The sequence below is a fragment of the Pyrus communis genome, chromosome 11 (genome assembly GCF_963583255.1).
Source record: "Pyrus communis chromosome 11, drPyrComm1.1, whole genome shotgun sequence".
NCBI classification, from domain to species: domain Eukaryota; kingdom Viridiplantae; phylum Streptophyta; class Magnoliopsida; order Rosales; family Rosaceae; genus Pyrus; species Pyrus communis.
In genome coordinates this window covers 18,799,179-18,943,357 of record NC_084813.1, presented here as the reverse complement: position 1 = coordinate 18,943,357, position 144,179 = coordinate 18,799,179, and the positions used below count along the sequence as shown (strand labels likewise).

The window sequence follows — 144,179 nt, the reverse complement described above, 5'->3', positions numbered from 1 at the left end:
TTTGCTTTCGGTCCATAGATTAATTAGAGGAAATTTTAGAAGCCCAGTTAAGCAACTGTTCTTCGAGTAGAGGATAAGCAGTCCATGTTGGGGAAACGGACATTTGGGCTGATATGTCGTGTAATCCTTCTGTTTGTAACTGAGCGCCATAGTTGAAATTATAAATATGCCTCATACAATTTTCTTTTTGTTCGACTTTCAATTCTTCCTTAGCCCTCTAATTATTTAAAGTGTGACAATTGGCTTTAAACCATCAAATTGTCATGCAGATCGAATAATGAAGAGCTAACTACGTTTTTTTAGTGAATGCGGGCATGTCAACTTGAGACTGAGTTTGGTCGAGTGAGTAGAATAGATGTGGTGGTGGTGTCGAATGCGTTGCTGACTTTTGTACTCAAGCGATCACGGGCGAGGAAGGAGCATGTCTTAGCCTTGGGTTTTAGAACCTGAATACAAGGTTGCTAGTCGCTGTGAAGTTCAAATAAGGTTCAACTTTAAATGTGCCGAACACTGGGAAATCTAGTAACACCTCATCACCAAGAGGGTTTTGAGATGATCTCTTTCACTAAGAAAACCAATGGCTCCTTGATGGCAGAGACTTGGATAAGTAACTAGCCAAACTCAAAGTAGTGCTATTAATCTAAACTGAAGGAATTTCTCAGTCGCCTGATTCTACGACTCTAGTGTTGTTAATCCAAATTGAAGATGTCGTTAGTTGTCAACATAGTGCTGTTACTCCAACTTGAAGTTGACGAAGGAGTTAGGTGAGTTAGTGACTTCTCAGAGGATGAGAAGGATTAGCGTAGAGCGAGGTTTTGCGCATGGCGTTTGTGTGTTGAGTTGAAGAATCACTTCTATTTATAAGGTAGGATTTTGTGGTGACCAAGCTAGCTGAAGTAGAATCCTAATAGAACTATATTTCTTCGGTGCTTTTCTAGATATCTATGATATTATCCTTTCACTAAACAAAACCAATCTACACATGATCTCTGCCAATTCGACTTGAACTAGGATTCTGAACCTAGCCGTCTTATGCATTAAATTCACTTGTTATTTGATCAGTCACAAGTCTTGATTCTTGTAATAATTCGAATCTTATCAATATCTACGATGATCCTTAGCAATTTCAATTTAATTAGAACTCGATCGAATCATTCCTTCCATGGCTGAACATCACCTGACTTGAGAAATCAGTATTGGGCCGAGAACCACAACCTTTTAACCCAGTCATCTCTCTTTTGTCCAAACCTAATATTTAAGGCCCAAACAAGTATGCGCCGAGAAATATGAATAATCTATGATCCAATCATATTATATAACAATAGCCTCATTTTTCTCTTCTATTGCATGATAGTGCATCAGCCTGGTGGTTGGAAAATAACCATCTTTAGGTGTGAAGGTGAGAGCGGAGACAAAAAAAGGACAGACTGAAATAATGGTTGCATCATATCTTTTATTTTTATTTTTAACAAACGATAATATGCTACGGGAGTGAGGGAGTGGGCTAATCCTCACATTGGGGCTAGTCATAATAATATGGTTCAAATTTGATTTTTGGCAAGAATTGAAACTAAGACCTTTCACTTACAAGTGAAGGTAAATACCACTAGACTGTAGTAGTAATTGGCAATGACTACGTCACATTTGAGTGTTTATGAAAATTTTGTATTGCCAAGGGCCTAACTTAGTTTTTGCCCTAGGATCCTTAATTAGCCACAACCAACCCTAGATGGGATGGCAAACACTAAACTACGTTTTTCTTATGATCAATGCCCCTATTAATTGCATATTTAGAATTTGAAATTTGGGCTTTTGTGTGAATGGGTAGACCTATACCATGGTGTCATGAACTAATCATACAATGTCACATAACTTATGCGGGACGTCACGATAACAATGCACTTGTTTCAAACAAGTCATTTTGTAAATTCAAGCATGCTGGAAATGAAACAAATTTTGTTTTCAATTTACACATACGAAAAATGGGAAAGAAAAGAAAATGCTACGGGTAATTACCAAGGGCAGGTAAAGAATCTTACATTTCTCAACTCCTGGGAAGAGACACGGGAATTCCTTTTTACTCATACCAAACCCAACCTTATAGCGAGGCACGAAACTCGACAAAAATTCGATATTCTCTCATTTCCTGTGAGAGTTCCTTCTCGCCTGTGTGCGCAGTAGTTTCCTAGTCCTTCATCCTCCTCAGCTGCTGGCTCTTCGTTCCTTCGCACATGTGTGTGCAGTAGTTTCCCAGTCCTCCATCCTCCTCAGCTGCTGGCCCTAGTTAAGGCTAGGGTTGGTGGCTCTCTTTTTCCCCTGTTTCCTTTTCTTTTTCTAGTTGTTAGCTTCTTTCCCTGTGTTTTTCCGCTGGCAATCTCCCCTGTGCTTTGAATTTCGAAACCTCAGCCATCAAATTTGATTCCCCTTCCCCATTCTCTGTTTTCCTTTCCCATCAATCCAAATCTTTATCATCAATTTCAATTCCCCTTTCCCATCCTCTATCTCCATAATTTTACTCCTTCCCTTTCCTATCCTTCCCATCTGGCTCCGGCTTTGTTCCACCCCACAAATGTACGAATCTGCGGTCACTCTCCTTCAACGCGTTTTGATGCGATTCTCTAGGGAAGTGCGTAGAGCTCCTACGCAGGTGTTCACACCACCACCTCCCCTTGATTTGTCCTCAGTGGCTTTTATTCCCTTCTGTGACCTTGTTGCCGGTGGTTCATATCTCACTAGCTTTCTTTTGTTTGTGATTGCTGTCCTCTTCTATTGGTGTTTTCTGAAAGTTGTTGGAGTCGTCGATTCCATCATTTATGCGGATTTGGCTGAATCTCTATTTCTCGACGATGCTTCCGCGACGGCAGCTCAGGTAGGATTGTAGGATTTTTCCGTTTCTGGGCTCGAAACTTTGTTTTGTGCTTTGTTCTGGGGTCCATATCTTTTTGTGTGCCTTTCATGCAATTGGGCCTCTTCTTTTATAATTATGATGTGTTGGCAATAAATTTTCCATTTGACAAAAAACAAACCCAACCTTATCGTTTTTGTTCTTACGCATATATCTATATTTTTTGTTTCTATGAAGATATAGGGTGTTGTCACACATCAAAAAGTTAAAAAGGGCTATTGCATGTTCTTCTAAGCAATTAGATTACTCACTCTATCGTCAATTGATTTAGGGTGAACACATAACTTTCTGTATAGTATCAGAGTATGTTAGTCTCTGTAAGAAGCCCAACAACTCCACATGCTCTCATCATTTAATAAGTGTTGTTCACTTGTTTGACTTAAATGTTTACATGTAAGGTTACATCCATGTATAAAACCTAGCTCCTATGTGCTTCGCGTCACTTAATATGTGTCCACGCATTTTGAAGTGGAACACTGAACTTTCTTCCCTTCGTGCCTTGTTTTTAATTCACACAGACACATACAGTTCAATGACGAAAAATGAAAAGGAGGTTTACAAAGTCTTAAAAGTCAAAAATTATAATTACTATATTTTATTTTTCTTAGTGCAATCGCTGATGGGTAACCTATGCGTACATGCAATTACTAGGGTCCTACACACCCGTTAAAAATGACAAATAATTCATGAGAAGAATTACGCTAGTGGAGGTGTTATGTTACAAATATTATTGATTGATTACCTATGTAGTGGGATAGTAAGGAGGAGTCGTCACTGCGTACGTCCGTTAATGGAGGTGATCGCGCATGCTCTCTCGTCACCGTTTTTCTATACTCACTGTACGTAGCTGTATATAAATGGTAAAATTAGAAGAGTTTTAATGAAAAGCTCGCGGTACTGATTTTTATATTAAAAAGTTAATTCTGATACTATTCACTTTACTCTTTATTTTGTCCTTATCATTAAAACTCAAAGTTTTCAAATTCTTTTCATTAGTTTTCCTTAAAATTAATAGGCGTTTCTCTTAGAAACCAAAACCCAAAAACAAGAGCAAAACGACATTTTTCAACAATCTTTGGTATTTTCCTTCAAGATATTATTACTCTCGCAAAGTAAAATATCTCTTTAATTTCTTCCCAACTTCTGGGGATCCCTCTGCATATTTGCAACAAGTTATCAATCATGAACTCACAGACGAGCAGTGAAAATGGAAACTGCTTGGGATGGGCCGCAACAGATGAATCGGGAGTTCTATCGCCGTACAAGTTTACCCGAAGGAAACTAAATTTGTATCAGTTTACTGTGTTTTTAATTAAGAAAACAGAAATGGAAACATGTGAACTGAGTAATATATGTAGTTGGCTAGCCATAATTTGGCATACAACTTACAAAAAACACATATCGTTCTTGTATTAACTCGAGACAACTGCCACTAGGTCAACGGCTAGAAGTGTATAGTGCCATTCCCTTTTATAAACACAGCGCTCTTAATTTGTTATACTGATATGCAGCTTGTGATATCTTCCACAAAGTTAGGGGCAAATTTATTTTGCAGTCTGAAATAAATATTAAATTTTGATTGGAAATAATTAAGAAATAAATCTTTCATCCTTAGGCCTAACAAAGTCCGATAATGCAGCTAGATCATGACGAGTTGAAATCTGGAGAAAATGATCCAAAGTGCACCAAATGACTTGTATAATTGAATATAAAACATTGAATTTACATGCTATGTATGTATTGACAGTTCTAATTAAGCATAGGTTTAATCAATGTATCCAGGGATCTTCGAAACGATGATGTGTCGATAAGGATTACGCACTGCGGAATTTGTTATGCTGATGTGGTTTTTCCAAGGAACGAGCTTGGCAACGCCAAGTATCCAATGGTGCCTGGGTATGTTATCATGTCATGTATATATGATTGTTCTTACATATATATATATATTTCCTTAAACTTACCTATTCTGTCTATGATTGTTTGTACAACAGACACGAGATCGCTGGCATTGTTCAAGAGGTTGGTCCAAATGTTCACGGCTTCAAAGTTGGTGATCATGTTGGAGTGGGAACTTTTGTTAATTCTTGCAGAGATTGCGACTATTGTAGAGATGGCCAAGAGATTTCCTGTGAAAAGGGAATTGTTGGCAGTTATAACCGTGTTGATACCGATGGCACGATTACAAAAGGAGGGTTTTCCAGTTACATTGTTGCTCATGAAAGGTTAGTATTCTCCATGTCAAATGTAATGTGTCAACCTGTACTTCTGTATCATCATCTATTAGGATATGTTTAGTTTATGGTTTTAGATTTTGTGACCATCGACCCTGCGTATTTGCAATAACTGCAACGCGAGTGCCTAGACTTTTTGTGTCTTAATGCTCAAGAAATCCGGAAACAGTACGAATCTATCACAAATGAGGATGTTAACTTTGTTCTTGAAATTATTATAGGTACTGCTTCAAGATACCAGAGGGCTACCCCTTGGCTTCTGCAGCACCTCTGCTTTGCGCCGGCATTACTGTTTATGCTCCAATGATCCGCCAAAAAATGAACCAGGCCCAAAAATCACTGGGTGTGATTGGCCTTGGTGGTCTCGGTCACTTGGCAGTGAAATTTGGGAAGGCGTTCGGACTAACCGTGACAGTTTTCAGCACAAGCTTATCAAAGAAAGAGGAAGCTCTAACTCTGCTAGGTGCAGACAATTTCGTTGTCCCATCCAACCAAGAGAAAATGACGGTAAAATTTCACAAAGCTGATACAACTCTTTACGACAAAATGTTTCGTGGAATTTAGTTTCGTGTATACAAAATTGTGCTTAGCATACGAACTTTTGTTCATCTGATATTGTTATATCTAAGGTTTTTACTATTTATGCAGGCCCTGGCTAAGTCACTTGACTTCGTCATCGACACAGCATCTGGTGATCATCCAGTCGATTCATATATGTCTCTGCTGAAGACTGCTGGTGTTCTAGTCTTGGTTGGGGTACCAAGTGAAGTTAAATTAAGTCCCTTGAGCTTGATTATTGGTATGTTAACACTTTTAATACTCACAACTTTCTTTTTTAAGACAAGAAGTACAAAATATATTGACTATTTGTCAGGTATGAAGTCGATTTCTGGTAGTGGTAGCGCAACAGGAGGTACAAAACAGACGCAGGAAATGCTAGACTTCTGTGCTGCTCACAAAATATATCCAAACATAAATAGTTCCAATTCAGTATGTCAATGAAGCTCTTGAGAGGCTGATCAAGAGGGATGTGAGGTATCGGTTTGTTATAGATGTTGAAAACTCCCTTAAGTGATGAGGAAATCGATATTTCGCTTCAAATTCATTGAGAATTGATACGAGGTTGAAGAAGGTGTGTAACAGGGTTGTGGTTAATTTTCAGTTTCTGTTTTTGATAAGAAGGGAGTGTCGCCGTACTTATATATATATGATTTTTAATAGTATGTGAGTGAGTTAGAACTTCAGAGAATCTAATAAAAATAAATAATGAGTTTAGTCGTATATCACGATAAATTCTTGTTCATTGAATAAATTAGTAACGCCACGTGTAACAATCATGCTAATAATATACTCATGTATCAGATTCGTTCTTATATTTGAACTTTCCATTTTTTAATCATTTTTATATCGACCTCGAGATTTGATTTGATTTTCGGCTTCGGTCCAGGAATTAATTACATGAAATTTTAGAAGCCCAGTTCAGCAATGGTTCATAAGGTAGAGGATAAGCAGTCCATGTTAGGAAAATAGGCATTTGGGGTGATGTGTCCTATAATCCTCCTACTTGTATCTGAAGCCCTCCACACATTACTTATTTAAGAAAGTTGAAATTAGAAATGCTTCATGAACTTACAATTTTCTTTCGATTTGCCTGTTTGACTTTCATTTCGTGCTTAGCCCTCTAATTATTTAACGTGTACCGATTGGCCCCAAACCACTGTCATATTTTTTATTTGTTCTCCCCACTTGAATGAACAAAAATAACTCTTAATTTGATGAAAAAAATTTAGCAGTATAAAGCAAATTGGCACATTCTAAAAGATTAGTAATTGTCATAACCAAATTGAAAGTAGAGAGAACAAATCTGAAGATTCAAGGTCATGTTGCATCCCTAAACTTTTCCCTTTTAAAGCAGAAAATAATTCGAAACTATTTTGTTTAGAAGTATAGGGTACCAGCTTCTGCCTATTTTGATTTCAATCCAACCCCAACCCCAACCCCAACCCCTTATCTCTTTTTGTTGTTCAACCCCATCCTGGCAACCCCTGGATAAAGACCATTGTCCACCATACACGCACGGGTGTGACCTGCATAAAATTTCCTTTATAGTAGTTTTGCCCACGGGTAATGATTCTCTCATCTTTCTGGGACCACAAGGATTGCACGTGCAATCACTGACTTCATTACTTCTAATCGCTGTCACAAATTAATATTATGTTTGAATGAGGGAAATAAACTTAGAATTTGAGTAAAAGTCAGAATTTATAAATCGACATGCAACAATTCCCTTGTTTGGATTCATAAACATAGAAATTTAGAATTTCAGCGTGGAAAAAAAACTTGGAGTTTGGAACCTCCAATTTCCAAGTTTAAATTATATGTAAATAGGCGTAATTTCTCAATTTTTATGACTGAGAGTTTAAAATACCAAATTTCGTATTCAATTCATTGTTCTTTTAGGTTAACCAAATAAGAAAATTCACAAATTCTAGAAAATAAAATCTCGTCATTTCAATTTCTTTCATTTTAAAATTCCTTAGTAATCTTAAATTTCTTCATCCAAACATAGTATAAGTGTTCAATCGATACCAACTTAGACCAACAGCTCACAACTGGGGGCAACCTGAGGCTCTGATGCCTCAGTAGAGGCAAATTCAAGAAGAAGTTGAAAAGCTTCCAACCGAATGATTGCATGATTTCTAACGCAACAAAGCAACTAACAGGATGCTCCGACGAGACATGACTAACATAATCAGGTCACCTTTCATCGACAAGATTGAGCAGATGGAACAATCTCACATACACTGGCAGATACAAAGATTACTTCTATTTCGACAAATGCATCAACTCAACCTAATAGCACGCTGGAGGTAGACGGGTACTAGAATGACACATCAACCCAACCACTAAGAACCAGGGGAAGGTTTTATTTTCATGACTCCAGATTATTCAATACTGGAGCAGCACATCATTAGTAGTTGAGCACCGTAGACCTAATGGTCCAATTCTTTTTGCTGCGCGCAAGCTAGCCCCGACTCCATGTTTACAGTCGTGCCTACCTGTTTCACGACTCCCGACCACCGTCAATTTATCACCATGGCTCACAGCCGTGCCAATCTTGCACCATAACTCACAGCCGTGCCGATCTTGCCATGCAGCTCTTAACCGCATCAATCAAGCTCACGATACTTCAAACTTCAAAGCATTCAATGACAAAGTAGAATACGAGGCTCTACTAGTAGCCCCTGCTAGCGAAAGACTTAGCGGTGAAGAAACTTCCAATCTATTCAGATTCTCAATTGACCACTAACCAAGCCTCAGAAGATCACACGATGAAACATCTAAGGATAGTGCAATACTTGGAAAAGGTCTGGGAGCAACTCATTACACTTCCTACTTACACTCTTACGCGGGTTCCACAAGCAGTTCGAAGTCTTAAGTAGATCGCTGAACAAGACCTCACAGGCTGAGGATTATTTCAGTTGTCTAGCAGTCCAGTTTTCCTCAGCTATGCTCATAACAACGACTTCTATGCTCTCTAGTGCGATAAGGTAAACTAATTGCTCTCAAGCGTGAAAGGGTAAGCTAAGTCCTTAATACCCAGTTGGGTAAGCTCTTTAGTGCAAGAGGGTAAACCAATCCCTCGACATCCATATGGGTAAGCTCTTCAGTGCGAGAGGGTAAACTAATTGCTCCCAATGCGAGATGGTAAACTAATTCCTCGACACCCATCTAGGTAAACTCTCCAGTGCGAGAGGGTAAACCAATCCCCTGACATCTATCTAGGTAAGCTCTTCAGTGCAAAAAGGTAAACTAATTGCTTTTAAGCGCGAGAGGGTAAACTAATTCTCCGACATCCATCTGGGTAAACTCTCTAGTGTGAAAGGGTAAACTAATTGCTCTCCAGTGCGAGAGGGTAAACTAATTCCCCGACAACCATCTGGGTCTGCACTCCAAAACGAGAGAATAAACCAATTCCCCGACACCCAACTGGGTCTGCTCTCTAGTGTGAGAGGATAAACTAGTTCCTCGATACCCATCTAGGTAAGCTCTCCAGTACGAGAGGGTAAACCAATTCCCCAACACCTATCTGGGTAAGCTCTCTGGTGCGAAAGGATAAACCAATTCTCTAACACCAATCTAGGTCTACTCTTCACCGGAAATGGGCAAACTGCCCATGAATTTCCATACAACTACTCATTTTGATGTGATTTGTTAACAATTTTCATATTCCACAGATCTTTATCATGTTATGATATAGGCGACACAGCTCAAATGATCAAATACTTGAATATCAGATAAGCAGCAAATGGTCAAGAGGTAGCAGCCGACGACGAACTTAACATCTCGATGCCCCAATAAGCCAAAACTCACGGCCATAATGACTCTGTGGGTTCATCAGCCTTCTCTGAAGCAACGTGCCCAACAGACGGTTTTATGGCTAAAAGTTTTGCGAGACACTTCAACCAAGCTGAGCAGCCTAAACTGTGGCCCCTGCCACGCTACTTCCTTGACCCATGCTGAGTCATCCCTTAGCTCCAGCCAATCTGTGGCCCTTGCCACACCACCTCCTCAGCCCACGCCGAGCTAACTCTTGGCCCTTGCCAACCAACGTGCCGCACCACCCTAAAGGTTGCCTCGCGACAGCACCACACAAGAAGAAGACAAAGAAAATTAAGTTTTTCTTACCTTGGTGCGACATAGAGAAGACAAAGAAATCAACGGAAGACGATTCTTTGCACGAGCAAGCGAAGAAAAATACTAGGGGAGTGAGAAATATCTTCTAGTTTTCTCACTTTCTTGTAGGGATAAATGATTGCCCTCTGAAGTTGATTTAATCCCCTACTTAAGGTAGGCTTACATAAGCTTTGGTAACGATTTATTTCCCTTTCCTAGAAGAATCTAATTCCAAGTCCAAATGGGAATCTACATCAAAGTTGGGGATCTCTACACCTACTGCCATTTCCTGCGAGCAGCCTAGCATGTGTGGGAGAATTTGTAGAGCCAAAAATAATCCTAAAAATCATGGAAGTGGCACGTGGATTTTTGGACAATAAGGACGAGATTACCCTTGGCACACTAGAATTCCCACGCTAATGCAATGGATAATAACGGCTCAATCAAGGAAGAGTAAAAGGTGATCAATATGGACTTTATTTCATATTCCTCTTATCACTCCTCATCAATCCCATATTGATTTTATTCAAAAGGTAACTCTCAATACTTCTTGTTTAAATTAGGAGTAATTGCTATATTAATTGCGAGATATTATACCACAATCTCCACCCAAAGGGCTGGCCATTCTCCTATAAATACCCCTCTTATCGTACTAAAATGCTAAGTCATTTACTACCCAAAAACTCCTAAACACATTCTTTTCATAATTCTAACTTTGGCATTGGAGATTCTTTGGCCAAAGCCTCCCCATTCATCATGGGTGCATGAGGCTTTTGGCCTTAATCAAATGTGTTATTATTTTGCAGGTGCATTTTCGTCAAAGGAATAGATGGCGGAAATTTGCATCCATAAATATGTTATAATTTGAGTCAAATAGTAATGTCACGTGACTGTGTTTATGGTAAACCGAAAAATTGTTCGTGAATCTGTTTAAGGATGCTGGCAAATTGCAAAATGATCACGTTAAATTTAATAAGTATCAACTAACAAGCACTGTATAGCACACAACTTGATTGACTGGAAAAAAAAGTCTCCTAGATTGTTATGTAAATGTAATATATATATGTTGCTCATGCTTTGCACGATTCGACTCGAAATGTAGTTGTTTTTGTTGTTTTAGAACAAATAGTTAAGTTGAATCCAGAACTTTTGTGTGGAAGAGAAAAGAGTGATAGATCAAACTAAGAGATGAAAAAAATGTTTGATGCGCAAAAATGAACGATGAAGAGGGAGAATAGGATAGGCATATTGAAAATTCATAAACGGCTACTATTCGGCGGTGTTTGTCCAAAAACTATTTTTTTACTGCTTCTGATTTCTGCTTTGAATTGTCATGATTTAAAAAAATAAAAAATAAAATATAAAAAAAATAAAAAAACAAAGTTTGCTCGAGTTACCAAACACAAATCGGAGTCTAACTTTTTTTACCCCTACTTACAAAAAAAGTTAAGTAGTCCCAAATTAGAACTTAATAAATTGTGTATATATATATATATATATATATATATATATATATATATATATATATTTATAGTAAGTTAGTGAATAAATTTTCAAAAATTTGGTACATGATATCATATATGATAAAATTCCCGACTTTTAAAGATGAAAATAAGAATCTTGGGTGTTTATGGACTCAACAAAATCTTCTCAGTGAACAAATAGTGAAAAGAGGGCTTTGAGAATGGAAAATGCTTGGAAAAAGTTTCATGCCTATGAGGCTGTTGGAACATGAAACCCTTTACCATTTAATTAGAATGGGATCAGGGACGACCCAAGGGCAGGCCATGAATTGTGATCGCCAATGAAGAAAGTATATGTAGTCTAACTTCTTTTGGATTATTTCATTTTTCATATATTCATTTATGTATATCGTTTAATTGAGATAGTCTTAATAAGTGACTTTACCCAATTTGTTATATTAGACATAATTAAACATTGAAACATTATTCTGAAAGGCTTAGTTTTGAGAATGACTTTTAGGACATATCTCCAATAACAATGTCACATAGCTTGTGCGGAACGCAACTATGCACTTGTTTCATGCAAGTCATTTGTAAATTCAAGTATGCAGCTGGTTGAAATAAATTTTGTTTACAATTACACAAACAAAACATGACAAAAATAAATAAAAGGGCTGTTAACACAAATGGTTATTGAAATTGAAGATCGATTAATGTCGCAAATCAATGTGGCCGCATCATAATTCTATCAAAATTTCTTGTTATGTGTTGATTGACACACAACTAAGTTCCACAAGCCTAATTTTAGGTTTTGCTAGTTTTGGTGCTTGATGTTTGTCTTTCTTTAAGGGGTAAGGTACTTGCCCTTCCACTCTTTGTTTGTACTTTTATTCTTTTTAATAAATTTATGCATGTCTTTCCATAATAGCATGTTAGAATGAACAAGAAAAAAAACCCGCGCGATGCAACGGGTTTATAACAATGATTAGCAACTAAAATTGGTCCACAAATTAATAATAAAAAAAAAAAGAAAGATCAAGTGAAAATCTGAACACTAATAGCAAATATATACATGGCGGTTCCATAAATTTTATCTTGGGTGGGCAACATGCAAAACTTGCCAACATATTTTGTAGAACATATACCCTTAAAAATTAGAACATACTACTATACTTCATAATTAAACCAAATTTAAATCAATACCCTACGCGACTTATTGTTATCACTTTTTATGATCAATGCTTTCTACTTTTTTTTTTCCCCTTTCTGTTGGTCAATTTCTTTGCAGCTTCTTTCTCAAACACAAATGTTTTTCAAATCTTCTCAATTTCATACCTAAAATGTCGACTTAGATCATAAAATTTCAGGATAGTATAACTATGAAAATACTATTATTGTGGAAGAGACGACATAAGGAAATAACAGCAGGGCAAGGGAGCAAGACATCGTCGTTTAGGCTTAGGGTGTTAAAAAAAAAAAAAATTCCATTCTTCCTCCCGTAGCTTCTGGATGGGCAAACTGAGTTCCGGTCAAGGGGTTTTGCGGCTTCTAATGGCCACAAAACATGTTGACAGAGTGATAGCATAACTGACAAAGTGAGTGAGTGAGTTTTGGGTTTGCTGAAGATTGAAATGATGTGGAGGAATTTGGTGGTGAATTGATCTGGATGAGCAAATAGGGATTTGGGTTTGGAAGGATCTAGAGAAATATGACGGTGAAATTTCTTGTCTTGATGGTGTGAACGTTTAGATGAGCTTTTTCGGTTTCGATTTGAATTGGAGTAAAAAGCAAGCGATGCAGACTGCAGAGGAAGGAAGCGGTGGGGGAGAGAAATCTCGCTAGCACACCACGTGTGCAACATGGCTTTTCGTCTTTTTACTGTAGCAGCATGAAGTATAGGAAGGAAAAGACAAATTGAATGGGGGTATTTTAGTATTTACACTGTGCTTAGGAACAATGTTCTTCTCATTTGTATATATAATTTGACTTTGTTGTTTATTAAAAAAAAAAGTTGAAAAGGTCAAACAAGTTGGAAATAAGAGGAAATTACAAATTAATAATGGAAATCTCTTCCACTAAGACTACTAAATCAAGTGATTCAAACATTTGAAATTTTGTCCAATAGTAAAAAATTATTATAACTTTTAAGAGATCAAAACAGATGAGCCGTTAGATAAAATTTCAAAGGCTTAGATCACTTGATCTAGTGGCCTTGGTGGAAAAGATCTGGAGATGATCTCATTCCATTAATAATGGTATCTACTTCCTTCTGGGATCATCTATGGATAGTGATGTGTTCAGGTTGAGAAGTTTTTCATTGTGACGAGAATATGGGTGATACACTACGTGTTTTTATGTAAATGATGGAAATTTTTATTTTTTAAGTTATTAACTTTTTATAGTAACACATGGTGTACCACCCCGTATACCGATCATACTAAAAAATCTCTCGTTCAGGTCAATCACAACATATTGAATTAGTACAAATTTTGGCACGAAGAAGTAATATTTTCTCTCCTCCTATTGTCATTTCATTCCCTTTCTTTCTCTCATACTTTTCTTTTTGTCATATTGTTTATATAAAATATCAATATAAGATATTAAGTAGGAATATAGGAAAGATAAGATAGATTAGAAAATGAGAGAATCATCGTCTGCAAGTGAACCTGTTGAACTGTGCTTAGAAACAGTGTTTTTCTCATTGCGTTTTAGTATATATAATTTGACTTTGTTGTTTATTAAAAAAAAAGTTGAAAAGGTCAAACAAGTTGGAAATAAGAGGAAATTACAAATTAATAATGAAAAGTGATCATTTCCGGATCTCTTCTACTAAGATTACCGAATCAAGTGATCTGAACCTTTGAAATTTTATCCAATAATAAAAAATTATTATAGCTTTTAAGGGATCAAAACAGATAATCCGTTGGATAAAATTTCAAAGGTTTGGATCATTTAATCTAGTAACCTTAGTAAAAAAGATCTGGAGATGATCTCTTTCCATTGATAATGGTATCTACTTCCTTCCTTCTGGGATCATCTTGAGAAATTTTTCATTATGACGAGAATATAAGTAATATACTACGTGTTTTTATGTAAATGATGGAAAATTTTATTTTTTAAGTTATTAACTTTTTTATAGTAACACATGATGTACCACCCTGTATACCTGTCATACTAAAAAAATTTCTCGTTTAGGTTAATCATGGTATATTGAATTAGTACAAATTTTGGCACGAAGAAGTAAGATTCTCTCTCCTTCTATTTTCATTTCATTTTCCTTTTTTCTCTCATACTTTACTTTTTATCTTATTATTTTTATAAAATATCAATATAATATATCATGTAGGTAGATAAGAAAGATAAGATAGATTAGAAAATGATAGAATCCTCGTCTGCAACTGCAAGTTAACCTGTTGAAAGGTACCCATGAACCGAAGTCATCACCGCGTACATTAATGGAGGTGATCACGCATGCTCTTGCGTCACCCAAAAACCTGCACGGAAGTCTATAAATAGTAAAATAGCATCTCCCATGACAACCAAAACCCAAAAACTTAAAACTGTTCACCAAGATAAAAAGCCCAAAAACCTAGAGCAAAACGACTTTTTTTCTCAACAATCTCTTTAATTTCTTCCCAATTTCTGGGGAGCCCTCTCCATATTTACAACAAATTATTAAGGGTCCCAGTTATTAAGCATGAGCTCACAGACGAGTAGTGTCAATGGAAACTGCTTGGGATGGGCTGCAACTGATGAATCTGGAGTTCTCTCGCCGTACAAGTTTACCCGAAGGTAACTAAATTTCTACCAGTTTAATGTGTTTTTAACAAAACAGAAACGGAAACATGTGAACTGAGGTTTTTTTTTTTTTTGAATATGTCGATATTAAGCTACATAGGCGCAAGGAGGGGCGGTCGCCCCTCCTCTCGCCGGAAATGATGCCCAGCAGCAACTTGCTGCCCCCTTTAGATCGTCGGAAAACCTGCAAACCATCCCTTTTCCTTCCTGCTGCTGCGCTGCGGGTCTGTTCTTTTGAACCTGGGTTTATGAAAAAGAAACCTTAAGCAGAACGGCATCGTTTCGGCGTACCAAAAGAATAGTAAAAAGCTAAAAACGGCGCCGTGTGATCATTGAAAGTTAAAAAGATAAGGGGAGGGGACCACCTTCCATTCGTCCGTGTCCCCTTCCATTCCAGCTTCAAGCCTTCAAGCCTTAGCCAGCGGCTTCCACCTTCCATTCCAAGGAGCCTCGAAGCCAACATCTTCCAAGCCAACTTCCATAGCCACTTTTAATGTAAAGATCTATTTTTTATTTTATTTTTTTTATTTTTTTATACATTTAATTATCCCTAATTGATAGTTTAATATAAAATTTTGTTTAATTGATATGAATTGTATGGTTATTGATGAATTTAACTGTTGATTATGGATTAATTGAATTGTTGATTTTTTATTAAATTAATTGTTAACTATTAATAATTTTATATAATTATTAATATTAATTAACTAAATTGTTGGTCTAATTAGTTATTACTCCTAGTAGACTCTACTCAAGGATTAAGTGACTTTTTTTCTTTCCATTATACATTTAGGTAATGGAATGATACTATAAGTTATGGGGAATGACAATCGATGTTTTATCACCCGTTAGTTTGATAATTTTGAGTGATTGAAATATAGTATAGCAAAAGATGTAGCATTTTGCCATTATTGAGACTTTTCAAATGTGATTTTGATAAAATGAGAAATGATGGAAGTGATGTCTTCATTGAGAAACGGTTTACTAATTGGAGGTAAGGATTCGGAAAATTTTGCCCCTCCACCCAACAATTCTAAGCTTCGCCACTGCCATCTACGAGATTCCAACTTAAGACCTCCCACTTCTGAATGAAGAAAAATACCATCAAATTGTAATACTGAATAGTTGTAAACTGAGTTATATATGTACGTTATTGGATGGCTAGATAAGCGTAACTTGCAAGACTAGCCATAATTAGGGATACAACTCACATAAAATACATATTGTTCTTGTATTAACTAGAGACAACTACCATTACGTCAACGACTAGTAGGCGTGTGTGTCTATACATACATACATGCATACATATATACATACATGCATACATATATACATACATACATACATACATATATATATATATATATATATATATATATATATATATTGCTTGATTTCACCTGGTTGATACCAAAACTTTAGTGGTATCCACTCCTTTGAAGTGATCTGCTAGAAGTAGAAAGAAGTATAGTGCCATTCCTTTTTATAAACACAACGTCCTTAATTGGTTATACTAATATGCAGCTTGTGATATCTTCCCCGAAGTTAGTGGCAATGCAGTCTTTGAAATAATATAAAATTTTGATGGAAAATAATTAAGAAATAAATCTCTCATCCTTAGGCCTAATAAAGTTCGATGCAGCTAGATCACGAATTTGAAATCCGGATACAATTATCTAAAGTACACTAAATGACTAGTATATTGAATTTACATGCTATATATGTAATATTGATAGTTTTAATTAAACAAAGGTTGAGTTAATGTATTCAGGAATCTTCAAAACGATGATGTTTCGATAAGAATTACGCACTGCGGAATTTGTTATGCTGATGTGGTTTTTCCAAGGAACAAGCATGGCAACGCCATGTATCCAATGGTGCCTGGGTATGTCGAATGATTTATTATGTTACATATATGATTGTTATTACATATATTTCCTTGAACTGACCTATTTTGTCTATGATTGATTGTACAACAGACATGAGATTGCTGGCATTGTTCAAGAGGTTGGTCCAAATGTTCACGGCTTCAAAGTTGGTGATCATGTTGGAGTGGGAACTTTTGTTAATTCTTGTAGAGATTGCGACTATTGTAGAGATGGCATAGAGATTTGCTGTGAAAAGGGAGCAATTTTGACTTATAACCATGTTGATGCTGATGGCACGATTACAAAGGGAGGGTTTTCCAGTTACATTGTTGCTCATGAAAGGTTAGTATTCTCCATGTCAAATGTAATGTGTCAACCTGTACTTCTGTATCATCATCTATTAGGATATGTTTAGTTTATGGTTTTAGATTTTGTGACCATCGACCTTGCGTATTTGCAATAACTGCAATGCGAGTGCCTAGACTTATAGTGTCTTAATGGTCAAGAAATCCGGAAACAGTACGAATCTATCCGGAAACAGTATGATATGTTAAATTTATGGTTTTAGATTTTGTGACTGTCGAGTGTCGACCCTGCGTATTTGCAATAACTGTAATGCGAGTGCCTAGATTTATAGTGTCTACATAATTAATTTCTTAATGCTTAAGAAATTCGGAAATAGTACGAATCTGTCATAGATGAGGACGTTAACTTTGTTCTTGAAATTATTATAGGTACTGCTTCAAGATACCAGAGGGCTACCCCTTGGCTTCTGCAGCACCTCTGCTTTGTGCCGGCATTACTGTTTACTCTCCAACGATCCGCCATAAAATGAACCAGGACGGTAAATCACTAGGTGTGATTGGCCTTGGTGGTCTCGGACACTTGGCAGTGAAATTTGGGAAGGCTTTTGGACTAAACGTGACAGTTTTCAGCACAAGCTTATCAAAGAAGGAGGAAGCTCTAAGTCTGCTTGGTGCAGACAATTTCGTTGTCTCATCCAACCAAGAGGAAATGACGGTAAAATTTCACAAGTTGATATAATTGTTTACGGCAAATTGATTCGTGCAATTTAGTTTTGTGTGTACATTCCGTTTTGTTTCCCATTCCAGTCTTTCGCGACACTTAGCATACGAATTTTTATTCATCTGATTTTGTTATATCGACAATTTTTACTGTTTATGCAGGCCCTGGCTAAGTCGCTTGACTTCATCATCGACACAGCATCTGGTGATCATCCATTTGATTTGTATATGTCTCTGCTGAAGACTGCTGGTGTTCTAGTCTTGGTTGGGGCACCAACCGAAGTTAAATTAAGTCCCATGAGCTTGATTATTGGTATGTTAACACTTTTAATACTCACAACTTTCTTTTTTAAGACAAGAATTATAGATCGTTTTACAAAATATATTGACTATTTGTCAGGTATGAAGTCAATTTCTGGTAGCGGAACGGGAGGTACAAAACAGACGCAGGAAATGTTAGACTTTTGTGCTGCTCACAAAATTTATCCAAACATAGAAATAGTTCCAATTCAGTATGTGAATGAAGCTCTTGAGAGGCTGATCAAGAGGGATGTGAAGTACCGTTTTGTTATAGATGTGGAAAACTCCCTAAAATGATGAGGAATCGATATTTCTCTTTGAATTCATTGAGAACTTGGTATGAGGATGAAGAAGTTGGTATGCAACAGGGTTGCGGTTAATTTTTCAGTTTTTTTTTTTTTTTTTTTTTTTTTTTTTTTTTTTTTTTTGCTAAGAAGCGAATGTTGTCCTACTTTGATATTTGTTATACGTGGAAGTGTTTGTACTCAAGTTTTAAGTAACATGTGATGTGAGTGAGTTAGAACTTTAAAGAATTATATGAAATAAATAAATGAGTTTAGCCATATATCACAATAAATTCTTGTTTTTAGCTTGAATAGATTGGCACCACTACGTGTATCGCCCACGCCAACAACGTACTCATGTATTACATTGAGTTTTCCATTTTTTTATCACTTTAAAATTTACCTTGAGATTTGATTTCATTTTGCTTTCGGTCCATGGATTAATTAGAGGAAATTTCAGAAGCCCAGTTAAGCAATTGTTCTTCAAGTAGAGGTTAAGCAGTCCATGTTAGGAAAACGGGATATGTCCTGTAATCCTCCTGTTTGTAACTGAGCGCCAAAGTTGAAATTATAAATATGCCTCATACAATTTTCTTTTTGTTTGACTTTCAATTCTTCCTTAGCCCTCTAATTATTTAAAGCGTGACAATTGGCTTTAAACTATCAAATTGTCATGTAGACCGAATAATGAAGAGCTAACTACGTTTTTTTAGTGGATGCGGGGGTGTCAACTTGAGATTGAGTTCGATCAAGTGAGTAGAATAGATGTGGTGGTGGTGTCAAATGCGTTGCTGACTTTTGTATTCAAGCGATCACGGGCGAGGAAGGAACATGTCTTGGCCTTGGGTTTTAGAACCTAAATACAAGGTTGCTAGTCATTGTGAAGTTCAATTAAGGTTCAACTTTAAATGTGCTGAACACTGAGAAATCTGGTAACACCTCATCACCAAGAGGGTAGTGAGATGATCTCTTTCACTAAGAAAACCAATGGCTCCTCGATGGCAGAGACTTGGATAAGTAACTAGCCAAACTCAAAGTAGTGCTATTAATCTAAACTGAAGGAATTTCTCAGTCCCTTGATTCTATAGCTCCAGCGTTGTTAATCCAAATTGAAGATGTCGTCAGTTGTCAACATAGTGTTGTTACTCCAACCTGAAGTTGACGAAGGAGTTAGGTGAGTTAGTGACATCTCAGAGTACGAGAAGGATTAGCATAGAGCGAGGTTTTGCGCATGACATTTGTGTGTTGAGTTGAAGAACCACTTCTATTTATAAGGTAGGATTTCGTGGTGACCAAGCTAGCTGAAGTAGAATCCTAATAGAACTATATTTCTTCGGTGCTTTTCTAGATATCTATGATATTATCCTTTCACTAAACAAACTCGATCCGCACATGGTCTCAGCCACTTTGACTTGAACTAGGATTCAGAACCTAGCCGTCTTATGGATTAAATTCACTTGTTATTTGATCAGTCACAAGTCTTGACTCTTGTAATAATTAGAATCTTATCAATATCTACCATGATCCTTAGCAATTTCAATTTAATTAGAACTCAAACGAATCATTCCTTCCATGGCTGAACATCACCTGACTTGAGAAATCAGTATTGGGCAGCGAACCACAACCTTTTAACCTAGTCATCTCTCTTTTGCCCAAACCTAATATTTAAGGCCCAAACAGGTATGCGTTGAGAAATATGAGTAATCAATGATCCAATCATATTAGATAACAATAGCCTCAATTTTCTCTTCTATTGCATGATTGTGCATTAGCTTGGTGGTTGGAAAATAACCATCTTTAGGTGTGAAGGTGAGAGGGTAGACAAAAAAAGGACAGACTGAAATAATGGTTGCATCACATTTTTTTTTTGAACAAACGATAACATGCTGGGAGTGGGGGAGTGGGCTAATCCTCACACTGGGGCTAGTCATAATAATGTGGTTCAAATTCCCTTTTGGCAAGAATCGAAACTATGACCTTTCACTTACAAGTGAAGGGAAATACTGCTAGACCGTAGTAGTAATTGGCAATGATTGCGTCACATTTGAGTATTTATGAAAATTTTGTATTGCCAAGGGCCTAACTTAGTTTTTGCCCTAGGATCCTTAATTAGCCATAACCAGCCCTAGATGGGATGGCGAACAATAACTATGTTTTTCTTATGATCAATGCCCCCTATTAATTGCATATTTAGAATTTGAAATTTGGGCTTTTGTGTGAATGGGTAGACCGATATCATGGTGTCATGAACTAATCATACAATGTTACATAGCTTGTGCGGGGCTTCACGTTAACACTGCACTTGTTTCAAGCAAGTCATTTTGTAAATTCAAGTATGCAACTGGAAATGAAACAAATTTTGTTTTCAATTTGCACATACGAAATATGGGAAAAAAAAGAAAATGGTACGGGTAATTACCAAAGGCGGGTAAAGAATCTTACATTTCTCAACTCCTGGGAAGAGACACGGGAATTACCAAACCCAACCTTAGTATTCTCCATGTCAAATGTAATGTGTCAGCCCGTACTTCTGCATCATCATCTATTAGGATATGTTTAGTTTATTGTTTTAGATTTTGTGACCATCGACCCTGCGTATTTGCAATAACTGCAACGCGAGTGCCTAGACTTATAGTGTCTTAATGCTTAAGAAATCCGGAAACAGTACGAATCTATCACAAATGAGGATGTTAACTTTGTTCTTGAAATTATTATAGGTACTGCTTCAAGATACCAGAGGGCTACCCCTTGGCTTCTGCAGCACCTCTGCTTTGCGCCGGCATTACTGTTTATGCTCCAATGATCCGCCATAAAATGAACCAGGCCGGAAATTCACTGGGTGTGATTGGCCTTGGTGGTCTCGGACACTTGGCAGTGAAATTTGGGAAGGCGTTCGGACTAAACGTGACAGTTTTCAGCACAAGCTTATCAAAGAAAGAGGAAGCTCTAACTCTGCTTGGTGCAGACAATTTCGTTGTCTCATCCAACCAAGAGAAAAAGACGGTAAAATTTCACAAAGCTGATACAATTCTTTACGACAAAATGTTTCGTGGAATTTAGTTTCGTGTATACAAAATTGTGCTTAGCATACGAACTTTTGTTCATCTGATATTGTTATATCTAGGGTTTTTACTATTTAATTATGCAGGCCCTGGCTAAGTCACTTGACTTCATCATCGACATAAATTGATATTTCGCTTCGAATTCATTGAGAATTGATACGAGGATGAAGAAGGTGTGTAACAGGGTTGTGGTTAATTTTCAGTTTCTGTTTTTGCTAAGAAGGGTTGTGGTTAAATCACAGGCTACAGAATTTCATTAAAGCCAAATCTAACGGTCAAGAGGGTGTCTCCATTTTTTTTGACAAATGGAGATCTCTTCCCTTAATGGCTTCCTATATATATGATTTTTAATAGTATGTGAGTGAGTTTGAACTTCAGAGAATCTAATAAAAATAAATAATGAGTTTAATCATATATCACGATAAATTCTTGTTCATTGAATGAATTAGTAACATCACGTGCAACGTTCATGCGAATAATATACTCATGTATCACATTCGTTCTTATATTTGAGCTTTCCATTTTTTAATCACTTTCATATCGACGTCGAGATTTGATTTTATTTTTGACTTCGGTCTAGGGATTAATTACATGAAATTTCAGGAGCCCAGTTCAGCAATGGTTCATAGGGTAGAGGATGAGCAGTCCATGTTAGGAAAATAGGCATTTGGGGTGATGTGTCCTATAATCCTCCTACTTGTATCTGAAGCCTTCCACACATTACTTATTTAAGAAAGTTGAAATTAGAAATGCTTCATGAACTTACAACTTTCTTTCGATTTTCCTGTTCGACTTTCATTTTATTCTTAGCTCTCTAATTATTTAACGCGTACCAATTGGTCTCAAACAACTGTCATATTTTTTATTTGTTCTCCCCACTTGAATGAACAAAAATAACTCTTAATTTGATGAAAAAATGTAGCACTATAAAGCAAATTGACACATTCTAAAAGATTAGTAATTGTCATAACCAAATTGAAAGTAGAGAGAACAAATCTGAAGATTCAAGGTCATGTTGCATCCCTAAACTTTTCCCTTTTAAAGCAGAAAATAATTCGAAACTATTTTGTTTAGAAGTATAGTGTACCAGCTTCTGCCTATTTTGATTTCAATCCAACCCCAACCCCCACCCCTTATCTCTTTTTGTTGTTCGACCCCACCCTGGCAACCCTTGGATAAAGACCATTTTCCACCATACACGCACGGGTGTGACCTGCATAAAATTTCCTTCATATTAGTTTTGCCCACGGGTAATGATTCTCTCATCTTTCTGGGACCACAAGGATTGCACGTGCAATCACTCACTTCATTACTTCTAATCGTTGTCACAACTTAACATTATGTTTGGATAAAGGGAAATAAACTTAGAATTTAAGTAAAAATCAGAATTTATAAATTGACATGCATCAATTCCCTTGTTTGGATTCATAAACATAGAAATTTAAAATTTCAGCTTGGAAAAAAAACTTAGAGTTTGGAATCTCCAATTTCCAAGTTTAAATTATATGTAAATAAGCACCATTTCTTAATTTTTATGATTGAGAGTTTAAAATAACAAATTTCGTATTCAATTCATTGGTCTTTTAGGTTAACCAAACAAGAAAATTTACAAATTCTAGAAAATAAAATCTCGTCATTTCAATTTCTCTCATTTTAAAATTCCTTAGTAATCTTAAATTTCTTCATCCAAACATAGTGTAAGTGTTCAATTGATAATTATTTTGTTTCTTATTTTTTTTTATTTTACTATTTGTGCTAGCTAATGATAGATGAAATATTTGGAAAAAAAAAGGATAATGTTAGGAAGACTAAATTTTTAAATCAAATTTGTAAACCAAATCACGGGTCACCAATAAGAAATAAGCATGTTAATCGACATTTAAGTAACAATTCAATCATCAACATCCACATTATTTGGTTTACAAAATTTGGTTTAGAAATTTGGTCTCCCTAACATTACACAAATTGGATAGAAAAAAACTCAAGGGGTTGATATAGTCAAAAGTGACTATAGGTTAGAATCTCTAACTCGAGTTCAAACTCTAGGGATGCATTCTTTGGTGCCACTGACTTTGCTTTGGCGGCGTACCGTTTGACTCGGAGGATAAAAATATGATGTCGACTCATGTGGTATCGAGAGATTAGTCCGACACTAATATGTTGTGCAATACCTCTTATATTAAAGAAACTCGAAAACTATTTTAAAGTTGTTTTCACTTTTTAAGTTTTGTTTTCATTCTTTCTTAATACTTCTTCCCTTAGCAATTAAATGAAAAACTTTAATGCTACTAACTTTACCAAAACAAAACAAAAAGAGTAGTGATATCCATATACCCATTTTTACTCCTCTCACACCTCTGTCAATTTCTGGCCATGAGATCAAATGAATTGAAAAGGATTAATGGTAAAAAATTAACAAGGATGTGTGAAAGGTAAAAACATGTGCGTGAATAGAACTTTCCAACAAAAAGAACACTACAACATTACCAATAATGTTACATAACCCAAATAAACTACATTTTGTTAGACTTAAGTCACAAATATTCATTTGTAAAAAACTAACCCTAAAGTTTAATAGACAAGAAATAAAAATACTTATGGGTCACAAAAAACCCCTAAGATTTGAAAACGAAAATTCCCTTACACTACAATAAACTAAATTGCTAACTAATTAACTTTTTCAACACATTGAAGATGCAAATAAAAAATATAAACAAAATAGTTATTAAACAAGCCCTAAACTATCTATGTTAACATTATCAGAAATTATCGATGACATGTTGGCAAGTTTGTTGTCAAATATCAAGACATATATTTGATATCAAAACATAATTGATGGTATTAATATTGACAGTCGTTCAATAGTGGGACTAAATACGATATCAAGACATATATTATCTGGATGAGACATCAAAGCTCCATTCCTTGAAGGGCGCACCTTGAAGTTAACTTGAGATTTATTAGCATTTATTTTCTTCAATATGGTACATGCATGGGGGAAGTATCTGCTAACACCTTAGCTTGGGGAGCACATACATGGTTTAGCAAGTTCTAGTTGTATGCATGCATATGGTCCTAAGTACTTCCAGTGCTGGCACATAATCCTAAATGTGGCTTCGACTCTTTTAATTAGGGTTTATTGAGGTAGAGATTAAGAAACAACACCAATTCGGGTTACCTAAATATTTAAATGTCACCTCCAAGTTTTTGAACTTCATGTGACAAAGGTTATTTTGATGTACGAAGTGTTTAATCAATCAATGTACTCGTTTGAAAATCAGGAAAAAAATAAAAAATATTTGGCCGTAGTTTGGAATTTTTCTCCGGGTGACACATGAAAGTCTCTCATAGAGACGCAGATTCCACAAGACAATTATATGACAATTTTGTACTCTGTCTTAATAGGGAAATGGATTACTTCTTATTAATATATGATTGGATTCTTCGAGTTATATAGTCACAATCACAAGATTGCAAGGAGGATAGTGCTGTATAGATATCTATTACATGATATTGATCTGATGTACGCATGAGAGAGATTTTTATCTCCTCTATATAAAAATTTGATCATCTGCAGCTTTATTTCATCAAGAACAGATGGGGCAAGATAATCTGAAGTTTGAATAGAAAGATGATGCTGGTGTTACTTGTTAGTGTATAAGACATACATATACATATTAACTCTATAAGACCAACTCCAATGGTTGAAGTAAAAATTTAAATTTTTAGCCCAAAAAATTTTGGTTGTAACTTAGAAACAGTTTTTTTTATTTTTTTTATTTTTTTTATTTAAATAAGAATCCGAAGTTGTTGAAGAATGATTTTTAACCTTTTTTTTGTAGCTTTTTTTTTTTAAATAAAATTTATGTAGATTATCCTAATTTATTTTTATAGACATTTTGTCCCAAAAATATTTAGGTTATAATAAATAATAAATAATCACTAAACCTACCTCATTCTTTCACATTTGTCCATGTTATTTGCCACATGAAATAACATGGACAAATACACAACCTACCCATTCTTAAACACAAATACATAGGTGGGTAGAAAGAAAAAGAAGAAGAATCGTTTGACGAAAGTGAATTTTGTGTGGATATTTGAACAAATACATAGGTATTTATAGAGTTTCTAAGTGATTATGATTTATATAATTTTTTTAATTGTTTTCGCTATTGGACTTAACTTTGGGTTATTAGATCTTTTCTTTACTATTAGATTTGCTAATATTCAATCTCCATCATTGATAAATTTGATTTTTGTAAAAAAATTGAATTTGACCCACTGGTTGAATCAACAGTCCAACCATGTAGGCCGTCTAATAAAAAAAAAATCGTTGATTTTTTTCAAAAGTCACCAACAACGTCGACAATGTTGTAAATAGTGAGTATGTTTGCCCACATGTGTATAGTAAAGACTCATATGCTAAATAGTAACCCTTTTGTAAGTTTCCTTTGAAGTGGCTCTATAAATAATAGCACTTCGATTGTTCAAAGTGGAAAAACACAGAAAAGAGAAAAGAAAGAAATATACTACCTTCAGTAACTCTTATTTTCACACTTGCAATAATTTTGTGGTAGTATTAAAAAAACTAAACAGTGTAATATTTGCACCCGCTTCACCCTCGCTCTTAGCAAAGGTTATTTCTCTAACTTTTGCTTATTTATAACACGTTATCAGCACGAGTCTCTAACCATTTCTCATTTCTCTTCGCCGAAAGAAAAGAAAAAAAATGTTTCCTCTAAGAATTTTACTGTTCTTCTTCTTCCTCTGCTTCAACTGTTGGATATACCCTCGCGAAGAACTGTTTGCACCATGCTTGCTTTTAGTTCTTAACATAACAATTACTTATATCTTTGATTTCTTATTTGGTGTAGCTATTGACTACTAACCCAATGTTTATTTATGCAATCAAAGATGGTGCGGTATCATTGTCTATCTTGGACTGCAGATTTAATTTTACTGTAATTTTAGATGGAGCGGTATGATTGCCCATCCTATCTTGCATATTTAATTTTATTGCAATTTTAGGTGGTGTGGAATAATCACCCACCCTGCTCTGCACATTTAAATTTTATCGCAATTTTAAGTGGTGCGGTATAATCGTGCACTCTACTCTGTATATTTACATTCTCCTGGTGTTTAAAGTGGTGCGGAATAATCGTCCATCCTATGCTTGTTCTGATGAGAATGTTGCGGTACAATCGCCTTTCTCATTAATCATGTAAATCTCGAGCCTGAAGTTTCGAGTACTTATCATTTTGACATGAAGATCAAAATGAAAAATTTGTAAGAACTAGAAGTTCTAACAAAATATTCCTCCAGAATACATATTATTGCAAGTTTTTACACAACTCAATTTTCTTTTAGAAGAGAAAATGGCGAACTTGGCAAAGCTTGATTTTGTTACCCTGAATATTACTGGAAAGAATTACCTTACCTGGGTAATGGATGCCAAGATCCATCTGGAGGCAGGAAATCTTGGGGAAACCATTAAGGAGGATAACAGTGCATCCTCTCAAGATCAGGCGAATGCCATGATCTTTATCCATCGCCACCTTGATGAGGGACTGAAGAGCGAGTACCTCATGGTTGAAGATCCACTAACCCTCTGGAAGGCACTGAAAAATAGATGCAATCACCAGAAGACGGTGATTCTTCCAAGGGCTCGTTATGAATGGGCTCACCTAAGGATGGATTTCAAGACGGTGGCTGAGTACAATTCTGCTATGTTCAGAATTACTTCCTAGTTGAAGCTTTGTGGAGAAACGATCACTGAGGAAGATATGCTGGAAAAGACTTTCAGCACTTTTCATGCCTCTAAAGTGCTCATGCAGCAACAGTATAGAGAAAAAGGCTTTACTGAGTACAACCAGTTGATATATGTACTCCTCATGGCTGAACAAAACAATGAGTTTATGATGAAGAATCATCAGTCCCAGCCTACTGGATCTGCACCATTCTTAGAAGTGAATGCGGCTTCCCTTAAAGGGAATACCACATCCTCTCGTGGCAATAATTACAAACGAAGACATGGCCACAAGCGAGGCCGGTGGAATGGGAAAGGCAAGAACCATGGTGTCCAGGTTCCAAGGCATAATATAGGCCCGAGCTTTAAGAATGCATATCGCCAGAAAGGCATAGCTCATATGAACACTCCTAGAAATCCTGAAGTAGTTTGCCATAGGTGCGGTGGCAATGGGCACTAGGCGCGTACCTGTCGTACTGCAAAACATATGGTGGATCTGTATCAAACTTCCCTCAAGGAGAATGGTGTCGAGACCAATTTCCTCGACCAGGCTAAACCGATTAATATACCTGATCCAGTGAGTGATTTATTAGGACAGTTGAACACAACCCACCTAGATGTTTCAGATTTTATTATTGAAAGAGGGAATGAAGTTTATGGGTCTGATTGAATCATTTATGTTTAATGTACTCTTGTTATTTGTACTTGTGGTTTAATGCTCGCATTTTCAATTCAATAAAAGTAGTATTCCAACATGAATAAACTGCTTTTAACTGTAATTTCCATTACTCAGAGAGCATGGATAAAAATTATGGTTGTTTTCAAAACAAGAGCAATGACAGAGACCTTTGTCTTGCAGATAGCTTAACCACGCATTCAATACTTCGAGATTGAAAGTATTTCTCGAATTTGGTACTTGCAAAAGTACATGTAACAACAATATCAGGGCCATCAGATGTAATTGAAGGCTCAGGAAAAACCCAAATCATGTTACCAAATGGAACAATATTGTCTATACAGAATGTGTTGTACATTACTCGATCCATTGGAAATTTGTTGAGTTTTAAAGACATAGGTCTAAATGGATACAACATTGAAACAAAAAGTACAGAAAATGTGGAATATATATGCATTACCTCCAATAATACCCAGAAGCGTATATTGGAGAAGTTGCATGGTTTATCGAGTGGATTGTATTATACATACATAAAGACAATTGAGGCATATAATGTCGTGAACCAGAAGTTCATGAACTCAAAAGTTTATATGCTTTGACATGACCGTTTGGGTCATCTAGGATCCACCATGATGCGTAGGATCATTACCAACTCTAATGGACATCCATTATTGAACAAACATATTGTTGTCTCAAATGATAACCCTTGCAAGGCTTGTTCCCAAAGGAAGTTGGTAATTAGACCATCACAACTAAAGGTTGATGCTGAATCCCCCATCATTTTTGCAAAGGATCCAAGGGGATATTTGTGGGCTTATTCAACCACCTTGTGGACCATTTCGATATTTTATGGTTTTGGTTGATGCATCTACCCGATGGTCACATGTTTTCTTGTTATCTACTCGAAATGTAGCTTTCACAAGACTTCTTGCTCAGGTAATTAAGTTGCGAGCACAGTTCATAGATCATCCCATTAAGTCAATCCGACTTGATAATGTTGGTGAATTTATGTCTCAAACATTTGATGATTAATGTATGACACTGGGCATTAATGTTGAACATCCTGTTCTTCATGTCCATACTCAAAATGGTTTAGTAGAGGCATTTATCAAGCGGCTTTAATTAATAGCCAGCACTCTGCTTATGAAAACAAAATTGCCAGTATCTGCATGGGGACATGCCATATTACATGCTGCATTATTGGTTAGATTGAGACCCATAGCCAACCACCAATATTCATCAATACAACTCGTATTTGGGCATCAGCCAAACATTTCACATTTACGAGTTTTTGATTGTGCTGTTTATGTGTCTGTTGCACCGCCACAACGCACTAAAATGGGACCTCAGTGCAAACTGGGAATTTATGTGGGTTTTGATTCACCATCTATCATTAGATATTTGGAACCCTTGACAAGTGATATGTTTACAGCTCGTTTTGCTGATTGTCACTTTGATGAGACCATCCTTCTGTTGTTAGGGGGAGAAAAGACCGTTCCAGAAGAACGGCAAGAGCGGACATGGGTTGTTCCCACTTTGTCTCATCTTGATCCGCGAAGCATTCAATGTGAAAATGAAATGAAAAGGATCATTCATCTTCAAAGTATTGCTAATCAAATGCCAAATGCATTTAATGATGCTTCGAAAATGACAAAGTCACATATACCAGCTGCAAATGCACATGCAAAAATTGATGTCCCTGTTAGACAAAATAAAGTGGCAGTGAATGATTCATCTAGTGCACGCCTGAAGCGTGGTAGACCCCCATGTTCAAAAAATTCAGCCCCTCGAAAGAGAAAGATGAGAGCACAGTTGAACCCAAGTGAAATCATTCAGGAAAAGAAAATGAATGATAAATCCACAATTCATGATTTTGTACTTCCAGAAAAAGAAAATGTCCTTTATGAGACACATGTCCCTGAAGAGACAGAAGTACATGAAAGCAAAGAAATATCCATAAATTATGCATGTCCTAATGAATTGGGATCGAAATGAAATAATCATCGACGACATGTTTGCATTTGCAATAGTCACTAAAATTATATTAAGCGATGACATTGAGCCCCGCTCTGTTGATGAATGCAAACAGAGACATGATTAGCCTAAGTGGAAAGATGCAATCCAGGCAAATTAAATTCTTTGGAAAGGCGAAGAGTTTTTGAACCAGTAGTCCAAACTCTGCCTCGTGTAAACCCCGCGGGTTACAAATAGGTATTCACAAGGAAACGCAACGAGAAAAATGAGATTGCAAGATACAAAGTAAGACTCATTGCACAAGGTTTTTCATAAAGACCTGAAATTGATTATGAAGAGACATACTCTCCTGTAATGGACGCAATTATGTTCCATTACTTAATAAGTTTGGTGGTTTAAAAAAAACTTGACATGCGACTTATGGATGTCATCACTGCGTATCTATATAGAGAATTAGATACTGACATACATATGAAAGTCCCAGAAGGACTTAAGTTGCCTGAAGCAACTAACAAACCACGAGTTATGTTCTCAATTAAATTAAGGTGATCAATATAGGGGCTGAAACAATTTGGACGAATGTAGTACAATTATTTGAGTGAGTATTTGATTAAAGAAGGATATGCCAACAATGTCATTTGCCCTTGTGTATTCATTAAGAAATCAACTACTGGATTTGCTATAGTGGCAGTATATGTCAATGATATAAACCTAGTTGGAACCCCTGAAGAGCTCAATAAAACTGCTGAATATCTGAAAAGCGAATTTGAAATGAAAGATCTTCGGAAAACAAAATATTTTCTCGGTCTGCAGATCGAGCATTGTGTTAATGGAATTTTGGTCCATCAATCAACTTACATTGAAAAAATATTGAAGCGATTTGGCATGGACAAGGCAACCCAATGGTCGTTCGTTCTTTGGACATTAAGAAAAATCCATTCCGTCCAAAAGAAGATGATGAACTGGTCCTTGTCCAGAAGTACCATATTTGAGTGCAATAGGTGCTTTATTGTATTTAGCACAATCTACTAGACCATATATAGCTTTTTCAGTCAACTTGTTAGCAAGATATAGCTCTGCTCCAACAATTCGTCATTGGAAGGGAGTCAGAGATGTTCTACGATACCTTCGTGGGACAACAGACATGGGTCTCTTCTACTCAGACAAGTCCACAAATGACCAAATCCTTGTTGGACATACAGACGCTGGTTTCCTCTCTGATCCGCACAAAGCCCGCTCACAAACTGGATATGTGTTCAATAATGGAGAGACTGCAATTTCATGGCGCTTAACAAAGCAAACATTAGTTGCTACATCTTCCAATCGCTCGGAAATAATTGCTTTGCATGAAGCAAGTCGTGAATGTTCTTGGTTAAGATCAATGATCCATCACATCCGGAATTCATGTGGTCTACCTTCAAAGACAGACATTCCAACTGTCATCCATGAAGATAATGCAGCCTGTGTTGCCCAAATGAAAGAAGGATTCATCAAGGGCGATAAGACTAAACACATATCTCCAAGATTTTTCAGTAAATATGAGCTTCAGAAGGCTAAGGTTATTGAAGTCAGACAAATCCATTCCAATGAAAATTTGGCAAACATATTCACCAATTTGAAGAATGCGCATTTGAAGAATGCGGAATCAGGGGGAGATACAATTCAGAAGTTAGTGCAGGGAATTGGATTATGTCGGCTTACCAATTTGAAGAATGCGGAATCAGGGGGAGATACAATTCAGGGGGAGCATCCATAACACATGCATGTTGTACTCTTTTTCCTTCGATTAGGATTTTTTCCCACTAGTTTTTTTTCCTATCAAGGTTTTAACGAGGCAACGTAAGCATGCTTAACACCATATCAACAATCCGGGTAAAGTTGTACTCTTTTTCCTTCGCTGTGGCTTTTTCCCACTGGGTTTTCCAAGCAAGATTTTAACGAAGCAACTGATGTTGATATGTGGGTATCCAAAGGGGAGCGTTGTAAATAGTGGGTATGTTTGCCCACATGTGTATAGTAAAACTCATATGCTAAATAGTAACCCTTTTGTAAGTTTCCCTTGAAGTGGCTTTATAAATAAGAGCACTTCGATTGTTCAAAGTGGAAAAACACAGAAAAGAGAAAGGAAAGAAATATACTACTTTCAGTATCTCTTATTTTCACACTTGCAATAATTTTGTGGTAGTATTACAAAAAACTAAACAGTGTAATATTTGCACCTGCTTCGCCCTCGCTCTTAGCAAAGGTTATTTCTCTAACTTTTGCCTATTTATAACAGACAACTGGTTTTAGTTACTAACCGTGACTCATTTTCCGGATTAATGTTGGCTCTACATGCAAAATTCTTTCCATCTTTTCTAGTCAAAAGCATGGACGGATGGAGGTAAGGCTCAGTGGGGGCACATGCCCCCTCTCATCCTTTTTTTTTAAAAAAAAAAATTACAAACATGGGCACAACACAAGTAGAATAGAGTCAAAATATTTCAAACATGGGCACAACACAAGTAGAATAGAGTCAAAATATTTCAAACAAACAAGAAAAGATGAAAACAAGTGCATACTTCATGATTCTTCTGCACTTGATGATCCTTCGTTCAACTGACATGCCCTCGTGCCATCTCGAGTATCGTGGAGAGAGAGAGAGAGAGAGAGAGAGAGAGAGAGAGAGAGAGAGGAGATGGCAATTACAAATATATGTGAAAATTAAAAAAGCTCTCTACTTAATCGATTTGCATGTGTTTTTCAAGCGTAATATTGATGAATTAAATCCTAGTGAGAATTTCTTGTTTCACAAGTATGCTAATTGAATGTAAATTAGTTTTTTTTTCTTAAACAATAGTATTAGTGTGTTAAAGAAATACTAATCATTAAAGACCAAGGCTTGTGATGTATATGTAAAGGAATTTATTCTATGAATGTACTCAGTTCAATACTTTACAGCATTAGATTGAACAAAACAAAAGATAGCTAAATGTTACAATCAAGACTGAAGAGGTAGTAGGTAGAATATAAAATAAAATAAAATTAAAAAAAAAAACTGTACAAAAATGACTTTACAAAAAGTAATGCGTATAATGCTTATGGAATAGTGATCAATATAAAAATATCAAATTTAAAATAAAACGACTTTGTTCTAGACAAATTTGGAATCACATCAAGGATTTATCCAGTAGATGATTCAAATTTAATTTTGTTTGTTAACCTACCTATATTAATGTACTAATTTGACAAGAAAATAAATGAAAATTAAGAGGACGTCGTCAATATCATTAATCTGTGTAATGCCATCTCTGGGAAAGCAGTCGAACATTATTTGAAGAAATTTTTAGTTGTGACAGGAACATAAGTGGTGTATCACGTGTTTTAATATGGTGAGAAATTTCATTTTTTAAGTTATTAATATTTTAATACACATATCCTACTATTTATATAATAATACGTGATGTACCATCTCGTACACCGATCACACTGAAAAATCTCTTCATTATGTTGGGATTATGCCTCAGATCTTTTGGTGCCCACGAGTGAAATGATGTACAAAGAAACAACGAAAACGGTCCCTGTATATAAGAAATAATACAATTGAGGAACCCAAGAAGCATATATTGCAATCTGTGCTTTGACTCAGTGGAATCACCCCAACAATACTACAAACTAGATTTCAAATCTTTGAACCAAAAAAAAAAAAGATTAAAAATCTTCTTGTTCTTTCGGCCTGGAATTGTTTCTTTCCTCTTTGGATCCATGCCCATTGCATGCCAAAAGCGAGTTGAGCCACGGCTTGCGTACGTGGTCCACTATTTTATTTGTAACTTTTCCTACAGAATCGAAGTAAATTCTTTCTTCTGCAACTAGCTTCTTTTTTATTTATTTTTATTTTGTTATTACGTAACTTGTGTTAGTTTACTGCATTTGCATGCAATGCTCGAATCCCATATGTATCAAAGCAACTAAGTACGTAGCGGACGCAAGTTTTTACTTATGTTCTTGTGTTTGGGGCAAATAGAAGTCTATATGTCATTAAGAAGAAAATATTAGAGTGAAAACTAAAATATATATTTATTACATTTAATCTATAAAATTGTACATTTCAATCAAAATAATCTTTAAATTTTCTATTAGTGTGTTGATGTGGCAACCAAATAAATTCCAAATAACCAATCATAGGACGTCACATGAATTAATCATAAAAATCAAATTTATTAATATTTCAAGCAAAAATAAAAAAACTGAAAACAAAAACAAGAAAACACCACCAGCCAGCCAGCAACCCCATATTCAGATCCAATCACAAGAACCCCAATTCCCTTGGGAAAACTACCACTAGCAGCAAGTTTCTCAGCCGTCGTCTCACACCCTCAGCTTCCTCAGCCCCAAGACCATCACGATGAAACAGGTGTTCTCCGCTGGTTCATCGCCTAAACCCACCAAGCTTTAGATGTGAGGCAATGCCGGATCCAGGATATATGTGGTCAATCAGACAAGGGCGCACATCACACAAATTTTTATTGGACAAAATAGCAAGCAAATTAGCATTTCATTGAGTTTTGGTGGGTCTGAGGTTATTTGCTAAGTCATACTTAGGGCTTGTCGACATATGCCAATAACTTTCGAACGAGCATGTTGACTGATGTCAATAACTTTTGAGTGAGCAAGCCGAAAAATGACAACACATGCCAAGTGAGCCTATCGAAGGATGTCATAGCAATGCATACAAAAGCATGAGGTTAGCAGCTACCCTACACAATGCCCATAAAGGCTTTTCATCGAGTAGGTAGTGGGCAACTTTCAAGGGCATCTCAGATTCTCAAAGGCAACACCCAACTCTTCTATGGAGAATTTCTAAGCTGGGGGGCAGGGGGGGCGGACAGGGTCAACTGACCCTTGTCCCAGGTAGATCGGTCCTTGCTCGTGTGCCACATCAATACACTAATGAAAAAAATTAATAGCAAGTTAACAAAAAGACCAAATTGATTTGTGAGAGCCATTTCACAAATGAAATTGATAAATTTTTTATTTTCAATTTAAGGGACCAATCTTGATAAAAATCCCTGAATTTGAGCCATTGCATTATCAACATGGTTCGAGTTGAAACTTAAATGTCATCTTGCTTGTTGGCATAGACTTCATTTCTATAACTAAAATTGAAACTTTTAATTTTTTTGGTGCATTTATAGTTACATGCAAATAAGATAGAGCTTTTGGTACGTGAACGAATACTTGTTTTTTTTTTTTTCCCTCCAAAAGTAAAATATAAAAATTGTTTGGTAGGCAAAAAAGTTACAAATATACTAAAGATCAGCTTCTTCCACAATACTACACAATCTGTTCTAGTGTTGTGGATGACTTTATATACTACTCTAATCCCAACAGATTTAAGAAGAAGAAATCAAAGACAATCCATCATATGTTACTTTGTTAATTGTTGTACTTTTGTGGCCAGGAATATATAGGATTAATTTTTCTACTTGTACATTTTGTTTTTGTTAACATCACAATAATTGCATCTTAATATATAATTTATTACAAAAGGTAAAACTTTTAATTTTATTTTGTTTTTGGTTGAAAAAGGATAAAACTTAGAACTTGCAACATCAATAAAGGTTCTTCCAATAGGGTGTCCATGTGCTGCTCAATCTAGCTAGCTAGTTCATCCATGTATTGGTTATAAAAAGAAAAGAAAAGAAGAAGAAATAAATGAAAGAGCACCAAATATAAGGGTTGGGTTTGCACGTCTGTGACCTCGATGATAAGTAGTAATTTATATATTATAACTATGGTGGATCTGTAACACTATTTTTTTTTTTACATAAATTTTTATACTTATTTTTGTGGGCTCTACTCTGTAATGTATTTTAATGGTTCAAATCGTCTATCTTTTAAGTCTTCGCTCAAATGTCACAAAAAATCATCCAAATTCGAAACCGTATGACTGTTGATTAAGAGTTTAGGGTTTTTTTGTAGAATCGTATTCGTCAATTTCCTTCACTACAAATGAATGTCTTCATAGTTTAAGATTTGTCTAATTTTTAGCAATGATGATCTATGAACAATGCTCCAAAAGATGGACGATTCAGATCGTTGAATATACATTACACAGTAGTGGCCCCACAAAAATATGTCAAAAATTGTGTAAAAAAATAGTACCACAATCCGCACCCATTTAATTATAAACACATTGAACAACAAGTAAAGGTAACCTTTTATAATTAAACATCGTTGATGTGGCTTAATTCTAATCGCATGCATATGTTAATGATTTTTGTATTAGGGCCTAAACGCCGCACTAACAGATATATATGATACATGTGAATCTCTCCCTTCCCGGTCATGTGCAGCAAAAGGAGGCAAAAAAGAAAAGAGATGACTATATTAGATTAAAGGGGAGCGTTATTTGCAATTTTCAGAAAACTTCATGCCTCTTTGGAAGTATTATACATATAAATAATATTTTTTTAACACTTTTCAGAGAAGGGCAAGAAGCTTTTTGGGAGTGAAAATAGCACTGCCCTAAAAGTACTGGTATCAGATTTCAAGTTTCAATTTAATTCTTCGTTTTTTGCAAGAATATATATATATATATATATGATGATTAGTTCTTCTCCTCCCCAGTGCTTTTGTTTGGAATGCTAAACTGACGTTACATGAAGATCTATTTGTCTTTTTACATCAATGTGTTTGTAATTAGGCCTTTTTATAAGTACTAAATATATAAAATAAGCATATGCTCTTAATCAGTGTAGCTAACAAACTTCACAAATAATCTACGGGGGCTTTGAATTTTAGTCGACCTTGATCCTTGATACAATATGATAAGTCAAAGTGGAAACGTGGATTAGCCGACCTTGATCCTTGAAAGATACTGTAACTTGTGTTATCGTGCAATGACTTTGATTAATATAGCTTTCTTTATGTGCTTAGGTATAAGCCTAATTGTCGCCCTATTAAATATGCGAAGCTCCTTCTCTCCTGCGCAGCAGGTGGGTAGGGATGTCGCGGACGAGAGATTTAAGCATTGAGTGTTTAAACGGTATTTCACATATTATAATACACATGAAAAAAATGATATTTTTTTTTGTTCCTTCATTTATTTTATGATACGTAAAGTACCTGCTTAAATACCTAACATTTTGAAAATTTTTACGTCGCAAGCAAAGACTCAAAGCTTTTGTGTGACAGAAATTTGGGTGGTGTGACTGGTGTTTGTACGTAACTATGAAAAAAAAAAATGTAACAGAGAGCATGCATAAGCATGTATGTCGGGAACGTTGATTTGGCAATTAAGTAAACTTTTTAATTTTATGTAGAGAAATGTTAAGAAGGTTCTTTTAAAAATTGGATTCTCGACTCTCTGTAATTTCATTTTTTTTTATCAAAATATTTATAAGACGGACACAAAAATTAATGTTAAATTGTGAAATGACAGAAAGTATCGTACTTTTGAGTCTCTAGTTGGCATTCTCTTTTATGTATTAAAGTGTGCAACGTTTTGTAAGATTTCAAATCCATGGAAAATACATAAGAAAATGATGTATGCACCCAATTTCTTCTTTTTGCACATATTTATTTATGTCCCTTAACTTTTTTTGTTTATTCAATTTAAAAATCAAGAATAAACAAATATGTGTAAAAAGAAAATAAATTATGTGCTGAAATTACTTTCCTTAACATACACTTGAACCCATAATCATAAAAGCATCTCTAATGTATTGGAGATTTAGAACTCCAAATATAAAGTAAAACATCTCCAATGCGTGGAATACTTAAAAATTAGGACTCATATTTGAATTTCTAGCGAAATAAGATTGAATTTTGATTCCAACCATTTCGAATGTGTATACCCAAATGGTTAAAACTGAAATTTAGAACTCAAAATACAAGAATAGGTCTAAAATTGGATACTGCCTTATAAATATTATATGTATTTTTTATAATCGCTATCTCGATAATAAAATGTCTATTGTATCAAATATATATATATATATATGTATATATATTCACATAACTATATATACTCGTAAGATAATAATGCATTAAAAACATATAACTAATATTGTATTCAAGTCTCCAAACAAACATAAGATTTTGAATTGGAGATGAAAACCAAAAGCGACGACCTTTTTAAAACTCGAACATAAGAATATAAATTGCGAAATGCTCTAAATCTTTTTTACCTTATTAATACAATAATCGTTGCTGTAACAAAGTTGATGGGATTACAATCTCTCCCTCTTCTCTCCTCTCCTCTGTATCCCTAGACTGTGGGTCTAGATCCTAGACCAGCTGACCTCTCTGACAAAGTTGATTCAACCGACAGTAATAATCTATGGTATATAGACGTGTAACATATGTACCCTCTCTCTTTCCTCTCTATATATATTATCCCCGTGGTGTAGAGTTGGACACCCATCACCATCTTAGTTCACCATACACTGAACAAGAATCAAACCCCAGTCGCTCGAGCTTACAACTTTGTCCATGGCAGAAAGCACTTTTTGGCTTGTTCTTCTAATTGGCTTTTTTGGCTTTCTTTTGGGTCTAATTCTAAACCACTTCTTGCCCTTAACGTTGTTAAGGCTTAATGGTACTCCACCTAAGGGCTCTTTTGGGTGGCCTCTGTTGGGAGAAACTCTTAGCTTCTTGAAGCCTCATCCTTCTAATTCTCTTGGTGCCTTCCTTAAACACCATTGTTCTAGGTAATCGAACATCAATATTGTTTAATTCATATATGTTTAAAAATTATTTGTTTAGTTTATACATAATTAACTAATTAAAGGGTTAGAGTTAAATATGGTTAGTTATGTTTTAATTCAGGTATGGGAAAGTTTTCAAATCCCATTTGTTCTTGTCTCCCACAATTGTGTCATGTGATCAAGAGCTGAACTACTTCATACTTCAGAATGAAGGTAAGTTATTTGAATGCAGCTATCCAAAGCCTATCCATGGCATCCTTGGAAAATCCTCCATGCTTGTGGCTGTGGGTGACACTCACAAAAGGCTCAGAAATGTGGCTGTCTCCTTGGTCACCATCACCAAGACCAAGCCTGAGTTTCTTAGTGACATTGAAGCCACAGCCATTGGCATACTTCACTCTTGGAAAGATAAATCACAAGTCATCTTCTGTGAGGAAGCCAGAAAGGTATTTTTGAGTTATATATTATCATGGATTAGTATATATTTTTCTCTCTTTCTTTTATGTTGATCATATGGTTTAATTACACAAATATTAATTATTTTTGGTTCCACATGCATGCAATTCACATTTAATGTAATAGTGAAGCAAGTGCTAGGTTTAACCCCAGATGGGCCACAGACTACACAAATTCTTGAAGATTTCCTGACTTTCATGAGAGGGCTCATTTCTCTTCCTCTCTATATTCCTGGAACTCCATATGCAAGAGCTGTTAAGGTACCTAATATACGAATAATGTTTTACGCAAACTTGTTTTGCAAAACAATGTTTATTTTGCCAAACTGTGAATCAGAATCATAAATTTAAATAAAAATCAACATAATTAATGATTGTAAGTATGTTTATATATATTGTTAGATAGTCTGACAAACATTTTCCTCCAAGATAAAAGTCTCTATATCTTTTTAATACAAAACCAGCTACGTGTATGGGCTCTCTTCTTGTTTATTACAAAAAAGTAGCTAGGCATGTAGTGTGACAATTATTATTTCTCTTTACAGGCTAGAAGGAGGATATCTTCAACTGTGAAAGCAATCATAGAGGAAAGAAGAAGAAATGCAGATCGGAGCGCTAATTATTGTACTAAAAGAAGTTATTTCCTTGAGATATTTCTGGAAGTTGATACCTTATCTGAAGATGAGAAAGTGAGTTTTGTCTTGGATTCTCCATTGGGTGGCTATGAAACCACCTCTCTCTTGATGGCCATGGTAGTTTATTTTCTAGCCCAATCACCATCTGCTTTACAACGATTAAAGGTAAGTAATTACCCAAAAACACTTATCTCCTCTTTCATACAAAGCTTAATTACTAAGTTACATTTGATTAACTTTCTTTAATATATCAATTATTTATAATTAATTTCTCGTTTTTGGCTTAGACAAAATGATATTAATTTTTTAATATTTTATTTTTTGATATTCAGGTAGAGGATCAGAACATTAGAAGAGTGAAGCAGAAAGATGAGTATCTGACCTGGGAAGACTATAAAAAAAATGGAATTCACCCAAAATGTAAGACAAAAATTCTCATTAATTTTTTTAGTATTTTATTATATAATTGTTCAAGCTTTATTCTTTGTCAGAGATTTAATTTGCACATTTTTTTTTATAATACTTGCATCCCTCTCACAGGGGATGATCTCATTCCCCACTTACAAATAATGTATCTCTATAGTTGAAATTTCATAATTGGCATGTTAAATCTCTTAACCTTCATTTGAAGATCATCTCTATAAAAAAATCATGCGAATTGGATATTGTTCACTCATCTAAATGTATCAAATAAATTAACGGTGTAGGTACCAAGTAGCATTATCTTGAAGAAACCGTTGATTTATTTCATACATTTAAATGACAAAACGATATCCAATTCGAATAATTTTTGTAGAGATGATTTTCAAATGACGATTAGAAGAGTGAATAGTCCCGGTTAGAAAACTTTTATAGTAAAAATATGTTATAAGTAAGTGGGAGAATGAGCCCACCCCCAATTGAAGAATGCAAGCATTTACATGTATGTCATTTGCAGGTCATTAACGAAGCTCTCAGATGTGGAAACGTTGTAAAATTCGTGCACCGAAAGGCTCTCAAAGATGTGAAATTTAGAGGTAAAAGTAGTACTAAAAAAATGCGATGACACACAATCGGGCATGCAAACTTTTTATACTTTGCACTTGCAATGTGTGACGATCGATCTGTTAATTAATTAAACAAAAAATATGTGGTTTTTTTGTGCAACTTTCTGCAGATTATTTAATTCCATCTGGCTGGAAAGTTTTACCAGTTTTTAGTGGAGCTCATTTAGACCCTTCTCTACATGCAAGTGCTCTTGAGTTTGATCCTTGGAGATGGAAGGTATGACACATATTAAATTCATGATTCAATCTAATAGGACTTTTCTACAATGGACCATCCAATTTTCATTAATATAATGTTGTCATCACTACATTGTTGATCGCATCTTTCTTATAAGGGTGAGGTGCATAATTCAAGACTACAAGGACATGAAATTAGTCTATTTGTTACTTTGGCCAGTTTCCAGTTAATTTTATAGATGAATTATTTTCCATTCAACAACTTTCGTCAACAAATTAATTTGAACTCGGGACCTCATCAAATTGAGTCAAAACAAGGTGCTATTGGATGTAACGATCGTTGACTACTTATACATGAGCATATGGGCCATAAACAACATGAAGTGTAACTGGTAATGTTTGTAGTATATTCTTATTGATATATTATCTATAAACACAATAATGATCCTGTGAAAAACATAATTTGGGCAGAAAATAGATCGCCGAACAAGATCTCACAGGCTGAGGATTATTTCAGTTGTCTAGCGGTCTAGTTTTCCTCAGCTGTGCTCACAACGACGACTTATATGCTCTACAGTGAAATAGGGTAAACTAATTGCTCTCAAACGTGAGAGGGTAAACTAATTCCCCGACACCCATCTGGGTAAGCTTTTCAGCGCAAGAGGGTAAACTAGTTGCTCTTCAGTGCGAAAGGGTAAACCAATCCCTCGACACCTATATGGGTAAACTCTTCTGTGCGAAAGGGTAAACTAATTGCTCCTAATGCGAGAGGGTAAACTAATTCCTCGACACCCATCTGGGTAAGCTCTCCAGTGCGAGAGGGTAAGCCAATCCCCTGACACGTATCTACGTAAGCTCTCTAGTGCAAAAGGGTTAACTAATTGCTCTTAAGCGCGAGAGGGTAAACTAATTCTCCGACATCCATCTGGGTAAACTCTTCAGTGCAAGAGGGTAAACTAATTTCTCTCCAGTGCGAGAGGGTAAACTAATTCTCTGACAACCATCTGGGTCTGCTCTCCAAAACGAGAGGATAAACCAATTCCCCAACACCCAACTGAGTATGCTTTTCAGTGCGAGAGGATAAACCAGTTCCTCGATACCCATCTGGGTAAGCTCTCCAGTGCGAGAGGGTAAACCAATTCCCTAACACCCATCTGGGTATGCTCTCCGGTGTAAAAGGATAAACTAATTCTTTGACACCCACCTAGGTCTACTCTTCACCGGAAAGGGACAAACTGGCCATGAATTTCCACACAACTACTTATTTTGATGTGATTAGTTAACGATTTTCATATTCCACAGATCTTTATCATGTTGTGATGTAGGCGACACAGCTCAAATGATCAAATACTCGAATACCAGTTAAGCAGCAAATGGTCAGGGGGGTAGCAGCTAATGACGAACTCAACATCTTGACGCCCCAAGAAGCCAAAACTCACGACCATAGTGACTTTGTGGGTTCATTAGCCTTTTTTGAAGCAGCGTGCCCAATAGACGGTTTTATGGCTAAAAGTTTTGCGAGACACTTCAACCAAGCTGAGCAGCCAAAATCGTGGCTCGTGTCACGCTACTTCCTTGACCCATACTGAGCCATCCCTTGGCTCTAGCCAATCTGTGGCCCTTGCCACACCACCTCCTTGGCCCACGCCGAGCTGACTCTTTGCCTCTGCCAGCCAACATGCCGCACCATCCCAAAGGTTACCCCGCGATAGCACCACCCCAAAGGTTGCCCCGTGACAGCACCACCCAAGAAGAAGACAAAGAAAATTAAGTTTTTCTTACCTTGGTGCGACACAGAGAAGACAAAGAAATTAACGAAAGACGGTTCTTTGCATGGGCAAGCAAAGAAAAATACTAGGGGAGGGGGAACAAATATCCTCTAGCTTTCTCTCTTTCTTGTAGTGATAAATGATTGCCCTCTGAAGTTGATTTAATCCCCTACTTGAGGTAGGCTTAAATAGGCTTTGGTGACGATTTATTTCCCTTTCCTAGAAACATCTAATTCCAAGTCTAAGTGTATGCATCAAAGTTGGGGATCTCTACACCTACTGCCCTTACCTGCGAGCAACCCAGCATGTGTGAGGGCATTTGTAGAGCCAAAAATAATCCCAAAAATAGTGGAAGTGACACGTGGAATTTTTGGACAAGAATGACGAGATTACCTTTGGCACACCAGAATTCTCATGCGCATGCAATGGATAATAACGGCTCAATCAAGGAAAAGTAAAAGGTGATCAATATGGAATTTATTTCATATTCCTCTCATCACTCCTCATCAATCCCAGATTGATTTTATTCAAAAGGTAACTCCCAATACTTCTTGTTTAAATTAGGAGTAATTGCTATGTTAATTGCAAGATATTATACTACACTATCCACCCAAAGGGCCAACCATTCTCCTAATAATACCCCTCTTATCCCACTAAAATGTTAAGTCATTTACTACCCGAAAACTCCTAAACACATTCTTTTCATAATTCTAACTTTGGCATCGAAGATTCTTTGGCCAAACCCCCCTCACCCCCCTCCCCCCAAAATTCATCATGGGTGCATGAGGCTTTTGCCTTAATCAAATGTGTTATTATTTTGCAGGTGCATTTTCGTCAAAGGAATAGATGACAGAAATTTACATCCACAAATATGTTCTAATTTGAGTCAAATGGTAATGTCATGTGACTGTGTTTATGGTAAACCGAAAAATTGCTCGTGAATCTGTTTAAGGATGCTGGCAAATTGCAAAATGATCACGCTAAATTGTTATGTAAATGTAATATATATGTTGCTCATGCTTTGCACGATTCGACTCGAAATGTAGTTGTTTTTGTTGTTTTAGAACTAATAGTTAAGTTGAATCCAGAACTTATGTGTGGAAGACAAGAGAGGGAGAAATCAAACTAAGAGATGGAAAAAAAATGTTTGCTGCGCAAAAAGGAACGATGAAGAGGGAGGATAGGATAGTCACATTGAAAATTCATTAACAGCTACTGTTCGGCGGTGTTTGTGCAAAAGCTATTTTTTTACTGCTTTGAATTGTCATGATTTAAAAAAAAAACACACACACACACACACACACACACACAAAGTTTGCTCGAGTTACCAAACACAAATTTGAGTTAACTTTTTTTTACCCCTACTTACAAAAAAAGTTAAGCAGTCCCAAATCAGTACTTAATAAGTTTTATATTTTTTTTATAGTAAGTTAGTGAATAAATTTTCAAAATTTGGTACATGACATCATATATGATAAAATTTCCAACTTTTAAAGATGAAAATAAGAAGCTTGGGTGTTTATGGACTCAATAAAACTTTTGTTCTCAGTGAATAGACAGTGAAAAGAGGGCTTTGAGAATGGAAAATGCTTGGAAAAAGTTTCATGGCTATGAGGCTCTTGGAAAATGAAACCCTCTACCATTTAATTAAAATGGGATCAGGGACAGCCCAAGGGCAGGCCACGAATTGCGACCGCCAATGAAGAAGGTATATGTAGTCTAACTTCTTTCAGATTATTTCTTCCATTATTTCATTTTTCATATATTCATGTACGTATATTGTTTAATTGAGATAGTCCTAATAAGTGACTTTACCCAATTTGTTATATTAGACATAATTAAACATTGAAACATTATTGTGACAACCCGTCCTGAATTATTTGTACTGTAGGTGTGAAATAACGATTTTGCCCTTGGTAGTTATTTGTCATTTTGGGGTGATTGTTTTGTGGTTTTGTTGGTTGCATCTGGACCACACACTCACCCACATCCACATCATCTCCTTCCCCCGTGTATCTCTCTCTGTCTCTGTCTCTGTCTCTCTCATTCTCACTTGTACAGACGAGACTCAAAACCCTTGCAAACGTGATGGATCAAGGTGGAAAATGGTGCCTTGTGTTCGTGAGGATCATACGAGTTCAACCATACCAATTTCAGGTAAGGAATCCTTCGATTTCACGTCGAACTAGGAATCTCCGATTTGGTCACTGTTCATGCACACGTGAATTATTGACTTTCAGGGAATTTGAAGCTTTTAGGAAGCTTAGTAAGGTCCTTAGGAAGCTCGGGATGGTTCGTTTGGTGGAATTGGACGTTGGGATCGTGAGTTGCAAGTTTGGCCGATTTTTCTTAAATTTCTCTGACGACATCTCGTGATCTTTGGGGCTTTAAACAGGTAAGGAAATGTTCTACAAGTTAAGAGCTTCAACTTGGTACTGGTTTCTTGAAATTTGGTTGAAAAACGAGTAAGATATTAAGATTTGAAAATTTTCCAGTTTTTCGGCGACGACGACGGTACCGGAAGGGTACCGGAGAAGACAAGGGAATATTCCATTAAGTTAATAGAATATTCTTAACGGCGTCAGGTTAGTTTTAACAGAATCTGTTAGTTTTCACGGAATATTCCCTAACGGCGGTTAGGGAATCTGTCAGTTTTGGTCGCGTGTGGGGGTGCGTAGGGCCGTGCCCTCGCGACGCGTGGAGCCTCGAAAAATTATTTTAAAAATATGGGGATGTTCGTGAGGTTGAGTAGATCATGTTGGTGTATCCAAACATCCAATTTGAGCATTGTATGAGAAGTTATTACCTAGTTTTGGTTATGTGCTTTAAATTGACGATTTTATAGTTGTTTCGCATATAGTTGAGACCTATCCTAAGGACGAGCGCAGTCACTCGAGCCTTGGGGGCTACGACCCTTCCACATACGAGTGGGCTTTTGGTTTTCCTTAAATACCTATATACTTGTGGTTTTTCTCAGAAAATGAAATGGAATATTTATATGTTTTAAATGCCATGCATAGCGTTTGCCTATTTATTTATGCATTAGTAGTTGCATATATGTATGTTTAGTGCTGCGGACGCACAGGTAAGTGCCAGGTAAGTTTATGGTTTATGATTGTGAATTAGTGGTTATGTGAGATGCATTAAGAGCTCATAACCTGCACCCCCGGTGTTAGTGCTCCCGCCCAGAGTAAGGCACAATCCTTCACGTGATGTTCACCTCCCGCACCACACGCTCATCTTGGATCCAAGTTAGGTGCACAGTCCTTTCGTACAGACCACTATAGATGGTTCTGACTTGTAGGTGATCCGCGATTATTCGCCCAGTCTTCACGTGATCGTAGCACTTGAGCGTATTTATTTACACCCAGTCCTGTCGTACATACCACTTTAGGTGGTTCCGACTCGTGTGCAGGTATAGTTAGTGAGTTGGGGATTTGAGCTCTAGATTCAACCGTACAGGTCACGTTAGATAACTGATGCGAGATTTATACGCACACAAATTAAACCCTCTTTTTGTCAATTGTAGTATATGTATAAGTAGGGATCGTTCTGGACTGGGGATTAGGAGGGATTGCAAATCACTTGGAAACTGACTCAAAAACGTGAAAACACAAAATAAAATACTATACTAGACTCAAAGAATGCAAAACTAAACTTTAAAACACTAAAACAAACCAAAAGACTCAAACAGTACCCAAAGCACTCAAAACTGCCTTAAAAACACTTTCTGGGCAGTTTTGAGCATCTTGAGTACTTTGGACGAATTTGGGAAACAAAATGAATCAAAACACTTATAAACACAAACTAAATGTATTTCTAACTAATCTAACACTTTAAAATAAAGGGGGATTGGTTTTGGATGAATTTGAAAACAAAACAAAAACTTGGAAACAAAACAGATTGTAAAACGAAGAATGATGAGAAACTAGTTAGAGGGTTCCTTATCCACACATGAACATAAGCATATAATTTGACTCCCAGTTATGACTTCAACAAACGATGAATGACAATGCTCCAAGTTAATTAGGTCCGCTTAAATTAACTTTCAGATTTCCCTAGATTCATTAGATTGAATGGGATACGCATTACAACCAAATTATTCCTAATCAAAGTCCCTAACATGGAATACGCATGATAGAGACATTCAACAAAGATCATTAAGTTCAACGGAAATCATAAACATCGATTAGGCATTCATAACTATGGAATACGCATGTTAATCCAGCCTAGGGTTTACTAAACACAATCGTGACTAGCGATTTTTACTACTCATGAATATAAGTTCATAACGATTAGGTGAAATTCCCTTATATCCTAGCATCAAGTTTAGGCATGCAAATTAAGTGTCGACCCTCAACCCACATACATAAACAAGTTCTTAATCAAAACAGAAAAGTAAACCACATCTAAAGTTCATGAATTCATAACTGGAGTAAATCAAATCATAACCAACATATGTCCATGGCTTCAAATTCGCCTCTAACTAAGAAGAAATTAGTTCCACATGTTTAACATAATTGAACAACAAGTTAAATTAAACATGAAAACAGAAACAAGAAAAGAAAGAACAAATTGATGGAATTGAATAGATGGAAAGTTAGCTACGGGGTTCATCTCCACACATGTTACACTTGCATAATAAAAAGATTTCCAATTGCATTTCAATAAACCATGAATTCTCAACACCCCAAGTTAATTAGGTCCGCTTAAATTAACCGTCAAGTTTTCCTTAAGTTAATGAATTGGATGGGTTAGCGCAACGCAATTCACTACATTCTCCAAAAGTCCTTTACGTGAACAGCACAATAAAGATACAATCAAAGATCATTAAGCATTATGAAAACTATAAGTGTTGACGAGGCATTCGTTACTATGATGAGCATGAAACTCGTGCCAAGAATTCATTTAACGCGATTGTTTATAAGCAACCTCCACTACTTGTGAATATAAGTTCATAACGATTAGGTGAAACTTACTTATATTCTAGCGTCATATTCATGCATGAAAATTAAGCGCGCATTCTCAATAAACATACATAAATAAGTTATCAATCAAACGGTTAAACAAATTGAATCCACAACTTATGAAATGCAATTAGAAGTAATCAAATCAAAATGCAAGCATAAACATATATTTCGAATTTCCTCATAACTTTGAAATCAAAGAAACACCTAAACATTCCAACAACTCAAACTTGAATTGTATGAACGTTTAGGCACTCTTCTCTTCCATTCCTCATACGTACAAAACAAAGAGTATTGAAATTAAACATTGAAATCAAAGAAACACCTAAACATTCCAACAACTCAAACTTGAATTGTATGAACGTTTAGGCCCTCTTATCTTCCTCTTCGTTGTAGCACAAGGTCTAAGGGTAGTTTGATGGTGTGAATGGTTTGGGGAGTGGTGAAAATGGAAGGATGGTGTTTGGATTGTAAGGGAGAGTCACGGCCAAAGGTGGTTTAATGTCTACATTCTGAAATGGAAGAGTGTTTGTGACTGAAATGTGTATGAATGAGAATGAATGCAATGGATGCTTATTTATAGGTGAAATGGGGGGAACATGACAGCTAGGAGGGAATGTGGCTGCATGTTTGAATGATTAAAGGATGCATGTGGGTTGGAAATGCATGTGCAATGAATATGTGGCTGCATGTGCAAGGGGACAATCTGGAAATGAAGGTGAATGTGCACGGCAATGATGGTGTTTTGTGTGAATGATGGCAGATTGTGTTTGCATGTGAATTAGGTTGTGAAATGATGAAGGAAATGCATGTGGAATGGCTGAAATGTGTTGATATGATGAAGTGAATAAAGGGTGCATGTGCAATGTTTTAAAGGATGGAATGCATGTGAATGGTTTTGGGAGAAAGGTGATAAGTGGTGATGATAAGTAATGATATGTGGGAGTGTATGATATGATAAGTGAATGATATGTGGTTAAAATAGGGAACAAAGCCCTTCCTTGCATGGCAAGGAAGGGAGACACAAGGAAACACACGACAATGTCCTAAGGTTGCAAGGAATGTTGTTTTTGTGTTCTAAAATGCGTAGGAGTCTTCAATGATGCTCAAACATGAGGTCTTTTAGGATTTAACTTTCCTACTTCAAGTCTTCAATTTCGTCCATCCTCTTGGCTCCAAGCATATGATATCCATTCCAATCTCTGATTTGCTCCAAAAGGCTCCAAATGGCATCCTTTTGCATACCTTGCCCTTAGAACCTACAAACACACGAAAATAGCTTAAAGTACTAAAATAACTAAAGAAACATAACGTAAATGCACGAGAACAAGCCATTTAAGTCGCATGAATATGCTCCTATCAATAACTCCGGCTAACATATTACTTGCATTGATTAACATTACCTGGGTTACTTACATTTTATGTGGAGGCATTCGACTTGGCATATTTCTAAACATGTTTTCGATATATGTGTATATTCTATTTTTTTAAGAAACTATACAGGTTTTACGGCGAGGGGTTAGAATTTTTGATAATGAAATGATTTTGAAAAGCTTTATTTTTGCCCACTCACACTTTCTGTTTTACGCCCCTCCAGGTTCTAGTTAGAAGCAGCTTTGGTGGTTCACGAGAACTTGACGGTGGTTCTGACAGAACATCACAAATGTAGGATCACCTTTGGGTGTTGTATATTTAGTATTCGTTCTTCTGGACTGCACTTAGGTTTTCTATGCTCTGATTATGTTTATCACACTTAGTCTCACAATAGTGTATTACTTTAATTAGTTTATTTAGTAGTTTGGTTTTTATTTATTCGTACTTTTATTATTATCTTTTGTTTTTCTACTGTACACATGACTACATCACCCTCACTTGACGGCCAGCACGCCTTGATTTTCGGTCGGGGTGTGTCATTATCCTGAAAGGCTTATTTTCAAGATTGACTTTTAGGACATATCTCCAATAACAATGTCATATAGCTTGTGCGGAACACAACTATGCACTTGTTTTATGCAAGTCATTTTGTAGATTCAAGTATGCAACTGGTTGATATAAATTTTGTTTACAATTACACAAACAAAACATGAGAAAAATAAATAAAAGGGTTGTTAACACAAATGGTCATTGAAATTGAAGATCGATTAATATCACAAACCAATGTGGTCACGTCATAATTCTATCAAATTTTTTTAATTATGTGCTAATTTGACACATAACTAAGTTCCAACAAGCCTAATTTTAGGTTTTGCTAGTTTTGGTGCTTGACGTTTTGCTTTCTTTCAGGGGTAAGGTACTTGCCCTTTCACTCTTTGTTTGTACTTTTATTCTATTTAATAAATTTATTCCCGTCTTTCCATTATAGCATGTTAGAATGAACTAGGAAATTTTACCCGCACGTTGTTGCGGGAGCGAAAATATAACTATAAGAGTATTTTTAACATGTAAATATGCAAAGTGTTATAAATACTAAACAGAAAATGGAATAAATATATTTACAAAGCTGTCAAAATTTATATAACTTACAGAAAAGACATTATCAAATGGCTTATTAGTATACAAAAATGATTAACCTAGTATTCCACCTTGATAATTCATGTTTGGATCAACCATTTACACACAAAAAAATGTGATCCCATACTTGTTTGTTTTGGATAACAGATGCAACCATCCCTTAACACATGAGCAAAAGTTTTTTGGTTGAAGCAGTCACTGCAGAAAAAATAGTTTTGATCATCAGAGAAAAAAAAAAAAAAAAAAAAAGAAGCTAAAATTGAAAGAAAATGTTAATACACATGTAATAAATAGTTTGAAACAACCAATAATAAACAACAGTTAACCAAATAGAAAACAAAGCTTACAACTTAAACAGAAAAGAACAATCTACTGCTGCAAGCAACATAACGTCCACTTTGCAGATTTTTGTGGAACCACTGTGCAGGTTTTGTGGAACCACTTTAAAAATCCAAATCTTTAAGCACCTGATGATAAGTTGAGAGATTACTTTTTGATTATCAAAACCACTACTGGATTTATGCAGACAAAATCTCACAATATTATAACCATGACCTTATGCATAATAGGAACAACACTATAATCATATGTCTACCAGAAATTAACTCTTCTACAGCAGCAACAAGTGTAACATTATGTTGTGAAAAAAAATCGTCTTTAATTGAAACCATGTCAGAGACCAAAAGTTAAAATTAGTAGACTCCTTTGTTTGGTGTCACTCAAAAAGTGAATAATCATGCAAATACTATTAAAGGTCTATGGGCTGCTTACTGTGGTGTGGCCACTGTCTGAAGCAGCAAGAACCATTCTAACTTAATACTCCGCATGTTTTCTGGCTTAAGATTGGAAAGAACACACTCTCCAGTTCTGCCACGGAACAATTAATATGAATAAACATTGACAAAAATTGCTAGTAACTTAATACCCCCAAAAAAGTAATGAGCAAGTATGAAATTGTGAGTCACAGTCGGAGTAAGAGGAAGACGAAGAGAAATATTATATTGTGAGATTGTGAGCAACAGTGAAAATAAGAGTGAGAGTAACACAGAAATTCTACAAAGAAAATAAAAAAACAACAAAATTACACACACTGAGTGAGAAAAAGATTATATTGTGAGATTGGGAGTGTGAAATAAGGAAAATAAATTTTAAATAAAATTGTTGCACTCTCACCGTTTAAAATTTGGCAGGAATGGACAATTTAATAAAAGAGCAAAAAATTGCACCACCAATGATTGTACAACAGGATTCTTTGGCTGCTTTCCTATGTACCAATCCTTAACTGCAAGCCATGAAAACCAACGTTATCAAAGTATAAAATTGTTTTGTAAAACAGAAAGTAAATGTAAATCGATAGAAACAAAGGGAAAACCTACAATGCAGAAATTTTATTCATGAAAATTATCCCATTTTTTAACCACTATATAGCAGAACACAAAATCTATAACCAGCACATATTTCAACTTTATAATACAATTAAAAATAACAAAAGACTGAACTAAACTGCCAACACAGATCATTTATAAAAATTTTAACCAAAGATGTCCAAAATTGTTTTAATTTCATAAATACAACTACAAAAACGCAAAGATGTTTATAGATAGGTTGAATTACAAAAATAAGTTAATTGATAATAGTTCTTTAACAATATACATTTCAGAGAAGAAGAGCCAATTATTATAGGTTTCCTCTGTCTCTGTCCATTTACATTAGCCTTTTATTTTACAACAGAAGTTTAGATTTGAATTTATGTGGTGGCAGTTGAGTGCAACATTTCATTATTTTGAACCATATTATATAGTTTTCCTGTATTCAGGTTATCCTTAATCCAACACAACACCATGTTATACTAGCAATCTCTGTTAAATAACAAACTTTAGAGCAAAAAGAGTCTTCTCCAATTGGGATTAAAAACATCCACCAAATGATTTCAGATCAGTCTCCAAAAAATGATTTCAGATCAGTCTCCAAGCTCGTAAAACATGTTTTTATGCAAACAGAACAACGAAAAGTACAAAAAACTTAAAACCAACCAAGTGGTTTTCTTAAAGGAAGAAATTGGAGCAACACAAACAGAATGTATCAAATTAACAATATGCAATCAACGACCTATTTCATAACAAAAACAGCTAAAGGCTTAAACCCAAATGAGATTAAAAGTTAGGAATTCACAAACCAAATTGAAAATCTAATTCCAAAATTCCAAACACCCACCAAATGGTTTCGGATAAAGTTCTAAAGTTGAATACATGTTACCGATACATAAGGGTACATAAGAATGAGAAGTATGAAAATTTTAAAACAAAGGGCCAATCGTGCTCTTTGGCAAATTACAATTTAAATTTGGCTGCTTTTCAGTTTCACTCTACCCTTAGATTTGTTCTTCTTTATGAGTAGACCTTCCAACCCAACATCTATCCACAGATATAATTGTCCCTAGCGATACCAACACGAATCCAAAATCATATATATTGTCCAATGTAAACTAATTCTTAGCTAATTAACATGTTCAAATCCTTATTTTCTCATAATAAAATAACAGAAAATTAAACAACCCAAAAATCAAAACAACCCCACTTGTAGTTTTAGCTCACTAATCCATTGGATAAATTGATGCCAAATTCAATCAGGAAACATACAATTAACAACAACCCAGAAGAGCAATCCAAAACCCAACAAATTAACCAAAAAATACCACTTGTACTTTTAGCTTAGTCTTCCAATTGAATCAGATATACCATCAAATTTCAATCAGAAAATAGAAAATTAAGAACCCAGAATTTTCACTCACCTGCTGTGAAACTCGTCCCTGTTGAGCAGCAGTAGGAACAGGTAAACTGGGTGATATATACAACCGATTAAAACACTCAACTTTAGCTGCTTCAGCTACATAACAGAAAAAGAAAAAAAAAGTTAATTTAACTATAATTAAGTAATCCGGTTTAAGATATATACCTCATCCCCAACATTCATACCAAAATCGATATTGCACGGTATCTTATTCTCAATCAAATACGGTCCACCTACACGTTTCAAAATTCCTACAGTGTCAGTAATGAATTACCCTTTGTTTTGGCAAAAGGCTTTTTGCATACGCTAACATTTTAGTCAACCAATTTACATGATAGGAACCGTAAATTGGCAGCACAACAAAAGAGGATCAACAAAAATCTCGACAAATACCTGAAACTACCATTCCACTTCTTTTCAATTGTGAAGCACTATACATGTTTCACTACCAAATGCTCATATACATGATAAAACCTAAAAAATAAAATAAAAATAAAAATAAAATAAAATAAAAAATAAAATAAAATCGTTGGAGAATCATAAGATGAATGACTCACATGTTTTCTATCTTGGCAGCTTAGTTTCAGGAAGCGAACATGTGCACAATGGGACCGTCTATGCCTTCAGTTGAATGTGAGTTGAAAAGACTATTCGCAATAGCTTAAACCAACTCGGTCCCTCTCTTTATACATTCCTTCACTAATTCCTCCCTAAATACCATGAAAAAAACAAATCAGAATTTCACCCACTGAACAAAAACCCATCAGCATAGTGTGATAAATTCATTATTTCACTTATGACTGCCACTTTACTGATGGGATTAATCCAAATAAAATCCCAATTTCCAAAAGTAAATTTTCAATTAATTTCTCAAAAGAAATAATTTCAAAATGCCCAGAAGTATACAAAATATTACCAAAAAATAGAGATATATTGAATAAGTAAAGAAAAATAACTTAGAGAAGGGGATGGAGGGGAATCTGTGATGAGGGTCGAAGGCTATGAGATTACCCAGATCGACTTGAAAATGCTGCTGTCGGGTCTCCATTGCCGCTTTCCTGCAGTTTCTTTTCATCCTCTCCATTCGACAGTCCAGGTCTGCAACCCAAAAACATACAGAAACGATTAGCTTCGCGGTCGGATTATCAAATCATGCGGTTACAGGACCGACATGCACGCAAATAAAAAATTCATCAATTTGTTTTTTCTGAATCCATAATTCAAATTGGAGTTCGAATTCAACGGAAAAAAAAAATACATAAATCCATCAAAAATTTTGCCCAGATGAAAAAAGAAATAAAGAATGAATTAGAAGCTTTTAGCAAAAGAGTTTACCTCAACAGGCCTCTCTCTCCCTCTCCCCTGTAAATTCACCGAACCTAGAAAAAGCCATCTGTAAATTCAAAACAACCCGCAAAATCACAAATATAAAATTCAAACAAAAAATCCATGTGAACATCGAAAACCACAAAAACAAAATTTGAAACAGCAACACGGAGAAAGTCACGAAACTTACCAGAAGACTCTAGATTTCGTGGGTAAAAAACCGATCCTGATCGAATCCAAAAACTGATGAAATCTGTAGCCACCGAGAGGTTTTAAAATCACAAAAATTTGAACAAAGAAAAGAGAATTCAAAAACCAAACCCAAAACAAATATACCGGAGAACTCACCAGGAAACCCAAGGATTCTGCAGGATTGACGATTTCCTGAAAACCAAGCTTTTTTAGGTTTAAACTTTCTTCCCGAAGGCAACAGATGTAACATTCTTGGAAAGAAAATTCGATCACGAATTGAAAAAAAAAAAGTGAGAGAGAGAGAGAGAGAAACGAACCTTCATACGGAGGCTAGCGATCCGGAGCTCGAGAGAGATCGAGAAATCTGTGGAAGCAAATGGAAGAACCCTGATTTTCCATCGTTCTTCCGTTCTAGGATGAGAGAAACGGAAAGAGAAGGAAAGAAGAGTAAAGTGAAAAGTGGAAGATGCTGGAAGCACACAACACGAAGAAATCGAGAGATTTCTATCGCACAGCAGGATAAAAACGGCATTTTACTGTATAATATACACAAAAAGCTAAACTTACAGAACAACTGAAGGGTAAAAAAGGAATAACACTGGCAAAGGAACAGTAAAAAGAACACAAAGGGAATTAACAGGAAAGTTGGGCGTTTAGTGTATATATAATATAATTTGACTTTGTTGTTTATTAAAAATAAAAAAGTTGAAAAGGTCAAACAAATTGGAAATAAGAGGAAATTACAAATTAATAATGGAAACAGATCCTATTCGGATATCTTCTACTAAGACTACCAGATCAAGTGATCTGGATCTTTAAAATTTTATCCAACGATAAAAAATTATTATAGCTTTTAAGGAATCAAAACAGATGAACCGTTAGATAAAATTTCAAAGGTTCGGATCACTTGATCTGGTGGCTTTAGTGGAAAAGATCTGGAGATGATCTATTTCCATTAATAATGATATCTACTTCCTTCCTTATGGGGTCATCTATGGATAGTGATGTGTTCAGGTTGAGAAATTTTTCATTGTGACGAGAATATGAATGGTATACTACGTGTTTTTATGTAAATGATAAGAAATTTTATTTTTTAAGTTGTTAACTTTTTTATAGTATCACGTGATGTACCATCCCGTATACCGATCATATTGATAAATCTCTTGCTCAGGTCAATCAAGGCATATTGAATTAGTACAAATTTTGGCATGAAGAAGTAAGATTTTCTCTTCTATTTTCATTTTCTTCCCTTTCTGCCTCTCATACTTTGCTTTTTGTCTCATTGTTTATGTAAAATATCAATATAAGATATCATATAGGAAGATAGGAAAGATAAGATAGATTAGAAAATGAGAGAATCCTCGTCCGCAAGTGAACCTGTTGAATTGTGCTTAGGAACAGTGTTTTTCTCTTAGTATATATAATTTGACTTTGTTGTTTGTTAAAAAAAAAGTTGAAAAGGTCAAACAAGTTGGAAATAAGAGGAAATTACAAATTAACAATGGAAAGAGGTCCTTACCGGATTTCTTTCATTAAGACTACCGAATCAAGTAATCTGAACATTTGAAATTTTATCTAACAGTAAAAAAATTATTATAGCTTTTAAGGGATCAAAACAGGTGAGCCGTTAGATAAAATTTCAAAGGTTCGGATCACTTGATCTGGTGGTCTTGGTAGAAAAGATTTGGAGATGATCTCTTTCCATTAATAATGGTATCTACTTCCTTCCTTTTAGGATCATCTATGGATAATGATGTGTTCAGGTTGAGCAATTTTTCATTGTGACGAGAATATAGGTGATACACTACGTATTTTTATCTAAATGATGAAAAATTTTATTTTTTAAGTTATTAACTTTTTTATAATAACACGTGGTGTACCACCCCGTATACCGGTCATACTAAAAAATCTCTCGTTCAGGTCAATCACGGCATATTGAATTAGTACAAATTTTGGCATGAAGAAGTAAGATTCTCTCTACTCCTATTTTCATTTCCTTCTCTTTCTTTTTCTCATACTTTGTTTTTTGTCTTATTGTTTTTATAAAATATCAATATAGAATATCAATATAAAATATCATGTAGGAAGATAGGAAAGATAAAATAGATTAGAAAATGAAAGAATCCTCGTCCCCAAGTGAACATGTACCCAGGTACCCAGGTACCGAAGTCATCACTGCGTACGTTAATGGAGGTGATCACGCATGCTCTTGCGTCACCCAAAAACCTGCACGTAAGTCTATAAATAGTGAAATAGCATCTCCTATGACAACCAAAACCCAAAAACTTCAACTGTTCACCAAGATAAAAAACCCAAAAACCTAGAGCAAAACGACTTTTTTCTCAACCATCTCTTTAATTTCTTCCCAATTTCTGGGGAGCCCTCTGCATATTTACAACAAATTATTAAGGGTCCCAATTATTAAGCATGAGCTCACAGACGAGTAGTGTCAATGGAAACTGCTTGGGATGGGCTGCAACTGATGAATCTGGAGTTCTCTCGCCGTACAAGTTTACCCGAAGGTAACTAAATTTGTATCAGTTTTAACAAAACAGAAACGGAAAAATGTGAACCGGATTTTTTTATTTTTTTATTTTTTTATTTTAAGTACATCGATATTTTTGCACTAAGAAGAGGGGAAGTTTGGCCTAAGCCACAAAGTGGATAGCTTAATTTGGTATTGAATTTATTATCTAGGAGATTCGAACTTAAGATCTCTCACTTCCTAGTGAAAAGAAATACCATCAGACCGTAATACTAAGTGGCTGTGAACTGAGTTATATATGTACGTTATTGGATGGCTAGATAAGCGTAACTTGCAAGACTAGCCATAATTAGGCATACAACTCACATAAAATACATATTGTTTTTGTATTAACTAGAGACAACTACCATAAAATACATATTGTTTTTGTATTAACTAGAGACAACTACCATTACGTCAACGCTAGTAGGAGTGTGTATCTACATATATATATATATATATATATATATATATATATATATATATATATTTTGTTTTTTTCTTTGCTTGATTTCACCTGGTTGATACCAAAACTTTAGTGGCATTCACTAGAGACAACTACCATTACGTCAATGACTAGTAGGAGTGTATATCTACATATATATATATATATATCTATGTATGTATATATGCATTTTTTTTTTTTTTGCTGTGAACTGAGTTATATATGTACGTTATTGGATGGCTAGATAAGCGTAACTTGCAAGACTAGCCATAATTAGGCATACAACTCACATAAAATACATATTGTTTTTGTATTAACTAGAGACAACTACCATAAAATACATATTGTTTTTGTATTAACTAGAGACAACTACCATTACGTCAACGCTAGTAGGAGTGTGTATCTACATATATATATATATATATATATATATATATATATATATATATATTTTTTTTTTTTTTTTTGTTTTTTTCTTTGCTTGATTTCACCTGGTTGATACCAAAACTTTAGTGGCATTCACTAGAGACAACTACCATTACGTCAATAACTAGTAGGAGTGTATATCTACATATATATATATATATATGTATGTATGTATATATGCATTTTTTTTTTTTTTTGCTGTGAACTGAGTTATATATGTACGTTATTGGATGGCTAGATAAGCGTAACTTGCAAGACTAGCCATAATTAGGCATACAACTCACATAAAATACATATTGTTCTTGTATTAACTAGAGACAACTACCATTACGTCAACGACTAGTAGGAGTGTGTATCTACATATATATATATATATATATTTTTTTTTTTTTTTTTTTTTTTTTTCTTTGCTTGATTTCACCTGGTTGATACCAAAACTTTAGTGGCATTCACTCCTTTGAAGTGATCTGCTAGAAGTATAAAGAAGTATAGTGCCATTCCTTTTTATAAACACAACGCCCTTAATTTGTTATACTGATATGCAGCTTGTGATATCTTCCCCAAAGTTAGTGGCAATGCAGTCCTTGAACTAATATAAAATATTGATGGAAAATAATTAAGAAATAAACCTTGGGCCTAATAAAGTTCGATGCAGCTAGATCACGAATTGAAATCCGGATACAATTATCTAAAGTACACTAAATGACTACTATATTGAATTTACATGCTATATATGTAATATTGATAGTTTTAATTAAACGAAGGTTGAGTTAATGTATTCAGGAATCTTCAAAACGATGATGTTTCGATAAGAATTACGCACTGCGGAATTTGTTATGCTGATGTGGTTTTTCCAAGGAACAAGCATGGCAACGCCATGTATCCAATGGTGCCTGGGTATGTCGAATGATTTATTATGTTACATATATGATTGTTATTACATATATTTCCTTGAACTGACCTATTTTGTCTATGATTGATTGTACAACAGACATGAGATTGCTGGCATTGTTCAAGAGGTTGGTCCAAATGTTCACGGCTTCAAAGTTGGTGATCATGTTGGAGTGGGAACTTTTGTTAATTCTTGTAGAGATTGCGACTATTGTAGAGATGGCATAGAGATTTGCTGTGAAAAGGGAGCAATTTTGACTTATAACCATGTTGATGCTGATGGCACGATTACAAAAGGAGGGTTTTCCAGTTACATTGTTGCTCATGAAAGGTTAGTATTCTCCATGTCAAATGTAATGTGTCAACCTGTACTTCTGTATCATCATCTATTAGGATATGTTTAGTTTATGGTTTTAGATTTTGTGACCATCGACCCTGTGTATTTGCAATAACTGCAATGCGAGTGCCTAGACTTATAGTGTCTTAATGCTCAAGAAATCCGGAAACAGTACGAATCTATCCGGAAACAGTATGATATGTTAAATTTATGGTTTTAGATTTTGTGACTGTCGAGTGTCGACCCTGCGTATTTGCAATAACTGCAATGCGAGTGCCTAGATTTATAGTGTCTACATAATTAATTGCTTAATGCTTAAGAAATTCCGAAATAGTACGAATCTGTCATAGATGAGGACGTTAACTTTGTTCTTGAAATTATTATAGGTACTGCTTCAAGATACCAGAGGGCTACCCCTTGGCTTCTGCAGCACCTCTGCTTTGTGCCGGCATTACTGTTTACTCTCCAATGATCCGCCATAAAATGAACCAGGACGGTAAATCACTAGGTGTGATTGGCCTTGGTGGTCTCGGACACTTGGCAGTGAAATTTGGGAAGGCTTTTGGACTAAACGTGACAGTTTTCAGCACAAGCTTATCAAAGAAGGAGGAAGCTCTAAGTCTGCTTGGTGCAGACAATTTCGTTGTCTCATCCAACCAAGAGGAAATGACGGTAAAATTTCACAAGTTGATATAATTGTTTACGGCAAATTGATTCGTGCAATTTAGTTTTGTGTGTACATTCCGTTTTGTTTCCCATTCCAGTCTTTGGCGACACTTAGCATACGAATTTTTATTCATCTGATTTTGTTATATCGACAATTTTTACTGTTTATGCAGGCCCTGGCTAAGTCGCTTGACTTCATCATCGACACAGCATCTGGTGATCATCCATTTGATTTGTATATGTCTCTGCTGAAGACTGCTGGTGTTCTAGTCTTGGTTGGGGCACCAACCGAAGTTAAATTAAGTCCCATGAGCTTGATTATTGGTATGTTAACACTTTTAATACTCACAACTTTCTTTTTTAAGACAAGAATTATAGATCATTTTACAAAATATATTGACTATTTGTCAGGTATGAAGTCAATTTCTGGTAGCGGAACGGGAGGTACAAAACAGACGCAGGAAATGTTAGACTTTTGTGCTGCTCACAAAATTTATCCAAACATAGAAATAGTTCCAATTCAGTATGTGAATGAAGCTCTTGAGAGGCTGATCAAGAGGGATGTGAAGTACCGTTTTGTTATAGATGTGGAAAACTCCCTAAAATGATGAGGAATCGATATTTCTCTTTGAATTCATTGAGAACTTGGTATGAGGATGAAGAAGTTGGTATGCAACAGGGTTGCCGTTAATTTTTCAGTTTTTTTTTTTTTTTTTTTTTTTGTTTTTGCTAAGAAGCGAATGTTGTCCTACTTTGATATTTGTTATACGTGGAAGTGTTTGTACTCAAGTTTTAAGTAACATGTGATGTGAGTGAGTTAGAACTTTAAAGAATTATATGAAATAAATAAATGAGTTTAGCCATATATCACAATAAATTCTTGTTTTTAGCTTGAATAGATTGGCACCACTACGTGTATCGCCCACGCCAACAACGTACTCATGTATTACATTGAGTTTTCCATTTTTTTATCACTTTAAAATTTACCTTGAGATTTGATTTCATTTTGCTTTCGGTCCATGGATTAATTAGAGGAAATTTCAGAAGCCCAGTTAAGCAATTGTTCTTCAAGTAGAGGTTAAGCAGTCCATGTTAGGAAAACGGGATATGTCCTGTAATCCTCCTGTTTGTAACTGAGCGCCAAAGTTGAAATTATAAATATGCCTCATACAATTTTCTTTTTGTTTGACTTTCAATTCTTCCTTAGCCCTCTAATTATTTAAAGCGTGACAATTGGCTTTAAACTATCAAATTGTCATGTAGACCGAATAATGAAGAGCTAACTACGTTTTTTTAGTGGATGCGGGGGTGTCAACTTGAGACTAAGTTCAATCAAGTGAGTAGAATAGATGTGGTGGTGGTGTCAAATGCGTTGCTGACTTTTGTATTCAAGCGATCACGGGCGAGGAAGGAACATGTCTTGGCCTTGGGTTTTAGAACCTAAATACAAGGTTGCTAGTCATTGTGAAGTTCAATTAAGGTTCAACTTTAAATGTGCTGAACACTGAGAAATCTGGTAACACCTCATCACCAAGAGGGTAGTGAGATGATCTCTTTCACTAAGAAAACCAATGGCTCCTCGATGGCAGAGACTTGGATAAGTAACTAGCCAAACTCAAAGTAGTGCTATTAATCTAAACTGAAGGAATTTCTCAGTCCCTTGATTCTATAGCTCCAGCGTTGTTAATCCAAATTGAAGATGTCGTCAGTTGTCAACATAGTGTTGTTACTCCAACCTGAAGTTGACGAAGGAGTTAGGTGAGTTAGTGACATCTCAGAGTACGAGAAGGATTAGCATAGAGCGAGGTTTTGCGCATGACATTTGTGTGTTGAGTTGAAGAACCACTTCTATTTATAAGGTAGGATTTCGTGGTGACCAAGCTAGCTGAAGTAGAATCCTAATAGAACTATATTTCTTCGGTGCTTTTCTAGATATCTATGATATTATCCTTTCACTAAACAAACCCGATCCGCACATGGTCTCAGCCACTTCGACTTGAACTAGGATTCATAACCTAGCCGTCTTATGGATTAAATTCACTTGTTATTTGATCAGTCACAAGTCTTGACTCTTGTAATAATTAGAATCTTATCAATATCTACCATGATCCTTAGCAATTTCAATTTAATTAGAACTCAATCGAATCATTCCTTCCATGGCTGAACATCACCTGACTTGAGAAATCAGTATTGGGCAGCGAACCACAACCTTTTAACCTAGTCATCTCTCTTTTGCCCAAACCTAATATTTAAGGCCCAAACAGGTATGCGTTGAGAAATATGAGTAATCAATGATCCAATCATATTAGATAACAATAGCCTCAATTTTCTCTTCTATTGCATGATTGTGCATTAGCTTGGTGGTTGGAAAATAACCGTCTTCAGGTGTGAAGGTGAGAGGGTAGACAAAAAAAGGACAGACTGAAATAATGGTTGCATCACATTTTTTTTTTGAACAAACGATAACATGCTGGGAGTGGGGGGTGGGCTAATCCTCACACTGGGGCTAGTCATAATAATGTGGTTCAAATTCCCTTTTGGCAAGAATCGAAACTATGACCTTTCACTTACAAGTGAAGGGAAATACTGCTAGACCGTAGTAGTAATTGGCAATGATTGCGTCACATTTGAGTATTTATGAAAATTTTGTATTGCCAAGGGCCTAACTTAGTTTTTGCCCTAGGATCCTTAATTAGCCATAACCAGCCCTAGATGGGATGGCGAACAATAACTACGTTTTTCTTATGATCAATGCCCCTATTAATTGCATATTTAGAATTTGAAATTTGGGCTTTTGTGTGAATGGGTAGACCGATATCATAGTGTCATGAACTAATCATACAATGTTACATAGCTTGTGCGGGGCTTCACGTTAACACTGCACTTGTTTCAAGCAAGTCATTTTGTAAATTCAAGTATGCAACTGGAAATGAAACAAATTTTGTTTTCAATTTACACATACGAAATATGGGAAAAAAAAGAAAATGGTACGGGTAATTACCAAAGGCGGGTAAAGAATCTTACATTTCTCAACTCCTGGGAAGAGACACGGGAATTACCAAACCCAACCTTAGTATTCTCCATGTCAAATGTAATGTGTCAACCCGTACTTCTGTATCATCATCTATTAGGATATGTTTAGTTTATTGTTTTAGATTTTGTGACCATCGACCCTGCGTATTTGCAATAACTGCAACGCGAGTGCCTAGACTTATAGTGTCTTAATGCTTAAGAAATCCGGAAACAGTACGAATCTATCACAAATGAGGATGTTAACTTTGTTCTTGAAATTATTATAGGTACTGCTTCAAGATACCAGAGGGCTACCCCTTGGCTTCTGCAGCACCTCTGCTTTGCGCCGGCATTACTGTTTATGCTCCAATGATCCGCCATAAAATGAACCAGGCCGGAAATTCACTGGGTGTGATTGGCCTTGGTGGTCTCGGACACTTGGCAGTGAAATTTGGGAAGGCGTTCGGACTAAACGTGACAGTTTTCAGCACAAGCTTATCAAAGAAAGAGGAAGCTCTAACTCTGCTTGGTGCAGACAATTTCGTTGTCTCATCCAACCAAGAGAAAATGACGGTAAAATTTCACAAAGCTGATACAACTCTTTACGACAAAATGTTTCGTGGAATTTAGTTTCGTGTATACAAAATTGTGCTTAGCATACGAACTTTTGTTCATCTGATATTGTTATATCTAGGGTTTTTACTATTTAATTATGCAGGCCCTGGCTAAGTCACTTGACTTCATCATCGACATAAATTGATATTTCGCTTCGAATTCATTGAGAATTGATACGAGGATGAAGAAGGTGTGTAACAGGGTTGTGGTTAATTTTCAGTTTCTGTTTTTGCTAAGAAGGGTTGTGGTTAAATCACAGGCCACAAAATTTCATTAAAGCCAAATCTAACGGTCAAGAGGGTGTCTCCATTTTTTTTGACAAATGGAGATCTCTTCCCTTAATGGCTTCCTATATATATGATTTTTAATAGTATGTGAGTGAGTTTGAACTTCAGAGAATCTAATAAAAATAAATAATGAGTTTAATCATATATCACGATAAATTCTTGTTCATTGAATGAATTAGTAACATCACGTGCAACGTTCATGCCAATAATATACTCATGTATCACATTCGTTCTTATATTTGAGCTTTCCATTTTTTAATCACTTTCATATCGACCTCGAGATTTGATTTTATTTTTGACTTCGGTCTAGGGATTAATTACATGAAATTTCAGGAGCCCAGTTCAGCAATGGTTCATAGGGTAGAGGATGAGCAGTCCATGTTAGGAAAATAGGCATTTGGGGTGATGTGTCCTATAATCCTCCTACTTGTATCTGAAGCCTTCCACACATTACTTATTTAAGAAAGTTGAAATTAGAAATGCTTCGTGAACTTACAACTTTCTTTCGATTTTCCTGTTCGACTTTCATTTTATTCTTAGCTCTCTAATTATTTAACGCGTACCAATTGGTCCCAAACAACTGTCATATTTTTTATTTGTTCTCCCCACTTGAATGAACAAAAATAACTCTTAATTTTATGAAAAAATGTAGCACTATAAAGCAAATTGACACATTCTAAAAGATTAGTAATTGTCATAACCAAATTGAAAGTAGAGAGAACAAATCTGAAGATTCAAGGTCATGTTGCATCCCTAAACTTTTCCCTTTTAAAGCAGAAAATAATTCGAAACTATTTTGTTTAGAAGTATAGTGTACCAGCTTCTGCCTATTTTGATTTCAATCCAACCCCAACCCCCACCCCTTATCTCTTTTTGTTGTTCGACCCCACCCTGGCAACCCTTGGATAAAGACCATTTTCCACCATACACGCACGGGTGTGACCTGCATAAAATTTCCTTCATATTAGTTTTGCCCACGGGTAATGATTCTCTCATCTTTCTGGGACCACAAGGATTGCACGTGCAATCACTCACTTCAGTACTTCTAATCGTTGTCACAACTTAACATTATGTTTGGATAAAGGGAAATAAACTTAGAATTTAAGTAAAAAATCAGAATTTATAAATTGACATGCATCAATTCCCTTGTTTGGATTCATAAACATAGAAATTTAAAATTTCAGCTTGGAAAAAAAACTTAGAGTTTGGAATCTCCAATTTCCAAGTTTAAATTATATGTAAATAAGCACCATTTCTTAATTTTTATGATTGAGAGTTTAAAATAACAAATTTCGTATTCAATTCATTGTTCTTTTAGGTTAACCAAACAAGAAAATTTACAAATTCTAGAAAATAAAATCTCGTCATTTCAATTTCTCTCATTTTAAAATTCCTTAGTAATCTTAAATTTCTTCATCCAAACATAGTGTAAGTGTTCAATTGATAATTATTTTGTTTCTTATTTTTTTTATTTTACTATTTGTGCTAGCTAATGATAGATGAAATATTTGGGAAAAAAAAGGATAATGATAGGAAGACTAAATTTTTAAATCAAATTTGTAAACCAAATCATGGGTCACCAATAAGAAATAAGCATGTTAATCGACATTTAAGTAACAATTCAATCATCAACATCCACATTATTTGGTTTACAAAATTTGGTTTAGAAATTTGGTCTCCCTAACATTACACAAATTGGATAGAAAAAAACTCAAGGGGTTGATATAGTGAAAAGCGACTATAGGTTAGAATCTCTAACTCGAATTCAAACTCTAGGGATGCATTCTTTGGTGCCCCTGACTTTGCTTTGGCGGCGTACCGTTTGACCCGGAGGATAAAAATATGATGTCGACTCATGTGGTATCGAGAGATTAGTCTGACACTAATATGTTGTGCAATACCTCTTATATTAAAGAAACTAGAAAACTATTTTAAAGTTGTTTTCACTTTTTAAGTTTTGTTTTCATTCTTTCTTAATACTTCTTCCCTTAGCAATTAAATGAAAAACTTTAATGCTACTAACTTTACCAAAACAAAACAAAAAGAGTAGTGATATCCATATACCCATTTTTACTCCTCTCACACCTCTCTCAATTTCTGGCCATGAGATCAAATGAATTGAAAAAGATTAATGGTAAAAAATTAACAAGGATGTGTGAAAGGTAAAAACATGTGCGTGAATAGCACTTTCCACCAAAAAGAACACTACAACATTACCAATAATGTTACATAACCCAAATAAACTACATTTTGTTAGACTTAAGTCACAAATATTCATTTGTAAAAAACTAACCCTAAAGTTTAATAGACAAGAAATAAAAATACTTATGGGTCACAAAAAACCCCTAAGATTTGAAAACGAAAATTCCCTTACACTACAATAAACTAAATTGCTAACTAATTAACTTTTTCAACACATTGAAGATGCAAATAAAAAATATAAACAAAATAGTTATTAAACAAGCCCTAAACTATCTATGTTAACATTATCAGAAATTATCGATGACATGTTGGCAAGTTTGTTGTCAAATATCAAGACATATATTTGATATCAAAACATAGTTGATGGTATTAATATTGACAGTCGTTCAATAGTGGGACTAAATACGATATCAAGACATATATTATCTGGATGAGACATCAAAGCTCCATTCCTTGAAGGGCGCACCTTGAAGTTAACTTGAGATTTATTAGCATTTATTTTCTTCAATATGGTACATGCATGGGGGAAGTATCTGCTAACACCTTAGCTTGGGGAGCACATACATGGTTTAGCAAGTTCTAGTTGTATGCATGCATATGGTCCTAAGTACTTCCAGTGCTGGCACATAATCCTAAATGTGGCTTCGACTCTTTTAATTAGGGTTTATTGAGGTAGAGATTAAGAAACAACACCAATTCGGGTTACCTAAATATTTAAATGTCACCTCCAAGTTTTTGAACTTCATGTGACAAAGGTTATTTTGATGTACGAAGTGTTTAATCAATCAATGTACTCGTTTGAAAATCAGGAAAAAAATAAAAAATATTTGGCCGTAGTTTGGAATTTTTCTCCGGGTGACACATGAAAGTCTCTCATAGAGACGCAGATTCCACAAGACAATTATATGACAATTTTGTACTCTGTCTTAATAGGGAAATGGATTACTTCTTATTAATATATGATTGGATTCTTCGAGTTATATAGTCACAATCACAAGATTGCAAGGAGGATAGTGCTGTATAGATATCTATTACATGATATTGATCTGATGTACGCATGAGAGAGATTTTTATCTCCTCTATATAAAAATTTGATCATCTGCAGCTTTATTTCATCAAGAACAGATGGGGCAAGATAATCTGAAGTTTGAATAGAAAGATGATGCTGGTGTTACTTGTTAGTGTATAAGACATACATATACATATTAACTCTATAAGACCAACTCCAATGGTTGAAGTAAAAATTTAAATTTTTAGCCCAAAAAATTTTGGTTGTAACTTAGAAACAGTTTTTTTTTATTTTTTTTATTTAAATAAGAATCCGAAGTTGTTGAAGAATGATTTTTAACCTTTTTTTTGTAGCTTTTTTTTTTAAAATAAAATTTATGTAGATTATCCTAATTTATTTTTATAGACATTTTGTCCCAAAAATATTTAGATTATAATAAATAATAAAAAATCACTAAACCTACCTCATTCTTTCACATTTGTCCATGTTATTTGCCACATGAAATAACATGGACAAATACACAGCCTACCCATTCTTAAACACAAATACATAGGTGGGTAGAAAGAAAAAGAAGAAGAATCGTTTGACGAAAGTGAATTTTGTGTGGATGTTTGAACAAATACATAGGTATTTATAGAGTTTCTAAGTGATTATGATTTATATAATGTTTTTAATTGTTTTCGCTATTGGACTTAACTTTGGGTTATTAGATCTTTTCTTTACTATTAGATTTGCTAATATTCAATCTCCATCATTGATAAATTTGATTTTTCTAAAAAAATTGAATTTGACCCACTGGTTGAATCAACAGTCCAACCATGTAGGCCGTCTAATAAAAAAAAAATCGTTGATTTTTTGCAAAAGTCACCAACAACGTCGACAATGTTGTAAATAGTGGGTATGTTTGCCCACATGTGTATAGTAAAGACTCATATGCTAAATAGTAACCCTTTTGTAAGTTTCCTTTGAAGTGGCTCTATAAATAATAGCACTTCGATTGTTCAAAGTGGAAAAACACAGAAAAGAGAAAAGAAAGAAATATACTACCTTCAGTAACTCTTATTTTCACACTTGCAATAATTTTGTGGTAGTATTAAAAAAACTAAACAGTGTAATATTTGCACCCGCTTCACCCTCGCTCTTAGCAAAGGTTATTTCTCTAACTTTTGCTTATTTATAACACGTTATCAGCACGAGTCTCTAACCATTTCTCATTTCTCTTCGCCGAAAGAAAAGAAAAAAAATGTTTCCTCTAAGAATTTTACTGTTCTTCTTCTTCCTCTGCTTCAACTGTTGGATATACCCTCGCGAAGAACTGTTTGCACCATGCTTGCTTTTAGTTCTTAACATAACAATTACTTATATCTTTGATTTCTTATTTGGTGTAGCTATTGACTACTAACCTAATGTTTATTTATGCAATCAAAGATGGTGCGGTATCATTGTCTATCTTGGACTGCAGATTTAATTTTACTGTAATTTTAGATGGAGCGGTATGATTGCCCATCCTATCCTGCATATTTAATTTTATTGCAATTTTAGGTGGTGTGGAATAATCACCCACCCTGCTCTGCACATTTAAATTTTATCGCAATTTTAAGTGGTGCGGTATAATCGTGCACTCTACTCTGTATATTTAAATTCTCCTGCTGTTTAAAGTGGTGCGGAATAATCGTCCATCCTATGCTTGTTCTGATGAGAATGTTGCGGTACAATCGCCTTTCTCATTAATCATGTAAATCTCGAGCCTGAAGTTTCGAGTACTTATCATTTTGACATGAAGATCAAAATGAAAAATTTGTAAGAACTAGAAGTTCTAACAAAATATTCCTCCAGAATACATATTATTGCAAGTTTTTACACACCTCAATTTTCTTTTAGAAGAGAAAATGGAGAACTTGGCAAAGCTTGATTTTGTTACCCTGAATATTACTGGAAAGAATTACCTTACCTGGGTAATGGATGCCAAGATCCATCTGGAGGCAGGAAATCTTGGGGAAACCATTAAGGAGGATAACAGTGCATCCTCTCAAGATCAGGCGAATGCCATGATCTTTATCCATCGCCACCTTGATGAGGGACTGAAGAGCGAGTACCTCATGGTTGAAGATCCACTAACCCTCTGGAAGGCACTGAAAAATAGATGCAATCACCAGAAGACGGTGATTCTTCCAATGGCTCGTTATGAATGGGCTCACCTAAGGATGGATTTCAAGACGGTGGCTGAGTACAATTCTGCTATGTTCAGAATTACTTCCTAGTTGAAGCTCTGTGGAGAAACGATCACTGAGGAAGATATGCTGGAAAAGACTTTCAGCACTTTTCATGCCTCTAAAGTGCTCATGCAGCAACAGTATAGAGAAAAAGGCTTTACTGAGTACAACCAGTTGATATATGTACTCCTCATGGCTGAACAAAACAATGAGTTTCTGATGAAGAATCATCAGTCCCAGCTTACTGGATCTGCACCATTCTTAGAAGTGAATGCGGCTTCCCTTAAAGGGAATACCACATCCTCTCGTGGCAATAATTACAAACGAAGACATGGCCACAAGCGAGGCCGGTGGAATGGGAAAGGCAAGAACCATGGTGTCCAGGTTCCAAGGCATAATATAGGCTCGAGCTTTAAGAATGCATATCGCCAGAAAGGCATAGCTCATATGAACACTCCTAGAAATCCTGAAGTAGTTTGCCATAGGTGCGGTGGCAATGGGCACTGGGCGCGTACCTGTCGTACTGCAAAACATATGGTGGATCTGTATCAAACTTCCCTCAAGGAGAATGGTGTCGAGACCAATTTCCTCGACCAGGCTAAACCGATTAATATACCTGATCCAGTGAGTGATTTATTAGGACAGTTGAACACAACCCACCTAGATGTTTCAGATTTTATTATTGAAAGAGGGAATGAAGTTTATGGGTCTGATTGAATCTTTTATGTTTAATGTACTCTTGTTATTTGTACTTGTGGTTTAATGCTCGCATTTTCAATTCAATAAAAGTAGTATTCCAACATGAATAAACTGCTTTTAACTGTAATTTCCATTACTCAGAGAGCATGGATAAAAATTATGGTTGTTTTCAAAACAAGAGCAATGACAGAGACCTTTGTCTTGCAGATAGCTTAACCACGCATTCAATACTTCGAGATTGAAAGTATTTCTCGAATTTGGTACTTGCAAAAGTACATGTAACAACAATATCAGGGCCATCAGATGTAATTGAAGGCTCAGGAAAAACCCAAATCATGTTACCAAATGGAACAATATTGTCTATACAGAATGTGTTGTACATTACTCGATCCATTGGAAATTTGTTGAGTTTTAAAGACATAGGTCTAAATGGATACAACATTGAAACAAAAAGTACAGAAAATGTGGAATATATATGCATTACCTCCAATAATACCCAGAAGCGTATATTGGAGAAGTTGCATGGTTTATCGAGTGGATTGTATTATACATACATAAAGACAATTGAGGCATATAATGTCGTGAACCAGAAGTTCATGAACTCAAAAGTTTATATGCTTTGGCATGACCGTTTGGGTCATCTAGGATCCACCATGATGCGTAGGATCATTACCAACTCTAATGGACATCCATTATTGAACAAACATATTGGTGTCTTAAATGATAACCCTTGCAAGGCTTGTTCCCAAAGGAAGTTGGTAATTAGACCATCACAACTAAAGGTTGATGCTGAATCCCCATCATTTTTGCAAAGGATCCAAGGGGATATTTGTGGGCTTATTCAACCACCTTGTGGACCATTTCGATATTTTATGGTTTTGGTTGATGCATCTACCCGATGGTCACATGTTTTCTTGTTATCTACTCGAAATGTAGCTTTCACAAGACTTCTTGCTCAGGTAATTAAGTTGCGAGCACAGTTCATAGATCATCCCATTAAGTCAATCCGACTTGATAACGTTGGTGAATTTATGTCTCAAACATTTGATGATTAATGTATGACACTGGGCATTAATGTTGAACATCCTGTTCTTCATGTCCATACTCAAAATGGTTTAGTAGAGGCATTTATCAAGCGGCTTTAATTAATAGCCAGCACTCTGCTTATGAAAACAAAATTGCCAGTATCTGCATGGGGACATGCCATATTACATGCTGCATTATTGGTTAGATTGAGACCCATAGCCAACCACCAATATTCATCAATACAACTCGTGTTTGGGCATCAGCCAAACATTTCACATTTACGAGTTTTTGATTGTGCTGTTTATGTGTCTGTTGCACCGCCACAACGCACTAAAATGGGACCTCAGTGCAAACTGGGAATTTATGTGGGTTTTGATTCACCATCTATCATTAGATATTTGGAACCCTTGACAAGTGATATGTTTACAGCTCGTTTTGCTGATTGTCACTTTGATGAGACCATCCTTCTGTTGTTAGGGGGAGAAAAGACCGTTCCAGAAGAACGGCAAGAGCGGACATGGGTTGTTCCCACTTTGTCTCATCTTGATCCGCGAAGCATTCAATGTGAAAATGAAATGAAAAGGATCATTCATCTTCAAAGTATTGCTAATCAAATGCCAAATGCATTTAATGATGCTTCGAAAATGACAAAGTCACATATACCAGCTACAAATGCACATGCAAAAATTGATGTCCCTGTTAGACAAAATAAAGTGGCAGTGAATGATTCATCTAGTGCACGCCTGAAGCGTGGTAGACCCCCATGTTCAAAAAATTCAGCCCCTCGAAAGAGAAAGATGAGAGCACAGTTGAACCCAAGTGAAATCATTCAGGAAAAGAAAATGAATGATAAATCCACAATTCATGATTTTGTACTTCCAGAAAAAGAAAATGTCCTTTATGAGACAGATGTCCCTGAAGAGACAGAAGTACATGAAAGCAAAGAAATATCCATAAATTATGCATGTCCTAATGAATTGGGATCGAAATGAAATAATCATCGACGACATGTTTGCATTTGCAATAGTCACTGAAATTATATTAAGCGATGACATTGAGCCCCGCTCTGTTGATGAATGCAAACAGAGACATGATTGGCCTAAGTGGAAAGATGCAATCCAGGCAAATTAAATTCTTTGGAAAGGCGAAGAGTTTTTGAACCAATAGTCCAAACTCTGCCTGGTGTAAACCCCGCGGGTTACAAATAGGTATTCACAAGGAAACGCAACGAGAAAAATGAGATTGCAAGATACAAAGTAAGACTCATTGCACAAGGTTTTTCACAAAGACCTGAAATTGATTATGAAGAGACATACTCTCCTGTAATGGACGCAATTATGTTCCATTACTTAATAAGTTTGGTGGTTTAAAAAAAACTTGACATGCGACTTATGGATGTCATCACTGCGTATCTATATAGAGAATTAGATACTGACATACATATGAAAGTCCCAGAAGGACTTAAGTTGCCTGAAGCAACTAACAAACCACGAGTTATGTTCTCAATTAAATTAAGGTGATCAATATAGGGGCTGAAACAATTTGGACGAATGTAGTACAATTATTTGAGTGAGTATTTGATTAAAGAAGGATATGCCAACAATGTCATTTGCCCTTGTGTATTCATTAAGAAATCAACTACTGGATTTGCTATAGTGGCAGTATATGTCAATGATATAAACCTAGTTGGAACCCCTGAAGAGCTCAATAAAACTGCTGAATATCTGAAAAACGAATTTGAAATGAAAGATCTTCGGAAAACAAAATATTTTCTCGGTCTGCAGATCGAGCATTGTGTTAATGGAATTTTGGTCCATCAATCAGCTTACATTGAAAAAATGCTGAAGCGATTTGGCATGGACAAGGCAACCCAATGGTCGTTCGTTCTTTGGACATTAAGAAAAATCCATTCCGTCCAAAAGAAGATGATGAACTGGTCCTTGTCCAGAAGTACCATATTTGAGTGCAATAGGTGCTTTATTGTATTTAGCACAATCTACTAGACCATATATAGCTTTTTCAGTCAACTTGTTAGCAAGATATAGCTCTGCTCCAACAATTCGTCATTGGAAGGGAGTCAGAGATGTTCTACGATACCTTCGTGGGACAACAGACATGGGTCTCTTCTACTCAGACAAGTCCACAAATGACCAAATCCTTGTTGGACATACAGACGCTGGTTTCCTCTCTGATCCGCACAAAGCCCGCTCACAAACTGGATATGTGTTCAATAATGGAGAGACTGCAATTTCATGGCGCTTAACAAAGCAAACATTAGTTGCTACATCTTCCAATCGCTCGGAAATAATTGCTTTGCATGAAGCAAGTCGTGAATGTTCTTGGTTAAGATCAATGATCCATCACATCCGGAATTCATGTGGTCTACCTTCAAAGACAGACATTCCAACTGTCATCCATGAAGATAATGCAGCCTGTGTTGCCCAAATGAAAGAAGGATTCATCAAGGGCGATAAGACTAAACACATATCTCCAAGATTTTTCAGTAAATATGAGCTTCAGAAGGCTAAGGTTATTGAAGTCAGACAAATCCATTCCAATGAAAATTTGGCAAACATATTCACCAATTTGAAGAATGCGCATTTGAAGAATGCGGAATCAGGGGGAGATACAATTCAGAAGTTAGTGCAGGGAATCGGATTATGTCGGCTTACCAATTTGAAGAATGCGGAATCAGGGGGAGATACAATTCAGGGGGAGCATCCATAACACATGCATGTTGTACTCTTTTTCCTTCGATTAGGATTTTTTCCCACTAGTTTTTTTTCCTATCAAGGTTTTAACGAGGCAACGTAAGCATGCTTAACACCATATCAACAATCCGGGTAAAGTTGTACTCTTTTTCCTTCGCTGTGGCTTTTTCCCACTGGGTTTTCCAAGCAAGGTTTTAACGAAGCAACTGATGTTGATATGTGGGCATCCAAAGGGGAGCGTTGTAAATAGTGGGTATGTTTGCCCACATGTGTATAGTAAAACTCATATGCTAAATAGTAACCCTTTTGTAAGTTTCCCTTGAAGTGGCTTTATAAATAAGAGCACTTCGATTGTTCAAAGTGGAAAAACACAGAAAAGAGAAAGGAAAGAAATATACTACTTTCAGTATCTCTTATTTTCACACTTGCAATAATTTTGTGGTAGTATTACAAAAAACTAAACAGTGTAATATTTGCACCTGCTTCGCCCTCACTCTTAGCAAAGGTTATTTCTCTAACTTTTGCCTATTTATAACAGACAACTGGTTTTAGTTACTAACCGTGACTCATTTTCCGGATTAATGTTGGCTCTACATGCAAAATTCTTTCCATCTTTTCTAGTCAAAAGCATGGACGGAGGGAGGTAAGGCTCAGTGGGGGCACATGCCCCCTCTCATCCTTTTTTTTTAAAAAAAAAATTACAAACATGGGCACAACACAAGTAGAATAGAGTCAAAATATTTCAAACAAACAAGAAAAGATGAAAACAAGTGCATACTTCATGATTCTTCTGCACTTGATGATCCTTGGTTCAACTGACATGCCCTCGTGCCATCTCGAGTATCGTGGAGAGAGAGAGAGAGAGAGAGAGAGAGAGAGAGAGAGAGAGGAGATGGCAATTACAAATATATGTGAAAATTTAAAAAGCTCTCTACTTAATCGATTTGCATGTGTTTTTCAAGCGTAATATTGATGAATTAAATCCTAGTGAGAATTTCTTGTTTCACAAGTATGCTAATTGAATGTAAATTAGTTTTTTTTTCTTAAACAATAGTATTAGTGTGTTAAAGAAATACTAATCATTAAAGACCAAGGCTTGTGATGTATATGTAAAGGAATTTATTCTATGAATGTACTCAGTTCAATACTTTACAGCATTAGATTGAACAAAACAAAAGATAGCTAAATGTTACAATCAAGACTGAAGAGGTAGTAGGTAGAATATAAAATAAAAATAAAAAATAAAAAAACTGTACAAAAATGACTTTACAAAAAGTAATGCGTATAATGCTTATGGAATAGTGATCAATATAAAAATATCAAATTTAAAATAAAACGACTTTGTTCTAGACAAATTTGGAATCACATCAAGGATTTATCCAGTAGATGATTCAAATTTAATTTTGTTTGTTAACCTACCTATATTAATGTACTAATTTGACAAGAAAATAAATGAAAATTAAGAGGACGTCGTCAATATCATTAATCTGTGTAATGCCATCTCTGGGAAAGCAGTCGAACATTATTTGAAGAAATTTTTAGTTGTGACAGGAACACAAGTGGTGTATCACGTGTTTTAATATGGTGAGAAATTTTATTTTTTAAGTTATTAATATTTTAACACACATATCCTACTATTTATATAATAATACGTGATGTACTATCTCGTACACCGGTCACACTGAAAAATCTCTTCATTATGTTGGGATTATGCCTCAGATCTTTTGGTGCCCACGAGTGAAATGATGTACAAAGAAACAACGAAAACGGTCCCTGTATATAAGAAATAATACAATTGAGGAACCCAAGAAGCATATATTGCAATCTGTGCTTTGACTCAGTGGAATCACCCCAACAATACTACAAACTAGATTTCAAATCTTTGAACCAAAAAAAAAAAAGATTAAAAATCTTCTTGTTCTTTCGGCCTGGAATTGTTTCTTTCCTCTTTGGATCCATGCCCATTGCATGCCAAAAGCGAGTTGAGCCACGGCTTGCGTACGTGGTCCACTATTTTATTTGTAACTTTTCCTACAGAATCGAAGTAAATTCTTTCTTCTGCAACTAGCTTCTTTTTTATTTATTTTTATTTTGTTATTACGTAACTTGTGTTAGTTTACTGCATTTGCATGCAATGCTCGAATCCCATATGTATCAAAGCAACTAAGTACGTAGCGGACGCAAGTTTTTACTTATGTTCTTGTGTTTGGGGCAAATAGAAGTCTATATGTCATTAAGAAGAAAATATTAGAGTGAAAACTAAAATATATATTTATTACATTTAATCTATAAAATTGTACATTTCAATCAAAATAATCTTTAAATTTTCTATTAGTGTGTTGATGTGGCAACCAAATAAATTCCAAATAACCAATCATAGGACGTCACATGAATTAATCATAAAAATCAAATTTATTAATATTTCAAGCAAAAATAAAAACACTGAAAACAAAAACAAGAAAACACCACCAGCCAGCCAGCAACCCCATATTCAGATCCAATCACAAGAACCCCAATTCCCTTGGGAAAACTACCACTAGCAGCAAGTTTCTCAGCCGTCGTCTCACACCCTCAGCTTCCTCAGCCCCAAGACCATCACGATGAAACAGGTGTTCTCCGCTGGTTCATCGCCTAAACCCACCAAGCTTTAGATGTGAGGCAATGCCGGATCCAGGATATATGTGGTCAATCAGACAAGGGCGCACATCACACAAATTTTTATTGGACAAAATAGCAAGCAAATTAGCATTTCATTGAGTTTTGGTGGGTCTGAGGTTATTTGCTAAGTCATACTTAGGGCTTGTCGACATATGCCAATAACTTTCGAACGAGCATGTTGACTGATGTCAATAACTTTTGAGTGAGCAAGCCGAAAAATGACAACACATGCCAAGTGAGCCTATCGAAGGATGTCATAGCAATGCATACAAAAGCATGAGGTTAGCAGCTACCCTATACAATGCCCATAAAGGCTTTTCATCGAGTAGGTAGTGGGCAACTTTCAAGGGCATCTCAGATTCTCAAAGGCAACACCCAACTCTTCTATGGAGAATTTCTAAGCTGGGGGGCAGGGGGGGCGGACAGGGTCAACTGACCCTTGTCCCAGGTAGATCGGTCCTTGCTCGTGTGCCATATCAATACACTAATGAAAAAAATTAATAGCAAGTTAACAAAAAGACCAAATTGATTTGTGAGAGCCATTTCACAAATGAAATTGATAAATTTTTTATTTTCAATTTAAGGGACCAATCTTGATAAAAATCCTTGAATTTGAGCCATTGCATTATCAACATGGTTCGAGTTGAAACTTAAATGTCATCTTGCTTGTTGGCATAGACTTCATTTCTATAACTAAAATTGAAACTTTTAATTTTTTTGGTGCATTTATAGTTACATGCAAATAAGATAGAGCTTTTGGTACGTGAACGAATACTTGTTTTTTTTTTTTTCCCACCAAAAGTGAAATATAAAAATTGTTTGGTAGGCAAAAAAGTTACAAATATACTAAAGATCAGCTTCTTCCACAATACTACACAATCTGTTCTAGTGTTGTGGATGACTTTATATACTACTCTAATCCCAACAGATTTAAGAAGAAGAAATCAAAGACAATCCATCATATGTTACTTTGTTAATTGTTGTACTTTTGTGGCCAGGAATATATAGGATTAATTTTTCTACTTGTACATTTTGTTTTTGTTAACATCACAATAATTGCATCTTAATATATAATTTATTACAAAAGGTAAAACTTTTAATTTTATTTTGTTTTTGGTTGAAAAAGGATAAAACTTAGAACTTGCAACATCAATAAAGGTTCTTCCAATAGGGTGTCCATGTGCTGCTCAATCTAGCTAGCTAGTTCATCCATGTATTGGTTATAAAAAGAAAAGAAAAGAAGAAGAAATAAATGAAAGAGCACCAAATATAAGGGTTGGGTTTGCACGTCTGTGACCTCGATGATAAGTAGTAATTTATATATTATAACTATGGTGGATCTGTAACACTATTTTTTTTTTACATAAATTTTTATACTTATTTTTGTGGGCTCTACTCTGTAATGTATTTTAATGGTTCAAATCGTCTATCTTTTAAGTCTTCGCTCAAATGTCACAAAAAATCATCCAAATTCGAAACCGTATGACTGTTGATTAAGAGTTTAGGGTTTTTTTTGTAGAATCGTATTCGTCAATTTCCTTCACTACAAATGAATGTCTTCATAGTTTAAGATTTGTCTAATTTTTAGCAATGATGATCTATGAACAATGCTCCAAAAGATGGACGATTCAGATCGTTGAATATACATTACACAGTAGTGGCCCCACAAAAATATGTCAAAAATTGTGTAAAAAAATAGTACCACAATCCGCACCCATTTAATTATAAACACATTGAACAACAAGTAAAGGTAACCTTTTATAATTAAACATCGTTGATGTGGCTTAATTCTAATCGCATGCATATGTTAATGATTTTTGTATTAGGGCCTAAACGCCGCACTAACAGATATATATGATACATGTGAATCTCTCCCTTCCCGGTCATGTGCAGCAAAAGGAGGCAAAAAAGAAAAGAGATGACTATATTAGATTAAAGGGGAGCGTTATTTGCAATTTTCAGAAAACTTCATGCCTCTTTGGAAGTATTATACATATAAATAATATTTTTTTAACACTTTTCAGAGAAGGGCAAGAAGCTTTTTGGGAGTGAAAATAGCACTGCCCTAAAAGTACTGGTATCAGATTTCAAGTTTCAATTTAATTCTTCGTTTTTTGCAAGAATATATATATATATATATATGATGATTAGTTCTTCTCCTCCCCAGTGCTTTTGTTTGGAATGCTAAACTGACGTTACATGAAGATCTATTTGTCTTTTTACATCAATGTGTTTGTAATTAGGCCTTTTTATAAGTACTAAATATATAAAATAAGCATATGCTCTTAATCAGTGTAGCTAACAAACTTCACAAATAATCTACGGGGGCTTTGAATTTTAGTCGACCTTGATCCTTGATACAATATGATAAGTCAAAGTGGAAACGTGGATTAGCCGACCTTGATCCTTGAAAGATACTGTAACTTGTGTTATCGTGCAATGACTTTGATTAATATAGCTTTCTTTATGTGCTTAGGTATAAGCCTAATTGTCGCCCTATTAAATATGCGAAGCTCCTTCTCTCCTGCGCAGCAGGTGGGTAGGGATGTCGCGGACGAGAGATTTAAGCATTGAGTGTTTAAACGGTATTTCACATATTATAATACACATGAAAAAAATGATATTTTTTTTTGTTCCTTCATTTATTTTATGATACGTAAAGTACCTGCTTAAATACCTAACATTTTGAAAATTTTTACGTCGCAAGCAAAGACTCAAAGCTTTTGTGTGACAGAAATTTGGGTGGTGTGACTGGTGTTTGTACGTAACTATGAAAAAAAAAAATGTAACAGAGAGCATGCATAAGCATGTATGTCGGGAACGTTGATTTGGCAATTAAGTAAACTTTTTAATTTTATGTAGAGAAATGTTAAGAAGGTTCTTTTAAAAATTGGATTCTCGACTCTCTGTAATTTCATTTTTTTTTATCAAAATATTTATAAGACGGACACAAAAATTAATGTTAAATTGTGAAATGACAGAAAGTATCGTACTTTTGAGTCTCTAGTTGGCATTCTCTTTTATGTATTAAAGTGTGCAACGTTTTGTAAGATTTCAAATCCATGGAAAATACATAAGAAAATGATGTATGCACCCAATTTCTTCTTTTTGCACATATTTATTTATGTCCCTTAACTTTTTTTGTTTATTCAATTTAAAAATCAAGAATAAACAAATATGTGTAAAAAGAAAATAAATTATGTGCTGAAATTACTTTCCTTAACATACACTTGAACCCATAATCATAAAAGCATCTCTAATGTATTGGAGATTTAGAACTCCAAATATAAAGTAAAACATCTCCAATGCGTGGAATACTTAAAAATTAGGACTCATATTTGAATTTCTAGCGAAATAAGATTGAATTTTGATTCCAACCATTTCGAATGTGTATACCCAAATGGTTAAAACTGAAATTTAGAACTCAAAATACAAGAATAGGTCTAAAATTGGATACTGCCTTATAAATATTATATGTATTTTTTATAATCGCTATCTCGATAATAAAATGTCTATTGTATCAAATATATATATATATATATGTATATATATTCACATAACTATATATACTCGTAAGATAATAATGCATTAAAAACATATAACTAATATTGTATTCAAGTCTCCAAACAAACATAAGATTTTGAATTGGAGATGAAAACCAAAAGCGACGACCTTTTTAAAACTCGAACATAAGAATATAAATTGCGAAATGCTCTAAATCTTTTTTACCTTATTAATACAATAATCGTTGCTGTAACAAAGTTGATGGGATTACAATCTCTCCCTCTTCTCTCCTCTCCTCTGTATCCCTAGACTGTGGGTCTAGATCCTAGACCAGCTGACCTCTCTGACAAAGTTGATTCAACCGACAGTAATAATCTATGGTATATAGACGTGTAACATATGTACCCTCTCTCTTTCCTCTCTATATATATTATCCCCGTGGTGTAGAGTTGGACACCCATCACCATCTTAGTTCACCATACACTGAACAAGAATCAAACCCCAGTCGCTCGAGCTTACAACTTTGTCCATGGCAGAAAGCACTTTTTGGCTTGTTCTTCTAATTGGCTTTTTTGGCTTTCTTTTGGGTCTAATTCTAAACCACTTCTTGCCCTTAACGTTGTTAAGGCTTAATGGTACTCCACCTAAGGGCTCTTTTGGGTGGCCTCTGTTGGGAGAAACTCTTAGCTTCTTGAAGCCTCATCCTTCTAATTCTCTTGGTGCCTTCCTTAAACACCATTGTTCTAGGTAATCGAACATCAATATTGTTTAATTCATATATGTTTAAAAATTATTTGTTTAGTTTATACATAATTAACTAATTAAAGGGTTAGAGTTAAATATGGTTAGTTATGTTTTAATTCAGGTATGGGAAAGTTTTCAAATCCCATTTGTTCTTGTCTCCCACAATTGTGTCATGTGATCAAGAGCTGAACTACTTCATACTTCAGAATGAAGGTAAGTTATTTGAATGCAGCTATCCAAAGCCTATCCATGGCATCCTTGGAAAATCCTCCATGCTTGTGGCTGTGGGTGACACTCACAAAAGGCTCAGAAATGTGGCTGTCTCCTTGGTCACCATCACCAAGACCAAGCCTGAGTTTCTTAGTGACATTGAAGCCACAGCCATTGGCATACTTCACTCTTGGAAAGATAAATCACAAGTCATCTTCTGTGAGGAAGCCAGAAAGGTATTTTTGAGTTATATATTATCATGGATTAGTATATATTTTTCTCTCTTTCTTTTATGTTGATCATATGGTTTAATTACACAAATATTAATTATTTTTTGTTCCACATGCATGCAGTTCACATTTAATGTAATAGTGAAGCAAGTGCTAGGTTTAACCCCAGATGAGCCACAGACTACACAAATTCTTGAAGACTTCCTGACTTTCATGAGAGGGCTCATTTCTCTTCCTCTCTATATTCCTGGAACTCCATATGCACGAGCTGTTAAGGTACCTAATATACGAATAATGTTTTACGCAAACTTGTTTTGCAAAACAATGTTTATTTTGCCAAACTGTGAATCAGAATCATAAATCTAAATAAAAATCAACATAATTAATGATTGTAAGTATGTTTATATATATTGTTAGATAGTCTGACAAGAGAACATTTTCCTCCAAAATAAAAGTCTCTATGTCTTTTTAATACAAAACCAGCTACGTGTATGCGCTCTCTTCTTGTTTATTACAAAAAAGTAGCTAGGCATGCAGTGTGACAATTATTATTTCTCTTTACAGGCTAGAAGGAGGATATCTTCAACTGTGAAAGCAATCATAGAGGAAAGAAGAAGAAATGCAGATGGGAGCACTAATTCTTGTACTAAAAGAAGTGTTTTCCTTGAGATACTTCTGGATGTTAATACCTTATCTGAAGATGAGAAAGTGAGTTTTATCTTGGATTCTCTATTGGGTGGCTATGAAACCACCTCTCTCTTGATGGCCATGGTAGTTTATTTTCTAGCCCAATCACCATCTGCATTACAACGATTAAAGGTAATTAATTACCCAAAAACACTTACCTCCTCTTTCATACAAAGCTTAATTAATAAGTTACCTTTGATTAACTTTCTTTAATATATCAATTATTTATAATTAATTTCTCTTTTTTGGCTTGGACAAAATGATATTAATTTTTTAATATTTTATTTTTTGATATACAGGTAGAGCATCAGAACATTAGAAGAGTGAAGCAGAAAGATGAGTATCTGAACTGGGAAGACTATAAAAAAATGGAATTCACCCAAAATGTAAGACAAAAAATCTCATTAATTTTTTTAGTATTTTATTATATAATTGCTCAAGCTTTATTCTTTGTCAGAGATTTAATTTGGACATTTTTTTTTTTATAATACTTGCATCCCTCTCACAGGGGATGATCTCATTCCCCACTTATAAGTAGCGTATCTTTATAGTCGAAATTTCATAATTGGCATGTTAAATCTCTTAACCTTCATTTGAAGATCATCTTTATAAAAAAATCATACGAATTGGATATCGTTTACTCATCTAAATGTATCAAATAAATTAACAGTGTAAGTACCAAGTAGCATATTCATGATGAAACCGTTGATTTATTTCATACATTTAAATATCCAATTCGAATAATTTTTATAGAGATGATCTTCAAATGACGATTAGAAGAGTGAACAGTCTCGGTTAGAAAACTTTTATAGTAAAAATATGTTATAAGTAAGTGGGAGAATGAGCCCACCCCCAATTGAAGAATGCAAGTATTTACAAGTATGTCATTTGCAGGTCATTAACGAAGCTCTCAGATGTGGAAACGTTGTAAAATTCGTGCACCGAAAGGCTCTCAAAGATGTGAAATTTAGAGGTAAAAGTAGTACTAAAAAAATGCGATGACACACAATCGAGCATGCAAACTTTTTATACTTTGCACTTGTAGTGTGTGACGATCGATCTGTTAATTAATTAAACGAAAAATAAGTGGTTTTTTTGTGCAACTTTCTGCAGATTATTTAATTCCATCTGGCTGGAAAGTTTTACCAGTTTTTAGTGCAGCTCATTTAGACCCTTCTCTTCATGCAAGTGCTCTTGAGTTTGATCCTTGGAGATGGGAGGTAATGACACATATTAAACTCATGATTCAATCTAATAGGACTTTTCTACAATGGACCATCCAATTTTCATTAATATAATGTTGTCATCACTACATTGTTGATCGCATCTCTCTTATAAGGGTGAGGTGCATAATTCAAGACTACAAGGACATGAAATTAGTCTATTTGTTACTTTGGCCAGTTTCCAGTTAATTTTATAGATGAATCATTTTCCATTCAACAACTTTCGTCAACAAAATTAATTTGAACTCGGGACCTCATCAAATAGAGTCAAAACAAGGTGTTATTGGATGTAACGATCGTTGACTACTTATACATGAGCATATGGGCCATAAACAACATGAAGTGTAATTGGTAATGTTTGTAATATATTCTTATTGATATATTATCTATAAGCACAATAATGATACTGTGAAAAACATAACTTGGGCAGAAAATACCAAGCCAAGACCAAGTATGCAAGAAATTTACTCCCTTTGGTGGAGGGTCTAGATGCTGTCCTGGATCTGAACTTGGGAAGCTTGAAGTTGCAGTTTTTCTCCACCACCTTGTACAGAATTTCAGGTAATCAGATCCATATTGTTTTTCCTAGTCATGTCAGATTAATCTAAACCATTCAATATGTTATAATCTACGGGCTAATAAATTGTGTCAAAACTTTGTCACAGATCCACCCCTCTATACATATACATATATATATATATATATATATATATATATATATATATATATCCCTCTTTTGCACTATGTAGTTGGGCTATAAAAGCAAACGGAATTAAGTTGAGCCAACTTTCATGTTTAGGTGGACTGAGGACGACGACCAACCCATAGCGTTTCCATACGTAGAATTTCAAAGAGGATTGCCACTGTACCTGGAGCATTGCCCCCATTAATTGATGCATGGCAAGCTTGCGGTGGCTATCTCTCTCTCTCTCTCTCTCTCTCTGTTGCTGTTTGGAGTCTTGGAGACGGGCACTGCTAGGCCTCTGATTCCATATGCTACATAAATTTCAGATTGAAAAGTTCTAATTCTGTAAATTTCAATTTCTTCCAATTGTTTCTTTACATAAATGATGATAATCTCTCCTTCTCGCTCTTCCTTTTTTTTTTTTTATTTTTTTTTTTTAATAAACAATATTATCCATACTAAGAAGGTGGGAGAGTGGGCTAAGCCTCACATTGGGCTGCTCTCCCATTATCATCTCACGTATGATAATTTATATATGGCAACACCAATTTCAATAGGGGTTCTTTTAACATGCTAGTTTTAATAGTGTTTATAACAAAACTCTGTAAAGCATGAGGGGTAATCTGAAAATATGATTTCAAAACAACCTTAGGGGTGTGTGTAATTTGGAGATTTTTTTTGCTAACATTGATAATCTATGGACGGAATTTAACAGAGTTTTGTGAAAATGATTTAAAACCTCAAGAGTATTATTTCTATACTTATGTGTGTAGGGTGGGGGTTGTGAAAACACAAGGGGTATCATAATTACTAATTGGGTAAAGTACAAAAAATTACCTCAACTATTGGTGTCACGATACTTTCATATCTCATCTTTTAAAATTGACAATGTCATACCTCATCTTTAGAATTTGGTTCAATGTTATACCTTCCGTTACTTGGCCGTTTACTTTTCAGTTAAATATTGACGTGGCTTGATTTGAGGCCTACTTTCTATTAAAAAAATCATTAAAATATTATTAAAAACTAAAAAAAATTATTTAAATATTAAAATAATAATAAAAAGTAAAAAAAAAAAAAAAAAAAAAAAACATCAGTTCGTCCCTCCCCCCCCCCCCCCTCCTCTCTCTTCTCCCTATGTTCATTTTCTTCCCCCCACCTGCAAACCCAAAAAAAAAAAAAATTTGAAAACCCAACAACCCCGCCTGCAGAAGAACAAGAAGGAGATGGAGGAGGAGAAGGAAGAAGAAGAAGAAGAAGAAGAAGAAGAAGAAGAGGAAAAAAAGGAGGAAGGAAAAAAAAAAAAATCACCCCCCACCCCCGGTCGGCGCGGAAGAAGAAGAAGGGAGAAGGAGAAGGAGAAGGAGGAAGAAGAAGAAGAGGAAGAAAAGGAGGAGGAAGAAGAAGAAGAGGAAGAAAAAAAAAAAAAAAAAAATTTGAAAACCCATCAACACCCCCCCTGCGGAAGAACAAGAAGGAGAAGGAGGAAGAAGAAGAAGAAGAAGAGGAAAAAAAGAAGGAAGGAAATTTTTTTTTTTTTTTTTTGAAAACCATCAACTCCCCTGCGGAAGAAGAAGAAGGAGAAGGAGGAAGAAGAAGAAGAGGAAAAAAAAAATTTTGAAAACCCATCAAACCCCAAATCCACCACTCTCATCCATTCTTCACATCCTCTTCCGCACCCATCCTCCACCTTCTCTGCGCACTCAAGATCCCGCAGACGGGATATAGGTTTTTTTTCTTTTTTTTTTTTTTTTTTTTTTTTTTTTTTCTGGGTTGCAGGAGGGAGAAGAGTGTGGGTGTGGGTGTGGGGGAAACTGAGTGTGGGTGTGGGGGAAGACAAATTGGATATTTTTTTTTTTTGTTGGGATTTGCAGGTGGGGGAAGAAGATGAAGATGGGGAGAGGAGGGAGGAGGGAGGAGAGAGGAGGGGAGGGACGAAATGAGGGTTTTTTTTCTTTCTACTTTTTATTATTATTTTAATATTTAAAAAATATTAAATAATTGTTTTTTAGTTTTTAATAATTTTTTAATAGAAAGTAGGTCCCGAATTAAGCCACGTCAGCACTTAATAGAAAAACTAACAGAAAAATTGACGGATGTATGATATTGTCACAAATTCGTAAGATGCGGTATGACATTGTCAATTTTAAAAGATGAGGTATGAAACTGTCGTGACCCTAATAGTTGAGATAGTTTTTTGTACTTTACCCTTACTAATTAGATTAAATAAACTAGTCAAATTAGTTAAAGCCTGCAGATAATCCCATTTTTGTATCAAAGTATAACCTTTGGCTTCTTTTCTGTTTTTGCTTTGAAATATATTTATGATTTTTAATCCCATCCAATACAAGTTCAAATGAGTAATAACATTAGTAGTCATATATATAGTGGCATGTGGCCAGTATCGTGGTGGATATGGTATTGAAATTCTACGCATGCGTCCCTGGTCTGAAACTTTTCTCTCCCTTAAATTATTGTAATAGTTTAGCTAGAACTCCCCCCTCTCCCCATAATAATAGTAATATTTTCATTGCGAATAATTATTGTAACTCATTAGCTTAGTACACAAGAAACGTGAAACTAAGTGAGGTGAAGTAAAATAAGCTGAAGCAATATGCCTACTATTCTAGCTTTAGGCAGCCTTGACAACAATTGGACTCCTCACATGGTGTTTACCATCTGACCATATCAACTTCCCAAACACGTAGTTTTTATCTTGTTTTGCTTCTCTAACCTGCAGGAGTACCTTAAAGCTTTTCTCTTCACCAATTTTCTTGAACTTCAACTCCTTTGGCTCAACAGAAACTGATATACCATCTGGATTTTGGATATGCGCCTTATATGTTCCTGGAGAGCCAACATTTTTCACTGTTCTAGTCAGCTCAAGGGATCCAGAGATTTTAGGGACAGTGATTGAGGGGTAGTTGAGGTTAGTGAGACTTATAGCTGGTTTGGAGCACTTATACATCTCCTCTGAAAACATTTCAATTTGTGTTTCATTGTAGCCAATTGCGCACAGGAAGTTCAAGTAATCGTTAAGGGATAAGTCATAAACCAATCCAGGATCCATAGCACTGTTTGGGTTAACATGTCCTGCGCCGTAACTAAATGGTGTTGCTTCATACAAAGAAGCATTGAGCAATGGTTCCATGCTGTTATCTCGTGTTACCGCTGTGTAACACAAGATTTGAAAAAAAAAATATTATACAGATGAGTAATGCTCTCTTGACAGACATTAATGTGAAGTGAATACATAAACTAATGTGCGTAGGGACTTCTTACCAGTGGTCATGATTGCAGACTTAATGGCTGCAGGACTCCAATGAGGATAGAGGGTTTTAAGAAGGCCACAAATGCCGGAAATATGTGGACATGACATTGATGTGCCTGACACTGAGTTGAATGGAATTCGCCGTTTATCAAACATTTGATTTGTTGGCCCTTGTGCTTCTGTGTAGGCTGCTATGACACTCACTCCAGGTGCAGTGATATCAGGCTGAATTAATGTAAAACAACAGTTACCGAATACTTAAAACGAGCAAAAAACTTGGGGAGTCTGTTCAATGAACAGAAATTGTTTTGCTAATAAAAAACCTTAAGGATGCCTGGTGTAATGGCGTTGGGTCCCTTCGATGAAAATGCTGCCATGAATGGAGATGGCTTCGTTCCCAGTTCCGTTATTGCGCGCTTTATGTAAGCCCGTGGAGACCTATCAAAATATGTAAGTCTCTCAATTAGTAATTTTACCAAAAAACTTGATACTGCTGACACTGAAGTGAAGCATCCTAACATGTGAAACAAATGCAGTCTAAAACTGGTAATTTGGAGGTACTTCATCCATCTTACTTAGTTGAATTAATATAAGCAAAGACAAGGTTCCCGTCGGTGAAATTGATATGTGAAGCAGGGAGAACATGTGGATCAGCAATAATTTCATTCCCTGTAAGCTCATTGTTAGCAAGAATCATTCCCACGGCGCCAGCCAAGAAGGCTTGCTCACCTTTGTCCACCCTTGCATTGTCCCCTCGAAGACAGGCCAATATCTTTCCCTTCACTTTTTTAGGATCAAGCGTGTTGGGCTTGCATAGCAAACTGCAGCATCATATAAGCAGATTACTTAGAGAACTTGAATACGGTTTTAGTACAATGAAAATCGAAAGTTTAATGTTTTTATCCTTACGCTTCTTGAGCTGATGCATTAGCTGCTTTAGCATCTGCAGCACTAATAAGTTGGTAGAATTTCTTTTTCTTACTCCGCAAAGCAACAGCCGATAAGCTTTGTCCCTTCAGAACAAAGTGGATAAAATTTACAGAAATTTTCATTTTAATCCTTGGTAAAGATGACTTTTAGATTAAAACCATAAGTAAGATCGAAATCTAATTTAGTCCCTTGATACATTAATAACCTCATTTATTAATTATATTTTGATTTTTTTAATTATTTCTCTTTTTCTTCCTAATTTTTAATGTATTAATTTTATTTCATTATAATTTTCATTTTCATTTCATTTATCGTAATATATTTTGTTGTAAACATTTAGATAAACTAATTTTTGTTATACGATATATTTCGATGCACTTTGTCTTCTTCATTTAGGTACATTAAATTTATTATAATACATTTCAGTGCATAGATTTAGGTACACACATTTCGGTACATACATTTCGATACAAACATTTAGGTACATTAATTCAATATAATACATTTCGGTGCATACATTTCGGTACACACATTTAGGTACATTAATTTAATATAATACATTTCGGTGCATATATTTTAATACATATATTTCGGTACTAATTAACATTTAGGTACATTAATTAAGTCTTTCAAGTTTGAAGAATGTTAAATAAAATTAATAAATTAAAAACTCTTTTTTGGTAAAAAAAAATTAAAATTTGTATATTAATAAATTTAAATATTTAATGGGAGACATTAAATAAAATGCACAATAAATATTTTGAATTAAGGACACATCAATGGATTATAATCAATATGTAATCTAATACTAGGTTTATTTTAAATTTCAATCTTCTTGAAGGATTAAAGTTAAAAAAAAAACCCTAGAAAACTTCATTTTAATCCTTAAAAAGGATGAGTTTTAGACTATTACCTTGTGTAAGATTAAAATCCAATTTTAGTCCCTAGTACATTTAATCATCTCATTTATTAGTTATATTTTGATGTTTTATTTATCTTTTTATTTTTATTTTAATGTACTAATTACATTTAAATTTAATTTTTATTTCATTCATCATAATATATTTTAATTTCTACATTTAGGCAACTCATTTTTTTATAATATATATTTTGATAACAATTTTGTATGTTCTTCATTTAGGTACATTAATACATTTGAATATTTTGGTATATCCATCGATATAAACATATAGGTACATTAATTCAATATAATGCATTTCAGTACGTACATTTTGGTACACACATTTGAGTGTTGACTTTTAGGTACTTTAATTCAATATACTATATTTCAGTGAATACATTTCGGTATGTACATTTTGGTACATACATTTTGATATTGACATTTAGGTGCATTAATTCAATATAATACATTTCGGTGCATACATTTAGGTTCATTATAATATATTTCGGTACAATCATGTAGGTACAAATATTTCGGTACAAAAAAGTCAATTTTATATATTTTGGCACAGTCATTTCTGTATACTTATGTATTTATATATTTTTGTATCACAAATTTCTTTTAATATTTTCTCATTTATGTTCATTTATAATTAAAGAACTAAATATGTGCATATTAATAAAATTAAAATTTAATGTGGAGAGATTAGATAAAAATACACATTAAATAACAAAAATTGAATATAAATTTTGATAAAAGTACACTTTAAGGGATTAAATTAAATATGTAATCTAGCATCAAGTTTTTTTTTTTTTTTTAATTTTAATCTTTTACAAGAACTGTTGAAAAACCCGAGAGATTTGAGTAGTTTTGCAGGATATATATAACGTAAGCTCCCCTCAAACACTCTAACATGTCTTATTTATGTTAGAATAAAAAAGGACGCTAACTATTTTGATAGTCCACTCTTCTCTCTATCTGCACTTCGGACTGAATATTTAATGAATTATATTTTCTGCACTCATGGATATGAGTGCAAGACATAAACGAGAATGTTATTTATATTATATTTTTGTATCATATTTTTATACTATTTTAGATGACATTTGATGTGGACAACCACATCATTTGAATTAATCAGATTTTAAAATTTAGTTCATTATTTAATAAGGGAATTGTTATTAGCACTCCAAAAATCTCATTTTACACTCCAAACTTTATATATTAGAAAACAAAAATACAATTGTTAAGAGTGTAGAATGAGATTTTTAGAGTGTCAATAACATTTTCCTTTAATAAACTAATAATTAACAAAAACTAGTTAATTAAATGATAATTGTGATATACAAGCAAGGGCGAAGCTACAAAGGCGCAAGGAGGGGCGTCCGCCCCTCCCCTCACCGGAAATCTAGCCTTGGAGCGATGGTTTCACCCCTCTGGTCCCGTTGGAAAATATGAAATGTTGCTTGTTTCTAGTTTTTCCCTGCTACTGTGCACAGGGTTGTAATTCTTTATAGAAAAACCAGGCCAGAAAACGAAGGCGTTTTGGTCCCGCTTGAAAATTAAAAAATCCTTCCTTTAGTGGACGACGTCGTTCTGTTATTGAGTTAAAGAAAAAATAAATTATTTAAACAGGGACAAATCATCACTCGTATCCCCTCTTTTCCTTTCTAATTTGGGTCCGCCACATTTCGGTTTTAACTCCACCATCTTCTATTTTGCTGACATTTTGTTTGTATTATCTTCTTTTTTTTTTAACGTTTTAATTTCCTCATCATTTTCTCTATTCCACCATCTTCCTCTTTCTCAATTGTATTCCATATAACAATATTTACCTAAAACTCCCAAATAGCAGGTGTTCGGTTTGATTATTGTCAAAAGCAAATCTAAACCATTTTATTATAACTAGCCCAGTATGAAGTTTAGCTAATTCCCCCTTAAGATAAATAATATTGTTTGTTAATAAAAAAAACCTCCCAAATAACATGTAAACATTTTGTTATCCATTTTAAAAAAAAAATAACATAAGTATGGTTCAATGTTTATTTATAGAATATAGTACATTTATTAAGTGCAAAATGTACTTATTTATATGATATATAATAAATTTACGTAAATTCGCTTAAGTCTAGATTAGGTTCCAACCCGTCGCCTGGCTAGTGTCTAACGTTTGTTAAAACCTTGGTTTGTATTGATAAATTATGAATGACGTTAACATCGTTTACTCCGATTTGGTTGTCTACATTTTTGAGATATTTTACCCTTTTAAGTTTCGTCCCTCCCCCTGACGATTTCTGGCTTCGCCACAGTATACGAGGAGTCTTTTTCCTTCATTTCCTAGGGTTTTGCAAATTTTTCAAATAATGTGGCTGTCCACATCAAATGCCACCTAAGGTGGTATAGAAATATGGTATAAAAACATAGTATGAATAGCATTACTCGTGTTAAAATCACTAGCGGAAAAAGGGACTATAACTAACCTTCAAGTGCTTCCAGTTTCCAAGGGTGACATAACTAGGAAACTCCCTATCCATTGTACTGGCGCCGACCGTGATCTGCCATGGCGATATATTGGAGACAGTACCTTCAGCTGGACCAGAATTCCCCGCCGAGCAAACCACCACAATGCCACGCTTAACAGCATGGAAAGCACCAATTGAAACACTGTCATTGAAGAATGTGGTGGGATCTCCACCCAATGAAACGGACAACACATCAACGCCGTCATCGATGGCCACATCAAATGCAGCCAATATATCTGCATCAAAGCACCCACCTCCTCCCACTGGAGGCCAGCAGACCTTATAGGCTGCAACCCTGGATTTTGGTGATCCACCCTTTGCTGTTCCATTACCAAAGCCGAACACGCTTGCACCGGTTACGAAATTTCCACCAGCTGTTGACAAGGTATGGGAACCATGGCCATCGTTGTCGCGCGGCGAATTGAAGGAGGAGTTGAGGGGGCCAGCAACTGCAGCAAAGCCCTTGTTGAAGTATCTTGCTCCAATTAGCTTCCTTTCATGGCAAAAAGTTTGTCACCGAATGGGTTACAAAGTTACCACTATATAACAAGTCAAAACCTTAATTTACAATATGACAAATATGTTGAAGTATATAAAATCCAGCGTCGAAAACTTTTTCAGATAAAATGCAACATACACTGAGTGATTACATTACTAATAACATTGAGACTTTTTGCATAAAAGTCACAACCTTTTGTATATATATTGTAATTCAGTTAAAGACAATATCAGGATTAACTAATAGTGAGCCGTTATACTCCTACCAAAATACACTTTTGTAAACAGCTGAGGGACTACTGCATACATGCAGATAATAAACTATATTAAAACAACGGTCATGTTCTGGACCTGTCTTCTCTCTCATCAATAACGTAATTTGCTTGCTTAATCTAAAGAAGTTGCCTTGTAATATATGGTCCCGGCTTCTCTGAATTCTCAGTTTCCATACACTCTCATCCCTTCTTATTTTATGCGATCACGATTAAGCCACGTCAGTATTTTATATTGATTTTTTTTATAGAAATAATAAGATAAAAACTAATAGTGATATAAAATGTTGATGTGGCTTAACCGTAATCGCACAAATAAAAGATGATAGGAATATATGGGAATTGGGAAAGCAGAGTAGCCAGGTCCGTAATATATATGTTTTCTTTTACTGTCTTTCTTTTGGACTACAAGCAGTGAAAGAGTCTAATAGAATAGTGAATAGGAGTTAGATTTCCAATGAAGGATTAAATTTATATTGATATGCATGGGAGCATGAGGCATCTTCTTTCATGCTAGCTGTTGGACAAAGAGTTTGACTTCAATAGCTTGGTAGGTTAATTTATTGTCCTAGAGAAGATGTCTTTTTCAAATATTAAGCAAGCTGATTTGGGGGGAAAGAGGTTCTCCAAAGCCACTAAATCAAGTGATTCGGATTCTTAAAATTTGATCAAATAGCTAAAAATAGAGAAGTTAGTAAAAACTTTTAAAATTTATAATAATTTTTTGCCGTTTGATCAAATTTTAAGGGCCCGGATCACTTGATTTGGTGGTTTTAGAGAAAGAGATACGAAGAGGATCTCTTTCTGATTTGGGGAGGTATTTTCGTACTATCAATAATAGAAAGATTTTTATAATCCACTCAGTGCCACAGTAAAATACATCATCTAGATGAAACTAACCATCTGAGACTTCTTTTATGTTGAGAGTGCGAATCTAACATTGAGGAAAAAAAGGACTTTGCGTATACTAATAAGTAATTAGGTTACTTTCCATATTGTCAGTTGATTTTAAAGTGAAACCTCAACCGTCTTCGCTTTGAACGAGTAAAGATAAATTTCACTATAGCACATGCTAGCAGGTGATTTGAAAAACCTTATAAATAAGATAGTTGATTAGGACCTTAGATGTAGTGTTCAATTAATAAAAAATGAATCAAATTATAATCTAATTACCTGAATTTTGAGAAATGGGATCATATACAAGGCATTGACGCAGATTTATATTCTCAGTTTGTACGGTGTTCTAGGTTTCTAGAATAAGAACGACCACAACTTTATGAGAAAGTTTCAAATGAATCCTCCTTATAGATACCATTTTCTCCACTACTAGGGGGGATCACCCAGTTGGACCATCCAAGTTTGGATAAAACTGGGCCTGATTACAATGACCGAAGAAGAGTCTCTTGTTTTCTTGCTTCAATTTCAACACGCGTGTTTTAGCAATGAGTGTATCTTTACTTTTCTGATAAGGTAATGTTCTAAACTACTTAATTTACAAAAAATGAATTTGAACTCAAATACAAGGGGCTAGCCCACTACTGTTCTTGCCTAACTCGAATATGCATTGGCAACGAGCCTATCCTGTTTAACTGTTACCAAGACACTTTAATTACACCATGAAATTTAACATTTGATTATTCATGGTATTGTAGAACAGCAAACATAAGAGTAAACTAAACTTGCTTAGAAAATAATCATAAAATTAAGAGTGGGTACCTGTTGCAGTGAAATTTTGGATCTGTCTGATTTTGACAGATTCCTTTCCACTTGGATGGAATCGGTCCATACCCTTCATCACTAAAGCTCTTGGATTCTGGCCATGCGCCTACATTCCATTCAACAACACTAGGGTTAAGAGTGCTCAACAAAACAATCGGAATTCTTTTTGAACTTACATTCGTCTTATGTTTCCATCCGAACTGATAATGTTGGAGTGAATTATGTAAAAATCAAGCTAAAACAAACTTACCAATGTTGCAAATAAGGACAATTAAATGTAATAACAGTCGAGTCTACAGTTTTTTTTCTTTAAAACAAAAAATATCTCTTACTATAAAAAAATAGTTTTTGGATACTTATTTGTGAAAAACCAGAAGGTAATAAAATAAGAGGAAGCCAGGTAATGCCAAGATCTTTTCTAGTTAAAATAGCTGTAAAAATCATTTAATGGTGATCCAAAACTACATAAAAAAAAACCTTAAATTAGAGTTGAACCTTCCTGAGGGAAGCGTTGCACAATACTAATAATTAATTTTGTAGAAGGAATGCCTCCCTCAATGTTCATGAATTTTTGTCATATGCATCACGTGTATCAGTGGGAACCAATAAAATTGGTCGAATATATCAGAGCACCAAACTAATGGTTTCAAGAAAATGAAAATCAAATTGTGAACATTATTATGTTGAGAAGTACTCATTTAAACGAGTGACAATAACTAATAAAAGAGTCAACGATCCAAATCAAAATTATTGGGCACATGGCATTGAGCTAATTGATGCCTTCCTAAAATATTTGAGTGCATGAACATGACTTGGAAGTGAAGAAATTCGATTTTTAAATTTGAAAAAAAAAAAAAAACAAAAAAACAAAGATCAAGAAAACCTAACCAGTATCAAGGTTTCCTATGATCGAATCTTCACCATATCTTGCCTTCTTCCAGATTGAATTGGGTGGAACAACACCCTCTTGCTCAAGTCCCAAGAAATCCCACGATCGAGTTGTGTGTAATTTTCTTCCCTGGTTCAAGAATAATGAGACTACCTTTGGATGCTCTGCAGTATTTCAACGGCACCATATATAATTAAGAAGAGGATAAAAAGAACACAGAAAAAAGAAGATAAGAAAATAATCTCACTTGCAATCTGAGCCGCCTCTTCTTCTTCTAGGGTGGCAGCAAAGCCATTGATGTGCCTTGTGTAGGAGTAAAAGAGGGATTCTTTTGCAACTTCATGGCTGCATTTTGCAGAAAAAATTCAAACATTTAATCCGCGAAAGGCGGTGATTATGTATTTTAGTTGGAAATATGTGTTAGGTACCTGCCCAAGAAGGAGCCAAGAAACTCATAGTGATTGTCTGTGACTTGGTTTAGTTCAAGTTCCAATAAGTTTGGGGGATGTGAATGTGATCCCAAGTACACCACATATGACTGCAAAAACAGTAGAAAGGAGAAAGAAAAATGAAAAATTAGCACAAGTGCTAGTGAAATGCAAAGGAAGTTACTTTGGTTTTTTTGCAATTTTTAATGGAGGCAGAGATTGAATGCTTACCTTTTTGATGGCAAAGGTGGGAGTATGGAGTACTAGAGAGGAGAAAAGGAAGGAGAGGAGGCAAAGGGCTGTGGTTGGCGGCCTCATTGCTTGGTTCATTGACCCTTGTTTCCTTGCCTCTTCTGCAACACAGACTTGGGGTTTTAAAGACTTCCAATAGATGTTGGCAAAAGAAACCTCCATGAACTTTGCAATGCCCAATATGGTATAGTTTAGCCTAGCTGGATAATGTAAATGTAATATATAAAATGAGGAGTTGTTATATTAGGATGGAGGGCAAGGTCCACTTGTTTCATATAGATCTTAACTTTCACATCATAACATGATTTTGTTATTATGAGTAATAATATAAGTAAACGACATGGTTGATGTATTATAAATTTGTGATACAATATTAAAAAGTAATACACATGTTAGAATATAACTAAGGAATTGATAATATTACGTGACAGTGTGATCATCAAACCGAAAAAGTACTCAATATATAAGTTCCCAAAATATGTTAATGTGGACCCTCCTATTACAATAATTGAATATTTGGAGATGAAGGAACTATGAGTGCACAAAGAAGGTTGGTAGATTGGGGGAAATTGAGTTTTGAACCTTGTGTAGTAGGCCATCAAGTGGCCAAGGAGATAATACAGCGAATTTTACAAATGAGAAGCCTACACGTTTATAAGACATTGGACTCTTCCATAATTACATAAGCCAGTCCAATGCCGGCTGATGACAATGCCTAGTGTTGTTAGCTACTAGAGGGAACCTCCTTTGAGCCATTAGTCTTTTTTTTTTTTTCTTTTTTTTTGGTACAAGGTAAACATTTTCATTACCAACAACCCAAGTTTACACAATAAAGGTCCAAAGTCACATAAGTACAAGCAAAATTGGACCAACAAAGTTAAACAAAAAAGAGCCCAAAAAAGAATTCAAACCCAAATAAGAAACTAACAAAAGCACAATTAGAGGCGTGAAAGCTTGCAGATCGTGTAGCTATATTTGGTTTTCACCAAAGCTAACCATCAGTTGAACTTTGAACTTTGAACTTTGTATATGATATCCACTAGTTGTTAACTTACAATACAAGCATCTTTTTTTTTTTTTTTTAGATTAATGTATCCATCGTTAACATATTAACATACAAGGATTCAATCGTAGGTTTTTTATTAAGAAAAATTATATATATACTAGAAGGCAATAAATAATGAGTGCTAAAAAACACACCTTTCCCTCCCTCCCTCCCTCCTCTCTATGTGAATTTCTTTTACCATCTTGAAGAAACCCTCAAGGGTTGCAGCATTTACAAATCTAATTTGAATTTCCAAGACTCCAGTTAGTGAAGAAAAGCCGAAAGCGAGGGAATTGGTTTTATCTTGGATGCTTGGTTGTGAGAGAGAATGGCGTTATTTTTTAATGAAGAAAGCTTCGACAGCTGAGTTTGATGCCATCTATCCAATTAGACCAGAATTCCTCAGATGGCATGCTGCCTTCTCTGAAGATGGTCATTTGGATATAGTTAAAAGTGCTTGGACAAATCCAACGGTGGGTTGTCCATCCTCCGATCAAAAGTGGAGTCTGGGAATTCTTGTTAGGTTGATTTATTCCAAATAGCACCTTCAAAGAACGAAATCAGCTCAGGTAGCACTGGAGGTAATTCATAAAAAAATAATTATTTTAGGGAAAATAATGGGTAGAAAAATAGCATTTTAATTTCATGGGGATGAGATTATAATTTGGATGAGAAAATAGTACTATTCATTCAGTAGTGTTTTGATTGTTTTGCCTCTGTTTTAATGATTGTTTTTTACAGCCTTAGTATTAAAATGTCCAAAATGCCCTTGCGATACATGCGTGGGTGATCTGATATTCAGTTCATGAGCTGTCATTCTCTCGTTTCGACAACATTCCTTTTCCCCCAACGGAAACCTTCTCAACGAAAGAAAAAACCTTCTGAATGAAAACTCTGTAAATTGGTTCACTAGTTCACCCACACCCACACCACCGCCGCCACCAACCTCTCTCCCCTCTTTCCTCTCTCTCATGCCGATTGCTGCGGAGAACTAGGCCCCAGAGAAGGTGAAATCAAAACAAAAACCTTTCAAGTTTCATTTTTTTAGTTGTTGGGGATTCTTGAGTCCCCCATTTCGAATTCACGGCTTTCATTTCTTTTTCAATTATTTAGTTTTTCTCTGAGAAAGAAATTTTCAGGAATTTTTTTTTTTTAAAGATAAACGGGCTACTCTGTAGAGGGATTTAATTTTCTTTATTTCTGGAGCAGATTATTTGATCATCAAAGAAATAGGGCTACTGTAGAGAGGTATTCTTGAGGTTTTGTGGCTTGGGAACGGGAGGGAGTGAAAATTGTTAAACACTCAAAATTTGCAGGTTAACAATAGAACTCTTGATCTTAGTGGGCTTGGGCTTAAGGCTATAAAAAAAAAATGTACTTAAGATTTAAATAGTTCATTTCTCAAAGATGGATTACATTCAATGTGTTGTTTATAATATATTGATATAAAGGTAACAAGCGTCGCTTGGCTATAGACTAAATTCTCTCTTTTCTCCATCGTCCGACCCTTTTATAAGAGGTGCCCACCCCTTTATATAGGCCCTCAATGGATCCAAAAAGTCTTGGGTTCACCTACTTTACTGTTCTGGTATTAAATGAGCTACCTACGTAGACTGGCACGTTAACAATCTTTTTCATTCATTAGTCATTCAGCGGTTAAGTGACAATTGTTTAGTTGATAGGCCAACACGTACCAAATCTTGCTTAATCTTAACTAGTCAATGATGTTCTTTCCGAGTAGTGATCTGACTATTATCCTAAACTTCTGCCTTTGATTGGTGACGAACACGTGGTCTAAGTTGGTGTCTACGTAGGTTTGTTCCTAATGCCTTGTCGGTCCGAAAGTGCTTTACGTTGCTTAATCAAAACAGACTGGTGAGCAGTCGGCTATAGTGCACAGTAGAAACCCCTTTCTATTCCATTAGGTTTTTGGACTTCCTGTTCCTGCCTGTACTATTTTGAGGGTCGAAAAGGACTATATGTTAATAAAAGTGAGTAGCAATAAGTGGAAGCATTTGTTTACGAGTTTTTAGCGTAAACTAAGTGTTTTTGCATGGAAGTATCAAATTAATGTTTGTGACTCATTTGAAGAATGTGTTTTTTTTTTTTACTGCAATTGAGCACATATTCTAAATCGTAGGTAAAATACTATTACAATAAAAAAAATTTAAAATTTACAAGTTGGTGCTTACTTCAAGGCATTCGGACTTGGAGCTTTGAACATTTCCCCTTCTTGTTCCGTGGGACTCACACAATTTGCTAACTATATTTAGTATTGAACTTGTTATCTATAAAAATTGAACCTACATGTGAAAAATAATATCACTACACTATATTGCCAATAACAATTTTACTCAATGATCTTTAAAAGGACAATAAGTTGGTAACAGGGGGTTGTTTGAGATTACAGATCTGTAAAAGGGCAATAAGTTTGAAACCGCCGGGGTGGGGTGGGTGGGTGTTGGGGTGGGGGGGTGGTTTGTTTCAGATTCAACCTAAACTGAGTTATGGCAGATTTGGGTCAGGCTTTTTCTGGGCTAACCCAAGTCTAGTCATCCACCACAAATCCAACTGTTAACCAATCAGACACCAAGAAACATGGCCCAAATACTATATGTACTGATATTTGTTCCCTTTTCCAGAACTGTGATCGGCATTTCATAGAAGTCATCATATAATTCTTCAATTTCTCCTCTACATTTTACAATAAATGAATGCTTGATAATTTAAAAAAATTAATTACTTTTTTTGGCAAATCATGTTTACTGATTAATTGTTAAATTAGAAATAAGACTGAAAATGATTTGTAACACAAGTGGTAAAATGTTTCCACTCCTTTCCCCTAACTATTGCTTGAATTTGAGAGGAAAAAAAAAAGAAGAGAAATAAGACTCATTTATGCAAGTCACATATAAACTAAATCGAGAACGTGATTCATAAATATGGTACAAAATATAAGCGTGTAGTTATCGAGATACACAATAGGTATGTGTCATTATATGTTTTACAAGTTGTTCACGTGTTTAATTTAAATCATATTGCAAAAAATGATGGCGAGAAAATATGAAGCCTTGTCTTCCAGCGTGTATTGTTCAAGTCTCTCTACCTATCTCCTATTAATTTAGATTATACACACTAATTGTAACATGTGCCGCATCTCCTACCTCCTACCTTGTAAGTACCCTTGGTAACAAATGTCCCACAAACGGCCGTAAGACAGTACGTTAGACCACCTAAAGCAAGGCTGTGATTTGTCTCATGCAGTGACTTTGGCGCCGTCTAATACCGGTCAACAAGGCGGTTGGCTCTCTCCTATCAACAGCTGCCCACTTACCTGGAAACTATTTTTAAAATTTTATGGGTGATGGGAAATAATAGGTCACCATATCCAACGCCAGAAACATCCAAACTTCCACACTCCTGCAGAGCAAAGCTCAAGGCCGCCGTTTTTGGCATTATTAAGCTACTAATAACATTATAATGATACACATCAATATTTACTACTGATATCTGAGAAGATAAATGTTAATTTTGTTGCAGAAAAATAGAGAGTGAGAAATAATGTTGAAGAAAAAACCTGTTTCTGCCGTCTGCTGTTTGAGAAGGAGCAGTGCTATCTAATCTCTCATATCTGCAGTTGGATGTTCTGTTGTCTTTGCCTACTTCTATCACTTCCATCTTTCCTTATAAATCCCACTTCTCTGCACACTTCTCATGCAGTCAAGCAAATTCGAGCAAGAGAGAACAAAGCTAGACTTGAATACAATTGCTATTTTCTAGTAACTTCCTCCAATTTCTTTGTCAGGCATAGTTTATGATTCAGATTCAGTACTCTAACTATCGGGTAAGCAATGTAATTAAGCTTCTTGAACACCGTGGACTCATCTCCTGTTGTCGTTTACACTTATAGAAGTAGGACTGTCTGATTGCTATACATTGTTGACTCATCTCCTACGCTTACACTTTCGTATTTAGGGTTGTTTAATCAGACGGTTCTTTACCTGTTGGAAACTAATGCAGTTAAACTTCTTATACATTGTTAGTTTTCCTGTAACTTTCGTGTTTTTAGGGTTATTTGCTATCTAATATGGTCTAAGAACCAGGTAAGAATTGAGATCTGATAAAATTTCTCACCTGGATAACTTCTTTTCTTGCAAATTATTAATTGTCATAATTGCGGATAATTGGGTTGGATTATTTAGTTTATTGAGCTTCTTATTATTGTGCAGGCCAATTATGATGAGATGCACGATGATTAAGGATCAACCTATCCACCAGTCAAGAGGCATGACGTGCCTGGCTCCCTGGATGCCATCTAAGCAAATTGTCAATAACAATGTTGATTTTTCTTAGTTGGCATTAAGGGAGTCATGCATGTCTAGCTGTTAGACTGACCGACCGATCAATCCTCATCATATAATGCGAAGTTTAAACCAATCATTTCTTACAGTGTTAAGTACACAGCTACATAGAAGTGTGCTATTTTGTTGAGAGGAGGTTGGTTCTTAAGATTGATGAGGAGTTCTTTCTTAATTTATTATGTATTCAATTTACAAATATTTATTGGGAATCTTTATGAAACTTTTCATAATTGGAATCTTTTTTATTATAAATTATTTTATAAAAATTGTGAATTGTTTAGCCAATAAAAAATAGCAAATAAATAGACAGTTTATATAATTTTACTAGATTCATTTATATTTGTTTTTGTATAGTTTGATGACGAAAGGTTCTCTTTTTTTTTTCTTTTTTTTTTTTTGTTACAAAAATGATCTTTATAAAATAATTTATAATATTCATAATTCCGATAATAAGTTTAAAGTTTCATAAACTGGTCATGAAGTGAAATGAGGAGGAACTCCTCGTCAACCATTGAGGCAAAACTCCACCTCAATTATTAAGAAGCCAAGTTAATTTCCTTTTTTTGTTGATCCGCTAAAAAGCCTCTATCCTTTCTGTTTTCTTGCTTTTCCCTCTTGTTCTTGTTTTTCTATTTTTTTTTTTTTCCTTGTTTAAGATCAAGCCAAGGGGAATTGCCGTTCAAGTTGCCATCTATCACCATCATGATTTTTAATTTAACAACCATGGTGAAAGGTACATTAGGCAGTAGCAACACAATGCATTATTTGTGTCTTTCTGTTTTATTATTAGGCCAATTTTTTTTTTTTTTGTGGTTACTGTGACATCCCACATCGCCCAGGGATGTGATCCTTATATGTATATTCTCATCCCTACCTAGCACGAGGCATTTTGGGAGCTCACTGGCTTCGGGTTCCATGGGAACTCTGAAGTTAAGCGAGTAGTGCACGAGAGCATTCCCAGGATGGGTGACCCATCGGGAAGTTCTCGTGTGAGTTCCCAGAAACATAACTGTGAGGGTGTGCTAGGGGCCCAAAGCGGACAATATCGTGCTACGGTGGAGCGGGCTCGGGAAGTGGTCCCGCCCGGGCCGGGATGTGACAATTTGGTATCAGAGCCTAACCCTGGTTGTGGTGTGCTGACGAGGATGTCGGGCCCCTAAGGGGGTGAATTGTGACATCCCACATCACCCAGGGGTGTGATCCTTATATGTATATTCTCATCCCTACCTAGCACGAGGCCTTTTGGGAGCTCATTGGCTTCGGGTTCCATGGAAACTCCGAAGTTAAGCGAGTAGTGCACGAGAGCATTCCCAGGATGGGTGACCCATTGGGAAGTTCTCATCTGAGTTCCCAAAAACAAAACCGTGAGGGCGTGGTCGGGACCCAAAGCGGACAATATCTTGCTACGGTGGTGGAACGGGCTCGGGAAGTGGTCCCGCCCGGGTCAGGATGTGACAGTTACTGTGGTGGCACAGCACAATCAATGTGACCTTTGTGTAAAAAAGTTGTTAATCAAACCTCTATGGTGAGTCCTATTTGCAATTGAACTTTAAACCCAAACTTCCATTAGTATTATGTTAAACAAACTCAGGTGAATATTACATAGAGGGGTCAAATTCATCATTTCAATTTAAATTATATTTTATGTCTGATTTGGTGATTGATCCCGTGAAAATTTGGGGGCTGACCTCTTTTTTCTCCTCCATCACCTGGCAGTGGTTGCTTCCTTCTGCTCTTGAAATATCGAGTATTCAAATGGTGAGTGTGTTTGTATTAGGAAATGAGTGTGTCGTTTTGTACTTTAGCAAAAGAAAGGTGTGTTTCTTAAAAATAATATAAAAAAAAATTGCTCAACCAGTGAAACATATTTTGATATTAAAAAAGAAAAAATTCAATTGCATGTTTAGATCTAGGAGATACAATTGCCAGGGATTCATTGGCAAGTGATGGATGAGAAGAAAAAGATAGTCCACCAAATTTCTACGGGATCAATCACCAAATCAAACATAAAATGTAATGTTGATTGAAATGACAAATTTGACCTGTTCACGTGATAGTCAAGTGAGTTTGATTAACGAAATATCAACATAAGTTTGGATTTAGACTTCAATTGTTAATAGAGCTCATCAACAATTTTTTTACCATAGGTGTTACATTGAAAGTGCCGTATCACCACACAGACCACTAAAAAAATGTAGCCATATTTTTATAATAATTTACCCCTTAGATTACCCCTTGCTTTTGTAATATAATTAATGACCTAACCTAAATAATTCATGAAGAGTATGTCATGTTACTAAGTGTGTGCATGATCGCGTGACTCTTACTAAGTGATTATAGTCATAGGAATGTGCACCTTGAGGCATCAAAATTTCCGCCCTAACTCGTAACACTTCAGCATAAGGCACATCACAACACAAAAAGAAAAATTTGAAGAGTAAATCACACAAATTAAAGAATGTGTTAGCAGTGTGCAGTATATAATTGCAGACTAAAAAAATGTCAACTTTCTATATATAATTTATGGATAATGTTAGGGAGACTAACTTTTTAAACTAAATTGTGTAAACCAAATGATGTGTTTGTAGACGATTGGATTACTAATTAAGTGTCGATTACGTGCTTATTTTCTATTGGTGACACATAATTTGGTTTGTAAATTTAGTTTAAAATTTTAATCTCCCCAACATTATCCATAATTTATATACTAATAGGTTAATAGCACAAAAGAGATTATGAAATTGTCACTATATAGTTTCACACATATAGCTAAGTAATAATTAGAATAGTGCAATTACAGGAGGGGTCTTGGAATGGTGGATGGCTGTCCAGTTGTCGCCATATTTGTCCTTTAACCAGTTATATGAAGGGTACATGTGGGCCACTTGATGTGGCAATGCCTTACTTGTGTCTGTTTTGTAATTTTAAATTTACCCCTTTATTATTCAACTACACTTGCAGCTTAAGGCAATCTCCAATTACGGCAGGATATGTACATGGCACGATGTAGGAATGAAGTGTAATTTTGAGGCTTTTGAATGTCTGTATATAGTAGGATGCAGGGATGGACAAATGTTATTTTGTGGTGCGGAATTGACGGTATGGATTGTCGGCCATTTTTTATTTCAAGAAGCTGAGGCAGTCATCTATCACCTAAGTTTTTAGGGGTTTTTTTTTTTTTTTTTTACTAGCTACTATTGGGCCTCTGTGGAGGATTTTTCTTTTTGAGCTTAAACGTATTTATGTTTTTTTCATTTATGTATTACTTCGTAAGTTTATGGTGAATAATTATCACTCATGCTTTGTTTGCGTAAGTGACATCTTCTTTCTATATGTTAATCCATTCTAGGGTGCAAGCCGTATTTCTACCTTTTAGACTTTGTTTGATGAATGTTCTCTACCATGGAAAAAAAGGGCAATCTCCAATGCTTATTATTTCTCTCCAATGCACATGAATCAAATGTTTGGAGTTTTAGATGGTTGTGACTGCAACTTTCCTTTTCTTTCTCTCTTCGGGTTGATCATTTGGGGTTTTAAGTTGAAGCAAATTGATATATGGGTTTGAGTTTGAGATAATGTTAAATTTGAGTTCACAACTTTTATCATCACTAGTTTCTTTTACGAGTTGTGGGCGGGTACTCGTAGCTGAAAAGAAACTAGTTTTCTGGGCGACAGAAACTACAAGAATTTTGGGCAAAAGACACTGCAGAATAATTGAAGAATATTGGAAAATACCAATTTCCTTATAACACTATGACCTTAACAGAAAACTAAACATATTATGAAAATACGGGAAAGAAATACCATTCAGGCAATATTTCAATTGTAATTACAATTCATTTGATCTCTAAATGATGGTGCGGAAAATGAAATAAAGGGTAAGAATTACTATTACTGTTTTGTTTTTCTCTCATAATAATACTACGATGGATAAGGCGAAGCCCTAGTTTGGTACTGAGGTGGTTCTGAAAAAAGTGGCTATAAAAAAAAACTAGGAGCTTTTTTATGTTTGGTAAACATTCAGCTTCAGCTTTTTTTTCACAGTTTTGGGTGAAAAAAAAGCCAAAAACACAAAGCTGCAAAATCCAGCTTTGAAAAACCAGCTTTTTTTCACATCTGTTTTACATAAAAGTTTATCAAACACTATAATACTGCTTTTTTTTTTTTTTTAAAGAACTTTTACAAAAAAGTATACCAAACACTCTGCTGCTTTATTTCACAGCTGCTTATTCTCACAACACAACATAATCAATTTTTTTTCAAAGCACAGCAATACCAAACCAGCCTGAAAACGAGTGTGGAGAAGCTAGTACATACAATTAGTTATTAATCACAGAATGGTGCAGATACTGGCGGGTTCTTCATACCAAGGATAAGCCACCACGTATTGAGGGTAACCCATGGCACACTCCTCCTTCTTTTCCTCTTTCTTTTTCTCCTCCACAGGGATCACACTCAGCACATCAGCATACTTCAAGCTTTTTCTAAGCGAAGTTGTGAGCACAACTACATCAACCCCTTCCCCCGTTACCTCTATTTGTTGCTTGTCATGTTGATAACTTGCTGAGTTCACACCTGCATTATTAAACTTTAATTAGTAATAATTTGTAACTAAAGCTGCTAAATTGGGATTAGAGTTAATTTCTGGTATTTGATTAAAATTATTGTAGAACACAGTTAATAAGTAAATTACCATCTACCCCAACTGCAGTTTTCATAGCTTTGGCTTTGGTCCTTTCATCGTGCACAGACAACTTGATCACGACCTTTTGCTGCAAACCAAAAAGAGCGATCGATTAGCATAGAACACAAATTTTGAATCAAATAATTTGTCTTTTCTGTGTCCAATGCATGTTCTTGCATGGACCTCAAATCTCAAACATACCTTCATAATCCTGGTTCTTGATTAACGGCGACGAAGATGAACCGAAGGTCTTTGAAGGCCTTCGGCCGGCTTTGAGAGATTGATGGGTCTAGAAGGATAGGGGTGTGTACTATTATGTTGTGCGTGGAAATTTGGTGAAAAGTGACAAGGCACTTCGATATTTATAGGCCTCTTGGGAGTCTCAACCAAGTACGTTTCTGAAGAGAAATGAGAACATCATAGGCGGAAAAGGATCCAGCGAGGGATCTCATGATCGTGGTCATTTATCGCACATCTTGTGATCAGAAATCGTTTAAAATTTAAAATTAAATATAAATAATACCTAACGAAAACTGACTGCACGATGTACGATGAACGATCACGATCACGAGATTTCTTACTTCCTAGTGCCTTGGTCACATGTTTTTATTTTATTTTATTTTGGTCAAAAGGTTATTGATCGCATCATGATATGAAAATTGGCTCTATATTAGATGTGAGAGTAACTTTTGCTTCTTTTTTTTTCGTTCTGAAAAGTTAATTTCATTAATTCGATAGAAGGTTACAGGTTAACACAAAGGAAGGTAAAATAATCAAAATACATTATGAGAAAAATAGATACATAAAAGTCCAGCCCAATTAAATAAATTAAAACGGAAACCCAAATCCCTAATCTTCACCAGCAGAAAGCAATGTCCGCCACCATCACCGCCACGAAAGTTTTGTCAGCAGTTACCGAAACAGCAACACTAGAGAAAACGACTAAGTGGTGAAAACGAACAAGACATTGCAGCATAAAAGTACCAAACTCGCAACTAGAAGCACACCACATCCAGATTTCTTCACCAAAGACACAGAACCAAAAGATAGTCACTAGATCTAAATCTCATTCACGAATCCCTGCAAATATATACAAGCACAGTAACACATGGATAGAAGGTGAGGCTAATGGGATATGTAAAATACCCTTACTTTGGCCGAAGCCGCAGTACACTTGGCCTCGAGGGAAATCTGGCATGCCCGTTGGGGGACGAACAATGAGGGAGAGAAATAAATTTGGAAACCATATTCAATCCGGAGTCTACAGATTAGAGCAAAGGATGGGATGGGGATGGTACTATGGATTTTTGTAGGAAGGGCTTCACTTGTCAATATATGAGCAAGAATTCATGTGGTTTATGAATGTATAAACGCAGTTGTCACTTCGTTTTCTATTGAAAACCTTTCATTCTATAAAACTTATCCGATATATAGAAACCTAGTTGTTACATCTCACCTTTCCGTTACTCAACTGGTTTTCTCATGCCCATGAATTGGGAAAGTTCATGAATAATCTTCCACACAAACCTTCTAGAAGGGAAAATAAAAATTTGTCATCAAAAGTGCTTGTAAAACATGAGTCCATCACACGATTAGTCCTAATATCTCCACTTTGTATGCTTATGAAAGAACATCAGTGGCACAAATGTTAAAATAAAATTAAAAAAAAAAAAAAAAAAAAAAACCTAGGGCTAGATTATATATTCAATATAAGCCCTTGAAGTGTACTTCCATTAAAATTTATATTCTATTTTTGTTATTTTTTTATTTAATGTCTCCATATTAAAATTTTAATTTTATTAATATGCACAAATTAATTCTTTAATTATAAATGAACATAAATGAGAAAATATTAAAAGAAAGGGTAAATTAGGGACACACATGACATACCGAAATATGTAAAATTGACTTCTTTGTACCGAAATATTTGTACATAAATATATTATAAAGAATCAAATGTATATACCGAAATGTATTATATTGAACTAATGTACCTAAATGTCAATATCGAAATGTATGTAACAAGATGTATTATATTGAATTAGTGGATGCACGATACTATGTGGAGTAATGCTGAAGACTTCTAAGACTTTTCCACTAAAGTATTTCACACAAGAAGAGAAAAAAGGAAGAAAAATATGATAGAAGAAAATAAAATAAGAATGACAAGGATGTTGTAGTTTATTTTGCCTTAATTATTTATAAGAGTCAAATACAATATACACACAAATATATACGAGGTTGAGGCCAAAAACAACCGATGACTCAATTCTGATTCCGACACTAATTGATGATGAAGGTCAATATGATCATGCTCATGGGCTAATACGACTTATACATTCACAGTCACTTTCTAATTTCTAGAGATAACTTTGAAAAGTAAAGCGACAATCAATGAACTTACAATTAAAGAATTTCCAGACAGCAGACGCACCAGTTAATGATAAGCAATTTCCGACTGTCAGAAAATTATTTTTGGCGTTCATGAAAGATAAAGACACCCTTAATCAGGAGAAATTCTGGATTCAGCAACCAGATTACATGTTCGTCCGAATCCAGGAATAAAAACGGAAGTACCTCTCTCTCCTAACCTTTTGGTCCTATTCCCTCTCATAAATTCTCTAATCCGACACGCACAGAAGACCTTGACCTTAATTAGCCCCAATTTGCACTCGTCGTGGACTTCTACCGATTCGTCGTTTTCAGTTTGTCTTTGTCCACGGGCTCCCCTTTCTGAAAAGCCGTGGCGTGCTTACGAAAGTTCTGCCTTGAACCAATTACTTGTCAAAAGGAGAATATTTTTTTCTTAAATCACATGTTGTGGACTACCAACATACCTTTCAAACGAAATAACTCTTTATAGACTATCTGTCATTTTATTTTTTTGATATATTATTTTATAATATTAGACAAAAATTGTGCTACAAACATGAAAAGAGCCAGGCCAGACCCCAATAGAACCCCCCTTTCCCTCTTAGTTGTAATCTTATATTTTATCAATAACGTCTTTTTTTTTAATTAAAAAAGACCAACTAACGTCTTGTTAATTATAAATAAATAAAAAAAAGAAAAGAGGAATGAATGTGTCAAGTTAATTTAAAATCACATTAGCCAACCTTGAAATCGACAATGTAAAAATGTTCTTAGAATTATCCTCATCATGATTCCTTCATATACCCAATAGGAGTATTTCATTCAATAAGAAGAAAAGTAAGCATATATGAATAATGCGAAAGTAAACAAGTACTAACAACGTCACACTCTTTATTGTTGTAATATTATGATTATGGTGTAATCAAGACATCTCCTGTGGGGATTTGTACACATTTTCCCTCTAAAAGCTATTGAATTAGTAAACTTCGGTAATTATATATGCCAAAGATGATAGGTCAATCTCTTTGCCCACATTTAATCTACTCCAATTCTTAGAGTTAAACTCAAATTTTAGGTTTTAAACTTACCTCAACTTGCTCCAACTCTTGGGCCAAATATGAGTTTTAACTCAAAACTCATTTCTAAGGCAAATTTAGCCCAGAATTCTCACATGAGTTAGTCGGCTGGCCCACCATATGTGTATATTTTTTCTAATTTTATATTTAAAAATTCATTTAATCCAATAGTCTAATATGATCAAATCTAACGATAAAAAAAAAAAAAAATCTAATGGTCCAAATTTAAATCCAACGGCTAAAATAATTTAAAAAAAAATTATTTCATGTGTTTCATATTCTTTCATAGTGTCCATGAGTTTCATGGTTTCAGTTTAGTGATTTTTCAATATTTATCGGAATCTTATTTATAGATTAAAATGTTTATAAAATAAAATTTGGATAGTCTACATAATTTTTTTTAAAAGTTACTTTAAGAAAAAATTATCCTAAATTCATTATTTAATAATCTCAACTTAAAAATATAACTCAAAAGGATTGGAGCATAAAATTGTTCCTGGATTAAAACCTAAACTTTTTGAGTTTAAAGTTTTAGGTTTTACGAGTTAGAGACTGTCTAAGAAAACCTCGACCATGCAACAAGATTAATTAATCAGCAAAAGGTTCAGTCCTGTTAGTTAGGGATTGTTGCTGGGAATCTCATAAAAATTGTAGTGACTGCACCAAGTTGAAAAAATAAGTTTTAACCACGTGAACGATTTCATGTAATCGACTTTTGGTTTGGAAGGTGCAAAGAAAAAACAAGTTGGAAATAAGAGTTATTATTCCGGCAAACTACAAATTATTAAGAGAGTCTTAACGAAACAGTTTTGGTATTGTTCACTATTAACGAAAAATCACATTTTTACTTTTCTCTGATACTATTCAATACATCTTTATTTGTCATTTTTCATTAAAATTAAAGTTTTTTTAGACTTTTCGTTAATATTCCTAATTAATAATTGTTTCTACTTCCTTTTGGGGTCATCTATGGACAATGATGCGTTTAAGTCATTAGGGGGCAAATTGGATTAGTCGAAATTTTGACCAAAGTGTAAACCCCTTGAAAGGTACCCCATTACGCGGTTCACTGTTTGTGTGCTTGATAAATAATAAATAATAAATAATAAATAATAAATAAATAAATATAACATATTGTATATGGTAGATTTATGATTTGTTTCAGAGTACTTTTAAAATGATTCAAAATGGTTTTAGAGAAAATATTTTTGCGTTTCAAAAGCACTTAGATTGCTTCCTGAAATAACGCACTAGTTATGTGCTTTTTTTTTTTAGGAATAAGTTTAAGTGCTTTTTCATGATTCATTTACGTTTTTATTAAGAGTTGGTTTCAAAAATATTTTCATAAAAAACCATTTTAATCATTTTAAAAGCATTTTCAAACAAGCCCTTAAGCATCAACTCGTTGTCTTTCTTCTCATTCAGACAAAAAAAAAAAAAACTCAGTGTTGAAGAACTAGCTACTACTAGAAAATATTATTTTGCTGATAATTTCTAAGCCGACTAAGTAAGAGTGTGTCGGCACAACAACTTTCACCCGACAAATTTTTTGCTTTGTCAGCTAAACGTGCATACCATGGTTAAGATTTTGGGGCAAACTCTTCCAGATGACATAGTGTTATTGCCTACAAAATATTTTGTCGGTAGTGAAGTTCCTAGCCGAGAACTTGGCTTCGTTGGGTAGGATTTGGTGGGATTTTTCCCGCCTTCTTAAAATTTACATTTGAATACTAAATTTTTTACGGTTAGGGCTTTTTAAATTCCTAAGCCTAATTAATTAAGAAAATAAATTGTGATAACTCTCTTTAACTTTCACGTTGCTCCTTCTCTCTCAATCTATCACGCTTCTTTCTATCTGGTTTTTCACATCCCTTTTGCCGCCTCGTCTCTCTCGCTATGTCGTCCTTCACTCATGGACTCGAATTTGCGCTCTCTTTCCTTCGAAAGGTAGGTGGCTTTCAATTGGTCTTTCTCATCTCTCACTCACATCTTTGTCGCTCATCTCTTTCCCTTTCTCATATTTATCATTGTGCACCTTGTTGTTGCAGTGCGTGGCCCAAAATTCTCGCCGAATTTGATAATAGAAGGTACTAGAAACTGTGCCCGAGCGTTGCTGCGGAATTGAAAATTGTATGAAGAATTATGCAACTGTATTCTCTTTGTAAAACAAATATAACAGAAAGTTGTAAATAATTAGATAATGGAAATTGGGTACAAAAATATTAAAGTGGCAAAGTAAATGTAAGTGGTGAGAAAAGCTATACTAATTATGCCCCCCATCTTTATTGAACATAGGCTTGAACAAAGAAGCAATCATTTCTACTTTTGGTGATTGAACATAAACTCCAACATAAAATACATGACATGATAAAGCATCAAACTTTGTAGGTGACATCGTATGAAAATTGCTAGTCCAGATGCAACAAACTAATACATGACATGATAAAGCAACAAACTTTATAGGTGACATCGTATGAAAATTACTAGTCCAGACGCAATAGTGTAATATAACGGAATATAAAAGGATTTAAAAAAGTTCAATTTCCATATCAACTAAGTTTCTAAAAACAAAAATTAAAATCAATTTAGTTACAATTCATCTAGCAGGATAATCATCAATTAAGTTGCATTTCAACAAAAATTAGACGTTCAACCTGTAAGTGAAGATAAAGAAGAATCTTACTACTATAAGGCCACTTTTCTTGTCGAGCTCATACTTAACCTTGTAGTAGGTCTGGAAATTATAAAAATCCATCCAGTCAATAAACAGAATACAATAGTTGTGAGTAGGTGAATATGCAACCAAGAATCCAAGATATACTTGACAAATTTGTGATTCCATTGTGCCTAAATGATAACAAATAATTTGCCCATTATAGACAGTGCAATTTTATATACAAACTCATCATGAATGAAACAAATTTAAACACCAAAATAGAAATTTATTCCTCCAGAGTAGAGGGGGGAGATAATTTTTTACTTGAAAAGTTGGAGTAGCACTACTACATAAAGTACAAATGCAAATTGAGGGAATACCTATCAAATAAAGTTGACTGCATTCTGAGCAATGCTAAAGAAGATTCTTAATCTTTTCAAGTGCTACATGCAGCGAACATAAAGTTTGGATACCAGACTTGCTCCTAGTTGTTTCCAAAGAAGGAAAAATTGACATGATTTTGCAATAAATTGCAGATAGTACCTTACACAGCTCTCCATGCAACTGCATAAGAAAACAAAGACAATCAACCAACGATGTACGATGATAAAACTATAAGACAAAATAAAAGGCTGATATTCAGATGATCCATGGTGATACTAATCCAAAAAAAAAAAAAATATGGACGACAACTTCAAAATTGAGTTTCACATCCCGCCCCAGGCCCCTACCACATCTCGGCCCCGCTTTACCACCGTAGCACGCTATTGTCCCCTTTGGACCCCAACCACGCCCTCACGGTTTTGTTTCTGGGAACTCACATGAGAACTTCCCAGTAAGTCACCCATCATGGGATTGCTCTCGCGCGCTACTCGCTTAACTTCGGAGTTCCCATGGAACCCAAAGCCAGCGAGCTCCCAAAAAGCTTCGTGCTAGGTAGAGATGGGAATATACATATAAGGCATACAAGATCCACTCCCCTGGGCGATGTGGGATGTTACAATCCACCCCCTTAGGGGTCCGACGTCCTCGTCGGCACACCACGGCCAGGGTTAGGCTCTGATACCAAATTGTCACATCCCGGCCCGAGCCCCCACCACATCCCGGGCCCGGTCTACCACCGTAGCACGATATTGTCCGCTTTGGGCCTCGACCACGCTCTCACGGTTTTGTTTCTGGGAACTCACACGAGAACATCCCAGTGGGTCACCCGTTATGGGATTGCTCTCGCACGCTACTCGCTTAACTTCGGAGTTCCCATGAAACCTGAAGCCAGTGAGCTCCCAAAAGGCCTCGTGTTAGGTAAAGATGAGAATATACATATAAGGCATACATGATCCACTCCCCTAAATGATGTGGGATGTTACAAGTTACATGAGAGTTTGGACAAAAGAACCAGGTCAATAAGAGCTTTTGTATGAACATTTTCAGGCAGAGTGATTTTTGACGTATGTTGGGTGGTTCATTTGTAACGTTCCTTCAATTTTGTTTTTATGATTTCACATATGATGCTTTTGTATAAGCACTGTAGATATGCCTTTGTACATTCAACATTTAAAATTCAATAAAACATAACTTCTTAACAATTTTGTGCATTGTATTTTGATATGCATATGTAATAGTTGAGCATTAAAGTATTTTTTTATTTTATTTTTTATAAATCAAATGTATTCCCAACGAAACCAATTTGTAGGGAGAGAGAAGACTGTGCCAACGAAATAGCCATAGCGATAAACACATTTTGTAGGTTGAAACGTATTATTTGTCGGCTAAAAAGGCTTGTACTGACAAAAATATTTGTCGAAAGATGGAAATGCTGACAAAAAGGATTTTGTCGGGAAGTTGAATCATAGCCGACGAAATACCAAATTTTGTCGGAAAAATTCTCAAGCGACATGCTTTTAGCGAAAAAATTGTCGACAAACTTTTTCGTCGGGAAAAACACTTTGGCGACAAATTTTGACTTTTGCCTACAAATTAATTTTGTCGGTAAAGTCAAAATTTCTAGTAGAGAGATAACATACATGTGAGATTTAAAGATTGTATTCAATTCTTTAAGTTATCCTCCAGGGGTGTACTATCCACACGCTCATTTTTACTTCATACACATCCTTTTAATTTGCAGCCGTCATATCAACTGAATTAAAAAAGATCAAATGACAAAAATTAATAAAGAGTGTATGAAAAGTAAAAATGAATGTGCTACACACCCCATCCTCCAAGTTAGATTTTTAGAGGGAATAATATCAAAGTACCGTTTCAATTGGGTTGTGTCTAATGAAGACAAATTGCTTTGTTTACCGAACAAACACGTCGGTTTCCAAACAGTGCCTATATACGAGCAGTAGCAACTGCTTCATGTAACCCATCTGAACGGATGTGCCTTCACCAAAATGAAAAGGCACATTTGTTCATCCAATTCAAACTGACAGCAAATGAAAAAGCAAGTTTATAAACAAACTACCAGCACATGGTAACCACTCATTCATAATCAAAGGACATGACCATCAAGATTCTTAGTGTTTATAGGTATAGGTTTTCTAGTACGATTAAGTTTGATTTACTTCATGTTTTGGATTATTGCATCTTGTTTTCCTTTGGAAGAGAATAATAAAGGATTGTGATTTGTGAGTGTGTCTCAAATTATGTGAGAATTATCAAATACTTTGTTTAACTTGGTATAAGCATAGTTCCATTATTAGTTGAACCATGATGTGCTTGCTTCACTGTGTGTGTACAAATCTAGCAAGGTTTCTTCATGCACCCACATGCCCGACACTTGAGAATGATGATTATGCTTGCGCTTCCTTTGCCCTTGAACCATGATGTGCTCGCTTCACTGTTTTGTCTTTGCCTTTACCTTGTCTTCCTTTTCCGTGGATTGCTTTACTTTTGTCTTGCCCTAAAGTTTATGTTTTAGGTTTTGCCCTAAAATTTGTTGCAGTTTGCTTTTGTTGCCTTGCGCGCTGAGTTGTTTTGCCCTTCTTGTTCTTGCCTTGATATTGCTTTGCCATTGTGATCGTACTGTGTCATTATCTTGCTAGTGTTTGTGGCTTGTGCTAGTTGCGATTATGTTTGTTGTTTCTTAATGACCTCGCCCCCTTATTGTCATCACGCAAATATTTAAATTCAATCTTAAAAGCAAAAACTGCAATCGCACAAATCAAATTTGAAGGGAAAATCAAAAAATTTTGTTATCTAATATTTATATGTAATAATGCTATATATTAAAAAAATTATTTTTATTAGCACTATAAAATCGCATTATGCACTCCTTATAAATGTAATTTTTTTCTTCTAAGGGTTGTTTGGTATTGCCGTATTTTTTAAAAAGACTGCTTCTGTTGTGCTGTGAGAATAACAACTGTAAAATAAAGTTATTGAGTGTTTGGTAAACATTTTTTTTTTTTTTTGTAAAAGTGCTTTTAACAAAAAAAAAAAAAAGTAGTGTCTGAGTGCTTAGAAAACTTTTATATAAATTGCTCTGAATTTATTAAATGAGTAAAAATGATATGCTATTTAATGTGATATAATAATTGTGAAAGAGAATAATGTAGAAGCAATAATTGTAATTTTGTGAAAAAAATGTGGAGATATATTTGCTATTTGAAAATTTCATTAAATATGCACTGATTACTATGCTTTGAAAAAATAAGCACTTTTTTTTAGAAGCAAAGTAGACTTTGTTTCTGCTTTTCTATGTTTTTCTATTGTCATTAACATCAATTAAAAAAAACATTTTTTTTTGTTGTGTTACCAAACACATTTTTGTCACATCCCGGCCCAGGCCCCCACCACATCCCAAGCTCGACTCCACCGTAGCACGATATTGTTCGCTTTGGGCCCCAACCATGCCCTCACGGTTTTGTTTCTGGGAACTCACGCGAGCATAACTTCCCAATAGGTCACCCATCCTGGGAATGTTCTGGCCCCTTTCTCGCTTAGCTTCGAAGTTCCTACAGAACCCGAAACCAGTGAGCTCCCAAAAGACCTTGTGCTAGGTAGAGATGAGAATATACATATAATGCTTACAGGATCCACTCCCCTGGGCGATGTGGAATGTTACAATTTTGAAGTTTCTGATTTTCTAATAACCTTTTTTTTTTTTTTTAAAGAACCACTATCCCAAACCAGCCATAAATATAAAAAATTGGAGTGTACATTGATATATTTAGAGTGTCAATAACAATTTTTTTTTTTTTTTGCAATTTTATTATATAATAATGATGTATATTCAAGGGAAACCTTAAAATTAGAGTATTTAAAGCTTTTTTTCTTGTTTGTTTGTTTAAGATTGAACCGCTTTGATTATGTAGTGAAAGTTATGTTTGTAGTTTTTTTTATTACTTATTATTTAATAACATTTATAAACTTACAATCAGTGAATTCTAAAGTTTGTTTTGATTTAAGTTATTTTTTTTTAGCTTTAATATATTGTGCTACTTTTTGAAAAAACTATTTTAACGAGAAGTAACTTTTATAAACCCCGCACATCAATCCCAAAATCTTGGAGATCGCCAGGATTAATCAAATATTTTCTTAATTTCTACTAATATATGGGCACACATAAAGTGTGAAATTTTGTACTTTGGTTCTTAAAATTGAAATAGAGAGGGGAAGAGAGTGAAAGAAAACGTGGGAGTAAGGAGAGATGGAGAGAGGTTGTTTTTTTTTTTTTTTTTTTTTTTTTTAAATTAGAGATGATAAACTAACATGTAGGTGGAGTTTAAAAAAAAAAAAGTAATTTTGTAAAATTACATTATTTTCTTTAATTTTTTTGTTGTGATAGAAAATAAATATGTCTTTTTATCCTCTTTTAATTGAGAATTGTTTTTTTATTAATGTAGTTGTAAACCATGGAAGTTGATATGATATCTTCCCAGACATCAATGGCCTACTTTCTGGACTCAAACAATCGTCTTTGTGGAAGGGTAATCATTGATATGATATCAGATGATGTAATTGAGTCATGATGACAAAGTGCTTATACAATATGTAGATGAAAAAGGTATGATTAAATTTGGAGTATATAGAATAAGTGGTACCTTAAATCACTACGAGGTAGTCCAGTAGTTGAGACGAATTTCAAGTTTGTATTCTAAAACAAGACGTTTTGTGTTCGATTCCTTGCACAGAATCATACAGTGGTGGTCAGGGAATGCTGAAATGCCTTTATGAATTTTTCCGATTCAAAATGGTGAACTATTTTGACAAAGCAACTAGCTATTTCCTTTTCAAGAATAAGACAAGTGGAACCTTCATTTTGCCTGAAAACTTCACTTTGTTCATTTGATTTTAACAATGTGAAATTATCAGTAATTTGATAAACCAATTAGTCAGCTTAATCCACATAATAAAATCGGTCTTTTAATTTCATTCTACATTATATTGAATTTACATTAAGAATAGAGAAAATAATGGTTAATAAATAACTGATTGAATCACATTATTGTTAGTCTATTGTGAGGTACTAATTATGTAACAACCCGTCCGTAACTTTAAAATTTATTAATTTTAAATGAGTGAATTGACGAAAATGCCCCTAGAGGCAAGGACTTCGACTTCCGTTGACCATCGGGGCGTCGCGGTCGACTTTTTAGGGTTGACTGTTGACTTGTCATTGACTTTTTACAAAATTTACCCGGGACCCCTCTTAGCGTATTTTGACGCTCTGGTTCCGAATTGCACTCTGTTTTTTTTTTTTCAAATTTAGTCGTTTAAGTTGAGTTTTACTAATGGGTCCCAATATTATGCTTAGGTGCGATTATTATCGGAGACTCCGACTATCCTAGCTCGAATGGATGCGACCTTGTAAGTATCTGTGAGTGGGTCTTTACTTTTAAATATTATATATTCATTCAGTTTCTATTTATACATTTGAAAAAGAATTTCCTACTTATGCCTAAATTAGACTAATGTTTATAAGAATTAGCGAAATAGCGGAAATTACAAAATTATCCTAAATCCTACGGGATGCACAAGTATGCATACTTTCATGTGGTTTTAATTACAGGCATGATTAATATTTTACTTATTACTATTATGTGGATATGAATTATCGAATTACTGTGGCACGACTATATTTATGTTATCTGCTCATCGTTTGCTGCACCGGTGTTAGTACTCGCCCGAGCCAAGGCCAGTCTTTCACGTGTATGTTCACATCGCACCGTATGTTAGACCTGGCATTCATGTCGTGTTTTTTGTGTTCGTGTCGTTTTCATGTCATAACTAATAGCTTAATGGATCGTGTCATGTAATACCCGTTAAAGTAAACGGGTAATATGACCCGACCCCAAATCAACCCGTTAATATTAACAGGTAATATGACCTGACCTCTTACCCGTTAAGAAAAATATTTTTTAAATCAATAAAAATGAAAATGAAAAACATAATTTGACCCAAAAAAATGTAAAACATAGTACTAAATTTCGGAGTTGACTCCTTCATGAAAGTTGTAAAGCTTTTTATTACGAGTGATTACATATTTCACACTTCTATAATAATTATTATTAATTTTATTAATTTTGCACTCAAATAAAAAAACACTCATGAGATTTGGAGGGTTTTAAAAATCTAAACGACCATATAACCATCGTCTAAGCGTTGAGGATGCAATTATGAACATTTATTATGCTTTCATATCTTTCAAACTTATACATTAATGATTATGAATTTTGTTTATTTTGAACTCCCTTAAAAATACTATTCATGAGAGTTTGTATGGTTTTAAAAATTCAAACGATCATATACCCATCCTCAAAGTGTAGAGGATGCGACTACGAGCGTTTGCATATTTTTTTCATATTTTTCGCACATGTAAATTAATTATCATAATTTTTTTTAATGTGTTTGGTATTTTTAAATTACTTGATTTTTTTATTTTTAATGTGTTTTATGATTTTAATCTCAATCTTTGCCTATAATATACTACAAAAATAAATAAATAAATAAATAAAACTTAAATTTTAAATTTTATATAGGATAATAATTAATAAACAATATATGCATATTCATTATATCTATTGTACTTTATAGTAAGTTTTTTTTAGTAGTTTAAAAAAATTAAATCATCAAAAGAACTTTTTTCTTATCGTGTCAAAACAAGTTACTCACGTGTCACTCTCGTATAAACCTGTTAAGGACCCGTTATTAACGGGTTATTATTGTGTGACCCGATAATAACCCAATTAATTATCGCGTTGACTCGAAACCCGTTATTTTCTTGTCGTTTACATGTCGTGTAAGAAATTGCTAGGTTTACCGTACGTTCACTTTGGATCCATTGCAAGTGCCAGTCATTTCCTACATTGCTATAGGCAATTATGACTCGTATGTGCTGTGCAGAACGCCAATCTTTATGTGATTGTAATACTAGAGCGTAAATCATTGTTACACCCAGTCATGTTCATGTCAAAATACCTCTGCATGAACTCATGTATCAGCATGTGTCGATGAGTACTCGATATGATATGTTTGCTTATGCGAGATTATGTTATTCCAGACGTCATGTACTTATTTACGAAATATTGTGCCGTATTGAATTCTTGAGATTTTGCAGGCTACAGTAGGTATTTTCTAACTATACGCAGTATGTATATTTTGGAAATTATACTTGTTTTACGGCGAGGGGTTATTATGTTTTCACAAAGGTTTTTACAAAGCTTTGTTTTTAGGCCCAACAACCCTTGTTTTTCGCCCCTCCAGGTTTAGTAGCTGCGCATTTTGTGTCGATGAGGATTCTTGGTAAATCTTGGTATAAGTGGTTACCTTCGATGGTATGATTCTTATCCTACCTTACTGTATTTTTTTTATGCTCTGACATGACATGTGAAATGGGTTCATTCCCGCTCATAAGCGCACTCTTGTATTTAGACACTTTTAGATTTAAATTTATACACATTTTCCACATCACTACACTTTATGGCTTCGTCAACCTCTTGGTATCAGCCATCATAGCTCGATTCAGAGTCGAAGTGTACATTCTAAGTCGGGGTGTATCAAATTATAAAAAATAAGAATAATAAAATAAAATAAAACACTGTACAGGAAAAAGTTAAATATTTAAAACATTGTTTATCACTGTTTACCACTGTACAGTAAATAGTTAAATATTAAAAACACTGTTTATATGATGAAAATACCCTTGCTATATTTGACGCATTATTTTGGGTTGCTTTTGAAGTTTTTTGTTAGATGGCATTTCTGTCCAAATTTTTTTGGTGAAGCCCGTGACCCCAAAAACACTATTCACCAAGTTGTTGGCTTTATATATATATTAGCCTTCATGCACGCGTGCTACGCGCAACTGACATGTTTTAAATGAATAATATTAGACCATGCTAGAAGAAACCCCTCATAAACCAATCAAAGCAGCTGAATCCACATAATAAAATCGGTCTTTCAATTTCGATGTACATTCTATTGAATTTACATTAAGAATAGAGAAAATAATAGTTAATAAACAAATGATTGAATTACATAATTGCTAGCCCATTGTGAAGTATTAATTATAAGAAATAATAAATAAATAAAACACTGTACAGGAACAAGTTAAATATTAAAAACACAATTTATCACTGTTTACTACTGTACTGTAAATAGTTAAATATTTAAAACACTGTTTATCACTGTTTATATGACGAAAATACTCTTGCCACATTTGATGCATTATTTTGGGTTGCTTTTGAATTTTTTGTTTGAGGGGCATTTCTGTCCAATTCCTTTTGGTGAAGCATGTGAAGTATTAATTATAAGAAATAATAAATAAATAAAACACTGTACAGGAACAGATTAAATATTTAAAACACTGTTTATCACTGTTTATATGACGAAAATACTCTTGCCGCATTTGATGCATTATTTTGGATTGATTTTGAAGTTTTTTGTTTGAGGGGCATTTTTGTCCAATTCCTTTTGGTGAAGCATGTGACCCCAAAAAACACTGTTTACTGGGCTGTTGACTTTATATATAAGATGGAGTGGGATCAGTTGCGGCTGTCATGATATTAAGCAAGTCCCCAAAATACCAAAAAAAAAAAAAAAAAAAGTTACAAATGTTAGCCAGATTTTCTATCTCTGTATTCTCACTTGGTATGGTGTAATAGAGCTAATTTTAAATTTTTGAATAAAAAGCTTCAAGAGAGAACTTTAGTAAAAATAACCCTCAATTTAACGGAACAATTGACACAACTAAGTTAAGAGGGAAATTTACATGAATGTAAGTCTATGGGGGCCTCGGAACCAAATTGAGAGTTCATAAAGTGGAACAATACCTTCAGGGGGTATTGCTACATTTTTCACTTTGTATTTAAACAAATTTTTTTAAAACAATATCGTGATGTACTTGGTAACTTGGGAAAGAAATTAACTCTAAATCTGTACATTCAATCTTCTAAGCCAGATTGAATGAATAATCATATGGAAAACATCAAATCTCTTGGGAGGATTATTCACTACAAAATGCCTTTGCACCTGCTTCACTCTTTCCTGCATTCTTCTATATTGCTCTTCAGGTATTTCGATTAAGATTTCTTTAAGTTTTGGAATTTCACTCACTGAAACTTGAACAGAAAACGAGTCCCAGTTAAGCACATCACTGAAAGGCAGCACATAGTGTTGTGATATCAAAACTGGAACACACTCTGCATAAATTGCCTCCACAATTCTTGGGCTGGCAACTTCATGTCCACTAGGGCAAATGCAATACTTGCTTTTCTTCAGCATGTCATGGTATGAAAGCTCTTCAGGGAGTTTTTCATAGACCAGTAAATCTCTGTCTTTTCCCTTCCAATGCTCGAAAAGAAATGGCCTAATTCGACCGTGCATTCGTCCTGCAAAAAATGCTAGGATTGTACGTTTGGATGGATGCAAGCCGCCAATTAGACCTGTTATTTCACCAGTTTCCAGATTGATTTCAGGAAATGATGCATCTTTCTTAGGGTTAAAGTGCTCGGATGTATTCGCATTGCATAGTACGCGGATGGCAACGAAGTACAGTTGTTTAACATACCATGTAGCCCTTGGCCCCTATACAAAAGCCAGTAGCAAAATAGTTACTCGACTGTGGATCTGAACAACTGATCATGTGAAACCATACTTTCGTACAATATCTTAATTGAATTATATGTAATGATCAATAAATTCTGTTTAATTCTACGTCTACATGTATAAAAATTCTAGTAGTCTATAATATTTGTTTGAATATGTGATCCAAATTAGCAATATGGCAATGTGATATGTCGTAGTACTAATAGTAAGAAATTTACCCAATCATGGCAAGAAAGCATGACATGATCAGCTCCAAGGCTTCTGTTCCAGTATGGATACCTATTAGAGATGATACGAACGTAATCAACCACAGTGCGCTCAAGAACAGCTTTGTCACGAATAATCGGGTGAAACAAATACTCGACGATCATCACAACACTGAATGGCAGAAAATAGACGTGAGCATTTTCAGGCTCTCGAGTCCGGAACTTGGTATCAGTTTCTATGAAGCTAAGGAAGAGTCCCTCCGTAGAGTAAATGTTCTTGCAAGGACCGTTATGAAATATAGGCAGCTCTCCCTCTTCGTAGACATATATTTTAAACATTTTTTCCATTAAGAGGTAGCTCCTACATAATTGAAATAAAATGAGACAGAACTGAAGAGTAAGGCAATTTATTTTTCGGACCATTGAAAGATTAGTTATGAGAGTTCAGTACCGGTGAAAGGCATACGCATTCCTGTAAATATCGCCTTTTGGTATATAATCTGCATCTTTAAGAGGTGTTGTATGGTTAGGATTTTTTATTGCTTCCCCAATCAATGCTCTAGCAGCAGCAAGACCAGCTTCAAGTTTCTTCAGGTTTTCATCTCCCTTCTGCCAATCCCTTTGCAGAACAGAATCGCCAATGTATCCCCTTTCAAGATCAGGCAATGCCTTCATCCTTGTTGCATCCTAGAAGATTAAATTGGTCAAGACATAAGTGGTAACATCAACCCTAAAAAAAAAAAAAAATGGAAGAACAAAATTGGTTACACAAGTTTACACCATAACTAAATTTTACAGAAATTCAAGGACCAAACTTGAATAAGTAGAATACCTTGTATGATGCACTATAGTTGATTCTGAATGTGGAACCAGAAATCATATCTACGCCGGTACCCAACCATGGAAATTGAGACGGCGAAAAATTAAACCAAGACGTTCCTTTCAAACCATTTGTCACAAGACTCACAACCATATAAACTATAGCAACGGAAGCCATAGCAAACACAATAGCATTTTGATATCTTCTGTAACCCTGCTTCATCTTTCTCTTCCTCTATCAGAAACACACAAGCACACATTACCTTTCAGAACACATAATTCTGTAAATGTCTGGGAATTATATGTATGATTATGAGTAGTTATAAGGTTTTCGCCTTATCAATTTTCACTTGAATAAAATATACCTGATTAACGGCATTTTCTCTCTGAGGTAATGCTATACTGGAATAGAATATGTATCCAGAGCGTTTAAAAGATGCTATATACTGGTATCTTCTAACAACTGGTAACCGACATGGAATTTTTGGAGTGAACGGTAAGATTATTGTATACAAATTTTGTACACTTCAACAAATCAAGGGGAACAAAAAAATCACAGAACGAGTAATGATTTGTATAAAATGACCTTAATTATACATTAAGAATTTGGTTACAATACTTAGATGTATTTAATACAATAATCATCTGACAGTCAGATAAAAATCATGTGAATGTATGGATAGATGGACGAAGGGACTAGTATGGTCCATTCCCATCCTCACATTATTACTTATGGTTCAATCCAGAGACTCCAAAGTTATTCTCGTTCCCTTCATATATTTTGTCAATCTCAAATAACAAATCAATTCAACAAACAATAAGATTTATAAAAGTATTGGCCATAAATTTTTTGGTTTCTCCTCTGCTCTTTCTCTTACTTGAGTGCTAGGGTTTCTATATTTTTTATTGATAGAATTTTCCTATTAACCTTAATAAGTCTTTCAAATGGTTAATAAATAATTTTGTAAATACTCTCCGTTTAATTTCTTTTTATATTTGGGAGAAGTTCATCCTCACATAAAATTTTAGCTCCACCACTATATAAATAGATGTATTTAATACAACACTATTGAAAACTTAATTTCAGTCATTTGGTATCATGCAAGAATGAAAGAAGGTTTTGTTATTTACTCCTGGTCCGGATTCTTCAAGCACAAGATATTAAGATTTGAAGATGCTCGAGACCACTGTCATTTGCATCAAGAACAAAGAACATAAAAAAATTATTATCTTCACGAAAACTAGACAACACAAACAATCGTCCAAGCAAAGGGCAACTCAATAATTTATATTTCAAATAATTTTAAGCATCATAAACTGTTAGAAAACGAGATTCCCTAGCGTCGTTCACCTCAACGGTATTGGATCTCGTACCAATTAAATGATTCACAGTCATCAACGCACATCAGTAATTTCTTCAATATTAAGAATCTACACACCTGATAAGCAGAGATCTGATAAGTGGACCGGGCAGGAACATAGATGTCTGGGCAGATGCCTTTTACTTCATGCATACTTAAAAAATCTGACACACACTTGTACGACAAGAAGGCAAGGAGATAGCAACAAGAGATAATAATAGAGTTTATTATTCAACCACTAGCCCAAATGTTGATGAAGACCTGGCTTCAAGTCTTTCTATTATTTGTGGCTCTTCTCTTACTATGAATCTTGGCAAGCTTTCATGCACGCGTCTGAAAGACTTGGCTTCAAATCTTTCTATTATTTGTGGGTCTCCTCTTACAACGAATCTTGTGCTCATGCACGTGCAAAAGATATTTTTTGAATCATGATATGCTACGCACGACTTACACGTTTTAAATGTATTTATATGCGTAAATTGACAAAAGAAAAGTCAAATATTTGAAGTAAATGAATCATCTTAAATCATGCTAAAAGAAACCATTCATAAATCAATTAAAGCAGATGAATCCATATAATAAAATCGGTTTCTATTGAATTTATCTTAAGAATATAGAAAATAATATTTAATAAATAACTGATTGAATCACATTATTGCTAACCCATTGTGAGGCTAAACTCACTTCCCTCTCCTTTAGTGTTGATAATATCGTTGGTTAAAAAAAAAAAACAATCATTTGATAACTAATTTAATCACATTATTATCCGCATGCGAAAGATCTTTTTTATAACCAGCATTACACGCCTCTTAAGATGTTTTAAACATGTTTAAAAATAGAGGAAATAATATTTAAGGAACAACTGATTGAATCACATTATTGCTAGCCTATTGTCAAGTACTAATTATTAAAAAAAAAAAACATGTACAAAAAAAAATTAATTATTAAAAAGACACTGTTAAAATGACGAAAATGCCCTGCCACATTTGATGCATTATTTTGAGTTGCTTTTGAAGTTTTTTGTTCGAGGGTCATTTTTGTCCTTTTATTTAATTTTTTTTTTTTTAATGAAGCTTATGACACCAAAAAATACTGTTCATTGAGCCCTTGACTTTATATATAAAGATAAGTCCTAAAACAAAAGGGAATATGAACTCCATTGTATATGAGAACAAGTAACAACCATAAAAGATGTTTAAATAACTATTACCATTAATTGATGATGTCATTAATGGTAAGTAATGGTGTGAACAAATATTGAAGCTATTTTCACTAACAGGTCATTTTAGGGTGCGTTTGTTGCACCGCACTATTTTGAACTGGACTAACTTCAGGAATTAAACTGGATTGGCTTGGCATGAACTAAGTAGTAAGGTAATGAAATGTTTAGTGTAGTGTCAGATTAAATCACAGATTAAATTATTTTAGAGTTAAAATACTTTTTTTTGTCATTTTTTTAATATTTTATTATTGTTAATACACACTTTTTTTATTTTACTCTCTCCCCCAGTCTTTCCACTTTTCTTCTCTGCTTTGCATTCTATTCTTCGAAAGCGCAGATTTGCTCCCACTAATAATCAAACCCAGAAAACTCTCTATTCTTTTCATTTGCTTTCTCTTCAATTAAAACCCATATTTCTCTTCTTTTAATTTACTTTCCCTTCAAATCAAACCCAGAAAAATCCCAATTTTTTTTTTTTTCATTTTGTAGAGGCTCGGATCGTCAGATCTGCAAATCAGCGACAAACTTGTGAACACATCTTCTTGGAGGAGCGCTTGGTGGCCTCAAGGAGGACGTGACGGTTGGTGGCATGTAATCTGGAGCTTCGGGCAGGGCATGTGAGAGAGCTGGAGCTAATGAATCTCAATTCGAAGGAAATTATGGAAAAGTTTTACAGAATTATTATGAAGCTATGCGATTAGAAATTTATCCTTATGATTGAAGTTATATACTATAACATAGGCCTTATCCACACAAGTAACCGAGAAAGGTAACTAATGTGGAGAGTAGCCATCGTGTCGTAAAATTAAGATTATTTCATTTATTTCTTTGTCAGAGAGCGACCCTTAGAAAACGAGGCTTTTTTTATTGAAATGGGGGAGTTTCGGGAACAAAGCCCAGCCCAGATTTTAAAGAAAAGCCCTACCCTATATGTAGGGGTAGTATATTTTCCCTATCTAAGCTATATCAACACATCCAACTAGAAAACTCATCCGCTTGTCAATTAATTCTTGGTGTAATACTCACTCGTAAATGATTGGTGTCAAAATTTTTGACTGATCAGGTGTGATCAGTCTCATCCCTGTGATTGCAAGCCGAGGAAGAAGAAAAGCTTAATGGTGGAAGGTTGGGGATCTATCGAAGACGAAGAGGAAGATGACTAAGGAAGTTGAAGCCTCAACACAATGATGAAGCGAATCGATGGTCTTAGAAATCTCATCCTTCTTGTCCAGCCTCGCTAAGCCTAGCTAGTGAAGAGTTTAGTCGGAACGAGTTTGAGCTAGTCCCGTTAAACTTAGTCCTGGCATGCACCAAACACGGATTAATATTCTTAGCTAAGCCAGCCCTGTGAGGCTTAGTGAGTGCAAACAAACACGCTCACCAAATGGAGTCCATAGTCAACACTAACTTTGTCTAGTTAAAAGGAATCAATTTAGAAATTTAGAGCTCTATAAATGACGTTGGAGTTAAATCCCTCTTCAATACTTATCCAGGTTATCATTTAATATTGATGACCTAACAAGTCTTCATTTTTAAAATATTACATAATTATTTGAAATGATTTACAAATATGATACCAATTTAAAATCATCTCTAAAAGTTGAGTCGTTTTTGCCGTATAAGCCCAAATCGAAAACCAGAGCCCAATTTCAGATTTCTGAGAACCATTTTTCTTGGGACTTACACCTACCAGCTGCCACCAAAATCTTGTCCACACCAAATAGGCAAATACAATGCTGCATCTCTAAAATCTAATGCAGGAAACATGACATCTCAAAGTTTCAACAATAAAAGAAGAGTGATGCTAGGTAGATGTTGATTGAAACATTAAAACCACCATTAATGTATATCAGTTTTTACACATATTATGAATGAAAAATTGTAACTTATCGTTTAAATTTTCAAAGTTATATTTCATCTAATATTTTTTGGAGCATTTATATGGAAAAATGATCCTTGCTGGATCCTTTTCATGGGGATCCTAGGGATCCTGTGATCGTAACTAATCATCGTATATTGTGAGGTAAAAAATCATTTCAAAATTTAAAATTTAAAATTAAATATAAATAGTATTTAACGAAAACTAATCGCACGATGTACGATAAACTGTCACTATTACGAGATTCCTAGGAAAAGGAACCGGATCATTTTCCCATTTATATTGGGACTACCTAATATTAAAATCCTGAATCCGTCACTGAAAACATATTCATAATATATGCAATTTGATTGGAACTAGAGACCTGATAAATCACCAACTCTTTCTTATGAACATGCTTGCGAATGAAATGGACATCCACCTCGATGTGTGTACTACGACTATGAAAGATGGGATTATGAGCTTAGGCAATTGCGGGGATATTTACAGCTGATTACATATAGACCTGCTACACTTCATGGCTCTCAAACTAGGAAGAGGATCCTCTCCTAGGCTCAAGATGAGGATCTTTCTGATCATGAAATCCAGACGGTTCAAAATTAATCCAACGGTTTCAAACAGGGAGTCCTCTAAAAGTTATAATAATTGTAACCGTTTGATTAAAATTGAACAGTCTGAATTTCGTGATCAGGAAGATCCACATCCTGTGCTCAGGAGAGTATCCTCTTCCCTCAAACTATGCTCAAGTATCTTTTTATTTGGCAGGCTTTATCAGACATTCTTTTACGAACCAATTTGCAAATTTCAAGGCTTCGTTTTTCCACTTTAAGATCTCGTTTGGCACATCATATAAGATACCAAATAATATTAATAATACGATATACGGTGAATACTCTCTTGCTTATACTCTCCAAACCCACGGACAATTTAGTCGCTCTCTCCTTCCTCTCCAGACGGACACTCGTCCTCTCCAGACGCTCTCTCTGCCTCTCGCGCGCTTGCTTTCTCATCTGAATCCAGGTTCGTCTTCTCAAATGCCTTCTTCTTCTTTGTTTTCCATCTAATCCAGTTCAGCTTCTCATTTTTCTTCTTCTTCCCAAGTTCCGCCCCTCCCTCTGTTCTTCCCTCGCCTCCTATTTTTCTTGTAATTTTCTTTCAATTGATTGAATCTAGTTATTGTTTTCTCTCTAATTAAGCAATTGATTATGTAATTTTGTGTTTTAATTAGAATTTTCGAATTTTAGGGTTTGCTGTTGGGTTTTTCAGGTTGTGTTTTGTGTGATTGTGTGTGTTTGTAGGTGTTGTCATGGCATCTAAACGCATCATGAAGGAGCTCAAGGATTTGCAGAAGGACCCCCTACCTCATGCAGCGCTGGTATTTGCTCCTTTTCCTTGAACAAATCCCTTGTCTTTTTATTAAATTTGGATCCCATATATAAAATTGTCTTAGAATTGTAGATGGTAGTTCTAATTGCAGCTAATTAGCGGGGTTTTTCCGATGATTTCAACTGTTTGCAGCTCAGAATTTTAGCCAAAAATTGGCCCCTTTTCATCAATTGAACAGAAAAGAAAAAAACTGAAATTTTAACCCTTTGCTTTATCGATTAGGAAATAAAGATGTAGCAAATTTGTGGATGGTCCATTTGGGAGCGAAACGATCCTCCTTTAATGGTTTAACTGATGTAAAAAAGTGATGGTAAGATATTCTCACAATGTAGCTGGTTTTGTATAGGTCTCTTATGCTGGCTCATGCATCTTATGTTTCTCGGGTATATGCATATTTTGATCACTTTACTGAACTTGGCATACATTCTTCTTGTGGGTTTCTCTTTCATGGATTATAGGTCCTGTGGCCGAGGACATGATCCATTGTCCGGCGACAATTATGGGACCTGGTGATAGCCCATACACAGGTGCTGTTTTTCTAGTTTCAATTCATTTCCCTCCGGATTATCCATTCAAGCCTCCAAAGGTACAAATAGAAAAACCGGGTCCTCATGTTTCTATATGTTGTTGTGGTCATGTTCTTCCTTACAGTATCATTATTGAAACATGAGTTTTTGTGAGTCATATAATGGGTGAAATGGATACCTGCACATAGTCTTTAGTTATCTATTCATACATGCAGGTGATGTATATTTTGGGTACTTGGAAAACAACAACAATATATTTTGTTAAAAGCAGCATGTATATATTCTTGGTACTTGGACAAATTGCTTCTTACTGAAAGCAAAGCAGCAGCATGCGTATATTTTGGCTTATATGGACAAACTGTTTCTTACTGAAACCAACTTGCATTTGTATATTTTGTTAACTTGGATATGTGGTTGGATTAATCTATATAACGTAACGACTGTAGTTGTGTTTTGTGAACCTTCTTTTATGTTATTGGAAAATATTTTGAATTTGTTGTATGGAATTTACTATTTTTCTTTGTTATTTGAAATTTTGTGTGGTTTTGAATAGGTATAAATATGAGAAAAGTTCAACAAACACATATTTGTCAAATTTTTTTTTCCCCTTTTCTTATCCTGTGCAGTACCAAACACAGTATAAATAATACGGTCATTAGTCCGATAATGCACCAAACGCCCGACTAATTTAGTCAGTACTATCCGGTGGCTATTTATATCCTACATAAATAGTCAGTACAGTCCGAGCTGTTAAACGAGACTTAAGATTTATTAAAGTATAATGTTAAAGATATTAAATTTTTATATGAAATTTTTCAATAATAAAATATAAATACATTAAACAGCACTCATTTAATAATTTAATTAACTATAATCACATAATTTGATTTGCAAATTTAATAGAAATGTTTTGGTAGTAGTAGTACCTTATCAAAGACACTTCGATGTCTCTGGTTTTTTATCTGGGTTTTGCTTGTTTTGTGATTTACGATTCTCTTTCTCATCCGGGTAAGTGCGAAATCACACTTGGAGGGCTCCAACGGCGATGACAAGCTCAACCACCCACAAACTCTCTCTCTCTCACACATCTATTCCGACAGATTCTCACAGCTCGGGGTCCGATTGTAGCTTTCTTATGAAATTGTAATTTTGGTTAATTTACTTTAATCTAGAATTTGAGGATAAATTTGAAGAGTTCAAATCTGCAAGGGGACGGCGACCCCAGGAAGACTCGCTACACGCTGGGGTCTGTAAGATGAGGTGCCGTGAGAGGTAGTCTCAAGGGCGGCGCCTGAGTATAGGAACTTGCAGGAAACGGCGGAAAGGTAGGAGAAGGAGAAGGAAGGTTTTGATAGGCGGGTAACGGCCTCCATTGAAATGGCGATCGAAGTTTGCAGGGTGTGGTTAAGAGACCGTGACGAAGGTGTTATTGGAATGTAGAAAGTTTCATTAGACATCACTATGCGTCCGCGTGTTTTAGAAAAAAAGAAAAACAGCCCTAAACCAGTACTAAATGTAAGATATTGCAATCCTCCTACCAAGCTCCGAAACAAGAACGGATCAGCAAGAGGTTCTCCTGAGTTGTTGCTTCTGGAAGAAGAGGAGTTGCACAAGGTTTGCACTCAGTCATACCAGCTTTCGACAGTAACAAAAAAAATTGCCTAAAGCAGTGAGCGTCCAATATCCGGCCATCAGCAAAAAAATTGCAAACAAACTGCAAATTTAAACAAGAGATAGCCGAGGTCAGTGAAGCAGTGGAAGAAAAACGGAATACAGAAAGTAATTTTAGTTGTCCTATATGGCATTAAAAAATAGTTCAATCGCAACAAATCCTAAGCAGTTCATCCTGTTCACTGTTTGTATGCTTAATCTGCAGATAATCATCGAAGAGTATTCTAGGTTGGGACAAGGACAGCATGCGCATACCAGGCTCCAAGGATTGAGCAGCAGCCGTTGTCATCATCTACTTGGCGTGAAGGATGTGGGGTTGGGGGAGCTGGGGGGTCATCATCGTCTTGGCAGGAAGGAGGTAAGGGTGGAGAAATTCTTTCCTCCGGAACCCGGAGGCAGTGGGCCATGGAGAGCGAGGGCGGGTTGGGGTCATTACATGGGCTAGTGGTGGGTCTCAAAACAAGAGGTGATGGGTCATGCGGGGGGTTTTGTGTCTTAGGTTCGCACCGGCTCGTGGTCTGGATGCCAGACCTAAGAATCTCTCGTAAGGGTGGGCTTGGAGGAGCTGGAGGACAAAGGTAACCCTGATAGCCAGGTGGCGAAGGGACATCACTAACAATGCTGGTTGTCGGATCACAAACAGAAATTTCAGAACTTGCATGTTTGAGAGAGAATTTGAAGGTGTAACTTTCCTTGTTTTTTAGAGGAAACATTTTGTTGCTCTGGATGCCGCCACCTCTCTTATTGTGGTAGCCAGGGTAGTCCGATTTGTCGAACCGCACTTTCTCCTTCAAAAACAGGCCTGCTTTCTCAGCAAGCTCCTTCAACTTCCATTGATCATACGGGTAGTCTACCCTGTGTGAAACATGAATTTCACCACCTTTGCTGAGCATCCCGCGGGCGCTTTTGAAAAACGCTTTTAACAAATGTCTGTGCAATCTAGCTCCATTGAAGCTCCAAATTAATCACTTATGACAAAATAATCCAGTAACTAATAGTTATAAGAGCTTAAGATAATATGGATAGAGGTTAGAGAGAGATTAAAGGATCGGCATTATGCTATGTAACTGCTCCTGCAGCCTCACCATTGCATAAACATTAACCAGTTTTGTCTTTTTGGTTACACAGGCATCACTGGAGAGCATGTCGGAACAAGGCATGGTACAAAAGATGAAGGCAAATTTTGTCACTTACTCTATAAGCTCCTCGTCGGTTTCGACTAGCCGATGGTAATGACCTGCATGAGGAAAGTTGAATATGATAACATCATATTTCATAGACCTAAGTGTGGGATGACGGTCCATGACATATACGTTGACTTCATACAACACCAAGCACCCTCTTCTCTCCAACTCCTCCAAATGTGCCTCACTGCTGCCATGCTCAACCAATATAGTATCTGAAAAGTTCTCAAGAAAATTAATTAATTCATGTAAAACAAATTTAAAAAGATGAAGGTAATGGTTTTCTGTTTGTTGCGTGCATCCAAGGAGTCCATATATTTTACCTTCCGATTCGAGAGTCGTAGCAACCATGTTCGCGGCGGAGCAAAATGCTCTAGCCAAACAGGCAGAAAATGAGAAGTCTCCCTCACCAACCAAGAGTATTTTATGAGAGCTAGAGTAGTGTCCTATCCATCTCTGTTTCTTACCCATGCTTGATTTTTGCTCAACTTCCCTTAAAAATTATCTGCTTTCTCTTTGAACCATTTCACTTGCTCTCTTACAGGTGATACCAGATGCAGAGGGTATCTCTTGACAAAGATGAAGTAAGAAACAAAAGTAAAAGCTCTTTATTCTTGTATTATTCGAAGAGTTTATGTGCTCAGCCTAATCTTTGCTGCCAAACAACGCTAACTTAATTAGCTTGCAAATAAAGATGCCTTGACAGCTCATTAACATGTCAGTGAGTGACACTTGTACTCATGCTTACAAAATGGACTGTACGGTTAAAGGATCATACTTGAGTACTGACTAGGTTGAGTGCACCACTTTGCAGAAAAGGAGAATTCGTCGGCTCTAATGATAAACCAATATTTATACTTTATATTTTACCTTTTTATATTTTTTTTCTTGTCTAGTTTAGTTGGAAATTTTAAATATTTATGATACTTTTATCATATTGTATTTCTCGGTGAAAAATGATCGAGTTTGGTAGAAAAGTATGCAAATGATTGAATTTTTAAGTGATTTCAGATGGAGCTTTCAAGGATATCTCATTCATCCTTTCGGCTAGGCAAATAAAAAAAAAAATATATATAAGCAGCATGATGTGGCAAGGCCACAAATCAAATGATTAAAGCGATATGGTTGGATGTGATCGGGACAACTGGATATTTAATAGAGAATTTTAACGAAATGTTCACGGTACTATTCATTTTAACGAAAAATCATATTTTTACACTAAAAAATCAATCCTGGTACTATTCACTTTACTCTTTATTTTGTTCTTATCATTAAAACTCAAAATTTTCAATTCATTTTTATTAGTTTTCCTTATTTAATGTTGGAAAGGGTTAGTGAAATGGGATTAGTAGTGGAATGGTGGGAACTTGCCTTCTGTTAAAGGCAACGGACAAATTTGAGAAAAAAGAATGGGGGGAGTAACACGGACAGATTAGAGAAAGTGGAGAGCAAGTGGAGCAAAAAAAGAAAGGAGTTGTTGTGGGAGTTGGCAGAAGAGGAATAGACGGATTGGAGTTTTCTCCGGAGAGTGCGGAAGATGGCAGAGGGGAGAGCAGAGAGAAGCAAATGGGGAGAAAACAGAGCGAGAGCAGAGAGCAGAAAATGGAAGGGGTGCCGCAGCTCTAAATTTGAAGAGAAGAAGCATGCTCTTCTCTTTGAGGAGAAGATGATCAGAGAGCTCATCTTGTAAAACAGGGTTGTTTTATTTCTTTGATTTTTATTGGATAATTCCTTATATATTAAAACAAGTATGTGTAACTAATTTTCTTTTGCTAAAATAAGGCTATGAGCCTCAACATGATTACGTAGATTTCTCTTTTAATTGTTTAAGTGTTGTTACACGCTTATTTTGATATTTTCAATCATTGAATTTAACTATCTATATGCCTTGATGTTTGATCATCATTAGAATACTTAGAAAAGTCATCGGATGCAATTTTGTACGAATTTCACCTTAAAATTAGCTATGCTTTTTGTGATTGAGCATTGTAATTTGTTCTAAGGTAAATACCATACTCTTAGGGATTACAAGGTTTATCAAAAGGATTTTCACCAAGATTAATGAATCACACATGTTTATATTTAATCCAGATGTCATGGATGAATTGCATTTGGTGGTATGCGTTTTAGCTTGAATGTCACAAGTAAAACTACATAAGGAAAAACCCAACCTTCAAAGCATGTGTTTTCGATTACTTAAGCAATTGGAAGAGCTACGTAGGAGTGTTGTTGGTAAATGTCATACTCTAGTGCCTTGTCAATCTAATTTTCTTCAACTCTTTTTTTTTATTTTTTATTTTTTATTTTATATATATATATATATATATTTTAATCTTGAGTTTCTACATTTAGTTGTTTTATTTAGTTGAATCACTATTTTTGTAAGCCAATTCCCATTTTATATATTTGTTTAAGTTACGTACAGTAGGATTTAGTTTTGTCAAATTAGTGTAGTTCTTAGAATTAATTAAGTTAAGTAATCCAAAAACTCGTAAATTGTTTATACCAATCCCTGAGGAGATCGACCTTACTTGAGCTATTTTATACTACAACACTTGTTCTCTTGCAAGAATTTTCTATGGTTTAACCCTTGTTTTACAGGTGGTAGAATCTCTATCACCCAACAAGTAGTATCTCTTAGGAGCTTGACTATTGCTCAACTCCATTTTTGTAGTCAAACAAGGTCAATGTCGGTGAAAAGAAGAATTCGCAAGTGAACAACCTAAAACCCATGAGAGCACGCACCTTCTGAAAGAAGTGCAATAGTTGGTAGACCATACCTCTATTAGAGAAATGATACAAATAATGATATAAATAGATGATTGTGGAACAAAAAATTATCAAGAAAATTATGGAGGCGACACGTGGACTTTTGAGTAAAAAGCACATTCTGAAAGAAGTGCAACAATTGGTAGACCATACCTCTATTAGAGAAATGATACAAATAATGATATAAATAGATGATTGTGGAGCAAAAAATTATCAAGAAAATTATGCAGGCGACACGTGGACTTTTGGGTAAAAAGACAAAATTACCCTTGAGGCACACCGGGATTCCCATGCGCATGCAACAAACAATAACGGCTCAATCAAGGTCAAAGGTGATCCAAATGGTATTTAATCAAACTCTTTCATCACTCCTCATCAAATCATCACCCACAAGACAACTCCCAATTATTCTTTTCAAATTGGGATTAATTACCAAATTAATTGCAATATAGTATCTGACATAATGTCTTGCAATTATATTCAAAATACCATCATAAGTGGCCCGTCCCTATTTATCCTAATAAGGCTGGCCACACCCCTATATATAGCTCTATCTTCACACCAAAATGCAAGTTCATTTCTCTCCCTAAAATTTTCTAAACACTTTTTCTCTCAAATTCTAACTTTGGCATCGGAGATTCTTCGACCAAAGCCCCATCATTCATCGTGGGCACGTGATGCTCTTGGCCTTGATCTTAGGTGTTATTATTTTACAGGTGCATTTTCATCAAATGAGAAGAATGCGGAAATTTGCATCCACAATTTGATGCTTTCATTGAGAGTTTTGATTCCAACACTCGAAAAAAAACTCTCGCATTCAACATTTCTAATTTTTCGTTCATTCGTAGATTTTCCCAAATGTTCCAATTCTTAGAATTTTTTTTATAAATTCTTTGAAATAGCCCTGGGGAAGAAATACGATGGCGAATAATTTTGGAACCACAACGAACGGTACTCTCAATGGATTTTTCACCCACACGAAGGACCGATGAATGGAGGAATAACAGCCACCATCGCTGCCAACAACGGCCCACATGGAGGCAGCGTGTAGTAGTAGGCCTCCTAGGCTATTTCTAACCATGCAGCCCTTGCTGCCCAATTGGAAACCAATGATCTAGGAGCCCACTTGTAGGCCCAAGACGCTGATCTCAAACGGAAGCAGGCGGAAACATTTCCAGTGAGTCCAACTTTCCAAATCAGGAGCCCAAGCTCCAAGCGCAGCAGACCTCTCCACGCGCGAGCCCAACAACGGCTGAAGTAGCAACCCACGTGGAAGCAGCCCATTTCAGCAGCTTCCTAGGCCTAATCCGCACGCACTCTAGTAGCCCAGAGGGTTGACCTGTGCTTCAGAGCTGCGGCCACGTGCCCTGACCCGGATCCGTGCCTCTCTTGTGCCTGGGTTGACCCATTTTTTGGTGATCTGGACCCGTTTTTTCAATGTTTTAGCCTATTTTATGTAGATTTGACCTATTTTAGCTCAAATCTCGCGCCCAGAGTTCATTACACTTCCACCACTCATTGAGACACATATCGTCCAAGCTCTTCCAACCCAAATGGAGAACAACACTTGTCTTAACAAGTCATAGAGTTGACAAACGCCCTTGCGCAGCAGACGACCTTGGTTAATCAACTCTTGCAGCATATTGAGCTGTAGTATGCCTTAGACGAGGTGTCCCGAAGTGATAAGGACAGACAACAAACCTCTCCAGCAGTATCCCAGCAAGCAGCCACTCGACTAGTGACGAACCAAGCGTTCTGGCAGTGTACATTCCCGATTGAGCCCTCGAGATAGCATACTCATCTTAATGCACGGATGAGCGTGCACTCTTGGTTAGGGCCACGAATAAGCATACATTCACGATTGGGGCCACACTCCGATAATTAACATGAGTAACCTTCCAGGCAAAATGTTCATTCGCGGCCAGGCCTGCAAGGGGCATTATCCGCCTGATTCTCGACTGCCTTAAGAAATCTCTCTCCGACAAGAAGGGAAAATGGCTAGACAAACTCCCCAGATGTCTATGGGCGTATCTCATAACCAAACAACGAGTAACCGATGATACTCCTTTCTATTTGGCATTTGGTTCATAAGGAATCATTCCTCCCAATGTCATCGTGCCAAGCATCAGCACTCTATTGCCAAGCATCGAGCAGAACAGAAATGAGATGGCCACAAACTTAGATATGGTAGAGGAGAAACACGAGAATGTCATCACCTGCATCGCAGCCTACCAGTAGCAACGCCTCTCTAACTACAACAAAAGGGCCAATATCCTGTAGTTCCAACCTGGATATCTAGTCCTAAGAAAAGCCTTGTTCACTGCCTGCAGAGAAGGCTCTAAAAAGATGGATCATATCTGGGAAGGTCCGTACAAGATTAGTAGAATAGGCAGCAAGGGTAGTTACACCCTCACCACCATGAATGACAAAGAGATAAAAAAGCAGTGGAACTCTTACAATATAAGGAACTTCCATGAGTAAACCTCCTACTACATCAAAGCCCGAAGACTCAAGCAACTCGACGGGCACCACCTCTTAAGCCGATGACTATCCAGTTGTTATGCAGTTCCTACCTTATATCTAAGTTTTCGTTCGTTTCACTCATTTTTCAATGAGGAATTCAAAAGTAATTTACAACTTGGCTTGGCTGTATGCTTACAATAAATGATCACTTCTGCACTTCAAAAGAAAACCGCACCCTTCTTAAGGAATTATCGCAGGAATTGAACCCCTTAGGGACCAACCATGCTCTCTAGTGTGAGAGGGTAAACCAATTCTTCGACACCTACATGAGTTTGCTCTCCAATGCGGGAGGATAAACTTACACTCCGAATATCTAAACGTGGATGAGTCGGGTTGCCCTAGTGTAACTAGGTGCACGATGGCTTGCACCAGGATTCCTAGAAGTAGCCACAATGGTCTTTTTCAAAGCTTAGCTAACTGAAGGATTTTGGGTCTCTTGGCCTAATTTGTGTGGAACGGGGCCTTAAAGACGGAGAAGGCACATTACGCAGTGCGCCCTACAGACGGCTGCCCTAGAACCCTAAAGCTGATACTAAGTGCACTAAAGTGCTACGGTTTGCCCTTCAAGCGGTAAGCCGCGCTAAACTTATACAACCGCACATTTTTTGTGAAAGGTTAAACAAGTTAGGGTACATATACGAAGCTTTGTCCACTGCCAACATGCTACACAGTCGATAAGCTTCACCTTTGCTAAGCGCAGAATGATCATTTAGATCTATACTAATTCATAAAGTGTTGTGATACTTACTACGCAACCCACGAAATTGGTTGCATAAAAGGAAAGAGTTTTCTTGGACCTTTGCTTACGAAATTACATACAACCGCGTACTTATGATATGAAAGGTTAGAGAATTTCATAACCCAAAAATCTTTAGTATGTTGTGATGTAGGCCACACAGCTCAAAGGATTGAAGAAAGCGGAGGTTAATAGCCAAGTAATCACGCAGACTCGTCTGCTTCTGTAAGTAAGGCGTTCAGCTGCCGACCTATGGCTAACAACTTTGCAAAAGTTCTACACCAACACCTACAGCTGCTTATAGAAAAGTAGCACGTCTGCTGCTGGTCTAAATGTCAAAGGTTGGGCGTGAACAAAAAAAGTGAAGATAAAGAAAAACGAAGGAAACAAGTTTATTAAATTTTATAGCGAAATTGATAAACAACTAGCAAAGGCCGAAAGAGTTCAAGAAAAGCAAAAAGCAACAAGGAAAACAAAGAAAATCCTAAAGGCTACCTAGAAGACCACTCTTCAGCAGCTTGGACATCCTACGACTACTCAGTCGCCACACCTTCAGCAGTCGCGACGCTCTCAGCAGCGGCATTATCGTCGCTTTACCCCTGGCTCCCTCAGCCTGGGCACTAACTTCTCCGACTACTTCACCAATGGAAGCCTCAAAAGTAAAGACAAACAAGTCTTCCAGAGAAATAAAGAAGGTATCAAAGTCTTTCCTAGCAAACTCAAACGACCTACCAAAGAGATGATCTACATAACCCAGCTTGTAGAAATAGGCCTGACTCTAAACAAGCGAAGCCTCGAGCCCATCATTCTCACCATTCAGCTGCTCGTTCTCCTCAAGTAGACCAACACAGACGTGCTGCAGCTCATCCACTTCTTTCTTCAGACTTTCGTTGATCTTCAGTGCACCTTGGAGTTCCAACACTTAGGGTTCAAACTTATTGACGATATTCTTGAAGTAGATCACTTGATTATAAGCAGCAATCAGCTCTTCATCCTTTGTGTAAGCAGCAGAACGAAGCTCAGAAATGGTATGCTCAAGATATTGAATCTGAGGTATGTAACATCCAATCTCCTTCTCTATACTTTCATACTTAACTTGGATAACGTCAAACCTAGTTTTCAAGTTAACAATCTCTTGGCGAGCGGTATTAAGCTGTAGAAAAGTGAGGGCAGAGATATTAGACCCTTTCAAAGTGACGAGCTCAGATTCCAACCTCTTGATATTCTCGATAGAAGAATAAGCTTTAGCGTCCATAGTTTTTGCCACCCCCTTGGGAGCCTTGGTATTATCTTGGTTAAGGAGCATAGGCGCGGCTGCCAAAATCGTCGATTTCTACATCATAGCAAGCAGATTAGTCATTCTATATTCGGTCGTATGCTTTGCAAAGGAACTTGGGCAAATAACCCCTTTAACGTCATCCATAAGCTTGGCACACGTGTCTATGTCTTCAAGCAAATTTGGTTTCAAGAGCGCATAAATATCATCAGCTTCCTTATAAACAAGCTTGGTGAATTTCTCACAATTACCCACGTGAGCAGTCTCATCTTTCTAGGCAGGTGAATCAACCTTAGTAGCGAGGGGAGTGGGCTTTGGCACCACTTTAGCAGTAGAGTCCACCTTATCGCTCTTTATAGTGGCAAACCTCTCTGAAGATGAACCAGACTTAGCTTCCGACAGACGTTTTGGCACAAATTTTAGCATTGGGGGCACGACAGAACCTCTACGCTGAGCAATCCTATCAGCAATTATACTAACCACCTTTGGCATGACTGGCGTCACTAGCTCAAATCTAGTAGCCCTATCTTTCTTCCCCTTGAAGAAGTCAACTTAATCACAAGCCTATCAGCAGCAGGTAGACCCTCACGAGCAGCGGATGAAGTCTTCGGCTTTTTCCCATCCGGCATCTCTTGAGCAAGCAGGGAAGATCTCTTCTTTCCACCTTTATTCACAGCAGGTTCCACGATAGTGATCGGATGAGCCAATGTCTCCGCCTTAATCCATTTTATCTCCTCTCTCGGAGGCAGCCTACCGTTCTTTCAGCAAAGAGGACTAAGTAGCCAACGCCATTCATGGTACTCAAAAAGGATACCTAAAGAAACATGCACCTTCTTCATATTTGGAAAAATCTTGGGAGTTGAGCCAAATTCCAAATCTATATAAGCAGAGGAGGACAATCAATAAATCGGAGAGTAGCTCAACCAAAAATACAAAGCAACCTAGAGACTAAGCAACCTACTTACCGGAAATGAAAATTGTCGGAACACATAGCTCAGGGGCAAAATTAGACTTCCACTCTCCACTTATCTCCAAAGTCTCCTTGGCCCAGTCATGATCTCCTTTGCTCGAATGATCGAAGAACCTATAGCAGGATCGCAGCTGCCCAACTCATTTAATATGGCATATGTCAAAGAAGTATCAAAATTCATTGACAGTCAAATCCAAGTCGAAGAATTGGCTTAGATTGAGGAACCCCACCATCACACAGACTGCATTTGAAGAACATTGAGAGGGGGACACTTCATGGAGTAAAGCATTTATTGGAAGAAACGTGGTATGAGAAAAGTAAATCCCAACATAAAGTAGTAGGGGTGAAACTTGATGGCTTTCAGAGCCCTACTACATGGCTCACGGCTGCTACCTTCCTTGACACGCTTTACATACACTCCCGACAGAATGGTGTGCCTATATGCCTCAAGAAAGTCTCAGAATCGTTAGATGGTTGCCGCACACACACACACACACACACACAAAAGGATCAGTGTGCCAGGCTCCATTCCCCAAACCGCATAAACGCAGTAAGCCGTGCCAGGCTTCATGGCATAGACCTTTTCTCCTCTCTCGGCCCAAACCCGCAACAAGGGGAGCAGACGCCCCATCGCACCCCTTAGCCCACTTAAACGGGCCTAGCCTTGTGGCTCGAAGACTCTCGGCCCTTCTCACTTTCCTTCACACACGGGCCTAAGCCCAGCAAAAAATGAGCCTTGTGCCTCCTTGGCTAGCCTAGCGCCCTATCAGCTTGGCCCAAGACGAGTTGCACTTAGCCTAGCCAGCAGTTGCCGCACCGAGCCACCCACGGCAGCAACCCCATCGTGATTTTCCAGCCACCTTTTCACACATCCTCGACCCTCGTTGAGCCAAATTTCAAGCCCCGAGGCTCCCAAAAATTACGAAGACAAGGAAAAATTAATTTTTTCTTACCTTGGTGTGACGTGAAAATGAAGAAAACAATGAAAGACAATCCTTTGCACGGGTAAGTGTAGAGGATTGCTAGAGGAAGGGGAACAAATATCCTCTAGCTTTCTCTCTCTTGTAGGGTAGAATGAATTGCTTTCTGAAGTTGATTTAATCATCTACTTTAGGTAGACTTCAATAGACTTTAGAAGTAATTTCTTTCCCTTTCCTAGAAGGATTTAATTTCCAATTAAAGATGGAATCTACACTAAAATAGGAAACAATCCTATGTTTCCTAAAACAAGAGAAAATCTCTACACCTGATGTCCTTTCCTACGAGTAGCCCAACAGGTGTGGGGGCATTTGTGAAGCCAAAAATAATCAAGAAAATTATGGAGGAGACACGTGGACTTTTGGGTGAAAAAGACAAAATTACCCTTGAGGCACACTAGGATTCTTACGCACATGCAATAGATAATTAAAGCTCAATCAAGGTCAATGGTGATCAAAATAGTATTTATTCAAACCCTCTCACCACTCATCATCAAATCCTCACCCACAAGATAACTCCCAATTATTCTTTTCAAATTGGGATTAATTACCAAATTAATTGCAATATATTATTTCATAATATCTTGCAATTATATTCAAAATACCACCATAAGTGGCCGGTCCCTATTTCTCTAGATAGGGCCGGCCACACCCCTATATATAGCCCCATCACACCAAAATGACAGTTCATTTCTCTCCCTAAAATTCCCTAAACACTTTTTGTCTCAAATTTTAACCTTGGCATCAGAGATTCTTCGACCAAAGCACCCCTATTTATCGTGGGCATGTGAGGCTCTTGACTTTGATCTTACGTGTTATTATTTTGCAGGTGCATTTTCGTCAAAGGAAAAGAAGACGGAAATTTGCATCCACAATGATAAGTATAGTGCTGCTCTTTATTTATTCGATAGAAAAGAGTCTGGGATTTTGGGCTTATGGATCTGTTGAGCCTTTTGGCATGTTGGTCTTTTCAGTCTGTTCCTGAAGGAAGCGCCATACGACCACGAAAGTGATGTCATGTGTGTCGTTTCTCAAGTACTTGTAGACAGTGCTGAAACATGTTGAATGGTTGGATTTGATATAATGATATTTGGCCATTCTGTTCAATTTATTGGATTAAATTTAATATTAAATACACACACACACACGTTGTTACTTAATATTATGAGCTAGTGATATTGTTTTTAAATAATTAATATCAAGGAAATGAAAGCATTGAAAACTATTACAATAACTTAAGTGAGATGTAGTTTTGAACCTAGAACACATAGGTGGAAACTAAAGACCTTATGCACTAGGATATTAAACTATATGCAACGATTTAGTATATTTCTCTCCATATATAAATGATAAATTGTAGGTTTGAGTCTCATAAATAACGAGTTCAATGTCAATTTATTTTTCAAACCCTCTTTTTTACTATAGAAAGTATCCAACCATACGTTTGTGACAAACTAATCTCTCTAGATATAGTTTGATACTGCATGAAACGGTAAGCTTTTGCCTTTCAAGTAAAACGGTATGCCAAAAGTAAGTTGGGAGCTCATATGATCCATGAGTGGGAGTCAGTGCAAAATTATCTCGTTTGCTTCTCTTTTTCAGTAGAGATGGTTGTCTTTGGGCTTGCAGGTCATCTGGGCCTTTTGGGGCTCTTCCTTTTTGCTCCCGCCGAACGCGTGACGATCCCCCAAGAAAGCGGTGTCGCGTGTTGTCGTGCGTGTCGTTGTCTCAACGCTCTCCCTTACGAACCCGTCGTTTGCCACGTGCCCGTCTCACATCCCCCTTGTCCCGCCACGTAACGTCTCCTCACCTGCACTCCGTCAAATCATACACTTTTTCTTTCACTCACTCTCTCTCTCATTTTATTAAATTCAGATTTTTTACCAAAAAGTATTACTTGAACGGTGCAATGGAGGTTCCTGTGGATTTTGTTGGGAAGCTATGGAGTTTCGTCTCCTTTCTGCCCTTCTTTTTCTTGCTTCTCATCCTTGGCTTTGTCAAAGGTAATTAACCACACAGAGTTATTGCTAATCAATGTGTGTACATCTGATATGAACGATATGTGGTCAATATATGTCTATGCATACTGAACACAGATATATACTTAGTCAATATTAATATTATTGCTATTGCTGATACTTTGACCTATTTTTTAATTAAAACAACAATTTCCCTTCTAATCCAGCATTGCTATTGTTGATTCTATGACCTTATAGGATGATATAATTGATATCGATGATATTTTAACCGTTGGAGCGTGTCAATATAGTGTCGATATTGTTGATAAATTGAACTCTTCTTTTTGTAAGTGTAGTTCAACTTGACAAGAAAAATCCTTATCATGGGTTTGCCAATTTATAGGTGATATATACATATGTGTTTTAGTAAATTAGTAATAGTGTAGGTTTTGCTTGGCAGCTACAATCATTGGGCCAGTGGCGGCGGGAATTATCGTGATTGGAAATTTATCTGTAATTGCTGGCCTTTGGATAGCTCATTTCATCTGGACTTACTACTGTGTAGCAAAGTATGCTTACCTTTTACTAATCTTTATGATTATGAACCGACCTTATAAATGTTTTTATCGTTCTTTATACTATGTGCTTTGACATTTCCAACTTTTCATAGCCCTACTATTTCCCTAATTATTTCAGGAGCAATAGGCTTGGGCTTGTGTTGAAGATCCTTGTGCTGTTATTGCTGCCATTGCCTCTAGTCCTTTGGCCGGTCCTCGGAGTTGTTGGAAGTGTTTTAGGTGGAATCGGATATGGGTTTTTTGCTCCCCTTCTTGCAACATTTGAGGCTGTTGGCGAGAATATAACCGACAAGTTCTATCATTGCTTTGTTGTATGTTTCCTTTCTCCTTGGATTTTTTTATTTTTTTTTATAATGTATTCCGATGGGCCACTTGAACAATAATATGCATGTCCCTAACAAATTGTTTGTATGGAGCTTTCATTATCGATTATAAAGGTCTTAGCAATTCATGTTAGCAGCTTATGTTTTCTGTACTAGGATGGTTCTTGGTCGACAATCAAAGGAAGCTTCGTGGTTGTGCAGGATCTCACAGATTTCTGCATCCACTCTTACTTCTCCTTCATGGATGAGCTAATTGAGCAGATACCTGCGGATGAAAAGCCATTGGATATCGAGTGAGAAACTTTACTTT

General features: G+C 35.6%; 9 protein-coding genes, 2 long non-coding RNA genes and 2 pseudogenes across 17 annotated transcripts in view; 8 read left to right on the top strand and 5 right to left on the bottom strand.

The window, feature by feature from the left end:
- The first annotated feature begins 3,964 nt into the window (after positions 1 to 3,964).
- On the top strand, positions 3,965 to 6,324 carry LOC137707513 (probable cinnamyl alcohol dehydrogenase 1; annotated as a pseudogene).
- An 8,469-nt stretch (positions 6,325 to 14,793) lies between these two features.
- LOC137707512 (probable cinnamyl alcohol dehydrogenase 1) lies at positions 14,794 to 18,832 on the top strand. Of its 2 annotated transcripts, XM_068446395.1 has the most exons (7): positions 14,794 to 15,068; positions 15,167 to 15,569; positions 16,846 to 16,959; positions 17,054 to 17,284; positions 17,677 to 17,962; positions 18,130 to 18,280; positions 18,368 to 18,832. In XM_068446395.1, coding segments are annotated over exons 2-7 (981 nt in total). In that variant the 5' UTR covers positions 14,794 to 15,068; positions 15,167 to 15,567; the 3' UTR covers positions 18,565 to 18,832. The 2 variants fall into 2 exon arrangements, with proteins under 2 accessions (XP_068302496.1, XP_068302495.1); XM_068446394.1 differs by lacking the exon at positions 15,167 to 15,569 and having other exon boundaries at positions 14,795 to 15,068.
- Positions 18,833 to 38,438: 19,606 nt separating this feature from the next.
- On the top strand, positions 38,439 to 41,543 carry LOC137707638 (cytochrome P450 724B1-like; annotated as a pseudogene).
- An 8,712-nt stretch (positions 41,544 to 50,255) lies between these two features.
- LOC137708774 (uncharacterized) lies at positions 50,256 to 55,230 on the bottom strand. 2 transcript variants are annotated; one of them, XR_011064828.1, is made up of 12 exons: positions 54,891 to 55,230; positions 54,730 to 54,765; positions 54,572 to 54,634; positions 54,391 to 54,448; positions 54,067 to 54,153; positions 53,613 to 53,765; positions 53,449 to 53,529; positions 53,241 to 53,288; positions 53,057 to 53,151; positions 51,439 to 51,547; positions 51,037 to 51,132; positions 50,256 to 50,463 (listed from the first exon to the last, which is right to left on the bottom strand). It is a non-coding gene; the product is annotated as an uncharacterized lncRNA (long non-coding RNA). The 2 variants fall into 2 exon arrangements; XR_011064829.1 differs by lacking the exon at positions 53,241 to 53,288.
- A 1,627-nt stretch (positions 55,231 to 56,857) lies between these two features.
- Positions 56,858 to 60,727, top strand: LOC137707511 (probable cinnamyl alcohol dehydrogenase 1). Its single transcript, XM_068446393.1, has 6 exons — positions 56,858 to 57,095; positions 58,752 to 58,865; positions 58,960 to 59,190; positions 59,583 to 59,868; positions 60,036 to 60,186; positions 60,274 to 60,727. Exons 1-6 carry the CDS (start codon positions 57,001 to 57,003, stop codon positions 60,468 to 60,470), a joined length of 1,074 nt encoding a protein of 357 aa, XP_068302494.1. The 5' UTR covers positions 56,858 to 57,000; the 3' UTR covers positions 60,471 to 60,727.
- Positions 60,728 to 68,876: 8,149 nt separating this feature from the next.
- LOC137709135 (uncharacterized) lies at positions 68,877 to 69,917 on the top strand. The gene is made up of 2 exons (XM_068448259.1): positions 68,877 to 69,149; positions 69,249 to 69,917. Exons 1-2 carry the CDS (start codon positions 68,877 to 68,879, stop codon positions 69,915 to 69,917), a joined length of 942 nt encoding a protein of 313 aa, XP_068304360.1.
- A 10,358-nt stretch (positions 69,918 to 80,275) lies between these two features.
- LOC137749357 (cytochrome P450 724B1-like) lies at positions 80,276 to 83,829 on the top strand. Its single transcript, XM_068489453.1, has 9 exons — positions 80,276 to 80,545; positions 80,664 to 80,988; positions 81,106 to 81,258; positions 81,547 to 81,801; positions 81,969 to 82,055; positions 82,564 to 82,642; positions 82,783 to 82,889; positions 83,323 to 83,453; positions 83,692 to 83,829. Exons 1-9 carry the CDS (start codon positions 80,328 to 80,330, stop codon positions 83,780 to 83,782), a joined length of 1,446 nt encoding a protein of 481 aa, XP_068345554.1. The 5' UTR covers positions 80,276 to 80,327; the 3' UTR covers positions 83,783 to 83,829.
- Positions 83,830 to 86,087: 2,258 nt separating this feature from the next.
- On the bottom strand, positions 86,088 to 95,373 carry LOC137749174 (subtilisin-like protease SBT5.3). The gene is made up of 11 exons (XM_068489289.1): positions 95,239 to 95,373; positions 95,008 to 95,117; positions 94,827 to 94,924; positions 94,579 to 94,743; positions 93,688 to 93,796; positions 91,160 to 91,694; positions 87,758 to 87,861; positions 87,424 to 87,669; positions 87,172 to 87,286; positions 86,860 to 87,073; positions 86,088 to 86,748 (listed from the first exon to the last, which is right to left on the bottom strand). Exons 1-11 carry the CDS (start codon positions 95,335 to 95,337, stop codon positions 86,210 to 86,212), a joined length of 2,334 nt encoding a protein of 777 aa, XP_068345390.1. The 5' UTR covers positions 95,338 to 95,373; the 3' UTR covers positions 86,088 to 86,209.
- Positions 95,374 to 104,841: 9,468 nt separating this feature from the next.
- LOC137709537 (heavy metal-associated isoprenylated plant protein 16-like) lies at positions 104,842 to 105,680 on the bottom strand. The gene is made up of 3 exons (XM_068448621.1): positions 105,551 to 105,680; positions 105,359 to 105,437; positions 104,842 to 105,240 (listed from the first exon to the last, which is right to left on the bottom strand). Exons 1-3 carry the CDS (start codon positions 105,554 to 105,556, stop codon positions 104,996 to 104,998), a joined length of 330 nt encoding a protein of 109 aa, XP_068304722.1. The 5' UTR covers positions 105,557 to 105,680; the 3' UTR covers positions 104,842 to 104,995.
- Positions 105,681 to 120,639: 14,959 nt separating this feature from the next.
- On the bottom strand, positions 120,640 to 124,202 carry LOC137708552 (probable glycosyltransferase At3g07620). 2 transcript variants are annotated; one of them, XM_068447652.1, is made up of 5 exons: positions 122,895 to 124,202; positions 122,543 to 122,764; positions 122,162 to 122,397; positions 121,723 to 122,071; positions 120,640 to 121,483 (listed from the first exon to the last, which is right to left on the bottom strand). In XM_068447652.1, the coding sequence occupies exons 2-5, from the start codon at positions 122,750 to 122,752 to the stop codon at positions 120,827 to 120,829; spliced, it is 1,452 nt and encodes a 483-aa protein (XP_068303753.1). In that variant the 5' UTR covers positions 122,753 to 122,764; positions 122,895 to 124,202; the 3' UTR covers positions 120,640 to 120,826. The 2 variants fall into 2 exon arrangements, with proteins under 2 accessions (XP_068303753.1, XP_068303752.1); XM_068447651.1 differs by having other exon boundaries at positions 122,543 to 124,202.
- Positions 124,203 to 127,887: 3,685 nt separating this feature from the next.
- On the top strand, positions 127,888 to 129,657 carry LOC137708162 (uncharacterized). 3 transcript variants are annotated; one of them, XR_011064761.1, is made up of 4 exons: positions 127,888 to 128,011; positions 128,290 to 128,366; positions 128,600 to 128,687; positions 128,836 to 129,657. It is a non-coding gene; the product is annotated as an uncharacterized lncRNA (long non-coding RNA). The 3 variants fall into 3 exon arrangements; XR_011064763.1 differs by having other exon boundaries at positions 128,600 to 128,723; XR_011064762.1 differs by lacking the exon at positions 128,600 to 128,687.
- A 78-nt stretch (positions 129,658 to 129,735) lies between these two features.
- Positions 129,736 to 132,371, bottom strand: LOC137708161 (uncharacterized protein At4g26485-like). Of its 2 annotated transcripts, none has more exons than XM_068447172.1 (4): positions 132,083 to 132,371; positions 131,770 to 131,974; positions 130,831 to 131,505; positions 129,736 to 130,618 (listed from the first exon to the last, which is right to left on the bottom strand). In XM_068447172.1, the coding sequence occupies exons 1-4, from the start codon at positions 132,228 to 132,230 to the stop codon at positions 130,531 to 130,533; spliced, it is 1,116 nt and encodes a 371-aa protein (XP_068303273.1). In that variant the 5' UTR covers positions 132,231 to 132,371; the 3' UTR covers positions 129,736 to 130,530. The 2 variants fall into 2 exon arrangements, with proteins under 2 accessions (XP_068303273.1, XP_068303272.1); XM_068447171.1 differs by having other exon boundaries at positions 129,737 to 130,618; positions 130,831 to 131,514; positions 132,083 to 132,370.
- Positions 132,372 to 142,919: 10,548 nt separating this feature from the next.
- LOC137709133 (uncharacterized membrane protein At3g27390) overlaps positions 142,920 to 144,179 on the top strand; it is a 3,400-nt gene continuing 2,140 nt past the window's right edge. Inside the window, exons 1-4 of the mRNA XM_068448258.1 lie at positions 142,920 to 143,013; positions 143,429 to 143,537; positions 143,665 to 143,857; positions 144,026 to 144,162. Of these exons, the coding sequence (XP_068304359.1) occupies positions 142,920 to 143,013; positions 143,429 to 143,537; positions 143,665 to 143,857; positions 144,026 to 144,162 (533 nt within the window). The remainder of the gene's footprint in view (positions 143,014 to 143,428; positions 143,538 to 143,664; positions 143,858 to 144,025; positions 144,163 to 144,179) is intronic.

Bases quoted from the DNA above. Each gene is read 5' to 3' on its own strand.
- LOC137707512 (XM_068446394.1), top strand. From the start codon at position 14,974: ATGAGCTCACAGACGAGTAGTGTCAATGGAAACTGCTTGGGATGGGCT. The intron at 15,069-16,845 runs GTAACTAAATTT...TAATGTATTCAG, and splicing joins CCGTACAAGTTTACCCGAAG to GAATCTTCAAAACGATGATG. The intron at 17,285-17,676 runs GTTAGTATTCTC...AAATTATTATAG, and splicing joins TACATTGTTGCTCATGAAAG to GTACTGCTTCAAGATACCAG.
- LOC137707511 (XM_068446393.1), top strand. From the start codon at position 57,001: ATGAGCTCACAGACGAGTAGTGTCAATGGAAACTGCTTGGGATGGGCT. The intron at 58,866-58,959 runs GTATGTCGAATG...ATTGTACAACAG, and splicing joins ATGTATCCAATGGTGCCTGG to ACATGAGATTGCTGGCATTG. The intron at 60,187-60,273 runs GTATGTTAACAC...ACTATTTGTCAG, and splicing joins TCCCATGAGCTTGATTATTG to GTATGAAGTCAATTTCTGGT.
- LOC137709135 (XM_068448259.1), top strand. From the start codon at position 68,877: ATGGAGAACTTGGCAAAGCTTGATTTTGTTACCCTGAATATTACTGGA. The intron at 69,150-69,248 runs GTGATTCTTCCA...ATTACTTCCTAG, and splicing joins GATGCAATCACCAGAAGACG to TTGAAGCTCTGTGGAGAAAC.
- LOC137749357 (XM_068489453.1), top strand. From the start codon at position 80,328: ATGGCAGAAAGCACTTTTTGGCTTGTTCTTCTAATTGGCTTTTTTGGC. The intron at 81,802-81,968 runs GTAATTAATTAC...TTTGATATACAG, and splicing joins CTGCATTACAACGATTAAAG to GTAGAGCATCAGAACATTAG. The intron at 82,643-82,782 runs GTAAAAGTAGTA...AACTTTCTGCAG, and splicing joins CAAAGATGTGAAATTTAGAG to ATTATTTAATTCCATCTGGC.
- LOC137749174 (XM_068489289.1), bottom strand. From the start codon at position 95,337: ATGAACCAAGCAATGAGGCCGCCAACCACAGCCCTTTGCCTCCTCTCC. The intron at 94,744-94,826 runs GTGAGATTATTT...GAAATACTGCAG, and splicing joins AGAGGCGGCTCAGATTGCAA to AGCATCCAAAGGTAGTCTCA. The intron at 87,287-87,423 runs GTAAGATGGATG...ATATTTTGATAG, and splicing joins GCTTATATTAATTCAACTAA to GTCTCCACGGGCTTACATAA.
- LOC137709537 (XM_068448621.1), bottom strand. The intron at 105,241-105,358 runs GTAATTTACTTA...TTAATAATGCAG, and splicing joins AACTGCAGTTGGGGTAGATG to GTGTGAACTCAGCAAGTTAT.
- LOC137708552 (XM_068447651.1), bottom strand. From the start codon at position 122,752: ATGAAGCAGGGTTACAGAAGATATCAAAATGCTATTGTGTTTGCTATG. The intron at 122,398-122,542 runs GTATTCTACTTA...TTAATCTTCTAG, and splicing joins ACTATAGTGCATCATACAAG to GATGCAACAAGGATGAAGGC. The intron at 121,484-121,722 runs GTAAATTTCTTA...GCTTTTGTATAG, and splicing joins TGCTTTCTTGCCATGATTGG to GGGCCAAGGGCTACATGGTA.
- LOC137708161 (XM_068447171.1), bottom strand. From the start codon at position 132,230: ATGGGTAAGAAACAGAGATGGATAGGACACTACTCTAGCTCTCATAAA. The intron at 131,515-131,769 runs GTAAGTGACAAA...CAATGGAGCTAG, and splicing joins ACCGACGAGGAGCTTATAGA to ATTGCACAGACATTTGTTAA. The intron at 130,619-130,830 runs GTATGCGCATGC...TTAAATTTGCAG, and splicing joins TGCTCAATCCTTGGAGCCTG to TTTGTTTGCAATTTTTTTGC.